Consider the following 142,267-nt stretch of genomic DNA (forward strand, 5'->3'; position numbering starts at 1 on the left):
CCCAGATAACCCAGGATTTGAGCTTTTCCATCCTTTCTCTGGAGTTCTTCGCATGAGTCATCTGTTAGGAACAGGTATCTGAATCCCAGATAATTAATCTCTTGTGATTATGGTGGTCTCATTGCATCCTCATCTGTCTCTCATGTGAAAAAATCATTGCTTATTAAAGGAGCCAACAGAAGAGATGAGGCTGGGGGCAATGGGACCAAGAACCAGAGGAGTGAATTAAAGTTTTATGTATATATAAAAACCACATACATATGTGTATATACGGAGATACACTGCTAGTTATCAAGCAATCGCAGTGCCTTTGAATACAGAAAAAGCCTAGATTAGACTTTGGCATCGTGTTAGTGATCAGCCACAGCAGAGCTAGGAGGGATGCAAGGGAGGCTATGTGAGCAGGGTTCAGATTGCAATGACTAACAAGGATTTCAGTTTCTTTCAAAAAAAAAAAAAAAAGAGAGTTAGGCTGTTATGAAAAAGCACGGTCTGCCGTGCACTTTTTTTTTTTTTTTTTTTTTCTGCACTTTTCCCTAATGAGTTTGCTGTTATTCTGAGATGTCAGGCACAGGCACTGAACTTTCCTTTTTCCTTCCTTTTTTTTCTATTTTCAGTGGCTTTTTGCCTTTTGTACCTGAAGTTCTCTTTTTTAATCATAGGTAAAGCTTTTTTGGCCTGTGGTGTGAGCAGCTGGCAGGGAGCTATGGGGTAAGAGGAATACGTGTCCCAGTGATGGGTCAAGGCCAAGCACTAAACGCATGTCCCGGCTGCTCATGATTCCAGAGCTGGGCGTGATGAGAGCCAGCCATCACTTCTGCTCAGCGCTCCTCAGAGTGGCAACAAGTTACAAAAGCCAGAAAGTCACGTCCTCCTCCTCTCCCTAAAGTCACAACGAAAGCAGAGCGAATGTAGAGGTGCTTTGAAGAAGCAGGAGCCATGGATTGCAGGTGATGCTATCAAGTGAAGACAGCTGGCTTGGGTGTAACGTGGAGCCTGCGTAACCGCTGACGTTTTGGAGTACTGTCAGGCTCTGTCATCCCCTATCACCTGGAAAACCTCCTCGTGCAATTTGGCTGTAGCTTGTGCCAAGCACTTCATAATCATTACCAAAATTATGATCTGTTGGCTTCGGTTTCCTCATGTAATGAAATGCAAGGAAAATACTGGGGAGGAAACTCTTGTACAGCACAGTGGGGTCACCCGTGGTTGTGCTATCAGTCAGCTGCAGATCTGGGACCAGTCCTTGGGTCTAGAAGGTCCAACCAAGGCAGCTCAGTCCCTTCCCTAGCTTGAAATGGCTGCTTTCAACCCGTTTCCATCTGGAAAAAAAATGCTGTTTGTATCCTGGTGTGCTTCTTGGGATGGTGGCAGCCTTGCAGGGCTGAGGACAATGACCCGTGACTGCAAAGTTTGGGTGTGTCATTTACTACCAGTTAAGTATTTTCTTGTTAAGGGGTTTGCTGTGTGATCCATGCATTTCTGACTGAATATAGCCCGGGACACAGAGTATAAGCATTTCTACCCACAAACATCTTCAGTCTCTGCTTAGAAATGGGAACTATTTAAAAACAGGCTGTGAATACAGATTCAGTGATGTTGTTGTAATTACTGTACTAGACGAGATGGCTCATTTTAGGATGGGGAAAGTAGTAGTTACTAATAGAGCATCTCGCAAAAGAGATTTTAATTAAGTCAAGAGGCAAAATACAACAACAGTCTGCTTATAGTAGGCATGCTGTATCAAAGATCCCCAGACTGAGGGGAGGATTAAGCTGGTTTTGGTTCCCCCATCAGCCTAATTCTTGATTTAAGCACTTGCCAAAATAACACCTGCATCATAAAATAGGTGAATTCCCATACAACAATCTGTGGAAAGTTTTTGGCCTTTTTTTTTTTTTTTTAAATTGAGATGAAAATTGCATTTGGAGTGAACGGGTTAATTCCATGTGCATTTGTATAATGAGAGATAGATCCTTAAAATAATGGAAGTGACCCAGATTCTACCTCAGTTCTCCCTAATATAATTAAGTGCTGGGCACTTTTATTCATATATAGAGTGCTATCCATCTACACAGTGCTGTTCATATCTGTTGTTCCTAGCAGCAGTTTCAGTGGCTTTTCCCCTGTCCCTTTGAGTCCCTCAGTGGTGGCCCTGTGAGGCTGCTCCCCAGTAAAACCCTCCGATGACCTTCCCCAAGCTCCCCAGCCCCTGTGCCTCCCTGGGGCTGGCCCTGCTCCCTACCTCAGCTTGTCCATGTTTGCAGACTTCTCCTGCAAGGAGCGAAGGGGTGACCTTCAAAGTCATCCCAGGGTGACCCTTCGACCTATTCTCCATCCCTGCAAGGCACCAGCCCATTTTTTCAGGCTGGGCTTCAGCTCTGGGATGCAGCATGTCAAATACTTTTCATGACCTTCTTCTCCGAGTAAACAGCAGCTTCCCTGTGCAGGCAACGCAGCTCTTCTCAGGCTCACTGAAATCACGTATCAAACCAAAATTGGCAGGGACACTAATAACGAAATGGCAAAGCAGAGGGTGGGTAGTAATAGCTGAAATGTAATGGGTCTGAAGATATGCATTCAAAGGATTCTTTTTGTTCTTTTGAATAATGCAAACATATTGGCTTTTGGATTAGAGAAGTGCTCAAATAGATTAACTTGCAGTCCAATTAGTCGTCATGTATATTAATTTAAACTAGCATTTCTGAGTATATCGATTTCAGTCTCTAACTCTCTTGAGCATTTTTCACTTTAGGAAAAGGATGTTTTTTATTGCTGGCTGTTGTTCTGCTGTAAAACCAAGCTGTGAGCATTTTTTTACAGTTTGGGGGGAAGGGTTAGTGGCTGTGTATGCACAACAAGGGGATTCCCCAGAAGCATGGGAACTTTCAGGTTTATGCTTTGCAGTGAGTAAGGGCCCGATACCAGCTGCTGAGATTTCCTTGTTCGTGATGTAGAAGAGACACAATCACTTCAAAAGCTATGGTTAATGGCAATGGTTTTATGGCATTTTGGCCCTACTTTGTGCTCTCCTCACTGCGTTTCATCCACTGACTGTCTCTGCTACTGGAAACCATCACAGTTCTGTTTGTAGTACCCCCCATCCATGCAAGGTGCAACCAATCTGTGCCCAGTTTGGAAAGCCAGAGTGTGCTGGCTTGATCACTAGTGCTGCCTTTGGAGCTGATGGTCCATCTGGGCTTGTTCATGGACATCCCCTCTGCTTCCATGCCATGATCAAAGCCCCTGGTTTATCCTGCATCAGGTGGGAACATCAGGGGCTAATGCTTAAACTTATACCATGGGCTCTGAAGGAAAGGGTGGGCTTTTCTGGTCACATAAACATCAGGTACCTCTGTGGGCCTGTGCTGCTGAGTACGTAAGACCTCAGACTGAAATCAAAGAGGCATCAGTTCATCTGCCATAGATTTTCATTTCCAGCTCAGGTAGGTCCATGCCAGTAAGTATAATTTTAGGAGCTTGACTCCACTTGGAATGTTATTTACTTCTGTTTTACTTCAGTGTGACTTAAGCCCTTGGATTTAGATCTCTGTTTCTGGAATGTGGGTCCTTTGTCCCTTATTTGCTGTGCCTGGTAAGTCTGCTCCCCAAAGAGGTAACTCTGTGTACGTTAAATACGTAGTGTAATGGGACAAGGTTATGAGCTGTCATAAAACTATTAATTTTCAGTAAAACTGTGGCACAGAAGTAGTAAACAAGAGTTGAGGATCCCCATCCGCTTATACAGCTTCATTGGGATTTTAAAGTGGGGAGCAGAGCAAGAATAGGGTGGCGTAGACTAGAGTGTAACTCCTGATAATTTTGTTTATAATGGTCCTTTTGAATGAAAGATATTTTGTGAATGTTATTTGTAATCACTCAATACTTCAGAGCTACCCTGCTATTCCTGACTGTCATTAATGGGAAGAAAGCAGACCTTTTGGAATTTAAATGAGATGCAGAGAGCATCATTCAGTGGGCTGACTCCACTTTTGTTGGCAATCTATCAAATACGCTGCCAGTGGGAGTCCGATTCTGCAAGATGAAGAAGAGTCAAATCCCTTGGCCCTGCTGCAGCCCATGCTGGTTTTCAGCCAGGTTTGGAGACCAGTTACTAAACATCCATTCTCAGCCACAGCTGGTGGTGGGGCTGATCGTGGCTGCTTGAAATTCTCTGCAAGGTGGGAATGTTTCACTGGTGACAGGAGAACCACTGAAGGCTCCTGGACCAGTGTCTGCAACATCATCAGCATTTTAATCAAAAAGATCCTCGGAAAAACATTGCTTCTACCTGTAACATTTTTGTAGCCTTGCAGCCTGCATGTTTATTTTTTTCTTATACATTTTTTTTTCTTTCTTTTTTTTCCCCCCTCAGGCTTCGTACCAGTTTTTAATAATGACCCAGATGCCATCTGTTTTCACTCATAATATGCGCATGACATTCTTGGGGTCAAGTAACCCTGTTTGGTTTGCTGGTTTCTTCCATCCTCTTTAGCTTTCACCTAATTAGGAAATTGCAGGGTATTGGCTTGTTTTTGGGTCAGAAAGCAGTTTCCCAGGGCCAGAGTTATCTGTCCATGTGTTCAGGTCTACTGCCTGGGCACGTCCCACAGGTAGGGATGTTCTGTAGGGTCATCCAGACACAGCTGCTAGAGCTGTTATGGTTCTGCCATTTAATGCCAAGGCTGCTCAGAACCACTCCATCCTGGGCTGCCCGAGAGATCCCTCCTCATTTTGACTGCTCTACATCTTTCAGAGGCATCCCTCAGCTGCTTGGCTTCAGTTCTGGTACTGGGCACACCAGCAGCATCAGCCTCCTGCCCTCCTCGGGAGCCCACAGGCTCCAGCTTTGTACTTCAGTGCTGTCCCAGGGCCCTCTGCCTTCCTGCTCGTGCTTTCATTGTGAGCATAATTCCTATCCCCAGCTGAGGGTTTCAACACAGAAAAGGAAAAGAACAGGATAGAGGCTAGTTCCTGGAGCTAAGAGTTCATTCTTCTACCACCTTTGAAGATAAAGCAATGAGAGGACCAGGAGGGATGGATGAGGAAGCCCAGGGGCCTGCAGACCTACCAAAGTGAAAGTGAAGGAAATGGCTTACAGATGAGTCAGCTGAAGGTACCTTCCCCCCACCCAAGTGCCAGGGGAACAACAGACTGCTGGAAAGCACCTGGAAGGGCTGCAGGAGGCAGGTAGCAGCAGATACATTCTGTTCTTAAAAACTCTCATGTACTTTCTTTTATGGTCAGGTAAAAGCCAATGCACCCACGGGGAAAAAAAATAGGCATCAGAAATAGTGTCCCCAAGTTTTTGAGTGCTGTGTCTGACCAGGAAGGGCTGAACCTACTATGAGGTTAATAGATAGCAGTGTAAGGGGAACAGTAAGGGTTCACTTCAAAATGAAATGAAGTTTTTTCTTGGGCGTTACTGCACCCATTCTGGACAAGGTTTTGCTGCGTGTTCAGTGACCGCCTGGATGACAGGAGCAAGGCGGTCTGAGCTTGTTAATTTGCAGACAAGACACAAGCAGTATTAGCTGAAAGTACTTCAGGGGAAAGGGTGAGAGTTCAGAATAACCTTAAAGAAAAGAAAAAATAAAACACACACAACAACATACTAAATCCATAGGAGGTGAGTCAAGGACAGCAAGGATGGGGGAAGTTGAGGACCCTGAGTGTGGGTGGCAGCCTTGCATCAGGGGAGGGCTGGCAGAGGCACAGGCTGAGGGAGACCCCTGGCATGAGGCTGCTGGGGGAGGTGGAAAAGAAAGGAGGAATCAGTTCTTGGTGGATGGGATGAGGAGCTTAAATTTGTAGGAAAAAAATAGAGGTTACACTTTAGAAAGAAACTCCCAAACCACCAGGAAAGCAAGGTTGTGGCAAGGCGGGAGGAGGAAATGTTTTCATTTCTTATGTCTCCATTCTGTCAACCACCAAATTATTAACAGCTGAACTATTTCCGATGGTGGACAGTCTTGTTCATCCGAATTGGTTTCAGGCGAGCGTCTCTTGTTTTTCAGAACAAAGGGCAGAGATCAGTGCTGTCTGTCTCCATGACAGCAAAACACTTATTTTGTGGGGAGGGGAACAGTCGGGGAGATCTAATTCAGGAACCTTTTGGCTCTTGGAGCCTTGTGGATAAACACTGTTTGTGCTCCTGGAAGATGTCCTTAGCACTGCCCTTAAAGAAAACGAGATGCATGTTGGGCTGTGAGTGAGTGCAGGGGTGGTGCAGGGCAATGCACTGGGCAACGCAGTCCCAAAAAGGGCTGGAGGAGAGGTGACTGCCTCTCCTTGCAAAATGCTTGAGAGCTAATGAAAACAAGGGCTAAATAGGAACCCGGTGCTGCTGTTAGTGTTATAAATGCTCCTGGTGTGCATTGAAAGGAGCGTGGCCAGCAGGTCAAGGGAGGCGATCCTCCCCCTCTACTCTGCCCTGGCCAGGCCTCACCTGGAGTACTGTGTCCAGTTCTGGGAACCCCGGTACAAAAAGGACAGGGATCTCCTGCAAAGAGTCCAGCGGAGGGCCACAAAGATGATTCGGGGCCTGGAGCATCTTCCCTGTGAGGAAAGACTGAGAGACCTGGGTCTGTTCAGCCTGGAGAAGAGAAGAGTGAGAGGGGATCTCCTCAATGTGTATAAATACCTGAGGTGTGGGAGACAGAGGGACTTGGCCAACCTCTTCTCAGTGGTTTGTGGGGACAGGACAAGGGGCAATGGCCACAAAATGGAGCCCAGGCAGTTCCGCACCAACATGTGGAAGAACTTCTTCACGGTGAGGGTGACGGAGCACTGGGACAGGCTGCCCAGGGAGGCTGTGGGGTCTCCTTCTCTGGAGAAATTCAAGGCCCGTCTGGATGCCTGCCTGGGCAGCCTGCTCTAGGGAACCTGCTTTGGCAGGGGGGTTGGACCCGATGGTCTCTAGAGGTCCCTTCCAATACCTACAATTCTGTCATTCTGTGTGATTCTGCAATAAATGAGATGTTAAGCCAGAAAAAATGAGAGACCTAGTCATTCCTTGTCCCTTACCCTCTACTTGCCATCCTGAGCTTGCTCTGCTCATCATGGCCCTCCCTCACACCCAGCCACATCCTGTAACAAGTGTCTGCTGGGGGTGCGTCATTCCCAAGGGGCTCTTCAGGTACAGTGAATGCCTGGCGAGATGAAAGGCAGTGTTGTGTTGCTGTTGTTGTATATTCTTTCGAAGTTTCTGTGAAATTGGAGATTTAAATAAGGTATGTGGGTGTATTTCCAGTCGAGCTGTAGAGGTGCCATCTGAATGCTAAGTGTCAGGGTTGAAGTCTGGGCCTCAGAGCTGCTGAAATGTGTTTTGTGAGATGGAGTCAGCCAGTGGTCAAGCACACTTGAATCTTTTATGACTTATTTGATAAATGAGTCTTCCATTGCTATTCTCGTAATCAGGCTAATAGATTGAGTTTTTGGATTGCTTTCCAATATCAGTTGGCAATTCCAAATGTCCAAGCTCAGGTTGTGTTACTCACAACACCAGAATTAAATATCTCAAACAAAAATGTAAATCTTGCTTGCTTCTCCATGAGAAACATTTCCTATTTAATTTCTGAGATGTTACCAGTATCTATGTGATTGTTCGGGTGCATATCCCTGCCTTTATGATGATACAGCCTTTCCCAGAAACACGGTGATTTGAGGAGCTGTAGAAGAGCGAGGGAACAGCGAGCATGGGGCAACACGTTCCCACCTTCCTTGCGCTGTAACCTGTGGCAAGGAGCTCCAGAGATGTTTCATAGTCAGATATTTTCTGCGTGCTCACCTTTTCATCCAGTACAACAGCTGGAGAGCATTAAACTTGCTAGGAACCAGCTTCAACAATCACCTCTTTTTCTTTCCCCATCCCACTTAGTTTTTGTGGCTCCCTGCTTCATTGTCCTCCTCTGCATCTCTCCCAGCTCCAATCTAGGCTGCTGGAGATGGAGGACACTTTACCTGTGTGCCAGGAGACATTTCCTGCATGGCTCCAGTCCTGCCCAGACAATTCTTTTTGTGTTCCTTTCTTCTCTCCTTAATTTTATGTTTCTATTTGTAACAGCTGTTGTGTCGATTGTTTCTCAAAAACTCCCATCTATTAAACATATGGAAAATGATCATTTAAAATTCATTGTTTTGTAGGATTTGGATTTTTTTCCATGTGTGTCATTTCAAATTTATCCATAAATTAACTACCAACTTGCTGCTCAGGTGCTGCTGTGAGGTCCTCCCCAAACTCCTCTGTTGTCTTCCAATTTTTCTGTTCTGAATAACTCCATATCATCAGCAACATTTTTCACACCATTAATCAAACTCCTTACAGCTCATTACATTTATTATATTTTCAGGATTTTTTTTTCCTCAGTGGTAATGGTTTGTTCAGAAACCACTATAACAGAAGTAAAGCAAGAACGGTTCTTCTCATGTTTATTTATTCACAGTGAATTTAATTTTTCATTATAGAAAATCATGTTGCTTTAAAAACAGAAGATATTTAAAGCAGATGTTGTTCAGAAACAACCTTAAAATTAAACTACAATAACGAAACTGATGATCTGTTTTAAGACATGAAATGATGACAAGTGTATTGAGACCATAATATCTGAAAAATTAAGTAGACATAAATAAAACATAATATTTAAAAATGACATTGCATATTTCCAAAGTTTGAAAAAGAAAGAGCATTAAGCTCATAAGAGTCATCACACAAACATCTAAAACAAGTTTTTTGTCACAATAATAAGACAGTTTTACAGCTATTTCGTCTCAGCAGGATTTCAGTGGAGTTTTTGTTTCAGCACGTTCATCTAGTTTCACTCAATGACGAGTTAATTGAAAGCTGAAAATCTGTTTGGAAATAGGAGAAGCAAAGTGTGATTTTCTGCACTAACACAGAAGTAAAAGTGAGATGTTAGGAGACTACCTCAACTGGCTTTAATGTCTTAAACAACCTTGTGGCCAGGCCAGTTTGTGGAATTATAGAAAGGCTTCTATTCAGTCCAATGGTTTCTATTCAGCTCAATTCTCTCACCTTAGAAACATACGTATGTTAATAGGTGAGTCACTTTTTAACAGCAATTGCTATTTAAGATTTAAATCTTTTCATATTTAAATAATATACAAATCAATCACTTTTTACATGTTGCTTTGTGCTTTGTAGCTATTTTTAGCCAAATACTGCTTGACCCAATTTGCCTAGAAAAAAAAGTCACAAGCGAATAGAAAATCTTTAATTTACGCTTTATGATAGGAAATTATGAACTACAGAAAAAAACTGACAATCTGGATGTCCAAATGCAGTCTATCCTCCAATCCTCAGAAAGTACCATGTGTATCTACATCTTTTATTAAGTTGCAAAATGTTGTATCATCATGGGTGAGAGATAATAGTATTATTATTTTTTTTTTAAGTTTAAGTAAAATATGCAAAGTATGATTGAAATTTATTTGTTTCTATCTGCAGTTGGCAGAACTAGTTGAAATTGTGAAAACTGCAAGTGGTCAGTCAGCTCTTTAGGAGAATTTTTGCTGTATGCGTACTTCAGTCTTGGCCAGGTCAATTTGATCAGAGTCTTGGACAGGGCAAATTTGTGTAGTCCAGTGGCTTCAAAGGAGCAGCCACGGCCTTGGTCTTGTTTATGCACACACATGTCTTTTAACTCTGATATAAAGGAAATGTAGTAACTGATCCTGTTGATAATGGCCTCCCTCCTTCACCTGCCCCCTCCAAGGCATGAATTAGCTGCCTTCCTTCTTCTCTGATGAGCTAAACAGGGTGGCCCTCTCAAAGGACGATTCAATTAACATGCAAATATCAGATTGTGCAGAGAATAGCTGACACCTCTGTCTAGCCCTTGGTGAACTTGATTCACAAAGCATTGTAAGCAAAATAATTGCTTCTTTTCGGAGACAGTAATAGCTGAGCACATTACGCTCCGTGTTCAGGAAGAAATTATCACTGCGCTATCAGACAAAAAATCAGAAATTAATGAGAAACACACAATTTTATGTCAAGGAAATACAAAACAAGGTCATGTAATTTCTGCACATAATTGTAATAATGTAAGGCCTAATTCTGCAGGACCATGAAATTCACTCACTGAAAAGGAGTCCTGATCATGAGGGTAATTCAGGAGTGGGCTCCTCTTAAAATAACAGTGGTGAATAACACTCCTCACTAGGTTTAAGCTGGGGTAACAAACCACTGCAGTAAGCATTTAGATAACACACACACATTAGATTCAATCTTAAAATGCACATGTGGATAATGACATTTAAAAGTTTTTGGGAGCCAGCTGACTGGCTTTTATCATGTGTAGCTTTTTAAAGCTAACTGCAAAAGTCATCCTGATCGGGGGAAGAGCATCTCAGATGCTGATTTGAGGCAGAGTTTTAGAGTAGGCACTCTCACTCCAAATCAGTGGTCTGCTACAATCAGGCAGATTTCTTTTGACTGCAGTATTTTTGTGGATGGACAAGATCAAGGAGACAGAGCTAGTCTAAAAGCAGACCAAAAAAATGTAGCAAATAAATAAATAAATAAATAAATAAATAAATAAATTGCTTTTTTGCAAAGAAGAAATGTTGGAAAGGGAGGATGTCAGATGCTAAAATACATACTAAACTTGTCTGAACCAAGTGCCTGCAATAGGGTTATTAGTGCCAAAACAAATCTTATATTGGTAGCATGGCACTATAAGCTAGTGCTGTGCTCCTGGGGCAGCATAAACAGACTGCTAACAAAATTGGTCCTTCAAAACATGAGGAGAGGAGGAGAAAAAGCAGTGCTCCATTCCCAGGATCCACTTACTGCCGTGCTCTTCCCTGTCCTCCACTCATTGCTGGTGTCCAGGGCGAGCAGCCCCAACCTTTGCCAGCTAAATCTGCAGCTTCTCACACCCTGGGACCCCAGGTGAGGGCATCTGGGTGCTACCATAGGGTAAACAACAACACACAGGTTCGTTACATCAGCTACGGGAGAAAGAGATGTCAATATGATTATGTGACGTTGACCATTACAGTCCTGAATTTCAGAAATGAACATCTTCATAGGCACGCCACTCTGTACCTGGGATTATTGGCAGAATTTTAATTTATATGTTAAGTACAATGCATTTGGAGTGATAGTGTGATATTGCAGCAATCTTCTTATCTTTCCTTATCAACATCAGAAACAAAGAATACATTATGCCGGCATCTTCATTATTTATAAGATGTTTTCCTTATTCATCACAATAATTTAATTTCTTCTCCCCTTCCATGTGCATATGCAACATATCAGCAGGGTTTCACTATTTTCTCTCTTATTGTCCAAGATTAAATTTCTTAGAATTCTATTTTCTCTACCAAATAAGACTGACCATGCAGTCTGATATTGCTTCTTTTCTGAGAGTATTAGATTTCTCAACAGATAAAATATGGATGCTATTAGATGGCATTGACTTTTTTAAAGCTGTAAGTAGTAACTGATACAATCAGTAACACAGACCATTTTAAGCAACCTTTCATCTTGTTCTGATATTCCTAATAATTCTTTAGCTCAGTCTGATACGGAAATTAATTTTACATAATGGGCAAAGACATATTTATGGAGTCTTGAAAGAGCATAGCTTCTTCTGAGTTATTGAGGAGAGTTGCTCTATTTTCTTTTTGAAGTTTGTGTCATTCTTTCTGGTAAATGACTAATGATGCTATTTGGCTCCATGTGTTAACATTTTGTGCAGTGGAAGATCTGGACAATATGAAGAATAGTTATTACAGTCACTCTGTGCAAGGTTTCTATCTCCGTGAAGGTCTGGAAGAGGAAATAGCCAGTCCTCCACCGAGCCTGTGACAGTAACTGTAGAAAGGGCGTGTGGCTGGGGATGAGGATGGTGGGATGAAGAAGTCTTGCCTGGCAGCTGGCTTGTCTAGATAGGTTCAGAGTCCACTTGATCATGTGCATTTGGGGTTGATCCGGACCTTGATATCTGCAAGGAGAAAGGTTCACGTGAAGATGTAAAACACCCCCAAACCAGAGGTACCATTTTTTCCTCTCTTACCATAGGGAGAGCAGATCCCCAAGGCCAGATTAACTAGTGCCAGAGGCTCCTCCAAAAAGGATCCGCAGATGCTCCCCTTGTTTAGTGGTGAATATCTATGTCTGCATGTGGGAAAGAGGAGGTGTGGAGGTAGAAGAATGGCTGGTGGGAAAGCTGTGCTGGTAATAGAGATGTAGAGCTGTTGCTTCGTAATGCTGTTACACTCAAAGGGCAAAGCTTGGGGCTCTGCTGTGTTGAGTGCTAGGTAAACACATAATTGCCATGAGCAAATGAGAGCAAATGTCAGCTTTGTTTTGAGGTGAGAACCCCTTTCTAATTAAGGGTAAACTAAAACCTTTGACAGGCCCAAATTGCTTGGAAATGTCACGTACTGAAGCCTGGTTCAGGGTAACATAGAGACCTACTTTTGGGGTAATTGAGAAAGGGATTCATGAGTTATAATGTACAGTCATGAAAGGTCTTCTTTCATCTTGTAACTCAATCTTGCATTTTTTTTGTCTTTTAGAAGTTTGAACTGAGAATTTAGGAGGCACTCAAAACGTTCACTGGTAACAAAACTTGACATTTTTCTAGCACTTAATATAGATAAAGCTTGTATAGTCTTTAATTTTATGTTACCGAATATGTAAACTATTAGAGATAACCTGTATTTCATCAAGGTTTGTATTTTCTCTGTGCCTCCAGATTCTTAAAGGAGAAGGGCATTTAAAGTACCGCAGCCGTGTAGACTTGGAGTTACTCAATAATTTCCATTCTCAAGTTTGGCTTTCAGCTGCTTGTGCCTTGTCAAAGGAGATTGGATCCAAGTGGATTACGTATTACATTGCCTGTTCTCAGAGCTGGTTGATTTGCAAGCTTCAGCAAATCTGATCTAGCAAATTTGGAAAAAGTCTGACACAAACAAGTTTAATTTCCTTAAATCAGAATTCTTGGAGCTCTTGCGCCCAGACTGCAGTGCCTCATTTTTGAGCAGGATTTGAAGCTCAGGAGGAGGATCTGATTCAAGACTGGATCAGTTAGCAGTTTTCCCTCTCACCTAAGTCTGGCAAAGATACAAACCTCTGAAAAACACGCTGCTTCATGTACCCTTTAGATGTCTGGTGGAGTGGGTAAGTTCTTGGATGATTTCGTCTCCAAACCCAAAGCTCCAGCCCAGCTTAATCTTGGAAGTTCTTCCTCTGTGACTGAGCAGTGAAGCCAAGAGCAAAGAAATTCTATGCTTGCAGCAGAAGCATATGGATGCATGAGGAAGAGCTGTGAAGAGCAGACAAAGACGAGGCAGACTAGTGAGTGGGGAACAGATGTAAAGATAGACAGGGGTGGTCTGGCTGGTAGGAACAGGGGCAGAGAAAAAGCATAGGAAAGACCTGGGACTTGGGCCACGAGAAGGTGGTGGGCAGGCAGGTGGGTCTGTAACCATTGGGACATAATTCCAAGATCCATTTCAGGGGGAATGGGTTTCTTTAGCATCCTCCTGAACAAATGGACTGGAAATAACAAGCAAAGCATGGATATCTTTCCGTATGGAAGGTAAGAGTCTGCCGTCACTGCTCCACCAGGTTAATTTGAAGGGATCCACAGATCAAAAGAGTCCACTTTGTGTAACTACTAATGAAATGCACCTGCGGTACCCCACAAACACACATGATGACAGGCCAGCACCTCAGAGGGAAACAGAAAAGCTTTGAGACATTTCAGAGGAAAGCCTCCTTGGCCACTGCTAGTGGACAAGGCCACCTCGGAGGAACGTGGCTGCGGCATTAGGCAGACAAGTCTCCAGTGACAGTGTTTAAGCAACACTATCAAATTGCTGGCAGGTTTGTTTAAGAGCACTCTAATATCTTATATAATAGCAGCTGAGGACTGAATGGCTTTGCCAGGCTTCACCATCACAACTGGGACAGACTGGCAGAGCACATCACACCGCAGCATGCGTGATACTTCACGAGAGAAAGGTGTGGGAGGGAAGAGATACTGAGCTCAATAACTTCTGCATCAACACCAGATGCAGAAAACGGTGAGCTTCAAAGACTTCTGCTTCAAAGACCAGCCTGAAGGGTTCACCATCACAAGGTGAACCCATCCACTTACTTGCTAAGTTAAGGTCTTATGTTTCCAATGTGAGGTTAGTGGTCTTGGGAGGTCTTGCCTTACAGAGAGCCCAAGGGTGCACCCTTATGGGGCGTGGGGTTGTGAGAGCACCCGGCAGCCTGGGCAGAGCCCCTGAGGAGCAGCACGAGGGGCTGTGGCTCTCAGAGCTGTCTGAGTGCTGCTGTGACACCAATACCCATGGGGGACCTGCCTCTGTGCCCAGAGTTCAGCCACCGTGATGGGCTGCCATGCCAATGGTCCCACAGCTGTCACATTTGTAGAGCTGCTGGAAAATAGTAACAGATTGGCAAGAGTAAACTCAAATAATTGAATTCACTCATTTGGAAAATTTTTCTGAAGCCTTTTTTGACTTCTGCACACTTTTAACATATGCATATACTGTAAATGCTAGGAGAAACTCTCTATGCAGGTCATGAAACAGACCTTTGGACAGCCTCTCGGGGAAATGTGGGGATATTTAAAACAAGACTGAAAAACTACTTCTCTGGGGCATTGCTTTTCAGGCAGAGAGATGGCTTAAATGGCTATTTTGACCGGCATATCAACATGATAAAATGTTTCAGAGTCTTACTTTTAAAGCAAAGTAGACTTAAAAACTCTCAAATATTGAATTTAGCAGAAGAATATCATTTAACAATATAATGTAAGTAATATATTAGCATACATTTCATTTTGAGGGCTGCTTCATCCACACTTTGAGTCCAAAATGAGGGACAGGTCTGTGCTCCAGTCACCTGCAACCTTGATTCACCAAAGGGAAGAGTTGGCCCCTACCCTGATCCATGGACCTGAATAGTGCTTGGGTTCCTCTACATCAGAGCTCATCAGGCATCGCATGCATCACAGCAGGCTTTTTCTTGCTTTGCAAAAGTCCACATAATAGAAGTTAGCCTTGAGACACTTGCAGCAGAGAAAGGACGTGCTTAGAACACATGGGGATCTTCAGCTGCGTGTGCAAAATCTCCTGGAAACACATTTTTAATGGGACAGCCTTTTCAGTCAGTGCTAATGATTTACCTTGGAAATATGACTCTATAACTCTACTCAAGTTCTTTGTGTATGTAACAAAAGATAAATTACGAGCTTCAGAGTGAGTCAGTGCCGGCTGGTGGTGTCTGAGAGGGTCTGCAAACCCGTTCCAGTGGTGGCTGCACCACATTTCTATGAAGGCTGGTTCGATTGCTGATGCTGCCAACATCATATACTCCCATCACAGCAACACTCTGTATCCACAATTAAAAACAAAAGCAGGAGCTTGGAGCTGAATTTGGTTTTCCTTTTCTTTTAGGCTCATTATTTTTTTATCTCGTTTAATTCTCAGGTCACCACTCAGGAGCTCCCGTGGGATGTTTTGTCTCCCCCTCCTCCTGGGAGGATGGTTATACCAGGAGTTTCCAGCTGTGCTCAAATGCTGTGCAAATATGAACTTTAAAAAAAAAATCCATCTTTTTAAAAGGTGAGAGCCAGGCATCTGTGCAAAGAGCTGCAGGACGTGATGGACGAAGTTGGGAAGCTTGCTGCAAACACAAATGCTTCTGCAACTCGATCTATTTGTTTTGCGCTTAATTGTGGCTTAGCTTTGAGTGAAGCTGAATGCCAGCACTGCCAGTCTAGCACAGAAACATGCAAAACGTGGCAATCCGGCTGCGAAATTCACATTGCTCGAGGCAACCTGCATTTGTAGTCGGAGGGAAAGGCATCCCATCTCGCTGCCCCTGCGACACACGCAGCCAGCTGTTGGGGTGATGTATATGCTGCTGTCTGCTGTGAGTGCTGGGGATACTTCCCATGTAGCAAATTCCATCAGTGTGACAGATCTCCTCTGCCAACACATCGAAATGGAAAGCCTGCTGCAATCCTAATAGAAATATCCTGGGAGACTCGCAGCTCTGTTGAATTAAGGAAGGAAGAATAGATCAAATGTTTTTTTCTAAGCCCGGTTAACTCCCCCAGAACAGGACACAGCTGTGAATCCCTTGAAGGCAGCACACATTCCCTGCCAAGTTAGAAGGCAATTATTCTTCATAAATCTGTCTTTTTAAATTCAAGTGGATCGATTGCCTCGTCTATCCTTTCCCTGTGCCAGCACCCGGAAAGGCTGTTTGGGCACCACCTCCGACAAAGCACCCCGCTTATCAGAGAGCCACACCACGGAGGCAATGACAGCCCCGTCAGCCCCGTGTATCCCTTTATAACCATGGATATTAAGGTACGTTCGGGTTTTAAATGTTTTGACCAAGAGATTTCCATGCTGTTTTTAAACATTATCTGGGCTCTGGTTATCTGACCTCCGTGAAAATAAATAGGATGCTCCTACTAATTTATTTTCTAGCTAATAGGCAGAAAAGTGTTGTAAGGAGACAGGACAGTCTCTTTGCACATGCTGTCATGGTTGCATCAGCACAGGGCTCCCGGAGTTGTGCTAACTTGGCTCGGTTACAAGACAGTCATCATCTAATAGCCCTGTTTTGCCACGTCACCCTGGCTCTGGGTGTCAAAATGGTTTCTGCCCTGCCACTGCTGGGCATTCAGCAGGCAGAGAGAAGGAAAAATGGCCTGGTGCAGATGCGAGCAAAGCCTGCATTAAAACACAGGGAAGGCTTGATGGGCTGGGTGGTGTTCAGGGCTTTAAGGAGCTCGCTGTGATTTGAGTAAGATGCTGGTCTTCATGTTTTCCCCCTTTTATTCAAGTAGGGATGATGTCTTGCAGTCTTTGTAAGATGTCTTTTAGGGCTGTGCTGATGACACCCACTACTGCAGTGGTGTGTCTTCTCTGGCTGCCACTCAGTGGATTTACTAAGGCCCTGAGAAATCAATAAACACTATGAGAATGGGAAAGGAATTAGCATAAATTGTCCTCTCCCACGCTGCAGCGGGACAGCAATGAAAGAAAGGATGTTCATTTATCTTTTTTTTTTTTCTTTCCTATGACCACATCAGTATATGTACCCTATTTGCATTCCACTGTAATGAACCAAGGCAGGTAAATAAGCTGTTTGTCCTTATCGAGCAGCCTGGAGCTCAGCAGCAGAGATGAGCCAGGGATGTGGTGTGGGATAGACTCAGCAGCAAGCCCTGGGCTGGCTGCTTGGGGGCACTGGGTAGGACTGGGGCATCCTGGGGATAAATGCCAGCTGTTGCACATTTTTCCGAGGGAAACTGTGTTTTTTAGGCATTAAGAAATATGGGAAATTCTGCTGTTGCTGGGAAACTCCTGTTTTACCTCTGTTTGCATTGTAGAAGGGTCCTCTGGGGTCTTAGAGCCACCCCAATCCCAGCACAACTGACCTCAAAGCTAGGTGAGGTTGCCCAGGGTCAGTGCCAGTAAGGTTTGAAACTCCAGGATGGAGATACTGCAGCTTCTCTTGGCAACATTTTCTAGTGCTTGACCCTTGTGATGGAGATATTTCCCTAGTTTCTATTCAGAATTTCCTTTGCTGCATCTGTGACCTCTGTCCCTCATCCTCTTCTTGTGCACGTGTGTGAAAAGAAAACCCAGATGAAGAAACCTAGATGCACAACAACAAAGCCGAACTGAAATACTACTCTGATTTTGACCTGTCCATAATTTTTTGCTGATATTTTATGTGTGTTGCCTTCTCAGCTCCCGAGGAGACTGGAGCACAGCGTGCTGGGGACTTGGTGTGGGTTTTGCTCCCCCTGGGTGTCCCCTGGCAGGAGTTGTCTTCGTTTTCTCCCAGCATCTCCACTGCGGGGCTGGCTGACTGAGCTGCGTTTTAAACCCTGAATGTGGGAAACTCTAGCTGTGAATCCTCTGATAAATCATAGAAAAAACAAAGCTGGAAAGATTCGCAGGGGCTCATTTAATCTTTTCTCCAGCCTCGAGGTAGGTTGTGCCGCTTTATCATCTCTAACCACCACTTGTCTGACCTGTTGGTAGCGAGATGGAAATTTCAGTCCCCCTCCAGCCACCCAGTCTGGCTGTTTGCTGCCCTTACCTGTCAATATTTTTTTCCCACACACCACAGGCATCCCGCTCTGCTTAAGACAACCCATTACACAGCTGGAGGATGATGTTTCCCTCCAGGTTTTGCATCCTGAGGCTGCCAGCCCCTGCTCCAACCCTGCAGCCAGGCTCAGTGCAAGTGCCACTCCACGAGCTCCAGTTTAACCCTCTGGCTGGTGTGGAAGGGTAATTTCACGTTTTATAGGCTCTTGCTCCTCCTTTATCTGCCCTGAAACATCTGGCATTTCCACAGCAACAGTGACACTGTTGATTCATGCTCCGTGTGCGATCCACAGCCGCCCTCTCAGACCTTTTTTTTTTTTGGCAGACCTGCTGCAGCTGAACCTGGTCTGTGTTTGCACAGCTGCTCGTCCCTGTCTGCCTCGCACGCATCCTCACGGAGCTTCTCCCTTCTCTCCAGGCCTTTTCCCCAACTTGGAGGTCTTGCTTTTGGTTGTCATTGAGCCCTCCCTTGTGCTCCCACTTGCTTTGTGCCGCCTGTCATGTAGTAAGGATAGGCTCCATCTCCATCATCTGTACCCATCTGTACCCTGACCCCATGCTCTTCTTTTTGACCCTAATGGGGCAGAGCAGGATGGGTTTCTGGCTGGCACCCCAATCCTTGCTTCCTCCTTGCTTCCTCCCTTCAGTTGCTGCGTGTCGTGACAAACAGCAGCCATGCTTGGAAGTGATGGAGACAATAGCTGCTCACACCACGTGCCTTCACTTCGGCACTTTTTCAGTTCAAGGAGTGACATGAGCTTACGGAAGAGCCCTTTACTTTGAAAGATGCCTGTGCTCTTAATAAACAAAGTGTATAGGAAGTTATTGCTCACCACTATGGAAACAGCACTTGCTGAGCACTTGCTGTGACTGTGCCCAATAATACGGGGATGAATAATGCTGTAACAGAGAGGTCATGGAAATGTGAGCTAACACAGGACGGGAAGGTTAATGAACACCGACCATCATAAGACTGTTGTGGGATCTTTAATTAACACAGGTGATTCCCATTTGCCTCAACAGTTTCTCACCTTGTCAATCCATGCAACCTAAAAACAACCTGCAGATCAGCCAGGCAGGAAGGTAATGGTCTTTTTATGGATGTAACTCATAAAATCCCAGAACCATACGGCAGCCCAAGTTGGGAGGGACCTGGAAAGGTCATCAGGTCCAAGCTTTAATGGGAAAACGGAGCCTGGGTGAGATTGCCTCGCACCCATCTTAAAAACCTCCAGTGACTGGGATTTAATCATGTCCCTGGGGAGGTTGTTCTGGTGAGTGAGTGCTCTCACTGTCAAAAATTTCTTTCTTCTATCAAGATGAAACCTCTCCTGATGCAGGTTGTACCCGTTGTCCCTTGTCATCTCCCCTTGAGAAGAGAGAGCCTCCATCCTTTTTGTAGCTGCCCTGTAAGCACTGGAATATGTGATGAGGTCTCCCTTGAGCCTTCTCTTCTCCTGGGTGAAAATAACCAATTCCTTCAATTTTTATTCACGGTTCTCCAGCCCTCTGGTCATCTTCATGGCCCTCTTTGGACCTCTCTGATCTATCCATGCCCTTTTGAATTACGGGGACCAGAACTGGGCGCAGCACTCCAGGCGCAGCCTGACAAGTGCAGCAGCATGATCACATCTCTGTCTCTGCCAGAAATGCCCAGTTACCTGGGTTTGTTGTGCAGCACGAGCTGTGTACTCAGGAACTGCTTTGGAGAGCACGAACTGGCACATCAAGTCCTTCCTCAATGTGCTGGATTTATTACACGAGGCTACTAACACACCAGTGCTCCCCTGTAATGGGTTTTCTGCACCATCTGGGTGCTCTTTGGGGTCAGGCAGGCCCCTCTGCCACTCTGCACGTTCCTTTGACCGAGAGGTAAAGGACCCAGCACCTCGAATTGGACACTCTACAAAGCAATGACTTGCTCAAAAACTGGAAATCTGGAAGAAAAGCCGTGCATTTGCTTGCTGGTGACTCAGTGCTCGGTGTTTTCAAACTTCCCAGGCGAAATACAGACCGGAGACATAACTGCTATGAAAAGTGAAGGTCTGCTTTCTCCAGCAGCATGTGAGTCCCAGCACCTGGAGTCCAGACAGCCCTGAAGTGACAAGGTCTGCAAACAAACTGAGATTTTATAGGGCCAGTTGTAACACAGTAGGTGTGGTAATACGGGCTGGGGCGCTTAAAGCAGTGTCATAACAAAACATTTTGGAAAATATCGCTCCACATTTACACCCGGGGCATGAATGCTAACCTGAAATAATTTCCTTTGTTTCAATGTTTTCTATATTAAGAAGTGGTATTTTAGATTTCTACTCACTTTGTCTACCCAAGTGCAGGGTCTGCTTCGGCTCCCCAGGCTGAGTCTGTCTCGGAGGAGCTCTGCAGAAGGCTCTGCAGTGCTGCTGAGCATGAATTTGACCCACTGCGCTCAGCTGCCCTACTAATACATCTGTCTTGGGTCCAAGTGTTCTCCCGATTTGTGCTATAATTATCCTAAAACTAGATTTTTCTAAATTCCATTCCCCCGTAGCTTTTTATAGCCCTGGGAGTTAATTATTCAGAGCTGTGGAAGTTCTCGGCAGCGCTTTGCCCAGGCGTTTTTGGACACATGAGGCTGGGACGAGGGAATGGCTTTGGCCAAACGTCCAACCCACTGCATTTGGTGTTTTCTCCTCTGACGGCGTCTCCTTGAATCTTCGGGAGGCACTGATGGTCTCTGAGCCTGCTGTGGGCTGTATTCACACGCTCTAACATCCCAGGGATGGGAATAAAGCAGGGCAGGGATGCAGAGGGGAGGCTGCAGGAGCTGGGGAGAAGTCAGCGGTGCCATTTGGGTGGCTGGGGGCTCTGAGCAGCACCCCGCTGCCCTCGCAGAGGCAATCCAGCAGCGGCAAATGAGGCTGAGCCTCTCCTGCCTCCCACATCCTCGCTCGGGTAAGTGCAGGGAGTGTGTACTTTAATTAGCGATGATACATGAGGGAGACAGGAGATGAAGCAACGTTCAAATTAAGTATCTGCAGAGCTGGTGAGAAGGCAAATATGAGCTCCCAGACTTGAGGGATTATTATTTTTTTCTTTCAGTCCCTTCTTCTGCAGCGATGGTTTGGGTTTTAATTCAAAAAGCAAAGGAGCTGTTGCAGGGGGAGGGCGATGGATGCCCACACGTCCCCACTGTCAGCAAGTTGCAAGGCAATCCCGGTAGGTTTGGGGTCTTTCCTCGGGGGTGGAGACTTCAACAGAGCCCCACTCCTCTCCCCCATGCCTTGGTGAACCTTCCAATCAACGGGTTAACCTTCCATTACAAACCTGTTGTTTAACATCCTGTGCTCCCAAATGACAGAATTTCAATTTGCTGTTGTAAATAAATAATACTTAAATATTGGGTAAAGGGTGCTGCACGGTGCAATATGGCTATGGTGTGTTTTAGATGGGTAAATACCAACCATTCACAGCCCCTTTTGCTACGATTTCACTTTAATAATGACTTCGGTGTTTCACTATGAGTCAGGCAACAACAGAGGAATCGCTGAAGAAATTTCCCTGAAAACCTCGCTGAAAAACCAGTTATGAGTCAGAGGAAGCAGCAGCATGTCACTGGTTCAGGCCCTGCCTGTTTGGCTCCGTGCAATTTCAGAAACCAGATCCCCCACCTCAGTCCAGTGTTTTGCTCGGGTTTGTCCCCTCCCAGCCGGCGCGGCTTGGTTACTCTTTACCTTCGACCGAAAACCGAGCCTTGCACGCCGTTAGGGGCTGGCAGTTCCCGACAGGAGCCCAGAGCAAAGCGGCGTTTGTTTGTGTTGCTGGTGAGAGGTCACAGCTGCAAGGGCAGATGCGGGCTGAGGCCAAACCGAGTTAATTAGGCAGCGCTGCGATGCCACTGCTCGATGCAAAAGGTGTCCCTGTCCAGCGCTTCTTAGGATCTCATCTGGTAAAAAGGGTTTTATTTCTTAATCTGCCAGCATGAAGGAGCAGAAAAGATGTCTCCAGAAGTCTACCAGAGCTAACGTGGTTCGGATACCCCGGCGTGGGACCAGCAACCAGACTTTTCCAACCTGCCTAGATATCACTGAATATGAACAGGGCGCCTGCTAATTGTGATCCTACGAAAAATGGAGCAGCATCTGCATGGGCAGGTGGCGAGGGCACGGACCCTACGTTGCTCCCCATCACAGCCAACCCCAGAGGCTTCCCCAGGGCCCACAGGGATGTTTCTCAAGCTGAGGCCAGCGAGTGAAATGTGGCTGAAACATGCTTGAAATGAAGCGTGGCTTTCACTGCTTTAAATCAAGGCTCGAGACTGCAGAATTGGGACGTCCATGCAATAGCATGGGGGAACTGATGATTATCTAAATGTGCAGTCAATACCCCCCCCCTCATTTAATTATTAGTGTGCTTTTGTCAAATGCCCAACAATGTGATTACCCTATTAAAGTATTTTCTCCAGGCATAAACCTCCTTTTTAAGAAAAATTACTTTCTTCTTATTTAAAAAGTTGTTAATTAATACTTTTATTGTCCTCCCCTGTGATTTGCTTTCTCTTAATTACCAACAGGAGCAATACAAGAGCACTCCATTGCCTATGCCAAAATTAACCTGGCTTCCTCTACATTGCTCTGAATGATCCACGTGGTTTTGCCTTTGAATACGGAGACCCTGACCCCATGAGAAATGATGCCAGGACCCTCTGATTTCAGGGTGGGTTTGTGCAGCTGGCAGGAAGGTTTCCAAATCCAGCAGCTCGCTGTGAGCGCTGGTCGAGGGCTGCAGCCCCAGCATCCTGACGCCGCCGTGCTGGCTCTGGACAGCATCCCGGAGCACGCAGCGTGGCACAGCACTAAAATAGCATCTTGTTGGCTCAAACATCCCAGAAAGCGCTGCCGGGTTTCCTTCTTCTCTCCTTGTTCAGCCACAGGAAAAAACGCGGTCTCAGGAAAACTGAAAAGTTGCAGCGGGGAAACATCGGTTTTGCTATATTATTATTTATTGCCCTGATTGAACCAAAGCTCTTTGTTCTGTTTTGCTTTTTAAAGCTTTTGTAATGCCAGGCTAAAACATTGATTTTCATTTAGACACACCGGTAGTTTTCATGCTTAATTTCTGGTTTTGTTCATTTCCCTTTTGTGGTTCAGAATAGAAACGAGTAAGATATTTTCTGCAGTGTGGAAACACTCGACTTTGCTTAATCCATCCCACCTCTCTCAGCAAAGTTTCTGATGTTTTGGACCACAAACACTGAGTTGATTCTGTTACATCTCGTGGGTTACATCTCATGGACATGTAGGATTTGGTGCTCTGTTCTGATATGGGAACACTTGTGCATGGGCCAGTGCTCTGGACAGCTGCAGCTGGAAATAAGCACATGCAGGTGATGGAGGAGAGGAAATTATGATTTTTTTTTTCAGTAGTTATAGTTAAAACACCACCACCCCCATACACACACACCCACCTCCCACCTCCCCATGCTTTGTTTGCTGGCACATCCCACTGTGGCCAAGCACTGCAGCACAAAACTACAGTGAAGCACCATGGAGAGAAACGAGGCTTTTTAATTTTCCCTATTTAGCAGGGCTTTTCCCTTTCGGTGCAAGAAGATTTAATATTAAAATCTTATCTAAAACATATAACTTTAGTGTCTAGCATAGCAACTGAAGCCTTGGAGGCAAAATCAAGTCCCTTTTAGATTCCCGTGTAATAAACTGGTAGACAACAGTAAATGAAATGAAAATGTGCTGGTTTTAATTCATAAATTTTTCACCTCTGCCAGTCCTATTTTTTTTTCTGTATTTCCTCGCTCAGGCATTCTATTATTTGAGAGTAAAGCCAGGCAGCCAAATTTCCTTCATGTCGTTTAATCATTGTTCTCTCTGACTTTGAAAAGGACACCAAGTGTTCCTATATATGTAAATGTACCCGATGTTTTCGCCGTTCATATGCTAAGTCACACGTAGGCACTGTGGTATCCCTGGGGCAACCTTAATACAAAGGTAGGTAGCAAAGTGCATTTTTGTCTTTGTCCAGCTGTGCAGGCTCACATCTGCTGTTCCCAGCCTTGCTGCCAATCATCACAGCTCTCACTATTCATTTTTCCTCAGAGGGGAAGAAAGCACCCAAGAAAATCTCCTGCTAAGAGAAAGAAGAGCAATCACGCAACGATGGAGTATTGCCACTATTTTTGTTACCTCTTTCTATTTTTTTTAAAACATCTATCTGATGTTACTGGCACAGCAGGCATAGCAAGCAGGTTGCAGAGGAAAAAGCATGCGAAAATGGCATTAAATATTGTGTTGTAACGACGTTCTCTGAATTTCCGCTAGCTCCACGTTACATTATTCAAACCAGACACAAGCTCTCTAGGGTACGGGCAGATTCCACCTTCCCAGCTCTCCCCACCCTCCAAGGTCATTTAAAACAGGGCAGGAAAACACAGTAGAAGACAGTGCAGGGAACAAGCCTGCTTCAGCAGGCAAACACGCCATAAAAACCTACTCGCTCTTTTCCACCCCCGGTTTCTGGGATCCGAAGGACTGGCGAACCCCCTTCTATTTGCTTTGGTAGTACATCAAATACAGGCTCAGGAGCGATGCTCCTGCCCGTGCTGCGGGTGAGAGCAAGGTGTGCAGCTGGCATTTCCCAAGCACGTTTGTTTGCACGAGGAGTCCTAGCTGGGAGTGCAAAGGAGGGTTAGGCTGATGCAGGCACGGATTTGAGCCCCAGCAGCTGGTAGCAAAAATCGTGAGGCCTTATAGAAAGGCATCAAGGCTTTCAGTACTGGAAGACTTGACTTAGCACAGAAAATAAGGCAGCACAGGGGGAAGGACCAGGCTCTCCCAGGGTGAATGTGGCCCCAGTTCAGAGCCCAAAGGCTTGCTTTTGCTCTCAGTGTCTGCAGCAGAGGCAAATCCAGGCTCTGGGATCTCCAATCTGGCCTGAAAGCAGCTGGAACAATCGTCTGTCTTCAAGGAGGGAGCCTTGGATCCCCACAACCATCACAAGTGTTAGGAGATCAAGAGGGAAGGAACAGTGTGAGCTTTTAATCCTTGCCAGCAGTTTCCTCTGGTGCTTTTTTGGTAGAGGTAACAGGAACTGGAATCCCCGGCAGCACACAGTGCTCCAGGTCAGGCTGATGAACTGCTGAAAAAAGGTAAATATTGCTCTAATGTCTCCCCAGAGTCAATCACGCCAAGCCCCAGGAAGGCAGGTAATAATTCAAGATTAGCAATAGGCCTCGTACTGCCACTAAAGCTCACGTTATAATGGCAGATATTTAAGGAATAGCTGTGTGCCACACATCTCAACTACTTTTGTTTCCATCTAATCCCTTGGTGATTAAGCCCCAGCCAGCAGAAGGAATTTCACGTGGTATTTTCAGATTCAGCAGAGCTGGAGTGATCCAGATGAATCTAATTTAATCCCTCTTTGTTCCTCTTTGCCGACTGTGGAAACGAAATGAGAAGCAGAAAGAAAATCAGACGAGAGGTGGGATGCCAAAGCAACTGTGGCAATGCAGTTGGTGAAGGGCCACACCAGATCAGCAAAGGATCATTAGATAGGCTTAATGGGCATAGGACATTAAAAGAAGAACCTCACATAATCCAGATTCATGCAATGGGCCCCATCTTGCAAACAAACCAATTTCTGGCCATTAAGTTCTTGCATTAAGGGGTGCTCCTCATCCCATGGGCAGTTTGGGAGCATCCCACAGCTTTGGAAGGGTCTCCTGCTTTCTGAGTTGTTCTCCAGGAGATTGCTCTAAGTCAGGGATTGCTCCTTCCAGCCTCCTCGCTGGCAGGGCAGTGTGAGAAGCAGAAAAGTCCTTGACTCAGTGTAAGCACTGCTCTCCAACAACTAAAACAAGTAGGAGACATTTCTTTTCAGAAAGAGCTGTCAGGTATTGGAACGGGTTGCACAGGGAGGTGGTGGTGTCACTGTCCCTGGGGGTGTTCAAGGAGAGGCTGGACGTGGTGCTTAGGGACATGGTTTAGTGGGTGACACTGATAGCAAGGTGATGGTTGGACCAGATGATCTTGGAGGTCTTTTCCAACCTTGATGATTCTTTGTTACACTGATGAGAGGCTAGAGCCTGAGCTGGAACACGTCATGTGGAATGTGTGGAACAAGGTAGATGAGGCTGCGATTTGCTAGGCTGCATTTTTGCCACCTGACCTTAGCCATAAAAGTGGCCTAGAAGAAAGCTGGAGAGGGACTGTATCGGGGAGTGTAGCCATGGAACCAGGAATAATGGCTTTGTACAAATGGAGGGGAAATTTAGTTCAGATGTGACGTGAGGAAGAAATTGTTCACTTGGAGCACAAAGCGCACGTGGGAATTAGGGCTGAAGATGCACCTTGCTTCTGTTCTTTTCCATAAAGGATAGAATAAAATTACCTAAAAACCCATGTTAAAAATAAACCCAGGGCACAGGATGGGAGGTGCAGGGCAGTCCCCATGCTCGAGGGACAGCCTTTCTCTCTGGCAAGCCAAACAGCCTGGGACAGACAGCCCCATAAAAGGGTCCCTCAGCCCCCCCAACCCTCCTCCTTGTCCACGTGAGGGCATCTCCCAGACCACTCCCAACACAGCTGCTGTTGGCCACACATGGGCCGCTCCATCACAGAGCCTTTTTGAGGTCACAGTGGCCACCACTGCCCCAGGCCCTATAAAACAGGGCCCCTGCGGCTGGCCCACCACTCGCTGAGCATCTCGGCCCTCTGACTGCCAGCTCGTGTGGCAGGAAGGAGACCAGGAGAGCAAGGCAGGCCTCTTGGTGTGTGAGGACAGCCATGCAGTGCGGTGAAGAACCAAGAAGGAATGAACCTGAGCAGAAGTCCCCCTGTACTCGGCTCTGGTGAGGCCGCACCTCGAGTACTGTGTTCAGTTTTGGGCCCCTCACTACAAGAAGGACATGGAGGTGCTCAAGAGAGTCCAGAGAAGGGCGACAAAGCTGGTGAGGGGTCTGGAGAACAAGTCCTACGAGGAGCGGCTGAGGGAGCTGGGCTTGTTCAGCCTGGAGAAGAGGAGGCTCAGGGGCGACCTTATCGCTCTCTACAGATACCTTAAAGGAGGCTGTAGCGAGGTGGGGGTTGGTCTGTTCTCCCACGTGCCTGGTGACAGGACGAGGGGTAATGGGCTTAAGTTGCACCAGGGGAGGTTTAGGTTGGATGTTAAGAAGAACTGAGAGGGTTGTGAGGCATTGGAATGGGCTGCCCAGGGAAGTGGTGGAGTCACCATCCCTGGAGGTCTTTAAAAGACATTTAGATGTAGAGTTTACTGATATGGTTTAGTGAAGAACTTGTAAGTGTTAGGTCAGAGGTTGGATTCGGTGATCTTGGAGGTCTCTTCCAACCTAGGTGATTCCGTGATTCTGTGAAAATCACCTGAAATCTTGGTGGCAGTGATTTGACTGGCATCTTGTTTCAGGTCACAACTGGCAGGGTGCACTTCTTGAAAGCAGAAGCTGGGTGTAATGTCTTGTTTGGTTCTTGTTGCGTGGAATAGCTGAATCCAAAATTATTTAAAATATTTCTGTGACTAATGACAGGATAGGATGCTGAATGCTGGACAGCTTGAAGAGATGAGTTTTGTATTGGGCTGAGCAGCCTGGGTATTTCTCGAAGTAATTACCCACTGACTATAAAATGTCCCCAATTCTCCCAGCACAGGCACGGGGCCCTGAGAGCTGTAAATCCCTCAAGCAGGTACTTGCTTGGTTGCCACCGAGGGCTGGGCAGAGGCTGCTGCTGTCACCTGTGTCACCCATGGGCTGGCGGGGAAATCGAGAGGGTCGCTCACCCCAAATCATCTCCCGCCAGGAGAAGAGGGCTTCGAGCACGTGAGGTTGGCAGCGGCAGTGCTTGCGTACAGTTTTCCACTCTGCCTTCCCATTCTGGTTTAACCATGCACATTCTTCAGTTTCCGAGCTTGTTTTTTTGCCTTGGGCTGACTTTTATTGCTCTTATTTATTTATTTATTTTAATCTGGCAAAACGGTTGAACTATTCTTAAAGGGGGTGGAGAAAACAGTCATTGTTTAGTAACATTTTCAGCTTTGCATCAATAATTTCAATGTATCCCAGCTTTGCAGTACGTGTGAAAGGTGTTTTCATTTTTTCCTGTCCTTAAAAAAGTATCTGCTGGATTTCGTGCAGAGATAAGCTTTGAAAACCTGCTGGTTTGGTGGTGGTGGGCTTTTTCTCTTTGTTCCCCCACTTGCCTCACAAGGATTGTTGCTAAAATCTCTAAATATCTTTTTTTTTTTTTTTTTTTTTTTCCTGGTGTGGCCTTGATTTCAGCTCTGTTTGGTTCTTATCTTGCGACTGCACCGAACGTGCTCACTTAGTCTCCCGTACAGGGAGGCAGAGTGAGAGCTACTGATAAGGCATACTGGCAACTGCGTTACATTCTCCATACATTTCTGACTTGAAAATGCGCTGGGCAGGAGCTGGGGAGAAAATAAAAAAATCCAAAAAGGAGGATTCATTCCTTTGTCTGCTCGGCAGGCCTTATTTCTGAGCAGTCACCTCTCTTGGGAAGCAGATTAGCATCAGTCCCTAAATCCTCTCCATTTTGCCATGGGGTCTGCTGAGAGCTCAGCACCTGCCTCTGGCCAGGTGGCAGAGTCCCCATTCACTGCCTCTGCTGGCACCTGTACGGAATTCACCTGCAGGGCCACCAGCCTTTTGGGGGCACGGCTGGGACACTGGGGACACTTTGAGGGGTATGGGTGCATGCCGGCATCGCCTGCTTGGTGGTGAGGTGTGTGGTGTGGGGCTGCAGCCCTCGCCTTCCTCCACTCCAGAAAATTTGGTGGTGGGGAGTGTAGGGCCTAGTGAGAGATGGTGCCATGGTGGGGTGGCTGTTTGTTTGTTTGGGGGTTGAAAATAGGGGATGGGATGGGAAGGGAAGGGAAGGAAAAAGGGAAAGGGAAGAGGAAGGGGAAGGGAAGGGGAAGGGAAGGGAAGGGGAAGGGAAGGGAAGGGAAGGGAAGGGAAGGGAAGGGAAGGGAAGGGAAGGGAAGGGAAGGGAAGGGAAGGGAAGGGAAGGGAAGGGAAGGGAAGGGAAGGGAAGGGAAGGGAAGGGGTAAAAAGGGGAAAGGAAAAGGGAGGAAGGAAAGGGGAGGAAAGGGGAGGAAAGGGGAGGAAAGGGGAGGAAAGGGGAGGAAAGGGGAGGAAAGGGGAGGAAAGGGGAGGAAAGGAAAGGAAAGGAAAGGAAAGGAAAGGAAAGGAAAGGAAAGGAAAGGAAAGGAAAGGAAAGGAAAGGAAAGGAAAGGAAAGGAAAGGAAAGGAAAGGAAAGGAAAGGGAGGGGAAAAGGTGAAAAGAGAAAAGAAAGGAAAAGAAAGAAAAAGAAAAAGAAAAAGAAAAAGAAAAAGAAAAAGAAAAAGAAAAAGAAAAAGAAAAAGAAAAAGGGAGGGGAAAAGAAAAAGGGAGGGGAAAAGAAAAAGGGAGGGGAAAAGGAAGGGGAAAAAAGGAAAGAAAACGAAAGAAAAAAAAAAAAAAAACGAAAGAAGAAGGACAGAAGAGGTACAGAAAAGGGAAAAAAAATGATGAAGGCGAGAAGCAGCACGGAGCAAGAAGGGGTCGAGCCCCCCAAACTTTCTCCCGGCCGTGCCCCCCGCGCTTCCTGCCCGGGGCTGGGGCTGGGGGGGGGGCGGGCGGCGGCCGGGCCCGGCCCCAAATGGCGGCGGCCGCGGGCGGGCGGCCCCGAGGGGCCCCTCGCGCCCCGCCCCGGCGCTGAGGAGCCGCTGCCCCGGCGGGGAAGCGGAGCCCCGCGGCTGGCTCCCCGCGGCCCCTCGGCGGCTCCTTCCTCCCCGTCCCTCCTCCTCCTCCTCCTCCTCCTCCTCCTCCTCCTCCGCTGTCCCTCCCCGCCGAGCGCCTCCCGCTCATTTCCTCTTTCGCCCGGGAGGAGCCGGCCGGCAGCCGCCGAGGGGGACCCCCGGGTAAGGCAGTGGGGTGGGTTTGGGTTTTGTTTATTTTATTTTTTTGGGGTGGGGGTGGATTTGGGGTTTGGGTCCCGCTTTGCTCTCGCCCCTTTGGAGCCAGCTCCCCGAAAGCCGCCCTTCCTATGTGCCTCCTCCTTGGGCGGCCCCTCCGGAAAATAAAAGCTCGGCAGCCCTTGGGAAGAGGCTGCGGTGCTCCCTGCCTGCTCCCCTGGGTGCTGGAGGGAGGCTGGGGGCACCCCGGGGCCCCCCCTTGCCCTGGACGGGCTCTGCACCCCAAGGATTTGCGAGCGACTTGGCGCCCGGAGAACTTTCTGTAGGGTTTTTTGGGGAAAAGGAGGCGAAACGCAGCACCCCAAAGTGAAAGGGCTGCTGGGGGGAGCAGCTGGCTGCTCCGTGTCTCCTGCTGGCAGCTGGATAATCTGCTCCTTTACGGCAAAATCCTTTTTTTTTTTTTTTATGATTATTTTTCTGCAGCAATACGTAGAGGTGAGCGCCGGAGCCGAGTGCGATGCCGTAGTCCCATTCACAAATGCAAGCGCGGTAGGGACGTGGAGTGCTCTCTGCGGGGAAAACGGAGGAGGAAGCGGTTGTTCCTTCCCCAAAATATTCTGCAGTTTTCCCACTCGGAGCCGTTTGCTGGGTTCCTGAGCTCCTCTCGCCTTGGGGACGTGTTGGTTGCCCCGAAAGCCCTGCACTGGGTGGGGAGCCTAGCACGGTGCCGTGCATCCCGCAGTGGGGTCGGGGATGGCATCGCACCTCGCTCCTCCTCGGGACCCCATCAGAGGATCAGGTCCGACAGCAGCTGCCTGCCTTTCATCCCCCCCTGTGCTGTGAGGCTCGGAAAAAAGGGAGGTGATCCGTCCACTGCTCCGCTGAGGTTAGATGGAGAGAGAGCGGCCAGCCTGCTGCCTCTTTTCGCCACCTGTTTTCTTCTCCTCTTTGTTTTTGCCCTAAATGCAACGTTGGGCTCTGCGTAGAACTGTAGGAAACCTGGGGGGGGGGGGGTGCCACGACAGGACGGGTGTCGCAATGCTGGCAGCAGCCCTGCTCTGGTGTCAGCTGTGCCAGCCAAAAAAGTGCTTTTTGTTGGCACGGCGCGGTCTGCTCGGGGAGGCGATGGAGGCAGCGTTGGGAAGAGTTCGCCCAGCTGCAGCGGGGGGATGCTCCTAACTTGTCAGCCTAGAGGAACATCTCTGCTCGGGCTGGCAGGGCAGGCAGCTGCTGCTGCCCAAATTCAGGGGCAAAAAGGGAAAAAAAAAAAAAAAAGCATGCGATCTGTGCTTAGAAATGGTTGCGATGAGAAGTGTTCGCGCTGCATGATCATGATTTATCGTGTTTCCCAAGCGAGACAATACTCTTTTCAGTGCTGATTGCCCTGCCTCGAGTGAGACGGGAATGCTGGTAGACCAAGTGGGCGATCTGATTTAAAATTCTATATGATAGGCTGCTTCTCTTGCCTGTAGTGACACGAGGCTGTAAGGAATGAGGTTGTGCTGTCTGTGCGTGCGAGATGCGCTGATACTCACGGGAAGAGGATCGCTCACACCTGGGCTTCCCTTCAGACATGACTCTTAGGTCAGAACCAGTAACAAATGCAATGTGTTTTCCAGTGAATTTAAGAAAAACAGACTTTTTTTTTTTTCTTAATATGCTTTTTTTTCTCTTGTTCCTACTATGCTTCCTGTAGCGTTTGTGTGTGGGACCCGTTTCTTTGTTCATTGCCCATGTTAGAAAATACTTGCAGTGCCCAACTTGAGGATCTTTGTGGGGCTTAATTCAACCCGAAGTTAATTTCTGTTGGCAAGAGGTGATTTATCGCAGCTCATGTTGACTGTGTTGGGTGGGATCCTACGCCATGCGTTTCTTGCGAAATTGTTGGGTTTTAGCTTTAATGAGCAGAAAATGTTTTAAATCAATGTCTGAAATTTCCGTCGTTCCAATAACCCTCTGCCAACCCTGAGAGTACAACGAATGCAAACAATTATCTTCACCTTATCAGCTTTTTGGTGAATAAAAGCCTTTATGGGTCGGTTGTGTTGTGCTAACCTCCTAATTAACTCATTGATTTCTGCATTTCTTGACTTTCCCAGATAAATATCTGCCCGTTGTCACGCTCCAGTGGCAAAGCCACCCTGAATCTTTAAACAATGGGGCCAAACACTCCACCAAGGAGCTCCTGCTTCTTTTAGCAGTGGCTAAAATTAGGCTAAATTCTTCAGCTGAATCTCCCGGAAACATTAGCTTTCTGGAAGTTCAGTGTCTGTGACTTGGAGACCTGTAGGATCCACCGCGCGATGAATTATGCATTCCCTTGCCTTGTCCGCGCTGGAATTAGAAGGCAGGAGCCGAGATGCCGGATCCAGCTCGTAACCTGAGAAATATTGCACTTCTCCTGGACTGCATGGCATGAAATAAGCTGTTATCAGTAAGAAATGGTGCTCGTAACTAGCGTGGTGGGTTTGTAGGTATGCGGGATAACTGTGGTGGAAGAGATGGCAAATGGTGCTTTGGGGCTATTCAATCCACACGCCTGGTAGGGGTGTTTCTTTTTAAAGTCAAAAAAAAAAAAAAGAAGCAAGGAATTCAATCAATGCAGTCAGTGCACCATCTTTTGAGAGCTTTGATTTTTTGGGGGGTGATTTCTACAACCACAGTTTTAGGAGGCCCTCTTTTCTGCCCGGTCTTTCCACCGGAGATGAGGCTGGCCGAATGGGAAGCGGCGCAGCCAGATCAATGGACTCCTGCCTGTATTTTGGTTGCTGTAGCCTTAACCTCTTGAGAAAGGTGTTTGAGGCTGATGGCAACGATTCAAAACTCTGTCCGGGTTGGAGAACACTGGTTTTGGTGACAGGGACATCTGGAGACTTAGAGGGTGGGAGGCTGAGTATCAGCAGTGTGGTTTGCACCTTCAGAGATGTGTGCTGGAAATGAGGCGTAGCGAGATCCTGGCGGCTGTGCCAGGAGCCACGGCCGAACACGGGCAGCTGCTTTTGCAATTTGAGGGTGTTTTTGTTTCAGACAACGTGTTTATCTGACCCGTGTGCTAGTCGGAGTGGCAAAGGTGTTTGTTTTTGAGTCCCCAGCCATGCCAGCAGCGGGAACATAATTCCACAAGTGGAAGTGCAGGAAACATTTCGTCGTGAACGCCGGGGGAGAGGGAGCGAGTCCGTGTGCGCCCTTGTGCAAACGCCAAACCCTCGTGGTCTGCAGGAATTAGGAGCGGTGCTGCTGACTGTGATGGATGGCGTAGCTCGGGCATGGGCTGAGGAAATACGTCTCGCCGATGCTTGGAAGTCAGCACGTGGCTCCTGCAGAGGCATTTGAGCATAGGCGGGGGTGGCAGAGGTGGGAGGAGGGTGAGGAAAAAAAAACTGGGGGCCAGGAGCGGGTGGCACGGGGGTGCTGTGAGCCGTGCCTCTCATTCACCTCTGCTCCACACAGCCCAGCGTGTCTGTGCAGAATGGATGCTTCTCATTGCTCCGAGGTAGCAGGCTTTTTTTTTTCCCTATTTTTTTTTTTTTCCTAAAGGGCATTGTGAGCAGGATTCTCTCTTCTTGGCAGCGCTCCCGTTGTGCGAAGGGAGAGAGCTTGCTGCTGCTGCTGGTGGCGCTGCGGCTAGCCGCCGTCGGAGCACTTCTCGCTGGCAGGGCATCCTTTGCTTTTTCCCTTTATCCAGGCATTTGTTTTTAATCAGCAGGTAAATGGCATTTCTCGAAAGGTCTCATTTTGTGTGTCGCAGAAGAAAGCGTATCCTGGGGGAGCGAAGCAAACTCCAGCTTGGAGGCCGGGGAGCAGTTTGGGGCTGATTGCAGGAGCTGCGTGCGTGCGAGAGGGGAGTGGGAGTCAGCGGCGAGGACGCTGTGCACGCACAGCCAGCTGCACGGAGCTCAGTTATTAAATGCGAGCTCGAAGAAGCTCACAAGAAGGCAAGCAGGGAGTCAGCACACTTCACGGTGCTTTGGAAAGGGCCTGCAAGCAACATCTGCTAAATATATTAGAAGACGCTGGAAAAGGCTTTATCCCAGTTTGAGCGTCTTCTGAAATGGTTTGTGCCACCGCCTGGTTTGAGTTTCCTCTCCCTGGCACCTGCCCTTGTAATGCTCTTGTGGAGAGGTGGCTGCGGTTGCTGCACGGAGGAGAGGGATGAAGGAAGTGGAATCAGCATAAAAGGCTCTCTCTCGGTGATTAGCCGCTGCTTTGATTTCTGCTGGGCTGAGTTTTGTTGCTCTCGAGCTAATAGATGTCAGGTTTGCTTCTGAGGGATGCTGAGGATCTTTCCGGAAAGCCAGTGATCCTCCGTGTAGGAGTTTATCTTTAAAAAAGCACTCAGACAAAATAAAAAAAGGGGTTGGAAATGGTGACTTCAGGCCTTTGGTGGCCCCGGAGAGCCGGGCACGGGCAAGGGCTTTGGTGGCCCATGGGGAAGGAAGGCCACGCTCCTCGGCACCAGGCCGGGGCACTCCGTGGTTGTCAGGAGGTGGCTCAGAGGGGTTTTACTTACTTATTTTGAAATGGAAATTGGGTTTCATTCCAGCTGTTTCCAGTTTCAAGAGTTTCCAAGAGGAGAAGCAGAGGAGACTTTGCAGGAGGACACTGCCCGTCGCCAAAGGCTGCTGTTGGGCCCTCAAGAATTGATGGGGTGGGGACTCTCCTGACAAAAGGGTAGGGAGGCACGTTTCTGGCAAAAGTGCTCCCTGTTACCCGCTCAAGGGGTTCATGAAACATTACAAAAAGTTCTGTTCTTGTTCTCCTGCAGCTTGAGCTGTATGCACGTAGGCTGGGCTATTTGCTAGGGCTGCTCAGGGGGCTTTGAGTAGAGCGTGGGCTGGTGTAACAGCCGTGAGATGGAAATACAAAGCATCAGCCGAGGTGGTCTCCAGTTGCACCAGGGGGTGTTTAGTTTGGATATCAGGAAGAATTTCTTCATGGAGAGGGTGGTGAAGCCTTGGAACGGGCTGCGTGAGGAAGTGGTGGAGTCCCCATGCCTGGAGGTATTCAAGAGACGTGTGGATGTGGCACCACGGGACAGCGATGGGACTCGGTAGGTCAGGTTGCTGGTTGGACTTGATGAAATTAAAGGTCTTTTCTAACACGGATAGTTCTGTGACTCTGTGATGCAGGATGTGAAGGGCTGAGGCACCCATCTGCCACCACTTCATGCTATTTATCCCACACCAGCTGCCTGGAGCCCCAGTGCCCTTTGTGGAGGAGCTGCTGCCGTAGCTGCTGGAGAAGGAGCAAGTCCTCCCATCGCCCTGTGCCCTGCCAGTGCTCTCCTCCACTGTCACTTCCAGTGCTGTCACCTGCGTGTCCCCGTGGCTCCTGGGAAGGTGTCACCCCGCTGGGTGAGCCCCATCTCCACGTCCCCAAACAAGGCACCTGGAGGTGGGACAAACTGTGCCGAGGTGTGCTGTGGGGTGAGGGCAGCAGGCAAGCAGGGAAACCCTTTGTCCTCATCCTCCCGCTGGTATTTTACAGGCTGTAAGGTAATGATGGAGGCGTACAGGGAGTTTTGTTCTTAGTGCTGCTTTGCATCCTCTCTGGAGGGTTAGCAAGCCACCAGTGCCTCTGCTTTTTGCTTTGCTTTCAAGGCGGTTTTCCCCTTGTAATTATAAAGGCAAGAAGGAGTAATTTTTAAAAAGAACACATGATCTGTCCAGGAGCACTAGCTTGTGATGAACTCAATTTAAACTCAGCGGCGTATCCCACAACTGGAGAGCAGGGAATCTGCATTTTTATGTAGCATAAAACAGCCCGAGGATGCAGAGGCCATTAGGGTTATATGCAGCACCACACCTGTACCATAACGGCATCGATCACTCTAATTTGTTTTTTTGAATAAATTCATGCTTCGTTCAGTCCTTGGAAACTTCGTTACTCTTTCAACCACTGCTGGGTTGCATCTCCTCACCCAATATCTTAGCTGATGCAAATTTGCCATCTCCTTTAATAAAACTCAGTTGACACCATGCCCCATGCGTCTGCTAAAATCAGATTTGCTCAGCAGCTACCTCCCTTCCCGTGACCTCCCCTATGTGCTCCGTTCCTCCCGAGCCTGTGTAGTGTAACTCGCATGTAATGTTTAGTTTAGAGCATCCTGCGAAGAGGGGAAATGCAAATGAAAAGCAAGACTGGAAGGGGAAGACAGAGATAAACTTCCTGGGCAATGAATACGCGGTGACATAATTCTGTTAACTGCATGGGGAAAAAGTTGAGAAGAGGAAATAGGGTCAATAATTGGGTAATTGGCACTGTTCTGTCCCCAGCTGCCCGTATCCTTTGTAGTTATCGGCTGGGCTCTTGTGTCCAAGCACGACCAGGCAGTACGTGGCATCTGTCAGTGGTGTTTTTTTGGGGGAAAAAAAAACATAAAGGAAAGAAACTCTGCAGTTCAGAAAGAGAAAAATATTTAATTGCAAACAATTCATCTTGTTCTGACACTTCAAATTAGATTTAATAAAGTTTCATGTGTTCAGTCGCAGTGGAGTATTAGCATTTCCTTACCTGACTTCCCTCCTTTTACGTCCACGCAGCTTCTCTGGGAATTGAGTGCAGATTGTGAACTCACCCAGCTCACTTTGGGGATCCAGTACAGGGTAACATCAACGTACCCAGCCTGGCTGCCAGTCTCAGCACTGCTGCTGCCCTGAAAAAGCCTTCCTTGCCTCTGAATTTGGAAAGCTTCTGTATGCCCCTGGGCTTTTTCGGGACGTGTTTAATGAGCTGAGTAGTTTTTCTGGCGTGAAACCGGGCTGAGGGCTGCAAATACCGATTGCTTGATGACTTGGAGAGGTGGCTGTGTAGCATCCTCGCTCTGTGGAGTGCGTGCAGTCATCCTTGGTGGCCAGCGTTGTGAGTGTTGCCTTGGCAGGACGTAAGCGAGCCAAATACGATGTGTAACATTAAATGCAGTCTTCACCTTCTGGTTAAAGTGAGCAAAACTCCTCCGAGACAGGGGAATCACAGCCACCTGCAGTGAGATGAGTGCAGTCTGGTTGTCAGCAGGGCAGGTTTTCCCTTTGCACGGGCTTTCTGTTCTCCTGGGTTCCCCCGTCGTCCTCCCGAGCCTGGCACGGACACGTGTTTGTGTTGTGATAGCATCGGCCCGAGATAAGGTAGCGCACGCTTCAGGCTGTTCCTCACTCCGTGCTTGAACCACTCCAGTGCAGCTGTGTTCAATAAATAAACCTTGGGGATGCTCAGAGCATGGCTTTTTGGAGGTGGGACAGCAGTAACTCACTCCGGACCTCATTTTCTACCAATTTAGGTGCAAGCTTTTTGTGCCCGCGCTGTGAAGAGTGCTCCAGCACAGCAGGCGTGCAGTGGAGCGTGGTGGGGTGGCTCGGGCTGTTAAAACTTCACACTAAAAGTGAAGGAGATGGATGGGGTTGCCTCACAGGACTTCTGTGGCTGCTGTGCTCCCAGCTGCAGCGTTTTGCAGTGGGGTTGGAGCACGAGCTGCAGGCAAGGTCTTCCAGACAGAGAGGTGGGTCTCGGCCTCACCTGGAGAGCTGGCATCTAAGCAGGCAGGTGGATTTTGCCCCGCTCTCAGGGCTTGTTGGCTTGCCCAATGTGCATGAAATTCAACCTCCAACTTAACCACACGCTCCTGCAGCGTGCCAGGGGATGCTGCTGGGTCTCCATACATCAGTTATCCCATTGCAAGGCTCGTGTGGGCCCATTGCAGGTACATGGCGTAGGTGAAGCAGTGCTGGGAGAGGTGCCAGCAGCAGCATCCGAAGCAGAGCAAGGAGGGACAGCACTCCAGGCTGCTGCAACACGACGGAAATTCCTCTGAGCAGTGCCAGCCCTCTGGGGACATGCAGACTGAGGTATATCCGCGCCACAGTCAGGGCAGGATATTGAGGAGAACTCCTGAATTAGCTTCCAAATGAGCCTAAAGCTGTAGCCGTAGCAGCCTGGAGCTTGCTACAGGCTGTGAAACCTGCCCAGGAGCCAAGGAGAGCCAGCCTGCAGCAGGCCAGCTGTGAGTACTACGAGCAGTGTGAGTGATCCCCGGGATTGAGGTGGGTTGGAAATGAGCCTGGGGAGTGAAAATCCTCCGACAGACAGGGGGAAGCGACAGGCTCCTCTTTATTTGATCTACAGGCGTCAAAGAAAACAAAGCAACCTGGAGGAGAGAGCCCTCCGAGAGTTTCCTCACGCTGTAAAAAGAGGAAAAAAAACACAACGCGTTTTAATAAAACAGCAGATTCTGGTTGAAAAAAGAAATCGTAAGTCCGGGAGCACAGCACGGTGCTGGGGGTTATTTCCATGCCTGCTTGCAGGCGGGTGACACCGCTCACAAACGCAGCAACGTTGCTGTCAGTGTTGATTTTGATTAATGCAGTTACGAAAGCTGAACTTTGGAGGTGTGGGCGGGCATCGCCAGCGATCGGCACTGAGGTTAAGCAAGAACAGCATCGGGCAGGGGGAAATGAAGGGGAATTCGAACCCAGCAGGGCGAGAGGGTGGCGGGGTGAGAGGAGGAGAAGGACCCGCAACACTTGAGGCTTCTCCCTTGTGTGGAAAGAAACCTGCTCCGGATATAATGCCTGAGAAGTGAAGGAATGGAAAAAGGTTACATTCAGCTTGGAAAACGAGGCCAAAAGGAAAAAAAAAAGATGTGTACAGCCATGTTGGTGCAGGCTGAGGCAGGTCCAAGCACACTGCAGGGCTGGATGGGGCTTTGGGCAACCTGGGCTGGTGGGAGGTGTCCCTGCCCATGGCAGGGGTTGGAGTTAGGTGGCCTTTAAGGCCCCTTCCAACCCAAACCGCTCTGATTCTGCATCTCCTCCTCCTTAAGCTTTCTCCTGACAGCTCTGAAAATAGTAGATGGATGCACTCGCCTCTTCCTGCCCAGCCTCCAAAAGTTACTGACATCTCTTCCTTTAATTCTGCTTCGTAATTGAATTTCTGCCATAAGTTGCTTCTGCTAATTCAATTATACCTTACTTTTAATTGGCAGTGGGTTTAAAGACTTCTTGTGCTGTTAACACAGAGATTAACGTGTGGTGGGCACTTAGCCTCTACTCCACCCGGCAGGAACAAAGGTTTGGGGTGATTATATGCAGCCTATTTTTTATTATTATTTTTCCCCAAAGTCTTTAGGACTGCAAAAATGTAGGTAAGGACTGGGGAATGGTATTTTTTTTGAACATATAAATGCAGACAAATAATCTTGATGCACTATTCCATGAGGCCTGTTGTGGGTTTCATAGGGTCAGCAGCTTGTGGTGATTTTAACATCCATTCCTGTAAAAAATGAGGGTAATAGGTTTTCCTCCTGAGACGCTGAAGCTAAAACTCTTGGTTTAAATGCTCTGTGAGTGCCTTCTGGCCATCTCAAGAGCAATGGACACTTTTGTGAAGTCCTGCTCTTCCTTCCTGTGAACAGAAGACTGATGGAGTTAGCATCTGCACGGAAAGGAGGAAGATATGGGCATAAAATAGGAAAAGAACCATTTAAGGAGCACTCTCATAAGGTTTATTATTATTATTATTTTTCGTTCCAGCTTTTCTGGCCCTTAGGGAAGGATTTTTATAATAGGATCCTCCAGCTGCTGCGAGGACGTGTGGGAGGGTTGGGATCTTCAGCAGAAGCTGGGCAACCAGCACCAGCAGTGATGGGGCCAGAGGGCGCATCCAAAAGGTGGCTGGTGGCCCCCGGTCCTGCAGGATGCTCCGACTTTGTGGCCATGCCAATTGTCTCTTTCTCATGGTTTGTGGAAGGAGCCTGATTTCAGCTGGCTTCGGTGCATTTCAGTTTCTTCGTGGTGACTATTTCTGAAGACCTGAAAAGAATTTGTGAGGTTCCCATAAGTACAAGACAGCAAAAACACAGAGCTACAATGTCTAAAAAGGCAGAGATGGAATTACAGTACAGCCCGATTTTTATTACAGGATTTTCCTGGAAGTTAATAAATTATTTCCTACCTAAGCATCTTCTGGGTGCTTCTGAGTAACAGTCAGCATGGATTAGTCTGGAACAAATCATGTCAGACATGCTAATTGCCTTCTCCAGCAGGGTAACCGCTCGTGTGGAGAGCAGGAGAGCAGATGATGTGATGTGCTTTGATCCTAGCTGGGTTTTTGCCACTGCTCTGATATTCTCAGGAGGAAGCTACGGGAGGGAAATTTTGGTGAACCTTTTGCCTTGTGGTTGGTGCAAAGAAGTGCCCCATGGCTGTAGTGGTACCACAAAAGGAAGGAATTCCTACTTGTAGGGATGGCACATTGTTGAACAAGGAGGCTTGGTTGATTTTTCGGGTCTCTGTGGCTGGGGTTTTGCGTTGGGAAGACCGAATGTGTTGCTTAGGGGTGGAGGGAGCAGCCAGAAGTAGGGTCCCAAGCCCAGTGGGGTTTTTTGGCAGAAGTTGTGGGGCTGCTGGGTCAGACAAGGGTCTCACAGGAAACACCAGAGGTGGTGGGGCTGGAGGCATCAGGCCGGAGGAGTAGTGGGGGAAATCGTGGATGTCTCTATGGGATTTGAAGCGGTTTTTGGTTGCCTGATCCACAGACTTGGGGAGATTACAAATCGCAGGAGGGGGTGAGCTCACTCGTAGTGCTCTTCTCTGTGACTTGCTAAGTGCTGATGAACCGCAGCATTCGTAGCTGGCAGATGCTGAAGGGACGCAAATGATACTACTCTGCTTTTGGGAGAAGCATACTCAACTGATAGAGAATTGATTCCTGCCCTTTTAGAGCAGTGCTTAATGGCTCTGGAAATCCTGAACCGGGCCTCCTCGTGTTTCAGTTCTTTTTCTCCTGTTCTCACATCTTGGCACGATAGTATTTTGAGGTACAAGCCAAGCAAACCTTTCCACTGCGGCATTTTGATATCATCTGGAGGTGATTCTTGCCTATTTTGAAGGAGGAGTTTTACAAAAAAGTGTTAGGCAGGCAGGATGGTTTTGGCAGATTTTTGAATGCCAGAAGAATTTGCTGTCCAAATTTGAGTGAAATCCATGCATTTTTGAGGACGAATATTAAAATGCAAATGCAGGTGGTAAAGTTGCAGTTGCTGCTCGGTTTAGAGCAAGAATTGAACCAGAGCTTTTGCATGTAGACAAATTCTGATTTATTTTTCAGCAGGGAAAATTGGTCTGTAGAGAATAGGGTAAGAGATGGGAAGGCTGTTTTAGAAGAAAACTAACGTAATGTATAACGTTTGCTTTGTGTTTTCTCCTTTCAGGCACTTGAGCCCTGTGGACTTTCCCTGAAGAGGTTCCAAGATAGGTGGTGAGTACTTTCCAGACCCTGCTTCTTTCAAGGCACGCATTGAATGGGAATGACAGAAAATATGAAGTGTTGCCCTTTGCTGGGCAGCTGGTGCAGGGGTTTGCATTATCTGAGCCTGTGCTGCCCGTTAGAGCTGGCAGGCTGATCCCCGAGTGTGTGGGGTCGCCATACACATGTGAAGCTTCACCTTTGTGCCAGAATGGACTTCCTGAGAGTTGATTAGTCAAATGCTTAAAAAAAATATAAAATGTAGTTGACTTCAGGAGGGAAAACCCGTAGTAATGACGCTGTATTTTGTACTGAAAGCCCACACGGCCCAGTGGGGCAGTGTTTTCCATCCGAGAGAACAACCTGCTTAGTTTTTTTTTCTCCTTTTGTTCTGACCATCTGCGTTAATCCAGAGGAATGTGGTTCCCAGAGGTTGAGCTGAGCTGCGTAACTCGGGCTCGGCCCTGCTGCGTGTGGCGGGTTCTGCGCTGGCCTGTACCCAAGGCTCGTGTTTGTGTGCACTTCATTACTTTCTTATTTGTAAGGAAATGAAACATTCAATCAGGCAGGGGCTGCAGGAGCATAGGATTGCTCAGAAACACTGGTGTTGTGGCACTGCAGCCAGCGACCCGCCTCGATCAGCTCGGGCTCTGCGCCTCACAGGGCCGGCCTCTTCTGGGCGCTGCCCGCCAGGCCGCAGCACCCTTCGCAGGCTGTTGTTGTTGCTTCTGGAGAAATACACACTCTGTTTCCTCTTTCGATCCTAGATTTCTTTCCAATGAGATTAACAAAATTATATCATTAGACATTAATTGCTCAGGAAGTTTATTCTTTAGTTGCATTTCCCTGGTGCGCAGGATACAAGCTATTAGAGCTCTTGTGCCTTCAGACTGACTAATGAACCACAGCTGAGTGCCCAAAGCCTTTAATGGACTCCTCCATCTTTTAAATAAATCTATTTCCCATGGATAAGGTGCCTTTCAGAACAGATGATCCCAGGTTAATTTGAAGTGTCCATAGAGCTTATGGCTGAAATGTGGCAGGGGAGGGTGCTGGGGAGTGGTACACTGTCCTGAGTGTGTGTCCAACCTAAGTATGTCTTCATTTTGGCCAGAAAATGCTTACTTTAGTTAAATTCTCCCTCCAGTGTATTCGCTATCAATTATATCTTTCATCAACGAACATATTCCTTACCTAATAAATGGTGTTATCCATGTTTTCTATATAATGAGAGCTCCGTTAACCCCCAGACAGTCCTACTAAGGCGTGTATCCATACAGCAGGAGTCTGTGAGGGCCAAGTTGTGAATCCCATGCGCCTTTTGCAAATGTTCATGTGAGTAATAGCTCATGAACCTCTCCTCTTCCCCCACCGCTGCAGCTGCCGTGAATCTTTATTAGAAACCTGCACGCTATTTGTACTAATAATTGCTATATTGGGACCTGAATCATCAGCTGATCTTTCTGAGATGTTGAGAGATGAATCAAACTCTCTTCCCGAGGGCAGAGGGGAGCATGGGGCTGGTGGCTGTAACCCCGTGCGTTTAAAGGCCAGGTAATTTCCAGCTGTCGGTTTAAATTGCACTTGCAATTGGATTTTCTTTTGCTGTCGTTTCAGGTAGCACTTAAATAGGTTGTAAGTAAAAAAAAAAAAAAACTTGCTAATACTCTGAAACAGACTTACCAGAGTGAATGGTTTTTCTCCTGTGTAGTCCCTTTGGCAGTGCTCTCAAAGGCATGAAGGCCCCAAGGTCTTGTGGTGAAACGTGGAGTTGTGCAAACAGGGCGTGGAGGTGTCGGGTGTTCGTGCATCGTGGTTTTGCTGCTTTGGTGGTCTTTGTCCTTGCCTTTTCAAGTTCAGGGAGGTCCTCATCTTCAGCTGGGTGCTTGAATCTGGTGGCCTCATCCAGGATGGGGACAACACATGCTTCGGTGCTCTCCTGATGGAGCAAGCTACTTAGCTGTAGTGCTGCCTGTAAGCAGATAAGCAGCTCCGGGCACAGGCACGCTGGTGGAGACCTCATGTGATGGGACATTGTGCCCGAATTGGGGCCACCGTGGGCAGGACGGCAGAATTGGCACCCTCATGGCCCTGGTGGCTGTGGCGGGAGGCTGAAGGTGTGGTGATGCAGTGAGAGCAGCTCTGGTCCTGGGTGGGAGTGTGGTGGTGCCACTGGGTGGCCTCTGTGTGGGTGTCTCCTTCCCGGGACAGGGCATGGACTTGGTGGCTAAAGCCACATGCTTTTCTATGGGGTGGCTGCAAAAGGGGAGCAGGGATGTGTGTGGGATGGGGTGAGGAGCAGACAAAGCTGCCTGTTGCTTGCACGGGCACGGGGCCAAATCGAGGTTCCTTGCTCTTGTCCAGCATCAGCACATACTGCTGGGACGTCAGGACTTAGATCCTAGAGTAGGGAATGGAAAGCTGTTGCAGCCAAAGATCTGTGCTGTGGAGCTGGCTTTGAGAAATATTGTATTTTAAACTGGAAACTTGAGCTGAAGCCTGTGCAAGGTTTGTTTCCGAGGGAAGGTGGCTCCCATCAAGCGGGATGTCGCATGGAGCATTGAGGGCCTGTGATTACCTGTGGCTGGTCATGGAAATCAGTGAGTACTCTCGTGGTTGGTGCCCGGGTGGTTTTGGGAATACTGCACATACAGGAGAGCAGGACCATGGGTACCTCCCCACGTCCTGGCTGGGCTGACACTTCTCCTGTTGGCATGTGAGGTCTCCCTCACCGGGACCTCCTCCATCACCAGGACCTCCTCCATCACCTGGATGTCCGCATGCTGGAGCACCAGGGCAGGTGAGGAGGAAATCATGGCTGTTTTCCACTTCTTCTGGGCATCCTCTGTGTTACAGCCTTGAAAAGCTCCCCGGTCTGAGGACTCAAATCCCGTTGGGGAAAGGGAGATCTTTCAGTGGTGTTACCTTGTTTTTTTACCTTTCCCCACAGTCTGATAAAACCCTCTGGGGGAGGCTGCAAGGTGTCTATTGTACACACCAATATGCTGCAGCAGGGGAAGGAAAAAAAAAGTGCAATGAACTGGAAAACCTGCCTTAAAAAAGCACAAATGGGGAGCACAATAGCAAGTGAAGTGCCTTGTCTGCGTCGCTTATGTAACAAAGCAATTGAGAAGAATTTATTATGGTTTAAAACATGTCACTAATCAAAGCTTACATTTCTCTCCTTTTCCCGTAACCAGCTTTAAAAACTGGTATTTGAGGCTTTTTTGTCTTATACATTTTTATTACAGAGTGGTTTTATGGGCATTTTCACTGCTGAGGCATTTCAGCGCTGTGTTGCCTGTTTGCATACCATATATGCTGTTTGCTCATTCAGGGATATTAAAAAAAAAAAACACAACACAAAACAACAGAATGAATGTGCAGCACTGCTGTTCGTCTGCCTTCGCTTTTATGAATGAATCTGCTGTCTGCGTGCACGCAGGCTTCCTGGCTGCCCGGTCTGCGAGAAGTGCTGAAAAGGAAACTTTTGAGGCAATTCTTTGCAGCGATGGGGGAAATGGAAAAGCAGGCCTGCTTTTAAGAACGTGAGTCACCAGCCGGGATTTCAGAACGGGAAGATAGCGGGGTGCAGGGCTTGGGTTATCCTATAATAGCGCTGCTTTCCCCGCCGTGTGCTGCGCCTCCTACGACCACCACCTGCCTTCTGCACTTGGTAGAAGTGGTGCTGTGCAGCCAGGGAGAGCGAGCGTCTCCTGATGCAAGTATCTCTTGTTGATTCACTACTATACAAATGTTCATCCTCTAACAGCGCGGGATTACGAAGCATTATCATCCTCAGATTGACTCAGGTGGTGCTATTTTTATTTAATCTGTATTAAGGTATCATTGCAAATCTTTGGTCTTGCAGCAGGGGGGTAATACGATTTACTATTTTTATAAAAAATCAACATGGCCGGACAAATCCTGCCCGTACCAAGAGCTGCAAAGATTAGGCATGAGTTCAGCACATCTCGCTTTTTATTATTATGGTTATTTCTTCCTTTACGGTGCGTCGTTACATTTTTAATTTTCCTGTGGCCTCCACCAAGCTGAATAAAACATGAGGCTCTCCTGGCTCATGGCCCTTGCTGGGAAAGGCATCGATTGCCAAGATGCCAGGCTGGAGAAGACCTTCAGGGTCATCACTTCTGACCATCAGCCTGACCTCCTGAGCCCCATCACTAAACCTTGTCCCTTCGTGCCACGTTCTCCAAGCGTTTCTGTCTCCTGCAAGCCTTCACCTGGGTTTGAGAAGAGCGAAGCTGGAAGGTGGGGAGAAGTTTCTTAGCACTCATTGAAAGGTTTTTTTGAAGCCAAGGCTGAAAAACCCGTCCTATATTGAGAGGTTTTGATCTATCTGATGTATTTATCTCTTCAAAACAAACAACGCCCGCCCTGTTCCTTGCACCCCTTTCGCCTTTAGTATATATTTCAGCTGTATTTAAGGCTTTCAGTAGCAAAGTGAACCAGTTAGCTGGCTAACCACACTCAGACCCACGGGGCTCAGCGTTTTGCTGCAGCCTCATTGCTGCATTCCCGCTGCAGCCAGGGGCTTGGCCTCCGTCGCTTTACAAAATGCATGCTCTGGGCTTTTTTTTCTCCCTCTCTAAAAACAAAACTGACTGCTGTGGGGTCGGGACATCTCTGCTGCCCTGCACGATGCCCTGGGGAAGCTCCAGCTCCAGTCGGGTGCCACGCTGCAGTCCGTATGACTTTGCACGAGCGAAGTGGGATGGTGTTTCCTCCTCCCTCTAATTGTCTCTGAGCAATCAAAATACCAACCTATTTTTGCAAGTTTCCTGGCCGTGGGTATTTCAGCTGGAGGATTGCCGTGCCCTTTCCAAAGTGGGGCTCCAGGCGGGGTGTGAGTGCCAGGGAAAACAACAGCACTTGCTGGCCCCTTGGCGGGATGTGTTGTGGTCTGGGATGAAGCATCGGGGCAGAGAGCTGGAAGGGGACTGGCCTGTGGGTCCCGGATGGTGCCTCCGATCCTGCAAAAGGGCTGGGACATTCTCATTTCACACACACACAAAAAAAAAAAAAAAAGAATTTGGTCATTCTTGAATTCGCAGGGGGAGGAATATGACTTGGCATTTTCTTGTGAAAGGCCAGAAGATTCATTTGGGGAAAAAAATAATCATTTTTTTGTCATTTGTCGGGGAAATTTCACATTAGGGATTTGCCATCATCAGGTTATTTCATGCCATGTCAGTATTAAGGCACATGTTAAGTGGTGTGCATCACGGTTCATTGTTTGTTATATACCAGTACTGCCCGTGCACCACAACAGGTAATTAGCTAGTCCTGATCACTGATACTTGAATCACTAAGGCAGTTTGTTCTGAAGCCTCCTTCAAGGTTAAAATCCCTTCTCTCTGTATTACAGTGAAGTATTTTAACTCCCTATCAAGGAGCACAATAGATACAGGAATACAGGAGTATGAAAATGGAAACTTCAGAATTCAAAGCCTTGAGCAGAAGACGCTAGGAGACCTTCACCGAGTGTTTCCTAAGGATGTTGAATCCGAGGAACAGAGCTTTTTCCTTTTTGTTCTGCGTGGGTTTGGGTTTGGGTTGGTTTTGTTTGAAGTTTGGCCAGCTGTGTTTGACAGCCTCTGCTCCTCGCTCCGCCAGCCAGGTAAGAGGATTGAGCGCTCCCCGTGCTCCACTCCAGAGGCAGCGGGAGATGAATTCACCTGCAGAATGACAGCTACACAGAGGATCGAGGGATGATAGTGTGTACAGGAGATGTTTCGAGGCAGGCACTAAACGCTGAATTTCGCAGAGTACCTCCAAAATGACTGCAGATTGTCCTCTTGAGTCAGCGGGCTTTTAAAGATCACAGGCAGGCTCTCTAAGGGGAAGGGTTTGATTTTCCAGGCTGGCTGGCTCTTCGCTTCTTTCCAGGCAGCTCCAAACCCCATGGTTGCATTCCCCTCCAGCCAAATGCTTTCTCTGCACCCTGACCGAACAGTACAGAGGGCTTGGTCGTGTTCTCCATCCTTCCCAAACTCCCTCCCTAGCGAGGGAGCCGTTCTGTTTCTGGCTAAACAAAGGTAAATTCTGATTTTATTTCTCACTGCCTCTCCAGCACCCTTCTCCCTGCAGCCTCCCGTGCTCTGCGAGGTGCTCGGGGTGGGGATGGCTCTGCCTGGAGCCCCGGCCCCCCATGGTGTGGTGGGAACAGGGGGGCATCCTCCTCCGTGGCAGGATCCTGGGTTTGTTACGCCTAAATGCAAGTGAAAACCTGCAAGAAGTGGTTTAATAATGGGGATGTCAGCAGGCTCCTGAGTACAATGATGCCGCTAGATGCTTTCATAAATCCACAGTTTAGGTACAGCAGTTATGATGCATGGCAGTGGGAGCATGTGAAACTGCAGTCATTAAACAAAAATGGGCTTTTAAACTAATGGCAGCTGCCTAAACAGTTTTGCAGTGAAACCAATTCCCCCTGGCTACCATTCTTCAAATTATACAGGTCCTGTTGACTTTCAGAACCAGGGAAATATTTTGTTTTGGCGCTGTAGCAGTGCTTTTACATTCATCCCAAAGGTCAGGCCGCCGAGCTTTCGCTAGGTTTTAAGCTGGAGGTGTTAGGAGATGATGGATGTCGATATTTCTAGGTAGTTCATTCATCATCCTTCCCCCACGTGAAGCCACCTGCAGTACCAAATATTCCCACATGTTCTTGGCTGGGTTTTCAAGCCCGTGGGGGGGCAATTTTCTCCATCCGAACTCGGCTGCGTTTAGGACGCACGGATTGCCTCCTCCCTGGTGCCGGACAGGACCTGCTGGGTGGCGCTCCCCATGCTCTGAAGCATTTTGGCCAATTCCTTTAGGAGGCATCTCAGGAGCATTTGGTGGTTGCAGGAGGCCAAGCCCTTATCAGCCATCTGCTTTCACCACCCTCCCCTACCCAGGCTTGGTCCCTTCCTGAAAATAACGTGTCTTGGCTCTGTCTCCCCGTCCCTTTGTTCTTCAGTTTGATCAAAAATCATCTTTTATATATATATCTATATTCTATTACAAGGAGTAGAGGAGAAGACACAATAATACGGGCTGTGAAGGGATGACAACAGCAGAAGTTGGTTGTTTTGTGTCAGCTCTCTTCGTATCCTGCACAGCTCATGCCCAGCTGTCTCCATGTAAGCCTTGGGTTGGCCATGCTTCTTGAGCAACTCCAGATATTTTTACTTTGAAAGACATAAATACATGTATTTATTTATATATTTATATATATCTTTAAGCAAACCATTTGATTAGAAACACATGTGAGTGAGACCAGCTGTGTTCCACGTGGAAGCTCTCCGTGCTGGGAGATGACCTTTTGGAGTGGGACATCGTAACAGCCCCTAGTTTTTCCAGGAGCCCTGCAGGACCAAGCAGAGGTCGAGAAGGACGAGCAGGAAGCATGCTGGAGGTCCTCTGGAGGACGCTGGGTGCAGCTTCCAGCCCCTGATGGGTTTGTTCCCAGATGTCACCTGCAGTCCCAGCTCCCCGTGGGTTTTGGCTGGGTGACATACTGCTTCTTCCCACCACCTCGTCTTTTTTGGCTTCGGTAGCCTGCCCTAGCCAAAAAGGTGTCTTCTGGGGGGGTAGCTCCTCGTGGAAGAGGAGAGCCAGCTGCTGTGGCTTGGGCGATCCTTTCCACGTCCCATGAAATAAGTTCAAGGCAGGAGAGGAAGAAGAAAGGTTAAATTAACCGTAGCATGAGCATTTGAGCAGCTGGCTGACCTTTACAGCACCGAGCTCCGTTCCGTTTTAGCAATCTGCAGGCTGCTTAAAGTTTGACAGGCTCTTTGCAGCCGACAGAGTGCGATACGATTTATTAGCCCACCGCCAGGCTTTGTCGCCTCATTTCCCTGCTGGTTGAACTTTGTGGGGAATGAGCAAAAGGGAGAAGTGGCTTTCTTTTTTTTTTTTTTTTTTGGTGTGCATTGCAGGAGCATCAGTGGCACCAAAGCCCTGGCTCCTGCAGGAGGAGGGATGCTCCCGCTCGGATGCTCCTGAGAGCTCAGCCCCAGCCCAGGCGAGGGGCAGGGAATGGTTAATTGTGGCCAGGGAGGAGACGGCTGATCATCCTGCCCCAAATCACTTAACCGTCTTAAGGGTCTACCCTTGTCTGCCTGAGCCAGCCAACTAATCTTGCAGCGAGCTGCACAAGCGGGCCCTCAGTGCCCAGAGAGAAGTGCCACAAAGCAAGCGTTTTCTCCGTCCCACCGCTCCCCAAAAAGCTGCAAATCAGCGGTCAGAGCAGATTATTTCAGGCTGTGGGAGGTTTTCTGTGCTCTGGGGAGGGGTTTAGGTCAGGGCCGCATGTCTGCTGAAAAATAGAAATGAATAGAAAACCAGAAATGGTTTGTAAGGCGTGCGTAGCACCAGCCCATCAAAAAGCAAAAGGGAAAAAAGGATCCCCCAAGTGGTTAAGCTTTCAGCACCCTTGGCACGGCACAGTTGTGTTGAAGAGAGCCTAAAGGAAGGGTAAGATGTGCAGGGGGCAGTTTGAGCACTGTGCAAAGCTGTTCAAATCACAGGGGGAGAAGGAAGCATCCCTCCTTTGCAAGGTTTTTCCAGAGCTGCTAAACTTTAGGCTGCCCTGGGTACAGCCAGCTGAGTAACCATGTGCAAAGCTGAAGTGTTTTGCACGTAGTTACTGCCATGCAGCCAGAATTGGCTACCACAGCCTCGCCGTGGGTGTTTGTGGAAGAAGGTGGAGTGCAGGGACCGCAGTTATAAAGGGAAACACAATTACACAAGCAAAAGGGCAAGCAGTTGTTTGTAATCCATAAAAATTGATGCTCGCTGCCCTCAGGTTTGCCTTTCTTGCCTTAAGGTTTCCTCATTAGAAGCCATTCCTGTGAATTCCATCCCGTGGAGAGATCCGAAGTGGCTGGGCTGGAGCTGTTGTCTGGGTAATCAATAAACTTTCAGCTGCGTGACATTTTTTTTCCTTGAAGTTGGTTCTTCCTGCAGCAGAGATAACAAGGCTAAAACAGATGTAAAATGAAGAGCCAGATTCGACTGGAGTCACCGTGTGCTCTCCTAATTTTGCAATATTCCAAAACAATTACATTTATGTTAAGCGGGCAGCGAATGATTAATCTGCTAGCAGGCAGCCAGTGCAGTAGTGCCTTGGAAATAATTTTTGAGCCTCTTCCCTGCTGCTCTTTCCCTGCAAGAATGGTTTAAAGATAAGACGCTGACAACGACATAAATTGTGATTTGTAGCCTGGTGCTCTTCCAGTCTACTCCGCTTTTTGTGGTGTTATGGTTCTGTGTTGCCCTGGAAAGCATATAATGAAAGGGGTTTAAAGTATGCCCTGAGCCAGAAGAACGTTCAATCCTGTGTTTCATTTTAGACGTATGCTTAAATGATCGCGGGGTTGGCTGGATTTATTCATGCCGTGCTTCATCTGAGTCAAAAAAAAAAGATGCTCTGAGAGCTTTTGTTGATCTGAGGTCACAAGTGCCCTTCGTTGTTAGCTGGTGGCATCATGCAGAGCATGTGAAAATACTCACTGATCGTCATTTTAGGGCCTGGAATCGCCCTCATAAGGGGAATACCTGCTTATGGCCTGCTTTTCCTTTCTGAAGTGTGCCTGCGTGGTGCAGGGGGAGAACTTCCCAGCGCGTAGTTAAGAGCGGTCCGATCCGCAGCCGAATTTAGGAAGATGACTAAACGCACTAAAATGCAACGATCTGTGAGAGAAAAGGCAAGGCAGGACCGAAAGGCTGCAGAGGAGGCTTTGGGCTGGTTTGGGAAGCTGGAAACTTGGCCATTTCTCACATTTTTGCAGCTGCAAGTCACCGCGCTACGTACGGCGTTGCCTCGGGACGCCTGGCACGGAAAAACCAGCCGCGCTGGGGACGTGCGTGTGGGATGGTTCTGCTTTGAATCCTCGTCTCGTTCGGGGAGATGTCCCCCGAGGATTTCTGCAGGTTGGAGGCCAAGCCGTGGCTCGGTCCTTCGGGCAGCAGTGATGTTGGGCTGTGTGCCTTGTTGGAGGTGGCGGGGCTGGGCATGACACACGAAGTTACTCATCGCTTTTACCCTTTCCTTAAGTTATTCTGGTTGCAATTGTTCCAGCAACACCCGTCTCTGTTTTATTTTTTTCCTGGTAAGCTGGACAATCATAGGGTTGCCGTGCTGACTTGTGGGGTGGGAATTTTGCTGCTCAGGCTTTAACTCTCCCTGGGCTGCAGACATGGAGCCAGTGACTGCGTGCGTGGCTCTGCGTCTCCTTGCCGGGAATATCTTCTCTGGCCCTAAAAGCAGCCCCGTGCTCTGATGGTGACACGTGTGCTGGAGAGAGAGGCGGTTTAAAAACCATTTCATCCTGTACTTTTTGTGTTAATCCCGAGAAGAAAGAGCTCTCAGGTAAACGAATCACCTTTTTTCTTAATTTCATGCGGAGAAGAGCCCTGACGGTGCTTATAAATGATGCATTTTGCTGCTGCTGGGGACGCAGCAGCTCAGGGATGAACAGCTGCGTGACATTAGGGCTGTTGCAGCCTTGCCATATTTGCTGCCAAAGTTTGGTAAGTAACCACAAGCCGGACTGCCCCCACCCAGCAACAGCCGGGATTGTTGTGGTCCTGCTTGCAAGCCCGTCCCAAAAGGGATGGGATTATCGCTGGTCCTAAATAAACACCCTGCCCTGCTCCAGCCCTCCCGCTGTGGAGCCCCCGTGCGCTGCCAGCAGGCTCAACTGGGGGTGCGGAGCGATGGAGCCACAGGTGGCAATCAGCCTCAGTTCATCTCATCCATAAGATGCTTTTCTCCATGCCCTGTGAGGCTTTTTCACCACCCTTCACCTCCCTCCCTGATCAGAAACTGCCCCACTTTCAGTGTAACTTACAGGCAATTCTAATACGTTTGGTTTTTTTTTTTGGTCAGCATTGTGTTGTGTTTTTTTTTCCAGCCCAAACTCCTCTCCCTTCTTCTGCTTCCATTTTAAGAGGCACCGGCCTCGTTCTGCTGCACTGCCACTTTCCTTACTTGCTCGCTTTTATTTTTTTCATGTGTGTCGCTGAGGAACATTTTGGACTTTGCTCTTTATTTTTATTTGGGTGATCTAATTCAGCTCGACTTTGGCCATTTCTCTTTACCCCTTTGCTTCCTGACCTCCGCGATGCAGCTGCCTCTGCTGAGCAGCCCTTTCATTCCACTCCTTGTAGGCATTCTGCTGAGTCCCACTAGCCCTTTTTGGGTGATTTTTTTTTTTTTCAGCCAGTCAGATTGGGAATCAGTCCCAGCCAGTCACCCCCACTTTGCTTGGGGCTGGAAGTACCAGCTGTTTTCTTTTTTTTTTAACATCTTTGCCAAAAAGAGACACTCCGCTTCCTACAAGTTTGTCCTTGAGCCCTTCCTGCCCAGTTGACTTCCATACCGAGTTCCTTTGATTCCTCAAAGCTTATGGAAAACTGAAAATGCCAACTTCTGTGGTACATTTCAGAGTATTCTTCTACTTAAACCATCACTCCGTGCTTGTGATCATCTCCAGGGTTTCTTTCTGTGAGCACTGACAGTGTCTTAAGTTCGCATCACCCTTTTCTGCTTCAGCAGCTGGAGGATTAAATCCACTCCCTGCTGCTTCCAAGAATATCCATGGCCAGTTCTTACTCTTAGGTTCTCTGGTTTAATATTTTGGGCAGTTCCAGTCCCAGTAAGAGGACCCCTGCCAGCGTCTTTGCCCCTCTGTGAACCTTCAGCTCTGTGGTGCTGCCCCGAAGCTGCCACCCCGCACCGGTGCCCCCCCTGCTTCCCTGTCCGGGGTTTCTTCTCCTTCCACCATCTCCTCCTGCCTCCTGGCTTCTCCATTTCTGGCTCTTCCGCTGTGTTGCCCTGGCTCCCAGGATCCATGTGTTAACACTTGCTCTCCTTTCTTACTCATCATCTGCGAATTTCTGGCCGATTATCCGCCACCCTGTCTGCCCGTCGCTGCCCATGTTAATACGTCCTTTGTTCTCCGACGTTCAGATGACACTGTGTGCCTTTTTTTGTCTGTCCACATTTACCAATCCTCCTGATTATTAAAACCAGATGTGGAAATTAACTGATTTTCCTGATTATCCTCTCTCTGGAGGCTTTTTTTTTTTTCTCCGTCAGTTTAAAACTCTCAGCTGTGCCTGCTGTGATCACAGACGGCCGTATCTCCTCCGCTGCAAGACGTCCTTTTTTCCATGAATGCCTTCTGGGCATTACGAACATCCTAAAACTTCCTTTGCAGTATCAGTTCTTGAACCATATGGATGACATTAGCTTATAATGGCTCTTCCTTCCTTTGGCACGGGCGAGAGAAGGCCCCTGGGGATGCTGCTCGGAGGCCAAGCCCGGTCTCCCCGGGCATCCCCTGCAGCCTGGAGGGAGGTGGGCACCTCTGGGGAGCTTCTCAGCCAGGTTCCTGCTCCAGATTGCCCTCCTGGTCTGCTCCTCCCCGCTGGCACAGAGGGTGTCCCCATTTTTAAGCCCGTGGCTGAGCTCTCCATCTGCATGCTGAGGGCAGGAGCACTTCATATTCTGCCAGAGGGCCAAAAGTGATCCTCTAGGAGAAGGAGGAGATTGAATACTCCAATAACAAGGACCAGATAAAGTGGTGAAAATAAACAGAGAGCTGAGAACGGTGCCGTGGAGGAGCCAGGGGCACGAGATGGAAAAGGAGATGGAGGAGCAGGGTACGAGGGAGGAAAGTCAGCCCCAGCACGTGAGCTCTGCAATCCAGAGCAGCTGAAGGACTTCCTTGGTGCAAACCCATCCTGCAGCTTGTCGCCGAGCAGGAAGATTGGGGCCAGATTGCTGTGTCTACAGAGAGCGCTTGTTTTATTTCCCATTAAGAGGGTAGACACAAAATCAGATTTCCACTCCGCGTTGTCTCGTATTTTTAGCCTGTGATTGGATTGCAAATGCACGCTGGATATTTACGTTTCTGGAAGCGGGCTCTGGTGCTGTTTTCTTAACCAGGATCCAAGTTAATTTGCTGAGCTTCCAGATGGAAGCCATTTGTTCCTCTATTACAAATTCGCAGGAATGCTTAATTTAATCTAGATTTTCTGGCCGAGTACTTTGCCTAATCTAACGTTCAAGCATTTTCCTTACCTCCCAATCTGCTTTGTTTTCCCCTCCCCCTGCGCTGAATTGCCACTTGTGCATAAATAAATAAATAATAATAAAGAATAAATAATAAAGAATAAAGGAAAGGGGTTTTGCAGAAGGAGCCACCTGTCTGTCATCCATCCGGACTGGAGCTCTTGGGGAGCAGATTGCCCGTCCATCTCCTCCAGAAAGTTTCCTGAGAAGAGGACCAGGCACGAGGTGTAGCTGTGGGAGCCCGTTAGCACTGTTTCACTTGCTTTGTTGAGGCTTCTTGAATGTTCCCAGGCTCTTTGTTTTAAGCTGTTCAGCGATCACCTTATTCTGGCCTAGTGCATGTGCTGAATAAAGATGTCCAGCTGCTGCTGCGGGTAGGTAAGGAGATTTTCAGGGGGAGGCTCATAATTTTCCTTGGCAACACTCAGCCTCCAGTGAATTGAGTGACTTGTGATTTTATTATAGTCATTTCTTTAATGAAATTTTAAACTACATGTCTCTTTGACAATCACTTCTGCCTGGGGTTTCTAAATATCCGTGCAAACACTGGATACACGATTTGAGTGCCATGCAGTGCATGCTGAAGCAGCAGGGCAGACAGGTGAGGTTAGCTCGTGAGCCGGCCCCTTTCTTCACTAATGCATTTTCCATAACTGTTGAGGCTGTGGTAGGAAAAAATGATGCGTCACGTCTTTGCTACTTCAGTTTCAGAATGAATGTACCCAACCGGCTTGAGGTCAGCTTTATTATTGCTTCTTCTGTGTTACAAATTCCCAGTGCTCCCCGTAGCCAAACCTCATCCCAGAAAAGCACGGAGGAGCTGCATGGAGGGGCAGCATCCCTAAGCCTGGGAGACACAGCACGCTCGGAGCAACAGGCTTGCTGGAGAGCTCGTCCTGAGCCAGTGGCACATGTCTGGATGGATATTTGCGATTGACAGCGTGATGAGGTACCAGAAAACATCTTCGTGGTCTGCCTGTGTCCAATATTGCTGCGGTCCTGTGCAGGAAGGCACGCAGCTCAGCGTCGGGCCCAGGGATGGTGGGTACATCTTGTAGGTGCTCCAAGGGTCAAGGCAAGACCTGGGCATGGTTCTCAGCACCCCCAGCAGCTGTGAAACACCTCAGGCTCAAAGGCGGTGTGCTAGGCGTGATACGGAGTAAAAGATGATTTGTTTGGTTACCGGTACTCAGGTTAACAGGCGGGAACCCAAACGGGAGGATTTCTGTATCGGGAGTACAAGGAATGTAAGAGAGGTTTGAATTCTTATCTTACACAGTTGTTTGGACAACATAATGACTCATTAGGGGGAGAATTGGTTTTGTTTGCTTAACAGGCAGCGAGATGACATAATCAACTAGAGCAGGGAAGCAATCTAGTATTTTAAGTTACTTGAAATGATATAAAGGGTTCTATAATGCATATTTTTTTGTTTTCCTTCTTGTTCTGCCATTATAGAAAAGGGTAACTAGAAAGCAGAAAGAAATAGGATTTGTGTTAGAAATGGACCAATCTGTCGCTTACCCATGAGGTAAGCTTCTTACTTTGAAAGTTTTCTCCACCTGCAAGGTCCCAAAGACCCTTTCAGGAGTTTCTCACAGCATTCTCCTGCTTTAATGTGAATGGGACACCAAAAATGTGCGATTGTGCCCACGTGCATGAGTTGCGAAGATGCTGCTGCAGTGCTCCACAAGGCTGCCCTGCACAGGCAGAACTGGTTCAGGCTACCCAGCAAATCCTATTAAGGCAGTAGTGTCAATGCAGCGTATAAAACTTTGGTTCAGAGGGGTGTATTTATAGCTGCATTAAGAGTATTGTGTACACAGGGCTTTTCTTTCACTCCTAATCTGGGACCTTGGCAGAAATCTGCCATCCCCTTTACCTGTGCAGCAGTTCAGGTGTCAGACCTCCAGGAACACTGGTGTTTTAGCTGGAAGTCCTGATCATCCTTTAAAGCCACCCGAGGGCCATCATGGAGCAGGGACTCATGATTTTCTACCTGCCTGTTTGTCCAGCATCTCCTCCTCTCCTGGCTCACTTACTCACTGGGCTCAGCAGTTTGGCTCTTGGAGTGTGCAGTGTCCACAGCCACCACAAGTGCTCCCGAGGTGAGATGAAGAGATGGGATATATGGAAGTGATCTCATTAAACTTCTTAAGTGATGAATGGTCTTTCTGAAACACGGAACACAGAACAGCCCATGTTGGAAGGGACCTTGAAAGATCATCAGGTCCAACCTTTTGTTAGAAAAGGGAACCTGGATGAAATTATCGATCACCTTGTCCAATTGCATCCTGAGGACCTCTGGTGATAGGGCTTCTACCACATCCCTAGGAAAGTTGTTTAGGAGTAAGGTGTATGATTGTGTGTGTAGGATCTGGAGTTCAAAGGGACCAAATGTAGCAGAGCTGCAAAGACCTTCTTTGCAAGCATCTTCACACTGTTTTTAGTTCAGGCTTTGGCACTGTGTGAGTGAGCTAATGGTATGTCAAAGAACTGTCACTAATGCTGTTTTAAAATATCACACTGTTGCCGGAGCACAGAGAGCAGTGACCAGCAAGAATATGGACAGACATCTTGTGCTCAAATTGGGGTCCCCCCAGCACCACCAGCCCCCAGGATGCTACCGCAAAGTGCAAACAAATGCATTAATAAAGCGTGAGAGCTTTCTGCACACTTACTGCATTACCCTGAGCTACTTGATTACAGGGATTGTTTATTTTATGGCTTTTTTTTATATTCTTATTGGGAGCCATTTGTCAGTCTGCACAGAAATCTGATTAGCTTAGAATTGCTAGCTCTCTGGTATATGTTGACCTATAAAGTGAAGGATGCAGCAATAAACACAGTCCATTAGGCTGCTGCTGGAGAAGGCTGTAGGCTTTGTTGGAAGTGGGAAAGGACAGGGCTTGATGCTTGAATGCCAGAGCACTTGAACGCATGGGCATTCAAGGGGCAGGGAGCACGGGGGCACAGCATGAGGCTTCCCCTTTGGCCAGCAAATATGCCACCCATTGCCCTAAATCAAATAACATTATTTTTTTGAGGCAAGGTGATATATAACTTCTTGACTGACCTTGGTACGGGATGCCTTGTTGCATTTCCAGGGGGTGTTGAATAGGCTGTGTGCAGAAGCTGATAAAATACTGGCAAGGTGACTAAATGACACCTTCAGCCTTGTTGTGATATTTGTGTGAAATGTCTTCAGTACAGCAAAAGCCCAGGGCCATTCTAGACACTATCCTCTTTTTTTTTTTTCTTAATTACAATAAAATAACACTTTTAAATTAATAAATCAAAATAAATATTAAATGAATAAAATAAAATAAAATGCTGGGTATCACCATGTATTTGTTGGACTGGGCTGCGAAAAGATACTCATGAGTCAGCTCTGCTGCTTCAAATGCACAGAAATATTTGCCAGCTTTAACAGAAGATTCTCTATGATTCCTGAACTATTAAAGTTACATACATGTAAATGGCTTCAGTGAGTCTACGTTTTGTCCTAGTGTGGGGGACCATTGAATGGCTGGAGTGGCCCAACTGTCTTAGATTCCACCCTTTTTAATAGGAATATAAATTCATACATTTATATTACTAAATAGAGGCATCCATTAATTTTATATTCATTGATATTCATAATTCAACACGTTACTATTGTTAAGGTTCTGGAAGCAATGCCTATGTGTCTGGCAGCCGCTTGGTATACTTGAAGGTGCCCTGTCCTTCCCAGAGCACTGGTACAGTGACAGCTACTGAATTTCTCTTGTCTTGGAGGTTAAAAAAAAAACAAACACACAATAGTGAGATACTAAAACCAAAGCAGACACCTTCTTGCAATTTTAAGTGACTCAGTTTTATGTTTCAAGTTCATTGTCATCCAAATGCTGTCTGACAAGTGCTGTCCAAGCAGCACGTGCCCACCAAGCAGAGGGTGTGTTGCTGGTGCTGCACATCAGGGCAAACTGTAGAGGAACCAGTACAGCATTTGTTAATCATTGGTCTTAGAAACAGTGCCTTGATTTACTGGGGCTTTCAGAGCTCTGAAACAGTCATTCCTCTTTTATAATGTCACTGTCTAAGTGGCCTGCTTCTGGCATGGGGCTTCTCTTTGAGGTGAAGCTGAAGCTGTCTGTAAAATGGGTGATTTTGCGGTTACAGCCTGGTAGTGTAGCCACGTCAGTCCATGGGCACAAATTGAGTAAGTATATTTTTCCTTGAGGGTTTTGCTCTCTTTAATGCGGACATCTTGCTGATGTAGGTAGCAGCTGAGCTCCCTGGGTTTGTTCAGCCCAGAGCAGGGCAGGCTGAGGGGAGGCCTCATGGCGGCCTGCAGCTCCCTCAGAGGGGAGCGGAAGGGCAGGCGCTGAGCTCTGCTCTCTGGGGACAGCGACAGGACCCGAGGGGATGGCATGGAGCTGGGACAGGGGAGGGTCAGGATGGTGTTAGGGAAAGGTTATGCACTGAAAGGGTGGTTGGGCACTGGGACAGGCTCCCCAGGGCAGTGGGCACAGCACTGAGACCGGCAGTGTTCAAGAAGTGTTTGTACAACGCTCTCAGACACATGGTCTGATCGTGGGGTGGTCCTGTGAGGAGCCAAGAGTTGGATTCAGTGATCCTTGTGGGTCCCTTCCAACTCAGCATATTGCAGCAGCCAGCAGCAAAGTCCTCAATCACCTCAGGAATCTTCATCCTGCACCTTGGAAATAAACGTTTGGGGTTCCTCCTTGGGCCTTGCTTTGTGTCTTGTCCTAGGTGGGAGCCAGGAGGTAGGTTTCCACAGCACCACAGCATGCAGTATTCTCTACATTTCCTCACGGAAGACTTATCTTGGTCTTTAGAGGCTCCTCTTTTGCCTGGGTGGCAATGGGGCTTCTAAAGGTGCTGATGTAGGTATATGGGATCTTACGGTTCCTTCCAAATTCTGACTAGTGTAAGAAAGGAAAATGTGAAACCCGTCGCTGGGCGGAGTGAGAACGAACAAGTGGCTTTGTACATTAGAAAAAAAAAAAAAAAAAAAAAGAAGAAGAAGCTAAAAATAGGCTCCCCACAAGCCTGCACTTCCTGGTGAGCGCAGGGCTGTGGCGGCTGGGGCAGCCGGAGCCATGGGCCGCCTGCGTCCGCCTCGAGAAGCCCCCTCCTGACCCGGGGACACCGAGGGGACAGGCGAGGGGCCAGCAGAGCAGGTCAGTAACACAGCAACGGCGCTGCGATCGGAAATCCACCGAAATGAACCCAAAATCAAAGAGCCAGCAGCCTGCGGTGCTACCGTGGCCTTGTGGCAGGGGATCCCATGCAGCTGGGTGTGCTGACCCCAAGAGCTCGGAGGCTTTGAAACCACTGCCGGAGGGAAGTGAGAGGTGATGCAGTGGGGAATGCCAGGAGCTTCGCTTTCAGTTGTGACACCGCACCAGCCCCTAACCTGTTGCTTCATTTATTTATCTATTTCTTCATTTTTTTTTAAGGAAATAATATCACAGTGGACACACGCGCTTGAAAACGTTTGTAATAATCGAGTGCTTACGAATAGGCTGATGAATGCAATAGGAAGTTGCATCGTTTTGGCTGCCCCGTATGCGCAGGATCGAAACTTCCCTTGCTTAGTCAGTGCCTGTGGTCACTGAGATGTTACAGAGAAATGCAGGCAGCACAGGGCTCTGTCCAAGCTGCCAGCAGGGACCCTTTCTTTCTTATCCGTGGGAGATAAATGAATTTTACTCTGCGCATTGCTCTGCCTTGCTTCCCTCAAATCCAGAAGCCAATGATTTGGAAAGATTGCTCGGAACCCCCTTCTAAGTTTTATCAACGATTTCTCAGCATAACTCGGTTCCTGCTGGCATATATATCAGCTGTATATTTACATTGTGTGTTTCTACTTCACAGCTCGCCAGCTTCTGTCGTGTTTTCCCCCAAAAAAGCCTGAGAAGTGGCTGCGTGTGCTGCCGGGCCCTGTGCTTCGCAGGGGTGCATCCACCAGCACTGGGTGCCAGCGTGCTGGGGGGAGATGCTCCCTCGGTGGCTTGGGGGGGGACATTTTGGACAAACCCCGGTGGGGGGGAGATGCTCTCAGGTCCATCCAGTGGTTTTAACTCGTGCTGAACTTCTGTGGCTAATTGCAATCCAATTTGGCATGCAAAGCCAGCGCCACAGTCACACTTACAGGATGGCAGGGGGATAAGGTCATTTTTCCATTTGGCTTCTCTGGAGGCTTCTCATCTGTCTGGTTGGGCCAGTTTCGTTGGTGTTTTTTTGATATTTTGGGGTGTGTTGTGTGTTTTTGTTATTAAAGGAAAGTCTACGCAATCGCTCCGCACCTCTTTCATGCACTGTAATTAGACGTGGAGCAGGCTATTGAGCAGTTGTGGCTGAAACTGAAAAAGAAAAATGTTAACTGCTGGTACATGAAGAAATCTTTTTTATGCTCTGATGATGACTGCCCATTTGTGTTTTAGCATCTGTTCTGTCCACGAATGTAGAAGGAACTGAGCTGGCTCAGCAGAAACTGAAACCCAGCCTAATCCCGTGCTATAATAAGAGCTTAATGGCATCATTGTCCGTCCGTGGGCACTTCGGCAGCAAACTAAGAAAACAAAAATACATCAGCACGAAAAAAACAGAGCGCAGGGAAAGCGTCGATGGCCGTTTTGGGGCCTGCTCCGGCGGGATGGCTGCTTCCTGCCAAAGCTCTTTATCAGCTTTCGGCCGGCCGGCCCGCAGCGTCCTCCTGTCCTTTCACCCCGCGCCTCCCCGCTTACATAACTGACTTAGGCATTACCTCCCCTGCTCTCCTTGCTGTGTCTTTAGCACCTCGGCATCACTCGGGCCCTGTGTTTCTTCTGGTAACAACTTTCCCTGCAGTTCTGCTCCTTAGGCGAGGCTGGGAGCGGGTAGAAGCAGAGATAGTAGCTCTAAATTGTTGCACGTTGAATTTTTCAATCTATTTAATTGCCTAACCCCAGTGGAATTATTTACCAAAAATAGATGGAGAGTAACATTTCTAATTAAAAAAGTCCCCGTAGCTTTTGAACTCTCGAAACTTTCTCCAGCCAAAAACTGAAAGTGGAATGGATTTATTTATTTTTTTTTTTACATTTTTATCAGACCGAGAGAAATGCAGAGATTAGCAGAGCATAAACAGAAGGATGTGAAGTTGGCCTCAAGTGCACTAATGATCCGAGCAGCCAATTTGGTTCGCGGGAGAGTTGTGACTGAGCCTGAAGATCGACACTTAGGGTTTCAATTTGTCAAATAAAAATAAAGCAGGGAAGGTGATTTTCTAGAAATCAGGCGTCGGCCTCGCCATGCCTGCGTACAGCCTGCTGCGGTCCTTGGAGAAGCACGGGAGGTCACCAGCTTCTCCTCGTGGGTTGCTGTGCTGTGCTTCAGCTCGTTCCTGGGAGGCCCGGTGCCAAAAATCTGCATTTGCTTGTTGCCAAAGGCGGTGATGTTTCTTAGCTGCTCTTTGTGGTGCACTCGAACAACTTCTGGCGCTGCTGCGTGATGAAGGTAAGCAGAATTCCTGTGTCCACAGGGGGAAAAGTGTCGAGTTACAGACATAAGGCATCTAGTGTGTTCAGTCTGGACAGACTGGGTGGTGTTTTATGGGCTGGGAGGCGATTTTCTGCAACCTTTTGAGGCAGAGCAAGCAGGCATGGTGTTGTTTAGCCTTACCACATGCTGCTCTTTCTCAGGCACCTCCTCTTTGTCCCTGGCTCCTCTCCTGGGACACCCGGGCTGGATTTGGAGGGGACCTGCAGCTTGCTGAGGGCTGCTGATGGCACCAGGCATCGAGCACCTCCCTGGGGTGCTCCCCAGCTGTCCTTGGCACCTCTTCTGGTGCTCGCTGCTCTAGCAAAGGGCCGTTTTCATGTCCCAAGCAAACTGCCTGATGGCCTCTCCGCTCATTACAGCTGTTCCTCCGGTAGGTCAGGCCCGAATCTCCCACTTAAGAAATAAAAAAAAACACAACCACAACAACAGCTGGATTATGTATAAAATAGAAATACGTGGGTGTGAGGAGCTGCACTTGCTGAGGATGTTTTCCAGTCCACAGATCCAAGCGAACAGCAAACAGAGAGCGATTGTGGTCTCCCGGAGTGAAAGCTGTGGTTAGATTTGTTTGTTTGTTTTCCTACAAGCCCGGGTGTTGGCTTTTTATTTTATTATTCATTTTAAACAAATGTGCCGCTATTGCCTGCCCTCGCGGTGGCAAGTGGGGTCCTCCCTGGTTGCGGGACACTTGGAGCTGGAGAAGGGACTGGAAACTCCTTGTGCAACTCGTGCTGCACGTGGAGATGTTCCAGCAGCCAGCCGGGACGTTATTTCTTACGCTCTTTTTCCACTGAGCTCCCCATCTCTTCCCTTAGACCTTATCAGAGGATCAGTGTAGCTGCACTGTCTGCTGCCACGGAGTTGCCATCAACACAAAAGGTCGGGATGTTTTGAGAGAGGTGGGTGACCCTGGGTCAGAGGATGCACAGAATTTGGGGGCAGTCTGTGCCGTCTCGGTGGCCGGGGACATGGAGAGAGGAAAATACCATCCTGGGAAGGGGTGAGGAGCCTTCCACAAGCAGTGGGTGCCTTTGGGCTGGGTGTTAGGAGGTGATTTGGAGCTGTTAGAGGGATCAGATCCCGTGAAAGCCTGACTGGGGTGGCTGAGTGTTAGCCCTTGGCGCTCAGGCCATGAATTTGGTGTTGCCCCGGGCTGTTCCTTGCTGCGCTTTGCCCAATTTCAGCACAACAAAGCTGCCTCCTCGGCCGAGTGCTCACACTAATACGAATTGCCGGAGATAACCTGGGAGTTTTACAACTTCTGCACTTCTACAGAGCGCACTTTGCCGTCCCGTGAACCCAGATCCGGGCAGGTAACTGCTGTGACAAATAGCTCGGCTCCTTCTCTCCCTTGTAAAAGCGGGGAGGAGCAGATAAGCCATCTCCCCCGCTTTTGGCACGAGCGCAGCTTCGATGGCTATCTCGGCAGGTTGAAACCACAGCCGTCTGTTCCACGCCGGTGGGTAATTGCTCTGTGCAAAGCCATTCACGAACTCATTTTTTCCTCCGGGAAGCCGCCGGCTGTTTGCTCAGTCCCGTTTCGGAGCAGCCTCGTTCCTTCCTTCCCAGGGAGCCAGGCAGGGCTGCGTGCGCAGCTCTGCTCCTTCTGACCCGCCTCTAGCTTTGTTTTTGTTTCTTGAATAGATTTTGGACTGGATTTTTCCCACATTGCTCCTCAATCTGTCTAGCCCGATGTTTTCCAAACCGTTGGTTTCCTTCCTCTTTCTCCCTCGTTTTCCATTATTACATCTTCCAGCCCACTCAAGGCGCCGGCGAAGTCGATTTTAACAACTTGGGCACAGCTCAAGCCCTCCCCTATTGGGCTAACAGGCAGCGAGTGTGCTTTGGGACACTAAATGTGCTGGAAACCAGCAAACCAGGCTCCCTTCCTATAAGCTGATGCTCTGGATGGAGAATAGGGCATGCGAGCAGTGCTACAACCAAGCACACGCACTGAGAGCCCCGTGCCAGGGCTCCATCACCCACCCAGCTCCCAGATATTCAGAGGAAACCTCCTCCAGCTTCAGGTCAGCTCCGATACCCGGTGCTATAACATACAGAGAAAAGACCTGGCTGGTCTGCAAATCCACGTTTCTGCGCTCTGTGATCCCGTTGTGCCCCAAAAAAGCAAATATTCCATGGATATTCATCGGGGAAGGGGTGGGTTTTTGCTCAGCACCAGTCCCTGTGTCTGCTGTGCCCCAGGCTGATGGATCCACGGGTGGTGAGGAGCTCCGAGAGGGACAGGTGGAGCAGGGGATGCCTCCATGCCTTCGGATAAACGGGGCTGAGGAACAGTGTGATGCTGGGATGGCATCGCTGAGGGTAACTATAGGGCTTTTTCCAGCTTCTGCCCCAATTCCCTGGTTTTCCTTGTCCAACAGAGGATGTTCTTGGGGCTCTGGACCTTTGGGTTGCCAGCACACCACCCGATGGGACTTTCTTTCGATGACAGCCCTTCAGCAGCGCCCTGGAGGAGGGCTATTTAAAGCTCTCGCCCTCTCTGCGGGCTGCAGGACGGAGGAAGCGCTTCCTCCACGCAGATCTCTCTCCCAACCCCGCAGACGCTTTTGTCTGCTTCCGTGCAGTCCCCACCCTGCCTGGAGCCGCTCCAGAGCCCCGCGCGCCGGGGCAGCGCCCTATTGTTCGCCCCGGCCGTCCTGAGAGCTGTCTCCTTCCCTTTGTGGGAGCTCTGAATGTTTGAGGGGGGACAGGGAGGTCTCCGGATACACTCGGCAAGCCCTGATCTGTCTTCTCGGGGTCAAGAAGCTGAAAAATAGAAAATATTGACCACGAGGGAATGAGTACCCAAAATGCTCTCAAATTATGGCCTGTTCTTACACATCCCCAAATATTTCTATCAAACTGCAGCTGACTTTCCTGGCCCCAGAGGTTGGATATTCACTGGCCTTGCCTTTTTAGCGTGCATCCTACAAGCAAAGAGCTCTTCGCAGGCTTCAAGGCTGAGGGAAGGAGCCTCGCTCGCGTGTGCTGAAAGGAGATGTCTGCAGAGGCTGGGAGAGCGCACAGCTTCAGAAACTTCCAGTCAGTACCCGACCCTGCACCAGCTTTCCCCTCCTTTCAACCACCGCCACGTCCTTTAAACACTTTTTTCCTGTTTCTCCGAAGAGGAAAAAATAGATGAGAAACGATCGCGTTGATGTTGCGCAAACGGGGCGCTCGCGGAAGGGCCTGGTTGGCACGGCTCCTCACCCAGGAGAAAAGTCGCTGCAGATTTCCAGGGAAACACAAATGTCGCCCTTGGGAAAAGGGGGATTCCCAAAAAATGCCATCCCGCTGGCTAGGGTGGGCCTTGGGTTGTGGAAGGTAGTGGAGAAGTGGGTAAAAGGTTGGGTTTGGCAGGGTGAGAAGCGGAGCTGACATCAGGCACAGCCCAGGGGCTCGGCAGAGGCCAGAATAATAAAGGGAGGATCCCAAACCAGCAGGGGGCAGGCCCAGAAGAGCTTGGCCGTCCAGGGCCTGATGCAGTAAAACCTAACCACACACGTTAATTATCTATGGTACAACAAAGATAGTGCTATCTGAAAGGGAGATCTTAGAGGGTAACTCCTTTATGAGCCCCATTGAACTCTGCACAGAAATGCCAGAAAAGAGAGGGGATTTTCACCTGGGTGTTCTTTGTCCCCCTAAAAATGTCAGAAGGGGCCTGGACAAGGGGGTCTCCAGCCGATCCCTCGGGTTTGGAGCTCTCCCTGTCCTGCAGGCTGCCAGGATTTGTTCACCTTGCAAGCAAGTTAACCAGCGGCTTTTGTCCTCTATTCAAATGGGGATTAAAAACAAAACCCCCAAAAAACACCCCAGCACCACCAAAAAAATGGCAGTGGAGAGCAAGTTTGTTTAGAAAGCCAGATGGATAAAAGAAACTGCCACGGTGTTATTAGATCGGAGGTTTGGGGAAGCAAACACTGAGTAGTCGAAATTGTCAGCAATAACCGTGTTACTTGGTCAAGGAAAACCTCCGTGACAAGCAGGACTTCTCTCTTTTTTTTTTTCCCCCCAGTGGTTCGGTGTTTTTAATTAGGCATCTAAACAAATGTCAGCTGAATTGTTGTTCGAGGTAGCCGGTTGGCGTGCCTCCAAAACCACAGTTTTCATCGTCGTCTTAGTAAGCAAAACTCTGATGTCAGATAAAGGAAGGATTTAAAAAAATAATAATAAAAATAAGAGTTTCTTTCCAGTCTTTGAAAGAAGACAACCCCAATCAGCTACCCCGAGACCCCCCGGGCTCCTCAGAGCCCACTGTCTCAGCACGGTACCTGCGGCCAGGGAGAGGAAGGATGTCAGATCTCACTTTTATTTCCATTTAAGCATCATTAGCAGTGATGATGATCTCTGAGGGCTGATTATCGCCTGTCACCATCTCTTTTGCAAGTGTCACTGTCCCCAGCCTCTTCATCTCCTCTCCGATGTGATGGGCTTTGCTCAGGTGCTCAGACACTTGGCGCGGCCACGTTTCGGCTCATTCAGGTGGTGCAGAAGGAGGAATTTGATCCTTGGTGGCCAGCACCGGAGCAGGATGTGCTTTAGCTTAATTAATTAAACAAACACCTCGCGTGAAACGTCTAAAACCCAGCGACCAGCCTGCCCAGCCATGCCAAGTCCGTGGTTGGGATTTTATCTCTCCGTCAGCCCTGCCCTCTGCAGGTTTTTGCCACTTTTCCTCCCTCCCTGACCTTTGGGAACATTGGGAACATTGCAATTGCAACATTGCCCTGGTTTCCTGGTTTGGGGCAGGCACCTCTCCTACAAGCCTGCTCCCCCGGAGGTTTCTTTCAGCTATCACAACTGTTCCCTGCCTTACCGTGACCTGGGTTTTTCCCCGCGCAGCCCAACCTGCTCAGAAGAAGCAGACCTTGTACGCTCAGGCGCTGTGCTGACACGTTTTCCTCGCCGTGTAATCCTGTGCAAACAAACTGTTCGGTTTTTTTTTAAGCCTTGGCAACTTCGCACAGCACCTAAAGACAGAAGGAGGCTGCCTGCTTCGCCCTTGGTGTCAGTAAAAAGAAAAAAAAAAGAAGGGCAAAGGGAGGAGATGAGGAAAATCCACTCACGGTTTTCTTTTCCTGTCTCAAGTAACAAGCTGTGTCCCTGCCCGAACTGCTCCCACCCAAATTAACCTAATTTCCTCATTTGCTCGAAATATTTCTGGGCTTTTCTTCTTGCGTTGGGGAATAGTTGCCCTTTACAGTAATAAGCTCTCCTTTCTGAGCTGGAAAACGTTACAGAGAGCTCCCCGAGGAGCTGCCAGATTCGCTGGTCCTAGCGCAGGTCTCCCTTTCAGCCCAGAGCCCGTTTTTAATTCATTTTGCAGCAATTTGGGGTTTTTGCCGGCGTACCCTCGGTGGGGTGCTGGGGCTGTTTATTAACACCAAGTTCATTCCCGAGGAGATTTGGACCAGGCAGGGCATCTCTGGGGAGTTGTTCCTCCTCTTGCAGCCATCACTGATGCTCTGAGAGCATCCCCTCAGGAGCACTGCTCACAGGGGGGTGCCTTCAGCAGGTTTGCAGTGAAAAATCTGCATTGCTCTCTGCTTTTTTTGGGTGATGTGCGCCAGGAACATCACTTCTGGCCGTAACTGGTGGTAGGTATAGGGCTTGTGGCAAAGGGGCAGCACCGAGCTCTCTGGCTTGGCCTCGGTGACCTGCTCATCGCTGGGATTTTGCTGTGAGCCCAGAAAGAAGAAGATATTCATGCTCAGGTAGGACTCAGGGGCATTTCTCTACTTCTTTTTGCTCCTCTGGGCAATCCAGCCAGCACAACAGCGCTGGAAGCCCCGAACACCTCCTGCTCCTGGCAGGAACAAGAACCCAGCACCACGCCGACCCGCAGCCCTCATCACGGCGCTGAGCCCAGCGTCCCGAGCCCGCTGCCTGCCGTTTCCATCAGCAGCCCTCCTGCGAGTGGTCTCGCGGCTAAAGCAGCCGCCGAGCCTCTGGGAAGTGATTTGATGAAAGCATTTCACAGCAATCGAGTGAAATGCCAGCTGGGGGCCAGCGGCTGTCATCATTAATGGGCTGTTTCGCTTTGTAGCAGCTACCTGAAGCTCGATCCACGTCGAAGGTGGTTTTTTTAGGCGTGCTTTAATAAATTAACGTTAACGCTGGTTGTTTAATTATTCCTAGCAAATTGCTGGCAGCAACGGCGGGGTTGGAGTTGGGTGGAGCGCATTATCGAGCCTTTCAGAAAACTCGTATGCAAAAAAAAAAAAGGTGTTTAGGTCGTTGCACATCACTTTTCTGATATAACGTTACCCAAAAGAGGAGGGAGGGTGGAAATAAAGCGTCACTTGTTGAATGCAAAGACTGCTGGGGTATAAAGCTTTCGAGGCTGATATTAAATAAGCATCCATCCAAATATCGGGATGCATCTTCCTGTGATTAAGAGTATTGAAGCCTGATAAATGAGGTTAACTTCTTGCCTCTCTTTTTAAGGGAATGGAATAATAAAAGTATTTTAGGAAAAAGGGGAACGGCCCCGGGCATTCCTGCAGGGGATGCTGGCAGAGACCAGGAGCCGCAGCTTCCCCACACGCAGAGGTATGGGACCTGCAGAAAACTGCCCTGAAAGGAGCAGAAATAAAGCTTGGGAGCTGAAATAGCTGCAGCTTTCTAGAAAGCAGCAGCACTGATGATAACAGAGGTTTCTGCGACGCCCGACGCGTTGCACTAATGAGCAGCTGGCTGGTTTTTGTCTCCGAGCATCAAGCCACGGGGCAGGACAGGGATTTTCCCCATTGCCGAGGCAACAGAGAGCACAAGTGGGATGCAGATAAAATGAGGTTAAACGCAGCTGGTGACAAGCCCTCCGCTGCACTGCGACTTATTTTGTGCTGACCTTTAACATTTTTTTAGGTTCTTACGCATGCCTGGGATGTTTTGCTCTTTGGGAAGCGCTCAGCCCCGTTATGTTTTTCCCTGGTGCTGGTTTCTGCGTGTTTTGCTGCTCCAGTGGGGCTCTCCCAGGCTGCGGTCCCGTCGTGCTGCGCGTTTTGGGATCAGGGTGGGAGATGCTCCTCAACCTCTCTGTGGATCTGCGGAGAGGTGGCAGCACTGCTCAGCCTGGGAGGCCACAAAAAGGGCCTCCCAGGCCTTATCCTTCCAGGCCTTATGCTGGAAGGGATAAGATCCAAAAATCCATCGGGATATCCATTTTATTTCCTCTCCTAAGTCCCCCCTGACTGTCTTTTGCTGTGTCGAAGGCTCTTGCTTGTCGCTAGGCCTGTGCAGGCCACCCGCACGTCACGGGCACTGTCACAGCAGGGGACAATCCTCCCCGCTCCTAAAAACCCTAATAAAAGTGTGATGTTCTTCTTTTGCCCGTGCTGTGGACTACTGAACTTACCGAACAAACTTACAGAGGTGCAGCAGCCCCAGTAAAGGTGGAAGGAGCTGCTGTGCCAACCCAGTCTCACTGGGGTCCTGTGACACTGCTTCAAGGAGGAATGGGGAGGGAGGAGATGGTCCCAGATCGCATTAACTGAGGGGGTTAAACAAAATAGGGTGCTTTCCTAGTGGGACAGGCAAATCCAGCATCTGGAAAGCCCAGCGGAGGGCCACAGAGATGATACGGGGCCTGGAGCATCTTCCCTGTGAGGAGAGGCAGAGAGACCTGGGGCTGTTCAGCCTGGAGAAGAGAAGACTGAGAGGGGATCTTATCGAGGTTTACAAATACCTGAGGGGTGGGAGACAGAGGGACTTGGCCAACCTCTTCTCAGTGGTTTGTGGGGACAGGACAAGGGGCAATGGCCACAAAATGGAGCCCAGGCAGTTCCGCACCAACATGCGGAAGAACTTCTTCACGGTGAGGGTGACGGAGCGCTGGGACAGGCTGCCCAGGGAGGCTGTGGGGTCTCCTTCTCTGGAGATATTCAAGGCCCGTCTGGACGCCCCCTGGGCAGCCTGCTCTAGGGAACTGCTTTGGCAGGGGGGTTGGGCCCGATGGTGCCTGGCGGTCCCTTCCACCCTCCAATCCTGTCCTTCTGTGCTCTCATGCTCCTTCTGCCCTTGTCCCCTTGCCCCGTACAGGCTGTGCAGCAGGCAGGCAGGCTCACGCGGGGCTGGAGCTGACACGGGTGCTCTCTCGCTTGGCAGCAGCTGAGCCGGGCTCCGGGCGAGGATGGGGAAGCAGAACAGCAAGCTGCGCCCCGAGGTGCTGCAGGACCTGCGGGAGAACACCGAGTTCACGGACCACGAGCTGCAGGAGTGGTACAAGGGCTTCCTAAAAGATTGCCCGACGGGCCATTTGACTGTGGAGGAGTTCAAAAAAATCTACGCCAACTTCTTCCCCTACGGCGACGCCTCCAAGTTCGCCGAGCACGTGTTCCGCACCTTCGACACCAACGGCGACGGGACCATCGACTTCAGGGAATTCATCATCGCCCTGAGCGTCACCTCGCGGGGCAAGCTGGAGCAGAAGCTCAAGTGGGCCTTCAGCATGTACGACCTGGACGGCAACGGGTACATCAGCCGCGGGGAGATGCTGGAAATCGTGCAGGTGAGGAGGCTCTGTCTCCGATCTGATGGGCTTAGCTCGAGACCTTTGGGGCTGGCGGTGTTTGGTGTGTGGGGATGGGTCCCTGCCGTGTCCCCAAGGGGCACTTTGGGGCCACGGTGGGACCTAGGAGGTGCAAATGGTCCTGGGAGACAAACAAGGCTTCATGCAACCACCCTGAGGCCTAACTCTTGTGGCTCTCCCTGAGGAGTCCTTGGTGGGGTTTTGGTGGGGCCATAAAGACCTAAATGCAGATTCTGCTCACCTGGTTAACCTCAAAATCGATACTACAGGCTCTGAAACATCAAATCGGAGTCAACGTGAGCTCAAAATTGAGGACTGTATCATGCCCTCATCCCCTGAAGGCTGGGAGCATGGCCCTACGGCTGGCTCTGGGGCTGGTGGCATCCATCCTGGCAGCAGGATGCTCTCCATCCTGATACACCGGAGTACCTCTGAACACCAGGGGCCACTTCTGTGCAGGTGGCCGAGCACTGGAGCAGGTTCCCAGAGACGTGTTGGGGTCTCCCTCCTCGGGAGATACTCAGAAGCTTCTTGGGCATAGAATCACAGAATCGTCTAGGTTGGAAAAGATCTTCAGGGTCATCAGATCCAACCACCAACCTGACCTGCCGAGTCCCAACACTAAAGCATGGTCCTGGGCAACCTGCTGCAGGTGTTCCTGCTTGGGCAGAGGTAGGACCAGATCCCTCCAGAGGTCCCTTCCCACCACAGCCACCATCACCCTGTGGTCCAGCCCCTAGCTGAGGTGGGTCCAAACCAGCTTGGAGTCCGCAGTGCATTCCAGGAGGATAAAAGAGGTCTCATCTCCAAGAGCAGAGCTGTGCACTGGTGCTTTGCTCCTGTATTTTGGCTCAGACCCACTTGCACGTTAGCCCGAACCCTGACTTTCTCTTAAACTGACCCGGCAGCGTGGGTGCTTCTTTGAAGTGCGACTGAACACAGGAAAGAAAAATAAAAAACCCCGCAGTCAGAAATTCGTATTTGTTTTGGTTTATAAAGTCCCGCAGCTGCCTGCTGGGTCAGCTGCCCTTTTTTTATTGCTGCAAGCTTAAATTATTTTTCTCAGTCCTGATGCTTTGTAGTTCGGGTCATGTTTTTCCTATGTCCTTTTTTTTTCTTTTTTTAATACTCAGGCAATCTACAAAATGGTTTCATCGGTAATGAAAATGCCAGAAGACGAATCCACTCCAGAGAAGCGGACAGACAAGATCTTCAGACAGATGGACACAAACAATGACGGTACGGCCTCAGCCTTGTCCTGCTCGAGGGGGGAGATGCTCAGCGGGGTGAGGATGTGGTTCTCGTGCTGACACAGAGACCTGTAGCGATACGGCTTTATATCTAGAAAGGCTGTGTCTGATTTTAGAGCATTTCATGACAAAATGTACAGCGAAAGCTGCTCTATGCATCCTCCATCTGCTGCACCTTGTCGCTGAGATAAAGGCAGCTTGTTCCTGGTAAAATATCGCCCCGTGAGCCACGCGCTGCCAAACAACAAAATCTGCAGGGGGGAAAGGTAACGGAGAGAGGCTGGTGCAGGCTCCCACGTTAGCAATGCTCGCTCCCTGCCGGGGAGCCAGGGATGGATCTGCTGCACCTCTCGGTGGCTTGAAATGTTCCTTCTGCCCCACTCGGCCGTGGGACACGGCTAAAAGCTTCTTTGTGTGCTGCTTTTCAGCACTGCAAGGAAAGGGAAATGCTAATAAGCTGCCTGATCGTTAGGAGCGCTCTTTTTCAGACTACAAAAAGTGAAGAAAACAATTTTTTTGGAGACATTAGCCAGAAACTAGGATTGAACCTTGAACTCTTGGAGCAGGAGGGAGGCAGCGAGGGGCTTGGAGGAGCAACAGGGGCGGCCACTGCCCACACTGAGCGGTGAAAGCAGAGAGATTTGGCACGGTTAGGTTGAACACAGCACAGCACTGGGAGCATTGCGTGCAAAGCGCACACACAGGCAGGTACCACACCTCCTGTTCTTGTTTTGTGCCATTTGTACGGCCCAGTTCTGGGGCAGAAAGCTGCTGATATTACAACAGTTGTATTTTTTATTTCATTTTTAATTCGGCGCTGTCTTTTTAAATGAGAAATGACAGGTTTTTACGCTAGATTGTTTTGCAGAAGAAAAATGCATCCAGGCTTAAGGGCTTGAGCAGGATTTGGCTGCCGTGCATTGCACTAAATTCCCCGAGATGCATTTGCAATAGATTAAATATACGTGCATTGCTTCTGTGCAGGGTTTTTTTTAATCTACAGTGAGTGGCAGCAACGAATGACTTTTTTTTTCCTCTCTTCTGTTTTGCCTGTCCTCCTTTGAAGGTAAACTGTCCCTGGAGGAGTTCATCAAAGGTGCCAAGAGCGATCCCTCCATCGTGCGGTTGTTACAGTGCGACCCCAGCAGCGCGAGTCAATTCTGATACAAAGCGGACAGTTTGCAACCAGAATCTCGGCTTGTCCTTCAAGCTTTGCTCGCGAATGGATGCCTTCTCAATCATTCCTCAACAGTTAGCGGATAAGATACCATTGCCAGATTGTGTGTGTCTGAGTGAAAACAGCCCTCGCGCCCCTCACTAACACCAGTGCAGCTCTCCTTCGGCAGCTCCATTTCTGCTTTCCCGTAATGTTTTGGTTCACTCTGCACGTGTTAAGGGTAAATTGAAGGTATGTTTACATGCAGATCCAAAGGGTTCCGATCTCCCGTCAGATACCACTTCGCTTAGCCTGCTGGAAGGAAGATGGTTGTTCCCCTCGTCCCAGGAAGACGCTAGGTAGGACTTTGACCCGACGTAGCAGATGGCAGGTAATTTATTTTGCTTCGGAAATGACTATGTTGAAAAAAAAAAAAAAAAAGAAAAAAGAAAAAAAAAAAAAGGTGGACTGAACGGAGTAGAAAGTTTAAAAAAAAAAAAAAAGGAAAAAAAAATAAAACAACAAAAACGCAGCTTTCCTGGGCATGGTTCCAATTTTCTTTTTGAGGAAAATTGCTTGCACTTATCTAATGGTCTTTACTTTCTTTTAATATATATATAAATTATATATATATGGTGAAGTAAAATTTTAAATATTTAGGTCATCTATTTAAGGCATACAATAGACTTCAAGCTTTGTTTCTTCTAGTTGTCTGTGATTTATTCCGCTCTTGGAGATGATTGTTTTCTCGTGGTATTTATGCATTAGCCCGCCGCCGTTCCAGAAGAGATGCATGACTCGCAGTTCGTGGATATCTCACTCTGTTTAATTACTGAATGCCAATCTTCGTTCGTTCTCGCTGTCGGTTGTTCCGGCCTTGCTGTCCTAGCGGCAGCCCCGAAAGGAGCAATCCTCGTTTTGTATTTCTCAGTGGAGTCCTACTTTATGGTGGTCGCTGCGTGAAATGGCTTCTGAGTGACATGAGGTGACGTGACTCGCACCGCTCTTCCCGACCTCGCTGCACCTCCTCCTCCCTCTCGCTGTCGATACGTTACTAGTCTCGTGCATTCCAGTGTTATTTAATATCTGCCTAATGCCAAGAAATATCAATTGAAATAAAAGACTACTTTTCTTGTCCATAGCTGTCTTCTTTTCACCCCCACAGCAAATCTGTGTCGTCACCTATTTGGTGGAAGGTGGCTCCCCGTCCCTGCCCTGTCCGGGATGCGTTTTGACTGCTTTGACTTTCACTATTAAATAAATAAAAAAGTTGTGTTTGTACTAAATCCAAATAGAAATGCACTGTTAGGTCAGTACAGCACAAAATACAGCCTCATGTCAGTGCTGAGGAGCGCCTTCATCACTTTGTTTCCGCAGAAATTCAGAGCTGAGCCGTGAAACCAACCTGCCTTCCACCTGCAACGCCCTGTGGATGGACGCAGCCCTGAAACCGAAGCTATTTGGGAATCTGCAAGCCAAGGAAAAATTAAAAAAAAGGTATTGGGAAAAAAAAAACACAACACACGGAGTCTGGTGGTTGCTTTCAGCCCGTTGGCAGCCTCGCTGCTCATGCAGGGAAGTGCTAAAGCACTGAATTCACCACAGATGAGCTTCCATGAGAGGCTCTTCTCGCAAGGGATGGGTGGCTGGGGGATGGAGGTCCCGAGGGGACCCCAGGGTGCTGCGGCAGAGGTGCAGCGGCCACCCCGGGCTCAGCCATGCAGCCACACTTGGGCAAGCGTGCGGAACTGTCCCTGTGCCTGCTGCGGGACCGTGCCCCCGAGGGGACCGCAGCATTTGAATCGCGGCAGGTCTGCGGGATCCTAAAATGAGTCAGGCGTGTTTTTGTTCGGGTGCTGCACCATGTCCCCTTGCTCTGGGTAGCGAGGATGTTAAAATTTGTCTCGATGTAGCATTCAGAAATGCATCAAGTCTTTTTTCTCATTGTTTGTCTGAGTCTGGGAGGTCCTTTTTTCAGGTTTTTCTGACATCTGTCCTGGTTTCCGCCTCTGTCTTTGGTGAATAGCAAGTTTGAGTAACTGACAAAACCCAAACTGTTCTCATTCAAAAAGAAAAAAATCTTACAAAAAGCCCATTTTGAGTGTTTTGGGGGAAACAAACAAAAGCTGACTTCTAGTGGTGAGAAAAAAAAAATCCTATTTCTTTGGCTTTGCAATTTTTGTATTAAAATGTGCTGAGATGTCCAGGAGGGAAGGCTTGTTGACGGCCACCACGTGCAGATGGGACCGTGCCCTACAGCTGGGTCCATCTGCCTGCACATCTCTCCACAGCATACATGGTGATGCTCCCCAACATCTCCCCCAGCCCACTCCTTCTGCCTCTCACAGAACCACGGGATCACAGCAGGGCTGATGTCGGAAGGGACATCTGGAGGTGTCTGATCAGCCAAAGCAGGTTCTGGTCCCATGTTTCTTTTTTTATTAGGTTGTTTCTTGCTTTTTCCACCGCATTCCCAGCCTTTAACCAGACCTGCTCCAGATGCTGGAGCTGGGCACCCACGGCCGCTAGCTGACTTCGAACATCTCGGCTCTGCTGGGACGAGCCCCTCCGAGGCCGTGAGTTTAACTTAGCAAAAGTGGAATTTGGCTCAAAATAAATAAATAAAACCCCATCAACAGGTCAATTTTTACCTCGCTTTAATAAGCTGCGTAATTATTCTCTCACCATGGAGATACCCAGCACTGCCTCCGAAAGCTCTGGCTAATTACCACATCAATTCAGGCTCTTCTTTAGGAATCGCAGGCCCCGTTAGGCTAATCCTAAATCATGCCATCGCCTCCCGAATGAAGTTAGCACCCACAGAGGCTCTCCTGGAGGTCCCAGCCTGGGGGTCCCTGGGTTCCTGCCAAGTGTGGGGACAAGGCAGGAGCCACCAGCCCCAAGGAGGAGGCGAGGAGCTGTCCCAGAGGCTCGGAAGGGGTAAGTCCACAGCCAGCATGGGGTGTTTGGACAGATGGACAGCAGTCCGGCTTGTCCTGATGGAGAAGTGGTTTATCCTAAATGAAGTCTTTGTTGGTTGGGATGTAGCTGGAGGGAGCAGTCTCTTCTCTGAAGGTGAGAAGTGAATACCTCCGGGCATGGGGACTCCACCACTTCCCTGCACAGCCCCTTTTAATGCTTCACCACCCTCTCCATGAATAAATTCATCCTGATGTCCGAGCTAAACCTCCCCTGCTCTTTTCTTTCAAAGTGCAAACGTGTCACCTCGGCAGGATCCCGTGCTGGGAACTTCTCCCCGCAGGATGCCTTCCTCCCACCTGGCCCCGCTCAGCCACGAGCCAGGTTGCTGCCAAACCTTTAGGTTTCCTTCCTTCTCTTTATTCCTTTTTTTCACTACTTCCCTGGACCCATTTTGGGGTAAATCACCGATTCCACATCCAAGTGGCTGTGGCTGGCAGCAGGCGCAGCGCTGACAGCTCGCTCCTTGGGGAAAGGTGAGCGCAACGCAGCTGCATTAATCTGCCATTAATAACCAGGAACAAAACACAAACACTGCACACTCTTTCCTTGGAGAAAATAAAATAAACTCGGATAATTCAGATGTTAGTGTTGCGCAGCCATGGGTATTCCTTTGCTGCTTGCTGCCCTTCTGAATTATTGATATTTGCCAGCAAGCAGGGCTGGTGCCTGCTGGGGGACCTGGGGAAGGAGATTTCAGAGCCATCCCTCCCTGAGGTTCGGGTGATACCAGCCGGCCAGCAGTCACACTGCCACGAGCCCAGTGTCCCCCCACGACCTGAGCAGGTCACCCGCTCCCCTGCCGAAATCCCAATATCACTTGGGGCCGAGGCATCACAGGCTGCACCACTGAAAGCTGCAGGAGTGATGGAAAAAAAAGTGAAAAAGAAAAGCAGAAAGAAAAGCAGAAAAAGTGTGGTTTTGTAATTGATTTCATCGGAGTGAGGTGCCTTCCCGTGATACCTGTAAGGGAGCTGCTGCCCACTCTGTGCCTCTGCACGGCCCCTCCTGCGCCCACCGCCTGGCACCCAGGTGATGCTCTCCAGGCAGCACAGGCTGGGGCAGCCTCAGTTGCCATGGCAACACCCAAAAAGGACCAAAGGGTATTCTTTCTTCTCCACTCTCTTGCAGAAAAACCTTACTTTCCGTTTTGGATGACTTTGTAGCCCCCCGCCTCCAGCAGGGACCAAATCCTGCTGCAGTGCACGTGAGGAGCCACCTCAGGAAGTCAGCGTAGAAGTGAGAAGCCGAGTTGCAAAAACTCATTATTTCTTTAACCAGGCGTCCAGGTGGAAACAACGATTTCCCCCAACTGTGGATGTCAGAGCAGCGGTGCCAACCTGAAATGCCACAGGAAAGGTTTTACAGCAGCCCGTTAAAAGGAACTGCAGCAAATTGCTGGGATCAGGTGGTATCCACCTGAGTGCACTACAAGTGCAGGAAGATAAGTGTAACCTCTCATTTTTATCAGCTTTTGGCAAATACGATACCAGATTATTATATATATTTTTTAAAATGACTCCAGGGACAGTCACAGAAACTCCAGAGCATTAAGCTTGATGTCTGAACCAGAAAAAGCTGGTGGAAACTGCAGCCAAGTGCAGACATTGCAGATCGTGGGATAAATTTGATTTATTAGGGAAGAGACAAAATGGGCTTTTACAAATGAAGGTCTTGCCTCATTAATCTGTTACCGGTCTTTACAGTAAGGCATCGTTAAATGATCTGGAAAGGGATGGAGAGAGGCAGTGGGATAAAGTTTTCCAGTGATACAGAATTGTCTGGGATAAAACCAGAGCTGGTGGAAAGCTTGGTGCTTCTCGGTGCTGCTGACTGGACAGTGAAAATATAACTTATATTGCCTAGTATTGACTAGAAAAAAAAAAAAAAAAAAAAAAAGTAGTCAGAAACAAAGGAAAGTCCTAACTGTTCAGAAACAATAAAGAAGGCCAAATAAGCATGATGTTGGGATCACTTTGGGTAGATCTGAAAGTATCAGCTAAATTCTCAGTCACAGAACCACAGGCCTTCCAGCCTGGCCTTGAACACCTCCAGGGATGATGGGGGCATCCACAGCTTCTCTGGGCAGCCTGTGCCAGTGCCTCACCACCCTCTGAGTGAAGAATTTCTTCCTAGTACCGAATCTAAACCTACCCTCTTGTAGTTTAAAGCCAATAGTCCTTGTCCTATCACTACACCCCATGACAAAGAGTCAATCCCCAGCTTTCCTGTAGGCCCCCTACAATCTATACCATGCTTTGGGCTTTTGGGGAGCCTTTGGGTTTGGGATATTACTGAATTGTGAACCGAGCATCACACAGGGCTACAGTGGCCTCCGAAACCTCCTTCAGCTGCTGGGGCAGAGCCAGGGCTGCCGGGCCTGCCCCCATGGCAGTGTCCTGGGCCCGGAGCCTCCAGGCCTCGGCAGCTGGTACCCATGGCCATGTCGTGTCAGGCCCGTGCCAAAGAGCTTCCCATCTGCTCCACGCTGGCAGGGGACATTTCGGTCAGCCCATCTGCCCCTTCAGATGGCACCAGTTGGGGAATTTGTGCACCTTTGGCCTGAGGGCGCCGAACACCCGCTGGTGGTGTGTGAGGGCTCCTTTCTCTTCAGCCCACACCGCCTTGGCTGCTCCACCTCTCCCACAGATAAACACGCCACCATTTCTCAGCACAAAACATCTCCCTAGGCACTAGCAATGTACCACTTTAAACTCTAGGTCAGAAATAGCAGGGTCAAGGAAGATTTTTATCCCTTCCTGCTTCCTGCTGGCACTTGCTGCTCAGGCACAGGAGCCCCAGCGTCAGGAGGCTCATGGAGGGGTTTGGGGAGTGTAGGGGGTGGCAAAGGGTACTTCTGTGCCCCTGGGCATTTTTGGGGATGGTGCTGGAGAGCCAGGTTGGTGGAGATGTGCTCAGCCTTGCTGCAGGCCTTCTGGCATCACCCCCTCAGACAGCAATGGGGAAGCGCCCAGCCTCTCCCAGGCCACTTTTTGAGTACCAGCTCTCCTGGTGCTCCCTGCCTTCCTCCTCCCTCCCCACCACCACCAAAGCTGGAGAGGTAAGGACCAGAGGAGGTCAGTGCTGATAGCACCAAACTCCCTCCCTGTGCTGGGGCTGCCCGGGATTTGGTGAGCAGGGAGGCGAGGCAGGCGGTCCCATGAGCTGCTGCTGCCACCTAGCCCTCGCACCCACACCTGCTGCTGCTTTTCCCCTTCATATTGCCAGTTTTCTGCAACTTTCCTCTTCCCAGCCACCGAAAGAAAATAATTAAGGTCTAATTTTTTTTCTCTTCACCTCCTTTTCTGAGGATGCTGCCTTGCTTGCTGCAGTACTTAGGGCCAGGACGTGGTCATCTTAAATGCTCATTAAGAGAAGCTCCCATGGATGCTACCTTGCAGGAGGAGAGGGATGAGGTAGTGACGTGCCTGGATCCAGCTCTCCATTATAAGCTAAACTTGTGAGCTTGAGTTTCCCTAGCTTAGCTCCTCAAAGGGGGTGTCCTGAAGATGCTGCTCATGGGCTGCTTCCTAAATCTTCAAGTACCTCTGGGCATCCCCCTTCCAGTTCTGTTTCATGGTGAACGTACCAGGGTGCTCAGCCAGCAAACCAGAGCAGGAGAATTCACTTCTTCCCCCATTCCCCATGGCCATGGGCTCAGATCTAGCCAGAATTTTGGGGCTGTGCTTGCTGAGTTGCATCCCTCCACCCAGCACCTCACTCTCACGAGCATCCTAAACCTGAGGCTCAGGTTGGGTCTCTGCTTTTGAAGCCTTTTGCTCCCTGAAGCATCTGTAGCCACTGTCTGGCCCAGGAGGGAGTGGGAATGGTGCTCCCACATCTCACGAGTGGCACATTCAGCTGGGGACAGGGGAGAGCCCCATGGAAAGTGCTTCAGGGGGGCTCATCTCCACCTTGTGAGGGTCGAGGCTCCTGGGTGAGGAACTGTCTTGAGCCTTGTGTCCTTGTGGTGGAGACTTCTGCCACCCAGCCTAACCACCATGGTCCCAGCTTGTGTCTTCTGCCTCTTGGTTAAATCAGCTGTTTCCCCAAAGCTGCATTAAGGAAGATGGCATGAGTCAGTACTTACCCCAGCAAAAAACCCTGACAGCAGAGAGCCTAAATTAAGCCCAGGAGCAATAGAGGCAAATTAAAACATCGCTGAAATAACTACTGGGAGAGCCAAGCCTTGGGCTGGACTCCAAGCAGAAAGCTGGAAAATGAGGGGATATTTGAGGTAACAGCCTTAAACAAATAAAAGTCACCACTTCTGAAGTGTCCCGATAGTAAAAGTCCCCAAACCCTCTGTTTCCCATTTCTGTTAAAAGATGGGGAATTTTTGCGTGGGTTTTTGCTTTTTAGTCATGACTTTAGCTTAATGACTCCTTTGTGTGCACTTTTCCCTTGCACTTTCTCATTTGTGTTTGTTCCCTCTAATGCTTCTTGCTCGTGGTGCAGTCTTGCATTGGGAGTGTGGGAGTCGGCTGAAAGCTTTCCACATTCCCCTGCCTCTATCAGACAAACTTTCTGATGCCTTTGGAGCCGAGCTCCATCTTGCGGGCTTTTGCTTGGTAAATTCCTCAGCCCGGCCTTATCTCGGGGCGGATCTCCCAAATCTCAGGGAGAGATTCCTCTCCTTTGCTCTCTATTGGGCATCATTGCCCCGCGGGGGCACAAAACACCCGTGGCACAGGCACACGGGCCCCAGCCAGCCTGGGAGGCTGAGTGAGGAATTTCCCTCCCCAGAATCAGCAGGTCTCGGTGGCAACTTGGGTTTTTCTTCTGCTTTTCACTTTGGTCGGATGCTCGAATGGTTTAATGTGGGTTTCAGCTGGAAGGAAGAGTCATTGCTGAGAAATAGTTACTGGGATGGGACAGCGAAGTGCTTATGAACTATAATTAACAGTGAGGAAGAGGAGTTTCTAAGCAGGAATTTTTTTATTTAACCACATCATATATGTCTTTTTTTTTTTCCTTCTTGTCCTCAGAAAAGGCAGCAGCACCTCCACTACCTTATTGAAAACTGCATCCACACTATTGTGGCAAACCATTTACCCCATTTGCTGCAAGAGTGCCAGCATAGGGCCAATACCTTGTTGCCACCACAAAGCTGCTCCCCAGACTCCGAGCTTGGGAGCCAAAGAGACGGGTGATGCTGAAGCCCACCAAGTGCCCATATCCAGCTCTGTTCCTGAAGCTGGCCACCGTGTGGTAATAAAATGATACCCTTGAGTGTGAATTGAATGCTATAACCATGAAGGGAAGCATTTTTTTAAATTTTATTTTCTTGTGGAATACTGTGGGAACAGCTCCCTGAAATGAGGGAAAGGAAGAGGAGGGTTGGCTTCAGCACAGAGGACCACAAAGTCAGCTGAAAACCAGTAGCAAAACTTGCCCAAATATAAGTGCCAGCCCCAAATGTGCTCTCTGTTCTTAGTCTGTTTCCAGTATAGCCAAATGCTGTGTTTTAAATAGCTAAGGATGAATTTATACTGAAGGCATTTGTGATGTGGGTACTTCTGGGTTGGCCTCAGCAGGCAGCTCAGCGCCACCCAGCTTCTTGCTCATTCTCTCCAGGTGCCATGGGGAGAGAATCGGAGAGGTTAAAGTGGGAGAACTCATGGGTTGAGACACAGACAGCTTACTAGGGCAAGCAGAAGCTGCCTGTGCAAGCCAACAAACCAGGGAACCCGTTCGCTGCTTCCCCTCGGCAGGCAGGTGTCAGCCACTGCCTGGCCAGCGGGGCTCAGTGTGTGGAAAGGTTTCAGGGGAAGACAAAACCCCAGTTCTGTTGCTGAGCATCACACCCCGTGGTGTGGGACATCCCTTTGGCCAGCCTGGGCCACCTGTCCTGGCCGTGTGCCCCCCCAGGTACTCGCTGGCAGGGCAGTGAGGAGCAGAACAGCCCTGGGCAGTGTGAGCACTGCTCTGCCACAGCTCAGCCACCCGTGTGCAGCATCATTCTTACCCTAAACCCAAAGCACAGCACCACGCAAGCCTCTATGGAGAAAATCAACTCTGTCCCAGCCAAAACCATGATGGTACTGAAACCACAGCAGAGCCAACAGGACACCAATTGCCTTCAATACCAGGTGAGGAGGCATGGCCAAAGCAGGGACACTTCTGTTAAGCAAATCACTCTTTCTTCTTCTGGCACCAGCCAGTGCTTATTTCAAGAGAAAATTAATAATTATTACCATTGCAATTACTGATGTCCTTTTCCTTTTTGACAGTCAAATAACGTATTAACCTAAGATCTTCACACAATACTTTTGAGTAATGATTTTATTTTATTGGGGATGGGGGAGAGGGTGGGCTTTGATCTGGTAGGGAAAATCTTTCCCTTTCAGTCTCACTGCAAATTGATGCTGTGTTTAGCCATGAAAGACCAGTTTAAATGGTAACGTTCACTGGTGGGGAGGTCTGTGAGGTGAGCTGTGCCCCAGCTTTGGTCCTGGAGCCTGCAGGAGCTGTGCCCAGAGCAGCTCTGCAGGCCTAGGGTGACTTGCACTCACCCACTGCTTGTCCGTAAGGCCAGGGTTTTGATGTGCAGCCCACAAATTAGCAGCTTAATTGTGAGTTAAGTGCTTGTGCAATAGCATGAGGGAAGTCTGCTCCACAGCACACTACCTGCTTGTCTCTTACAGCCTGCTCCCCGTCTGCTCCCTCAGCTGCGGTACTCTCCACCCTCGCTGACACGCTCCCACCATTGCTTTTCCAGCTGCCAGGATGGAGGATGCGGTTTTAGAGGATCAGTGTTTGTCAACTATTTTTCTTTTTTTTTTATATGAAACCACTTTTGCACCAAAGAATGGTGGCTGACTCCAGTACAGGCCAGGCAGAGCCACAGGTGGGTTTATGGAAGGAGTCTCAGATTTGTTTCAGACCTCAGGCAGCTTCACCGCTCAGTGAGGAACGGGGAGCTGAGAAGCCACAGCCTGATCTCAGGGCGATGGGTTTGTATTTCATTGAGGTATTGCCCCCTTCTTTCAAAGAGTGACCCCAAATGTTACTACTGATGTTAATGAGAGCAGTGGCCACCAGAAACGTTAGGAGCAGGAGAGCTGTGTTGACCAGAGCAAAGGCTCTGATGGCCCAGGACTTGGGGAAAGGAAAGGAAAATAAACCACAGCAGTTGGCTGCTGATTTGGTTACAGCTTTGCTGTACTACACAGTGCTCCAGTTTGCTGTAATAAACATATTCCCAGTGTGGATGGTACACAGGTAATCCCCACAGTCAGGACAGTCTGATTTAGCATGCAACAGATTGCTGTCACTTCAGGTATTCTGTCCATAAAACGTCCATAAAAAAAAGTGGAAATGGAGCACTAAGATCCTATGGAAGTCGGGCTATGGCTGCTGTGAGATCAGGTTTATACAGTCAACACCTGACGTTCTAGAACATCTGCTCAACACAATCCAAATTAAGATGACAAAGTTGTGTCCTGCTTAAAACCACACCACTGTTACTGTGAAGATTTATTATTCCTACAAGTACTAGCAATAATCTAGTAAAACCCATTGATTTTTACATACAAGATGCACAAGAAAACCAACATTCTTCTTAAGCACTCGATATTCTTCTCCTTACTCGCATCTTACAGAGCTGCAGCTGAAGCTACGATGTACCTGTTGTAGAAGGTGGCAAGCTGAGGCCAGCTACATCTCTTCTAGGGAACATCACCGAGCTCATCAAAATGCTTAGCGTGTTGCCACTGTTCCAGCCTCCAGCAGAGAGAAGCAGATGGAATTTTGAGACAAAAGACATTGAAACAGCTAAAACAACTAATCAAGTTAAGTGCAGATCAAGAAACTAATTGGCAGCCTGACAAATTCCTCTCAGGCAGCTTACTAATTAGCTTCCACACCCTATTGTGTTCAAACTACCTGCTGGGAACAGTCTCCACTGGCTGAGAGTGGAGGAAGCCAGATTGTGCTGGCTGCCCATCGGGGCAGGAGAATCGGTGCTGGCACTGGCTGATGGTGCAGATGTTATCACCTAGGGTCTCACAACAGCCCTACAGCTGGCTCTTCCGTCCCCATTCCCACAGACAGGCTTACCAACAGTTCCCTCAGACACCTGCAGACCTTCCAGGAGTACTTTTACTATGTATGTGCTGTTTTTTCTCCCCAGTTCAAGCACACTTAGCTCTTACAGAGCAAGATTTAGATGTGAAATTGTTACAGTACCGACTTTTGGTTACCATTCATTACTTCTGCTTTCACACTAAGAATCATCAAGTTTCTGTGAATCTGTAGAAGCCAAAATGAAAACCCCTGGTTTGGTTGCAGGGAGTTTCGTTGGCAGACACAGGCTGTATGTATCTCCTGTACGTACATACTGCAGTTTGCAGAAGGGTATGTCAGTAGCCAAACAGCTGGCTCCTGTATGTGTGAGAATTCAGGCAAGTGCTATTCCAGTCACAAGTTTGAAGCTAGGAGTGAAGCAACTTCAAAAAACAAAGCATGACTTCAGCTCAGCTGCTTCCAGAGAAGCAGGAATGAGTAACTTGCTCCTGTTTACCCAGCTCATTCAGTGAGAGGAGAGCTGAGGCTCTGCTGAAAGCACAGGAGGAAGATTGAACATTAGCTTTCACAGCTTTGTATTTCTTATCTTGCTAGATCCCCTGTTTATCAGCAATGCAACCCCTCAGCTGACCTTTTAAATTTAAGTTAAAGTGTTAAGGATTTACATACTGATTTGGTTAAGGTTTTCCTTTACACTACAGGAAGCATTTGCTAAGGTATGCCAGCAGCCCAGGGCTTTATGGCCAACAGAACAGACCGGGGACCTGCAGAGCATATGCTGAAAATACTTTTACTATTTTAGCCAAAAAAAGTGGCAGTAAACTAGCATCAAGTTAGGTATAAATCAGAATACTCTATTCCAGTAAGCAGATATACCCTCTAATGGCTCTTACGGGTTACTACTTATCACATCTAACTCTAGGAACTGAAGCTTATATATTTCCATTAATAATAAATTAAGTATCTTTAATTGTATTGCTATTAAATAACTTCTAATTCTATTGCATGCACAAAGGATGTAGTCTCACCCCTTAACTATTTCATACTGAAACCCTGAACAAGTGTCAAACACAAGTAAGATTGTACTGTAGTCAGCCACACAGTGGGAAGAGAGGCTGAAACTGTGTATTTTGATCCTTCCATATGTAACAAGCAATTTGTCAATGGCAACCACGGAGCCTGTGCTGTATTCTCTCATTGCTTACTAGATATGATCTAGTCATTATGCCTGGCCAAAGCAGTTTATACCAATCGCAGAGCAATATGAATAAAACCTGCACGTTTTACTTGCTATACACTACTGTTAACCCCATGCTCAATAGCTAAAGACAGGTGTGATCCCATGGGAACTTACACAGTATTATGCTGTTAGCCAAGCTTCTGAGGTCACATATAGGAAAAGAAACAAGTTCACTTCCCTACCCATCATGTTTTTTCTCTTCACTTACATGGCAAGAGCCACCTAAGAGAAATTTGCTGCAGATTAACCAATCATGGCCAGTTATTTCAATATACTTTATTTTAAAACAGGTAGGTCACAAAACACTAAGCTTAGCCCATTCTGCCATACACAAGCTACAAATACTTGTTTGACAGTTGAGGGTCAGTCTTTAGTAGCATACATGAAAAGTGAATAAAAATCCATATAAAACAATATTCAAATAGTTTCCATAGGAACACAGATAAATGTGACCCATCTCCTAGTCATTTTTGTTGCATTTATGCCAAACCTAAACTTTAAAAAAAAAAAAAAACACTTAAAAATTCTAGCAAGAATTAAGTTAATGGTCCCCCAAATGCCCTAAATTGACTAAACTTGCAGTTAGTTACTAAATATTATCTATACATTAATACTAGCTGAAGCACAAGTCGCTGGATATTCGATCCCGCTTTCCCAGGCACAAGAGAGTGGCAGACTAGCAACATCCTGCTCCTCCACTTCAGCTAGGAACCCTTGCTCCTTGATCTGCTGCATTAGTTGCCTGGAAAGAAAAAACAGAAGTCAAAAGGCTATTTCACTACAACATGTAATAAAACATTTTGGTTACTAACAACTACAGAACTTTGACTTTGTAATCTTACAGTACGTGCAAGGTGAAGCTGTGTTCACCATCCAGCTGCCCATGTGGTACACGCTCTGACCTTTTACTTCAACCCATGCAAACAGCTTGTCCTTTACACCTTCCAGTTAAAAGCCACGAACTTTGCTGTACACATATACATAAATGCATAGCAAAAAGCTTTTGTCTGTGCTAAAGAGGTCTGCAGCATAAATCTCACTAATACACTCCCTACAATTAAGGGGCAGTTTATACTAGTGGTCTTATTTGGCAAAAAATAAAACCTAAGAGGTCATATATGAGGGTAGAAATATGAGGGTAGAAAGAAGGCCACAGCCGTGGACAACAGTTATGTTGGCTTATTCAAGTTCAATATGCCCCAAGCACAAATATTACATCTTAACAGACACACAGTGCTACAGTGAAAAAGCCAATTACTCTTCTGCAGAGCCAGCTGTAGTTCAGCCAGACAAGTTTGGGCTCTTACAGGAAGCCTAAAGCTTTGTGTGGCTTAGGGAATGCTCCAGTTGACTGAAGGTATCATTAAAGCGGAAAAAAAGACAATACAACTCTTGCTTATACAGAAGGCAAGGCTAACAGAAGAACGGAGGAAACTTCCTCTTACTTTTATCATCAGAACTCCTCCAGATTGAAGTTCTTTCAAAAAATCTGGGAAGAAGTTAATCATGCTTTTGGGTAATACTGCTGCCCAAATGCTTTCCATCACTTTAACAAGCAAACTTCAGTACAGAGGTAAGGACTTCCTCTTATGAAAAGACACTTTTATAGAAGACTCAATCCATTAACTTGTCTCACATCGAAGAGTATCCAGGTTGCTTTCAGCTACTCCCTATAAAAGTGCAATTTCACAGTGTGCTGGTACTCCAGAGGTAATCCTGCTTTCCTCACTTACCTGAGCAGTAACTTCCTGTTGAAATTTAACACACTGCATTGGGCAGTGAGCCAGAGCCCAACCTAAGTCAACAAACAGCTCCCAAACAGAACACACTGTGAGGCTACACAGATAAGAACTGGTTTTATATTCCTGTTCCTTACAGTCAGGATTTAGCAAGCTGTCAGTTTAGAAGACAGCGTAATAGCAGAGTGGTGACTGACTGCTGGGCAGAAAAATTGGCTACAGAATCTGTAATCACTGGGTTATACCAAACAAAGTGAAACTAGAAACCCAAGTTAATGAAAAAACTCCAAGCACTGTCCCTTTAAAAGGGCATCTAGACAAAAGTACATCAGAGAAAAAACAACTGGTAGCACTGATTGCTCTGCTAATGTTGCAAAAGCCTTCCAAGGCATTGCCCTCCACACCAAAATCAAGTTTTTCAAGGACTCCAGCACCACAGCTTTGTTAAGGAACTGCCAACTGACTCAAACTGTGGTTTCTGTACCAAAAGCACTTGATGGATCAAGTTATTCCCACACATTTCAGTTACTAACCATGCTGGCCTTGACATCACATAATGTATTGTTGGCCTCTGGAATCCATTGAAAGTAGAAGCTGCTGCAACAGTGTAGGCACCCATGTTTTCAAACAGGATCCAGTCACCAACTTGCAGCTCTGGCATGTTGAAGCGCTCAACAATACGATCGAGGCCGTCGCACGTTGGTCCCCATATGCTGCAGGAATAGCAGCTGTCATCTGGTTTAGGCCGCTAAAGGAAAGAGGATAATTAGTTTGACAGCCAAAACAGAGCTTCCAGAAGTAATATCGTAACTGATACATGCACAGCATTCAATTTCTCCTCTAAGAGGAGGAAGAGATGATTGCAGTTCCTTCTACACCCTTGGCTCCAAATTACTTCCACTGCATGCTTCAGAAGTTTACTGCCAAATTCTGTCTGCGTGAAGGGAGCAGTGAACAGAAGCACCTCCAGCGAAGAGGATTTCCGACAGCCAAGCTACAAGCATGAGATACTTCTGGATTACCGTACCTTTTGCAGAACTGGCTTAACATGTGCGTGGTCATACAAGATGCAGTTGAACGACCCATAGACTCCGTCGTTCACATAGTACATAAGCGTTTTGTCGTTCGCATCGTCTTCATCTGGAAGAAGCAGAGCCACCCGTAAGAGTGCTTGAAAAGACACATACAGTTGGACTGGAAGTAAGATTAAGTCTAAGTTTACATACCATCAGAACCTGTTTGCTCCTTTAACACAATTTTTTTGGCAATGATGTTGACTGCCAGTGTGAATGCTGATGCAACATAGTATCTTCCTGGCTCTGCAATAATCTTTATTCCGGAATCCAAAGGGAAGTATTTATCCAGTGCTGGGTTGATTACACTTGTGATCTAGGGAGTAACCAGTTGCACATATTACTGTTTCAGCAGGTACTCAGATACTGTTTTAAGTCTGGGATGAAGTCATTCTTTCTTGCTCAGGATAATATGCTAGTCAAACATGGATTAAAATATGCAAGTAGCTAACTATATTGATTGCCTTTGCTTTATTCCATTTTCAAAATTTAAGAAAACAAAAGCAGACACTTGCAGATTAAAAAACCACACACAGAGAGTTTGGCTGCTTAAGTTTAAGTGAAGTCATCCCTCCTAGACTCATTAAACCAGCATCAGTGACCCACAAGTGACTGCCTTTCAACTTTAATTTCCAGTCCACTTCTGGTTCTGCTAATCACACAACATCCACAGTTTACCGCATCCTCAAGAAGTCATCTCATGGGATTTTAAGACTATAGAAATCTTTGTCATCACCTTTGAAATCACATTGCCTTCATGAGCACTGTTACTGCCAAGATCTGAAGTTACCAGTGAAGTTACCAGTCTCCAACTGCTGCACAACTGCATTACACCATGGAGCCCAGTGACAACAGCACTTGCTCTTGTTGCTTTCCATAAGCCAACACTACACTAGAAGGCAACTTGCATTAAGAGGTGTAACAAGTGAGGTGACATTAGCCCACGTTATTAGCAGAAAATTCACTTTGTGGAATTTATTTGCTCTCTCCTGGTGTAAGTCATTTAACACCACTTCAGACTGGCAGGTGTTCTGACAATGCTGCTTTAAGTTAGCCCTGTTAATATCCAGCTACCTTGCCTCTCCTAACACCAGAAGTATTTGTGTGAAAGCAAACTACACAATTATAACCAGGATTTGGATGTGCTTTTTGATCAAAACAGATCAGACACTGACCTGTTGGCTGCAACAATGCTCATGCCACTCAGAACCATATGGGTTCAGGACTACCTTCCTAGATGGAAGTTTAACCGATCTAGAATGTCTGAAGATGATCTTCACTGGCATAAACTTCTTTCAGCTGACTGTCAAGTCCACAATTAAAGCTTGCTTTACAGGTTTGATGCCTCTGCTTGTTCATGTAGTCATTCAGCAATACCTTATGAGCCAATCTAACGTTCAGTTGTCAGATACATTCCCCTCTCTTCTAAAACTCTATTTCTGACCACACAAATTCTACTGCCATGAAAAAACGTAAGAGAAGAAAAGTATTTTGTTTAATGCAGAATGATATTCAGAAAGATCCCACAACCCAAGAAGTTCTTAGCAAAGCTGTACCTCTTCAAACTTAAGCTTGACGTCTTCAGAGCCAGGGAAGCCACCACCGATGTCAAGCAGATACATGTTGAAGCCAAGCTCAGCCTAAAATGAAATTAAGCAGAACAGTGTTAAGAAAAGTTGAGTTTTTCAGCTTAAAAATCAACATGAAGTCATTCTATTACAATATAGCAACAGAACTAGCTCACTGGGTTCAAGTAACAGCCTTTTGAGCTACTGATTTTACTGCACCTGTAGGTGAGTTTTTGCAGAACTGTCACTCAGCTAAGACCTCAAGAACTCCAGCATGAAATTAGTTACTTAACAGGCTTTTAACCCTGTAATCAGTTTTACAATTGATTCAGTTCTGCCAAAACAGTTGAGTAATAGTTCCAGATGAAGTAGAATCAAACTTACTCCCATATCGAACACGCAGCGGGCATCAGAAATGGCTTGAACAAATGTCTCTGGGTCTGTACATCCACTGCCAACATGGAAACTACAAAGAGAAAAATATTAGTTGCTGTTTTATAAGTTAGTCAATAAGTTTATAGAAAACTCAAATCACAACATGCAAAGGCATCTTTATTGTCAGGTAGATTAAAGAAATCTTAAAGGGATCACTTAAAGGAGTCTTATTGAATATGCCTGCATTTTGCAGTTATCAACGCACCTAACACCAACAATGGCAAGGTCCAGTTCCCTTGCACGCTCCAGAAGCAGCCTGCTTGTCTTCAGTGTAGCTCCAAATTTGACACTCAGACGACAAACAGCTTTGGAGTCATCAGTTGTGATGCGCAAGACTAATCTAGAAACAGGAAAAAAACAAATGCTTAAGTTCTACTATACAATTTATCATTATCAGGCACTTTTAACTTTAGAATAAGGCTGAGCTTAAGCATGCAAGCTTTCCTGTCTGTCTCCTCCTAGTGTCAGAAAGTTCTACAGACTTATAGACTTCAGTGGCTGAAATTAGACCTACTTTCTCATAATTTTGCATTACTTTTTAACTAAAGAAGAAGTTGCTGATAACAGCCTAATTAGCCTAAGAATTCAATCAATAATTATAAAACAACTACAGAATAAACTTACTTGGCTTTTGGATGGGCCCTTGCAACTTTCATTAGCTCTACTTCACTATCAAACGTCATCATCTGTACACCGCTGCTAGCAGCATGCTTGATCTGAGATATTTGTTTGCAGGGATTTGCATATATTATTCGCTCCGGGGAGACACCGATGCTCTGTACCAGCTGGATTTCCGTCTGAAGAAAGAACAGATTACACTCATAAAAGATTCTCTTTACTTCTAGTTGAATAAGCAAATTAATCAATAAAACTAAAGTGAGGGTGCTTGGTTATGCTTTACTGGATACAAACCCACCCCGAGGCTGAACATACACCACTACCACAGATCAGAACACGGTCCAGATCTTACCTTACTGGCACAATCAAATCCTGCACCAAGAGCAGCAAGAGTCTTCACTACAGCTTTGCTGTCATTACATTTGACAGCATAGAATGGGGTTACTCGAGGAAGGGCTTTGTGCCACCGTATGTGCTTCTTTATAATATCCCCGAGGTCAGCAACGTAGAAGGCATCTTTATCATCCTAGAGCAAATACACAAAGTTACAACCGATGGGTAACAAGATAAGCTTGGAGGTCAGCATTTGAGGAGAGCACCGTGAAATGCAGTCATTTTGCTATCATACTTACAGAAGATGACACTTCATTTATTTTTTGGTCAAGGATATCCTTGGCAGTAAAGCCTTCATCAAGGAAGGTGAATTCAAATTCTTCATTGCTGAAGTTATTCATGATTTCTGAGTTTTTGGGTTTATGCAGAAGGACTTGGGTACAAATTGCTGATACAGAAAGAAAAAAAAAACACAACACAAAAATAAGGCATTAATTCATTGAAGTCATTCATTCAAGATTTCAAATCCATGGTTGCTATATGATCACTACTTATAATTGTCAATTACCTGACCACTGATTTCTATAGAGATCACTAACAGCATTAAACAGATGACATCAGATTTAATCAGAACCAAAGAGACACTCCACAAAAGAGCCTTCTCAGATTGAAGACGAGTTATCTTCTATTCATAGACTGTATGATGTTCTGAACCCCATTAAAAATATCAAATGCTATTGAATATTTTTAGTCCGTCCCTGGAAGCTTCCAGCATATTTTCCTTGACCTCCACACTGGAGTTTCTGCTCATGTTGTGGCTAGTGCCTGTGTCAACATACTCAGCACTTTTCTAATATCTCTTAAGCACTACAGTAGCTCACCAGTTTCTGGGGAAAGGGTTTACTACTTATTAGAGACAGAATTAGAGCATGTTACTGAACTGAGCAGTAACAAGTCTCGCTAGGTCAATGCAAACTAAGCATCTGGACTCTCACTGCAGTTCTGACTGCACCTAGCAGAGCCTTGAAGTTGCTCTGTCAGTGCTTGGAGCTCCCCTGTTCTATCCACAACCTCCACGCTACATTAAAAGAAAACTTCAGCTGTCAGGAGTGGCAGATACACCCGAGAACAGTGGTTCCTAATTGTGGTGCACAGGCATACATACATAAAGCCTGGACAGCAATTCCAAGTAACACTTTTTAACAAGATTTTACAGCAGGCTGTAGTAAATCCATATGGTTAACAAACCAAGCAGCAAGCCACCCCCTGAAACCCAGAACTAAAGAGCAAAAAGCACATTCTTCTGCCACCCAAAGACTATCAAGTCCCCGGCAAGTTACCTCGGTCACTTTTCCCGAGCACTCCAAATATAGCACGGCATCCTGCTTCAACTGTTAGCTCAAGCAGAGTGTGTGCTGCTTTGTAAAGAGCTCAGCAGCGCAAGGCTGCCAGTGACTCATGGGGAAGATATGGTTTCATGTAACTGTGTCCAGCCCTCTGCCTCCTCTCAGCACTTTTTCTACATAATCTAGCCGTACAGATTAGGATTGAGGATTATGTCAGCTGTAAAGTATTCAGTAATCTTGAGTTACATCACTGCTTGCCCTCTTGTGAAAAAGGGCACTTATTACACATGCAAGATAACCTAAGTTACATTTGATAGATTTTTTTGATTAACAAGGTTCAAAGTCCGCTAGAATCATTCATTTCATTCAGTGTGCACACTAAAACCCATTATACTTCAACCACGTAATGACTTGGGCAAGAGATTATAAAACTTCATCCCAGCCTTCAGAAACATATGGCACCTGAACTGCCACTGCCAAGGGTTACTTGTCAAGGACATTTCCAATTTTTTTTTTTTTTAAATATAATTTCTCACTTACCACGCAAACTAGATCTGAGATTCAAACTCGACTAAGCTCTAACGAAATGAAACCTAGCAATCCTCATCCTCCCCCCCGCATGCGGCGTTAATTCTCCCAGAAACTGGATTAAAGTCAGCCCTTAAGGCTCTTCCCAAGCGGCTTTCAGAAGCCAGCAAGTTAAAGGCTTCTGGGGAAGCTGCTCGGGCACTTGTTCCTACAGACAGCCTGCACCTTGTCGCGGGGCGCCTTCAGCGCGATGCTGCAGCTCCGCGCCACGCAGCCCGGGGTTTTTAATCAATTAAACTCTTAATGAGGGCGTTCACAGCCCCCTCCCCGCGTGGGGCAGCGCACGAGCCACGTTTCCCCTCACAGCCCGGCGCGGGCTGTGCCGCACAGCGGGCTGCAGGCTCCCGCACGGCCCCACCTCCCCGTTATTTCCCATTTACACCGTAATTACACCCAGCCGCTGCGCTCACGGATACCCTTGGCGCTTAATTCTCCACAGATCCCTCTCAGAGCCCCCCCTGAGGAGAAGCGCCCCGCTCCCTCCAGAACCTTCCCGTCCCCCCCGCGCGGCCTCTCCGTCCCCTCCCCGTTCCCCACAGCCCCTGCCCGCGCCCCGACCCATCCCCGGGGGCCCTGCGGCAGCCACGCGGCCTCACCTCAGGCAGGCCTGCGGCCGGGGCCCGGCTCCCCGGCGGCGCGGGGCGGCGCGGGGCGGCGCGGAGCGGCGGGAGGCGGAGGTGCGGCGGCGGCGCGGCCGCGTCTGACAAAGCGGTGCCGGCGGCGCGGCGCCCCTATTTATAGGCCGGCGGCGTTGCCATGGCAACGCACCAGCTCAAACCAGCCCCGAGCGGCTGCGGCCGGGCCGGGGCCGCGAGCGGCCGCTATTGTGACGTCGGCGGCGCGGAGCACGCGCCGGGGAGGGACACGCCCCTACACCGCTCTCAAACCGCACCCGCGGAGGGACACGCCCCGTGGAGGAACACACCGCTCCTCAGGCCACGCCCATTGGCTCAGACCCCGCCCACCAACCCTAAGCCCCGCCCCCCGCGCTGAAGCCCGCCCGCCCCTCCCCTGAGGTGCGCTGAGCGGGTCGGGGCTCTGCCCTCACAGGGGGCCCCGGTGTGTGTGTCTCTGTGCCTGTTTCCCCGATTTTTTCCTTCTTTTCTCGCAGTTTCTAAATAAGAGATGGCGTTTCGGTGCGCCAACAGCTGTACGTTGTCCCTGCCGTTGTACAAGCAGCCCTACACCACCCCTGTTCATGCACAGTTCCTGCTACACATTGCCCCTGCCGTGCAAAAACAGTCCCAAGAGTACACAATTTGTACCCAAAACACATCCCGGACATCTTTCACCACACGTTTTCCAAACACGCAGCTTCTTTGTGCTGCAAACACGGTATTACATGCTTTTAGCAGCAAACCGAAATAGCCCCTCGCCACAGCAAGGTTACAGAGCGTACAGCTCCTCGCAGCGGGCGGCCAAAAACCTCGTGAAGTTACCGTAAACCCTCACCACACAGCTCAGTTTCCTAACTCTGTTTCCTAATTTGCCTTCGCTGGGGGAAGCAGCCCCCGTGTACCCAAAAGGAGCCGTCCACAGGCATGCGCCATGAGACAAAGCGCCCTGCTCTGACCCCACAGCTGGGGCGGCTCCACTCCTTCACGTTTTGGGATCTGAGACCAAAAAGAAACCGAAAAAAAAGCCAGTGCTCTCAGGCACATCCCTAAATAGACCTGATACTGCGAGCTGTCGGCCTCTGCGTGAGCTCAGCCCTCATAGCTGAGGCAGGCTGTGAGGTTTTTATTCGCTATATGTAATACAAGGGCTCTATATCCCTTCTATAGGCAACACGTAATGGTCAAACAGGCTTAGATAGAGTCATCTCGCCTTGCTGGCATTGAAGACAATGTCAAAATTCCCCAGGAGCTAGCTTGAAAAACAGAGGTCAGCCTGCACCATGGGGTTAGGGAGGGAAAAGCCCCCGTGTGCATCCCCCGGCCCTGCAGGGTGCTGTGTGTGCACATGGTGCCCACTGATGTTTGCTCACAAAGGCTTGGCTTCTGGTTAATGTGTCTGAACACAGAGCTCTCAGCACGTGTTTTGTGCTTTGTGGTACAGGTGAGGATGACTGGGAGTCATCCTCGGTGTCCCTGTTTTCACCACGGCCTTCTCCTCCGCTGGCTTTTGCTGTCTTCAGGTAGACAAGTGACAGGAATGCAAAGGACATCTTGTTCCTTACCATAATGCAAAACAAAAAAGCTTATCAGAAGTCTTCCCTGGGTTTATGACATTAGGCTTGAGTGATCATCTCCACCAGGAGGAATCGATAGTGTAGAGGCTAGATGTGAATAGCCTGGATGATGCATCAAATCTGCGTCAGACCCTTTGGAAGAAACGAGACACGAGGGTAAAATATGGAAGATTGTAAAGTCTGGATGTGTTAAACATGAGAAATGTTCACTCTTGTCTGTGCTAATGCTAGGTGTATACATGTAGCCAAAGGCTGCACAGACTGAGATCTTCCAAAGTTTTCCATGTCAGGGGAAGGGAGTAGTGCAGCATTTGGAGCAGACATTTCACTTCTGGAAAGGATTTCATGCAACAGAAGTACTGTGAGACTACAGATCAAATGTTAAATGAATTTTAACAGAAAGCGTGTTGGCTTCTTGCTTTTCGTTCATCTTCTGGGAGATGGAAGTGTTGCAGTTTCACCTACGCAATACCCACAGAGCCACTGCACATCTGGTCCGGTGTCATCAGCTGCAAACGGCCGTGAAGCAACATGTCACAGCTGGAAGCCCCACGTTTTGGATTATGATTGCAGTTGAACTCAGGATTAGTTTAACCTAGGGAAGAGCAATTTCAGAGGTGGATAGCTTAGGGGTAGCTACAAAGATGGTGCAAAATGCTTCTGGGCATTGCCAGGCAGTATAGAGAGGAGCAATGGCTATAGGTTGTGACATTGGAAGATCGGGTTGGACATCAGGAGAAACTTCTCCTGGAGGGTAGCGCAGTCCTGAGGCAGGTACTGAGAGGGGTGTGATGTCCATACCTGGAGATTAAACCAAGTATGGTTTGATCCATTAAAGGTGCGAGTAGAGAAGTGCCTGTGTGTTGGGGCCAGGCCAGGAGGGCACGAAGGGATGGAAGGTGCCTGTTGCAGAGCCCAGCAGCCCTTCTCCTGGCTCTCCTTCAGACAGACGTGGTGAGCAGGACAGACGGATGCCCTCACAGCCTGGGGACAGGCAGCGTGGTTCTCTGAGCCTGTGCTAGGGGGAAGGAAGATCAGAGAGCTCTGTTTGGGAGGGGGGTGCACCCATCTGTCCTCGGGCAACTTGTGCAATAAGTGCCTGAGAGCCTGTGTTCCTCATTCTCCTGCAAAAGCACCCAGCAGAAGGACCAAGAGAGTAAATCTGGTGCATCACGAAGCATGTTTGGTGGTGCCAATGAAGTCCTATGTCCACTGCAGATGGCAACAGGTTGTGGCTGAGCTGGACGTAGCCTCCACCTCCTCTCCCAGGTTGAAGGAACCTGACAAACTCAGCTTTTGGAGAGTCAGACCTCGGATCTGAACTTGGTGCTCTGCTCAGTCCTTTCATTAGCGAGATGGACGTAACTATTGGCAGCAGCTTCAGGGCGTGAGAATAGGAATTTGTCTCAATGTGGTGCCCGGAGGCACGCAGAGGGCTTTTTGTTTGGCAAACACCCTCGGCCCTTCAGTTGTCCCATGCACAGGACCTGCCTGAAGTCAAAAGGAGCTCTGTGCACGAAGCGTTGGAGCACAGGGAAGGATCAGGCCCTCAGAGGTATATTTTCATCATAATGTTTGAAGATTTACGTGTATAACTACGCAACTCAGGGTGAGACTGTGCCTCTAAGGCAAAACACATGAGCTCATATAAAGAATTTATCATTATAATAACAATTTGCATTTCTATAGAACCTTTGATCTTAGGATCTCAAAGTGCTTAACAAACACAAATTAATTAATCCTCACAACTCTCCTGCGAGGTAGACATGTATTATGGAGAGACGCTAGCAGCTAGCTTTCCATTATAAGTCTCATTTTAACTACCTCCTAACTTTGCCAAAACTAAACCAATACACACAAAAATTTCACAAGCATGATCTTGTCCGTGGGTAGGATCTTTTTAGAAATTCTGGGGCAAATGGGATAAGATAGTTTAAGATAAGTAGGTTAAATGGGGAGACCAGGAATATATCCCTGAATGAACTAATGCACATGCTCCAGTAGTCCAGAGGGGAAGGAAATGCAGAATTGGGGGTAGACACTTGCTTCTCCGTAACTTGCCAGCACGGAGATTCCAAGGTGGTAAGTGGTTATTCATCATCCGTGACACCAGTTATTAAATCAGGGAGCCAGAGGAGAGCAGGAGGTGACCTGCTTTTCCAAACAGAAGGGTCCTTCTCCAGGAGCTGCGTTTAGCCCTGGCTCCGAAGAGGAAATCGCTGAGAGCCACATCTTGCCTCCTCCACGCAGCCCCTTCTTAAAAGGGGGCCGCCTTGGGAAGAGGCCAGCGTCTCGGGTGGAAGATCACCTTCAAGGAGAGGCTGCCAGAGAAAACCAGAGCCTGGCAGCGCTCCCGCGTCAGGGATGGAGAGCAAGAACGAATTCTTCCGCAAGAAAAATCCCTGTCAAAAAAAAAAAATAATAGAAAAGAAAAGAAAACCAGCCCAGGAAAAACCACCTCTGACTCCTCAGAGCTACCCAGACCTGGGGCCCGGGTGTGGAGGAGCCAGCAGGGTTTTTTTTTTTCCCTCTTCCCGTCCTCCTGCCATAGGTGGGCAGGGTGTAGGTGGGCAGCGGGGCAGAGGCTTGTCCACTGGCCGCACGGCAGGGCTAGGAGTCTGTTCCTGCAGGTCTATGCCAAGAGCAAATTGCTGCCACTCCCAGGAGGAAGGAGGAGGACAAGGGATTATGACTCAGGTGTCTTTAGGGTGGTACAGCCTCCAGGGACTCTTAGCGAGCTGGTGGAGCCCGTGCCCTGGGCTCAGCCCCGACCGGCGCACAACCCCCGCAGCAGAAATGGGGTGCACGGCACAGGCTGTGCAGGTCAGCCTTGCTCTGCTTGTCATCAGCGAGCTTTTGGGCAGCCTCTGGACTCCAGGAGATGACTCAGAGCCTGGACGAGGGTTGTTGTGACGACAAGCGGGGCAGCAGGCAGCTGTCTGTCAGCGATGCAGCACCAACCTTCGTCCCCCCATGCGCCGCTGCCTGGCTAGGCAGCACTGGGTTTGGGTCACTCGCTTAAAACCACGCTTAAAAAAATATAAATAAATAAGTAAAGCAAAGCCTGAAAATGACTCACGGAGGTTTTGTAATATATCCATTTGTGAGCTGGTCATCGGAGAGGTTTTCAAGGGTGGTTGGGATGTGCAGCATATAGCGCGTGCTGTGTGGGCAGTGCTGTGTGCCGTGGGTGCAGAGTCATCTGGGGGATCCAGCGGGAACCGACTGGTGAAGGGAAGGGATTTCATCCCCAGCAGAGGGCCAGGGGATCCTGCTCCCAGCACATATCCTTTGGATATAGGCAGTGGAGGTGATGGGCAGCCACCCCCCTGCCCCTTTGTCACCTCCCCGAGTGCTGCAATCAGCGTTGTTGCAGTGCTGTTATCATGGGAGAGCAGAAGACCCAAGTATTTTTCAGGCTCCCGAGGAATGACGACCTTGATTCCTCTGCTCTTGCCCACGTCAAATTGTACCTTACTCCAGCTGGTTACAGCAGGATGAGAAGATAATCAGGGAGAGCATCGCTAGTGGGTCTTTCTGAACTTCAAACATGTGCTTCAGCAGACGCTTGACATTTCACATGCATGGGTTCTTTCATACAAAAGTAGACCAAAAAAAATATAAAAAAATCCACAATAAAAATCAAACACGAGGATTTTTCTCTACTAACACTCGTGGTCAGTGTAGGGATACTCTGCAGATGCTGCTTACATCTGGAAGGGACCTGCACCTACCACACTGGTCTTCCCTGCAGACTCTTCTCCAGGCGAGTGCTTTGAACACAGCCTCAACTTCAGGATGAAACAGCAGGAGAAATGCTTCGAGCTTTGGTCCGTGAGGACCAACCTACTGAAGCAAGCAGCAGAAGAGGATTACTCAGTGTAAGAAGCTTTGCTTGTGCTGTTAAACCACACCAGCAGTTATCTGCTTGCTGTTATTTCCCCGAGTCCTTCCACGTGTGACAGCGACACACCTCAGGTTGATTTCTGTGGCATGACAAAGCCTGGGATTTACCTTTGGCTACTCCTTCAGCCCCTGAGCCTGGTGGCTGCAGGGCACAGCTACCTTCTCTGGAGATATTCATGGCCCATCTGGACGCCTGCCTGGGCAGCCTGCTCTGGGGAACCTGCTTTGGCAGGGGAGTTGGACCCGATGGTCTCCTGAGTTTCAGGAGCAGGCATTATAGGACCGTAGGGTAACTCAGATTGGGAGTGATCTCAGGAGCTCACCCAGACCAAAATCCTGCTCCAGCCAGGGTCAGCTATGGGGTCAGACCCTTCTGCTGGGTGCTTCGGCTTCCCTGTCCCCAAGCCGGGAGATGAATGCCCTAATCACAAGGCCGGAGAAAGGCTTTCTCAGTCTTCCTTTCCCTGCTCTCGTGCCTGGTGGCACAGTGTGGTGGCCACACACCAGCAGGGAGCTCAGCCCCACCACGCTGCAGAAGTTCACGGGTTGAGATAAGGACAGGGAGATCACTCACCAATTACCATCATAAGCAAAATGTGCGGGAGATTAATATGATGTCCCACAGGGCATTTCAGTGGGTCGGAAGCCATTCACAGTGCATTAATGCAAAGCGGAGCCAGCGTCCTCTCTGCAGGTGGGTAGCGAGACTCCTTGCTCTGTTTCACACATGCCTACATTGACAGTTGTATTTACATTAAAGTTAGTATAATTGTATCTAGAATTAGGTGAATAACTTCATTATTTTCTCTACTTTAAGCATCAAATTCCTTAAACACCTCCTACTTGGCAGTCGTGGTATTTAGAAGATATTTGTGAAAACGTTTCCTAGGAGAACTGCCGTGTAAAGCACCTGCAGGAGGGAACGTCATACCAGAAGCACCTGGGGAAGGCCATCACTTCGGGTCAGCCCAAGCAGTGAATGAATCACTGCCAACAATGTTGCCACCGTGAAAGAGAAAGGGAGATTAGGGAATCACGGTGGTGATGGCATCATTTTTACGAGGACCTGGAAGACCAGGTTCCCCAGCAGAGGTAAAACATAGGGTTTGGGTATTTGGGAAAGCAGGGCTGTAGAGTGCACTCCATACACTCCTGTTTCTATGATTTACCTCTTATACCATCATGTACTGGCTGGCAAAAATCGTGGTGCCACAACCCAAGCATGAAGTCCTGTCTGTGCACGGAGCCACACGAGGCTGGCTCTGCTGGTAATGCTAGAAACACGGTGCCATCACCCTGGGGGGACACCCCTGTGGGAGCCACAGGGAGCATGTGTCCCTTCCACAAAGCCATCCAGATCTCCTGGCAAATAACTGCGTCACTCTCTGTCTTCACCAATGCTAGAAGGATGCCTGAAGCTAGAGGTAACAGCTCGGCCTTTGTCTTTTTTCTTCTTTTTTTTTTTCACAGTCATAAAATAAGGATAACGATGCTGACTTTTTTTAAAGAGCTTCTGACATCCACAGATGAAAAAAAAAATAAACTTGTAAGAGGCAATTATTACTGTTATATACCTTTGGTTAAAGAGGGCGATGACGTTTCTACGACGTTTTGCAATCCACATGAAATGCGGCCGTAATAAAAATAATGACAAGCATGATCAGCGGAGAATGCTTGGTTGTGGTATTTGGCAAAGCAACAGCTTGGCCTGCATCTTTTCCTCTGTATTTCCTACAGGAAAAAATAATAAATAATAATAATAATAATAAATCAGCAGATGCCTCTTGCTAGTAAAAGCAAAGCTCTACTAAATTCAATATATACAGAACTTTTGCAGGCTGTAGAAAAAATGCACGGGTTGAGTTATCTGCTCTCCAGCTCCCTGTGGAAGCAGGAGAGCACAGTTACAACATTTTGGTCCGTGGCCACTCACAGATTGGTTCTTCCATTTTTCAGTCCTTTTCAAACAGTTTTTTATTATCTATCTTCATGCCTTCCTTTCTGAAAGCAAGTTTAGCTGGGCTGGATTAGGTTATACAGAGAGCCTTGGCGTAACCAAATCTACTCCACTGATGAGGCTCAGTGTTGTGCGTCGCCACCAATTTTGTGGTTGAAGGGAAGGCGTGACAAAATGCAGATGCTACAGGGAAGGATGTAATCCTCCATGACCATTTGGCAGAAACTTGTTCTTGGGAAATAGGAGACCGAGGCAGACCACGGGATGAACTAAATGTGAGGCTTAAAATACATATAACGGGCTTGCTGCTACTTGGCAATCAGTTATCTCGCTGCCAGAAAGTAGCAGAGAGGGTTTTGAGGTTAAATTTTGCAAGAAAAGCTCTCATGAAAATGCGTGCCTTCAAATCCCAAACCAAAACTTTGATTTATGCCCTAGCCTCATTGCTGAATCCTAGCCTAAAGCTAACCTAGGTTCGAATTTATATGCAGGGGCCCATCTCCAGCCACAGGGAGGCTTTGAAAGAGGCGGCAGAGATTTTGGGATGAAACTTTCTGAAGGTTTGCCAGACAGACACTTCACCACCAGACTTTCTGAGGATGTCACACTGTCACCCTCTCCACTCCCTGAACTGGAGGCAAGTGGAAATGCAGCACGGAGGAGCACGGAGGAAGGAATTTCTCCTCTGCAGGTGCTTCTGCCCGCGGCACAGCACCTCCGCCTGCGCTGGGGAACTCGGCCCTTCTCCAGGACCTTTCTTTGAGCAGAAACAGGTAAGTGGATGAAGAAACTCCCAGTGGAAGTATGGTGGAAGTATGAGCCTGGAGAGGTTGCTGGTGCCAGTAGAGGTGAAGGCTCGTGTTGCTGGCCATGTTCAGCTTGGTGTCCACCAGGAGCCCCGTGTCCATCCCTTCAGACTGGGTGCCCCAGCATGTCCTGGTGCCTGGCGTTGTTCTTCCCCAGGTGCAGGACTTTGCAATTCTCCTTGCTGAACCTCACAAGATCTTTGTTCCCCCCCTCTCCAGCCCATCGAGGTCCCCCGGGACGGTGGCACGGCCCTCTGGTGACTCAGCCATGCCTCCCGGTTTCGTGTCATCTGCAAATTTACTGAGGGAAGTGCCATGCTAGGAGGATTGTGAGCTGGGGGTGGCTGTGAAAAAAGAAAGGCATGATCCAGGGATGACTCAGGCTAGGTATTTCCTGAGTAAGCTTTAAAATCACAAAACCTTGCAGAATAACACCGAACTGCACTCATTCTCTCATTTTCCCTCAAACTCAATTATCCTCTGCCAATGTGCAGGCAAAATATATGTACCACAGTTATGTTAAAATGTGTTAAAATCACCTGTGGTCTGCCATCCTGACTGCTCCTGCTTCATTTTCTCTAACTATTTCTCCTTCTCTTATCTCTTGCTTTACAATGTTTTGAAGAAACCTTTCTCCTCTGTTTCTGTTTCCATAGTCAGATGAGCTCATGGTTGATGACTACATCTCCTGGACCCTACAATCGGAGTAATCACAGTAGTGAGTGCTCAGAGCTAACAAGGATAACAGCAACAGGGGAGAATTGAGGAGCTTCACACCCAGCCTGAGCAGCAGGGGCACCAGGTAGCAGCAAGGGGATTTATCTGAACCAGGGTTTGTCTATATTGTGTGGTTTATACACCAGAGGCAGAGGGAATCTTTAACGACCCCGGGTCCCAGATCTCAGGTCTTTGCTATATCTGGAGGTTTCCCTCCAAGGGTTTCAGTGCCAGAGGGCTGTGGAGCTCTGTTTATGGTGCCCTCCATCTTCCTGCCTCTCCCGGTGGCAGAGGAGCTCCAACACCACCACTTCCCACAGACAGGAGGAACAAAACGATGCTCTCAGCTGGAGCTGCTGCTCATCAGCCCATGCGTGATGATGGGCTACTGATTGGCCTTTGCCATTAACTTACTGGCCTAATTCAGATGGGTTCAGAGATGTCCAGGGTCACAAGCAGAAGTGAAGATGCTGCTTTCAAGAAAGGAATAAAATTAACTGCACAGCACCTCAAAATAAATAAATAAATAAATAAATAAATAAATAAATAAATAATAAAAGTCCCTTCTGTCGTCTACATTTGCTTCAAAGAAAGTTGCTTTGAAACAAGAAGAGACAGAAAATTTCTACCATAGGCAATGAGCATGGTCAGAAACCAATCAGTGCCAGTACCTGCGTGACTGCAGACCTCCCTGCATGGGACTGGAGGGATAACTGTGTCCCCTGATGCCGATCTATTGCCCCATTTACCAGCCATGCAGGCACAATCATTGGGAGCTTCACCATGAATATTAAGATATAGACTTCATTCAAAGAGGAGTTTCTTCGGTCTTAAATTTGGACAGCCACCTATGAAGCCATAGTCTTGGTGCAGAAGAGCATTCAGCATGTGTTGACGTTGACCTCGAGCTCAAGCCCTGTAAGCTGCGTTGCTTCTCTAGGCTTCCACATGCTGGTCTGAACTGGGGCCTTTGGATGTGAGCACTGGAGACTGCTACGTTCACGACCATCGCCACAAGCTTTGAAGCCTTCAGTCCCTTGCAAGAAAGGACCAAATCCACCGGAGCTGATCATACAGGGGAGCCACATGCAGGTGGTGTTCCCAAAGTGGATGTCTGGAAACATCAACACCACCTTCTTTCCACCTCTTCCCTGTTGCCACCCAAGACCTTTCCTTTGCATTAGACGTAGAATTCCCCTCGGTCTTGCAGCAGAGGTGCAGGGGAGGTCTCTGCACGCCCCATCGCACGTCTGGGGAGCTGCTGGAGCACGACTGCACACACAGGTTGGGGACGTAGCCGGCAACCCCTGTGGTGCAGGGACCTCATCATCGGGGAGTTCTGTTCCCGACTCGCACATCAGCAGGATCGGGGCCCTTGCAGTGCAGGGGAGATTAGGATCAGGTTCTGTGTGGTATCGCTTGGAGGCCCATGCCCTGCTCCCACCGCACGGCTGAGAGCGATGCACTCACCAGGAGGAAATGATTGCCTTGGAATGAGCTCATGCGGCAGCGCTCGTGTTCTGCGCGTGTCAGCACTTCTGTGGATGCTCACGTTTGCAGATGTATGAATTACCCCTTGGCAGGCGTGGGTCTCACCCTCCTCTATGTACGCATGGATTTAAGGCGAGTGTAAAGGCGTATTTATTGTCGTAAGCTTTGCACTCGCGTTCTTGTTAATTTAGGTGGATAAGAAAATAGATTATTTTTTTTGTATGTGCATGTTGTCAGCCCCAACAAATCATTCTGCTGGGCAGAAGCAATGAAAGGGGAATGGACTGGGTGATCTTCTGAGGTTCCTCCAGCCCTATAATTCTCTGAAAAGACCAGGGGCAAAGCTGATCTCATAAGACATTAAATAATCACAGCGTGTCTATTATGTAAACCCCTTATTGTGTAAATCTGACAACTGTGGATATTTTTTTTCATATTCCTTATAAAGGAAGCATACATCTGGTCTATCATCGTACACGGATGGCTGTAGGTAAAGGCAAATGAAGTCACCGGGTTGAAGTCCTACTGCTTATTCCTAATTCTGCTATTCTATACAACTCAACCAAGGACAGTTCACTTGTTTTCCTTGCCATGGGCTATAAATAAGTCTTTTCGAATCTATACTTATTTATTCATTAGCCCATACAAGCCAGGGACGTTTCAGGAGCCAGGGTTTGTCACACAGCTCCTGAAGCTCCCGATGGGTCTTCTCTGACTCTGAGCACCCCCAGGTCCCACCATGACCCCGGTGGGGATGTGTGGGACCAAGAGGTGTCCCGGGGGCCCCCCAGGCACCCGCTGGGTGCGTGCAGGGTGCCCGGCCACACCCCGGCCGTGCGCACGCAGAGGGCAGAGCACACACCCACGGGTGCCTGCTGAGCCCATTAAGCTGTTTAACAGGGGAAAAGAAAAGCCTTTAAAACATGATGCACTAATGACAGATTAATCCACCCGGGAGAACAGTCATAAAGGCAAACGGCACACAAGAAAACGGCAACACATCGTTAAGTGCAAATGAAGTATTAAGTAATAAGGATGGAAATTTGGGGTGCCGTGCACGGGACCAATGAGTGCCCACTCACCCCGTGCCGCAGGAGGATGTTTTGCCCTCATCTTTGAAGGTTTTACCCCCTGAGAGTTCCCTGGGACAGATGTGAGCACCTTCTTGTAACCATGTGGATTATGTGGTGGGGGTGTTTGGGCAGAGCAGCACAGACAGTGCCAGGATCCAGCCTGTGGTTCCTGTGATCCTCTAACTGAGAAGCTCCTGAATGCATTTTCTCCCCAAGCTTTCTGTCAGTGGAGGGGTCTGGAAAGGGTGACACCGCCCCTGAGCAGCGTGGCACCTCAAACCCCTCATCTGCCCTGGTTTCAAGGGTAAGGGATCCCCCACACTCAGTGCCATGTAGGCATTGGGACGGGTTGCCCAGGGAGGTGGTGGAGTCACCATTCTTGGGGTGCTCAAGGAGAGGTTGGACGTGGTGCTTAGGGACATGGTTGAGTGGTGACATTGGTGGTAGGGGGATGGTTGGACCAGGTGATATTGGAGGTCTTCTCCAACCTTCTGTGATATGAACACAAGAGAAGGAGTCACACCCGGTGCTGGAAGAGCACCAAATGGTCATGGGGAGGGAAGGAGAGCACAAGGCAATGGTGCTTATAGCGAGACATGCTGCTGGTAGCCAGGTCCCCTGCAAGAAATGTAAACTGCAACTTCACCTACATCCCTTCCCACCAGCACCAGCTTGCGGGGTCTTCTCCTGGCCCATCCCTTTGACTGCAGCACTACAAATGCTTCATATTTTAAAAATAAGCAGGTGAAAGACCCTTCCTTTTTATTTATTATTATTATTTTTTTCTTGGCCAGGGAAAGAGGGAAGTGTTTGAGGGTGGCTGCTCCCAGCCCAGAAATATCTTGAAATCACAGCTTGAGAAGAGAGGAAAGTGGGAGACCCACAGGGAAAACGGAGAGCACAGCTTACAAATGCAGAAATCTGAGGGCGTTAGCAGCGTGTTATCATGTAAGTATACATGAATGAGTGCATAGTGCATGTAAATACACCTGCTAAAAACACCCACAGACCTTTGTATTCATACGAGGCTGTAGCTTACAGTTCTGGGACATGGAGAGGCTCTGGGCTCCTCGTGGTTTAGGAGTCACACAGCTGAAAGCCTCTTCAGAGGAAAAGCCTCCTTTGGCTTTTCCTTCCTTGTCCTGCTCAACCAAACAGTGAGAAGACGCTGAAAACACTCAGGACTCCATCATTAAATCTCAGTCAGTGAAAGTTTAATTGCTGACTTCATCCCAGCTCCAGGAACAGCTCCTTTCCTCCCCGACACAGGAGGAGCCCCCCAGCTGCAGGAGCCCCCCAGCACTGAGTCAGGTCCCGGATGGCAGAATCTGCCCCACGGATCTTGTGCTGCTGGTGACGATGCCTTTGGCAGGGAGAACCCCGTCGAGTTTTGGGGAGCTAAGCCAAGCGTGCTGGAAAGGTGCTAGCAGATGACACCACTCGTAAATGTAAACCCAAGCAAGCAGACCGGTGAAGTCACTGAGACCTTTTGAGCCTGAACACTCCTGAAACCCTACAGCGCTATTTTTAGAGCTGTATCCTAGATAAGAGCTGTGAGTTTGACTGGCTCTCGTTATAGACATGTATTTACCCTTCCCTAAGACAATTCCAATTCACTTTTTTTTTTTTTTTTCCTGACAGTCTTCAGGCAAGTAGGCAAAGGATCAAAAAGGCTACGCCTTGCAAAATAAAATACATTTGATTCATTTTTTTTTCCCTTTTGATCTTAGGAGATGTCTGTCCTGGGTTCTAGGTGCCCTGGAAAATATTAGAAATGCAGGGTGGGATTTTCAGAGGCTCTCCATACTGTCTGTTAACTTGCAGATGATGACATCCACTTGTAGGGACAAACTTTTTGTCCCCTGCTCGTGATTCCTCATGTCTCCCCTGTTTTGGAAGCCAACAGATGCTCAAAGCCATGCTTGTTCTTCTTTCCCTTCCACTGCATTTCTACCAGAGGAATTGCAATGCAGCCCTTCCCTTGAGCCTGTGCCAGGCTCTGGGCAAAACAGCCGTCAATGGTAGAGGCTCCCCTGGCTTCCCCGTCCTCCAGTCTCCAACCCTCCCCACCCTGGCATCTCCTGGCTTCCCCACTACGTCCCTCTGGCAGCGATTTGGCATTTTGCCTACCATTTGGCAAGCAGATTTTGGCCAACCACAGTAGATGAGGACCTCTCTGAAGAGCTTCCACAAATGCCAGCCCTCTGTGCCACCAGCAGACACCGGGGGACTTCTCGGGACAGTGCCAGCGGGGACAGCAGGATGCCCCTGGCGGGGGGCTGTGCCGTGAACAGACAGAATGGGAGTGCCAGGGCTGCCAGATGTGGCTGTGAGGGCACCATCGGGGACAGCAGCAGCTTCAGTGACAACTGTTAGCCCAAAGATAAACCCTGCTGAAAACCTCCTTTGGGTGCCAGGAGAATGGCAATGACAGGGAACACAGCAGATCTCACCTGATGAGAAACTGGCACTCAGTAGGACACGTCCATCTCTCCATCCCTTGGTTTTCACCAAGTACCCTACGTGGTGGCTCTCCATCACCTCCTTTCCCCAAAATGATGGGCCCTACACGATGGGCAGAGAAAGGGGCTGAGCAGGTGGGGATGGAAAAAGGGCTGTATGCCTTACACACAACCTCCCTCCTTCAGGAGGAAATTCTAATTGATCGACCCCTATTTGATTGATCACCTTGACAGGGAGGAGAAAACAAGGCAGAATGAAAAATATGAATCAGCTGGCAGGTGTGTGAATGCAGAAAGGGTGGGATGTGGTGAGTCACTATCGCTGCCTATTTCTCAGCTCTTCCGTAATCAATCTTTTTGTCTCTCGCGGCTTGACGGTGATTCATCCTTTGACATGCCCTGGTAGTGCTGCCTGCCAGCCGCTCAGCTTGGAGTGCCAGCAAGAGCTTAAGGAACTGCACCTGATCGCCACGGGAAGGCGACCAGACGTGGAACAAACGGCTCCAGCAGGAAGGCAGGTAAATAACACGGGTTTGGGAAGTGCTTGGTGCAGTTCTGAAGATGTTTATCAAGCATCCTCCCCTTGAGCACAGCAGAAGGGATGCCAGCCCGTAAGCACTGCATCCCCAGAGCACCGTGGTCCGAGAGGCTCCTGCTCCACCAGCCCCGGCTGCCTGCCTGCAGCACCTGCTGCTGGTGAATCCCACCAGCTGCGGGGCTCAGCACTGGTATCTGTAGGCAGCTTGTGCCTACAGCAGCTGCTGAGCTTTCTGGACCATGCAGGCTGGTGCTTTGGGCAGTGCCTTGTGTTGATTTAGCCTGTTCTGCCATGTGCTGCTGCTGGCTCCTCCGATCCATCCTTCATCAAGCCTGCTCAGCGTTGGCAGCGGCACTAAGCAGGCCCGAGTCTGGTGGCAGTCCCATAACTTGGCATAACAGCACGTTCACCTCAGATTTCTCCAGACTGGAGCTAATTCAAGGCTCTTTGTGAGCAGAGGCAAAGCTGAACTCTGTGTGCCCATGGATGAAGTCTCGGGACTTGGCTGCTCCTGCCACCGCAATGATCCAGGCCAAGGAGAGCCACAGAGCTCAGGCATCCCTCCTGGCTGGCTGGCTCCTGAGGACGCGCACGGGGACACAAGCCAAGGGGAACCACAACTGTTCAGATGCAACTTCCCTGCAGCCTACTGCCCAATTCTGCCAGCCCCAGAGCAGCCTGGCCTTAAACACTTCCATCCACCCCACTGCGTGACTATTCCTATGACGGAGGAAATCTCCATGGACTCCAGACTGCAAGTTTCTCCCTCGTTTCTTCTTGCTTTCCTTCATTTCCACCATCTCACGCAGAGAGCAGCAGACCTACCCAAGAGCTGTTTATGTAACTCTTACCTTTATGCCCAGGCTGAGATCAGAAAACCGAGCGTGACATCATTGTGCTCATCAGATCTGCCCTGCAAGTGCCACGCACAGGCCAAAATAAATGTTTACTTTGCTGTTCCTCAGGGTAATGTGGCAAAGCCAACCTAGCCAAGCCACAGTAAGCTGAATTACCTCCTGACATATACCTCCTGCAGAATAACTTATCCCTTTGTCAGTGGAGATGAAGACAGAAACATTAAAAATGGGAGCGTGATCCAATTTCCCAGTGCTCTAACAAGTCTGCATAAATGGCTAAAGGAAAAAAGCTGCCTTATCATACTTGCGAACAGGCAAAATTTACTTGGTATTCGAGTGTCCTTGTCTACACCGATGATGGACATCATCGCATTTCACTAACGCACTCTGTTCTTTTGTCATTCCTGCCACAGTCATTTATAATGTTATCGAGTATTTCCCAGATGGATTCTCACCCTCTATGGAGGGATTTCTCCCTCCAGCCCATCAGCTCCCTGTGTGAAGTACCTGGCTGCCATCCCCTTTTTCACAAGGTCTTTTCACCCTGTTACAGTCCATGCTATCTTATCTGGTCCAATAACAAAGACCTTAGCAAAATCCAAGTAGGGCAGATCCGTTGCATTTCCCTAAGGTATCATTTTTCTAAAAACTCAGCATGTTATTTCTACACTGTCCATCTTTAGATAGATCCCCATAGCACTTTTTCATTTGCATTTACCCACATGTCTTTAATTAGTCTTACTGTCACACTTTTTTTTCCTACAGCCTATGTACTTCTGTGGTCAGACTGACTCAAGCTTCCCAGATGGCTTTTGGGCCACCCTTCAAAATAAGTACGATGATTGCAACTCTCCAGCCAGAGCATACCAAGTTGGATTTGGTAGCATGCCTCCTTCTCGTTGGAACTGCAATTTCATGTAGCAGCTCTTTAATATTGCCAGTTCCCTTTGGTTTGTACACAGCAAACCCTTTAGATTTTGCTTATACCATGACTCCACCGAGACAGAGACCCTCTCATTAAACAAGTTGTGCTTGCCCACGGGTTCTATGCCAGTGTCCTACTAAGAAACTCAAGCAAGGTACTCATTTAGTTTTGGAGCCAAAATGATATTATCTTTTATCTCTACCGCTTTTCACTGCGAAGCAGAACCACTTCCTCTTCCTTGTTCTCTTTTTATTTATAGAGTGAAGTTGTCTGCTGCTGGTTTCAATCCTATTTACAACGCTGAAATCAGTTTGATTTTGGTAGTTCTCCAGACACCAGTTTCCTTGCATTCTGCCATGCTTTGTAGGCTTACTGCTGATTTCTAATGCCATGCATCTCATCTAGGCTCGCATTACACTTGACAGGTGTGTGATTTACTCTGGCCACCTGTTAAAACTGGCTGTCAAAAATGAGGCCCAGAACAGTGTATGTGGCAGGCCAGTGTGCTTTGCTGTTCTCTGAAAACATGAGGACAAAGAGAATAGCATTTCTTCTTGGTTAGCAATGCCCAGTTGGATAGACCTCGGTTTTGCCTAAGGCATAGTTTTTGGGTATCTTCTTGTCTCCTTGTTCTTCCTCCTGCCAGCAGGCCACTCACTATCTCCACAATTTCTTTCTCTCTGTTGTGATGTTGTTACCTGGTTTTCCTCAGCTCTCACTCTTTTACTGCTTTTACTGTCTTTCCCTTCCTTGCCTTTACAAGTACATGCCAAACAGATGGACCTGGACAAGGAGAGATGCAACACCACCACATGGAAAGAGCTGTCTTGAGATTTGGTTGAGTACGAGTGACAACTGTTGAAGTAGATTTAGAAAGGGACCAAGGAGACAAGACAATGAAGATGAAAATCACATCTTCAGATTGTTGTCCCAGTCCTGTCCTTGTCTCCAAGATCTAAAATATCCTTGGGCCTTCTCTTCCATTATCTTTATCAGGCAGCACTAGTGGCTAAACAGTTTTTGCCCATTTAAGCATAATATACCAATAGCATGTTCTCTACTTCACAATTTTCATCATTTTCTGTCATTCTAGGATTACTTTTAAGACTCTCTGTGGTGGCCATCAGTTCTTCCCAATAATAAAGGGTCCAACAGAAAAAAAGAGAACAAGAATATGAATGGGAACCTCTAAAAATTCTGGCAAATAATTGCCTTTCCTTACAGACTGTTGGCTATACTGATTTAGCATCATGTCTTTATGAGTGCGAGGCCATTACAGATCCACCTAAGACAAAATTTGGTAGTATAAGCATCAGCCCTGCTGACCTCCTCATGACTTGAGAGCACAGATAATATATCAGCTTATTACTGAGACAGACACCACCTTGCTAAGGCAACAGGCACACCTCAAGACACTGAGGGAAGACTGGAGCAAAGGTGTTTCATCTGTGATAAAGGCATTTTTGATGGAAGAGGGGTGGGCACTTGACAGGCTTAAGTGGGAGGCTGTTCTAGGAAAAAGAGGCGAGTGTGGGTGATGGTGCCAAGTCAGCAGCGAGACACAAAGCCAAGGGAGTGGTTACAGGGAACAGGTGAGTGTGAGGAAACAGGATCAGGCAAGATCATGTGCCAGTGCCAATCCCATTGACAAGGATTGATAGTTGCCCCAGAATTTGGTATTTGACTGACAGCTTAAATTCAGCCTTGAAATAAAACAGAACAAAGACTCAGTTCTGAAACAGCTGGTTTCATACTTTCTCAGTGGACCCTGGGTATGTTGATGAAATCAATTGCTCCCAGCACCAAGGATGCATAAAAAGATCTTAAAAAAGCTATAGGACCATGTTTTTTGTGGTCTGTCTGCTTCAACTTAACCCATGGTCCTTGGGAATTCTGGGCTGGCTTTGCACGTATATTTTAGTGCTGAAAGGTGTAAGTGGACAATTAATAGGAGTTTTAAATGCAGTAACTTGTCTTCAGTATGCTGTTAGAAAATGACAGTACTCAACAACCTTTTTTTTTTTTTTTTTTTTTTTTCATTACCTAAATACTAGGAAATGGCTTCATGGTTCACTTTAGGCACTGACAATTAGAAAAAAAAATGCTTCAGATTTCTTCAGTTTACAACTAAGAAGTTGTCTGGATTTGAAATAAAATCCCAAGAAAGTCTGCTAAAAAGCTTCTGAGAGGTCCCATTCCCAAACAATAAAACAAAATTAAACATTTTTGCTTAGCTGCTTCTGGAGACAAGTACCCAGACTGTGCACTTTTCTTGTGGAAAGAGGCTATTTACTTTAAAATGTCACAATCTACCTTGATCCAGATGAACTCCCCTCTGTAACATGGCCTTTAGGACAGACCCACATTTACTTCCAAGTGGCAAAGACCTTATTGTTTTTAATGAAGACAAGACTGTGCTGTCAGCCATCACTTTCACCAGAATGGACATGCCCCCATGGGACAGGGGAGAACGGGAGAAGGGGGTATGGGAAAGGCCAGTGAATAGCCAAGCAATTAATGCAAACTTTGACTACACGAGCTCTTTGGGGTGGGTTCAGGAGGGCATGTGTGTTCATATACTTGAAGAAAACATCCCATCAGTTTCAGCAAATTTAATGATAGACTTCGGAACACTAATGCTTCTCAATAAATAATGACTAACTTTTATAAATGGTCTTGGCAGTACACTGTATCCAGCAGCTCAAAGGCAAGGAAAAAGGATGAATGAGCTCTCTGTTTGGTGTCACGGTCAAGGGATAAGAAATCAGCACTGTGTGCCTGAATGACACACGGGTAAGCACCAGTTACCCGTTGTACCTTAAGAGCTGTAGCAGATGGATTACATCTGTGCTTGCCTACAGCACATCTCTGAGGATTTTCCAGACTGATCTGCCAAACACTGACAGGAAACCTGCAGTAGAGCCGCAGTTGAACCAACGTCCTATCCACTCTCCCTGTCTGCCCCGTGGAGCCATCTCTGCATGTGGAGGTACCTACTGCTGTGATTCCCAGAGAGGTTAAACGGCATAGCCTGTGGAGATGCTGTGGATCTAAAAGCAGTTTTAATCTATGCATCTTCCTTCTGTAATCACAGGCCCTGAAGCAACATAATGCCCACAAAAAGTGCTTTATTTGCATCTCTATATGAATACAACCTATGGCAGATATTCAATTCCTGTAATCTGCCAGAAACATCAACACCTTGAAGGCAAGCTCAGATAGGAAATGGGTCATTGACTCACCCTTCTGGCTTGATAATAATAATACTTAGTACTTCTTTAATTCTTTACACACATTAAACAATAAATCAATCCTCACTACGTGACTGTAAAACAGACAGACATCCCAGTCCCACAGATGGAGAAACTGAAGAAAAGTAGTTCAGTGCTTTGCCCAGCTGAGCTGCTGGTGGCTCAACAATTAGCATTCCTGTCCCCTAGTCCCATGTGAATTGGGGGATTTAGAGAAGTCTCCAAAACATTAGTTACTCGGAGCTGGTGTCCACGCTGGGAGAAAGACAGTTCCACAACACTGACATTGCGTTTATGGTCTGTATAAATTATCTACACTCTAAATAAAGCTGCCTGGCATCAAGAATTCACTGTCTCTATTTTCCACAGGGGGGTAGCAGGGGCAGAGCAGTTAAATGAATCATACTGTATCTTAGAGAGGCTCAATAATTAAACCAGAAGGGCTCGCAGCCTCTTCCTTTCTTCTGGTGACCGAATTCTGAAAGAAACCACCACCCACTCCAAGCTCGTCTTTGAACAACCTCATCTTTTGAAACATTTTGCTGGAACAGCAGCTTACATAAGGGATGACCTCTGTTAGTGGCCAATGTGCCACGCAGAAGGCTCATCCGGACAGGAGAGAGCAGAGCGTGTGTGCATGCGTAGCTTGGACGTACACTGAGCTCTTGTTTAGGGTGTCTCCAGTGAGACATCAGCACCAGCGTTACAAAGCACCAGAAGGCCACTGGTTCTGGCTGTGCCATGCCCTGGGGCTCAGCTGTCCCAGCCTGCTGTGGCTGGTGCTCGTCTGAGGTTTTCTTGGGCAAAGCAGCCAGCTTAGGGCTCTCTGTTCTGGGTTTGGAGGAGATGCTGCCTATTTCCCATGCGTCCTTTGGGATAACCTCACCCATCCAAGGACCCCCACAGCTGCTTGTGGCAATTGTTTTGTACCACCCGAAAATGCAGCATCTTTCCCACAGAGAAGCAGCAGTCGCACGGACCCCAGCTCTCCTGAAGCTTCTTTTGTCTTGGCTCTGTGTGCAGTGGCCCTGCTCTGGGCTTCTGGCAAGCCAGGCACTCTTGTTCCCAGTTTCAGTTGTGCAAAACATGTAGATGACTACTGAAAGAAGGTCCTCCGTTTGGAGCAACAGATTTTTAATTATTTTTTTTTTTTTATCAGGAAGGTAAAACACTCATTGCTACTCATAGCAACTGCTCACGAGTGAGAAATAAGTGTTCAGAGAGCAGCTTCTTACACTTGTCCCTCTGGGATGTAACTACTCGTGATTTGAATTCCCAGACCTAGATTGGACTTCTCAATGTATTTTTCTCTAAAATATATCATCTATTCCCTCACAAAATAAATTTCTATAAAATCCTAGTAGTTCTCCAACCCTTTCACCACATGATCAAGTCTGTTTCAGACAAAGTTTAGCTATTATACAACATACTCATGTTTTATTCTAAAATGACAACGTCCATTTCCTACTTTTTGAGCTTTTTCCCATTTATCCTCCATTTGACTGCCTTCCGATCACTCCTCCTCATCTTGCTCCAGCTGCTTCCCCTGAGTTTGATAGGTTTTCCACCAGCTCGTTGGGTTGGGGATAATTGTGCTTACCAGGTTCGTGTCAAAGCCTGCATTTCACAGCAATGTGCTTAAACAGCAGATACTAGTTTGTAAAAATAGATTTGATATGCAGGATTACCTGGTTAAGTGCCTCTTTAATCAAAGGACAGAAGTCTCTGTATCTACCTCGTTTTGGGGAGTCTCTCATCTTGCATCTCTAACGTGGGCCCTGTCACTCCACTGGGCTGTGTGTTTGACACTGGGAACTTCCCTCAGCACTTCCATTTACTGTTCTTTCAGGGTTAGGATAAAACATCTGAGGCCTTTTCTACCCTTACATGACTTTTATTTTTTATTATTATTTATTTAGTTAGTTTTTAGCTCAAAGCCTTTCACAATGATGCAAGAAACCTCCATCTTGGGTGCCTTTACATAAAATGTCACCTAGTTTGGAGAACCTCCACTTTAAATTCAGAATAGAGGCACAGAACTACAAGCAAGATTCATCTCAGTAGCACTCAGGGCCCCACGTGTCAGCACAGTCTGTACTCTATGGTCTTCCATCTGGGTTTGACGGTGCCCACTGCTTAGCAGACTCCACTTCCTTCATTAGGGGTTCATGTGGCAAGGGCCAGGAGGAGACTTTGTCCATCTCACTCCTGTCACATTATTTTTAGGGGGATTTGGTTCCTCTGACCCAGCCCAGTGTCAGTGCACCAGGTGGGCTGCGGGCTGGGGGTGTCTCCATGGGGCTGTGAGGGCAGGGCCTGTCCCCAGGGCCTGTCCCAGTGCCCCAGCCAGGAGCAGGGCCTGGCACCAGGGCCTGTCCCAGCCCTGGGCATCGGGCACCTCCCTGGGGACAGGGTGAGCGTGGCAATATCTCTGCCAACCACTCAGTAGCCATGAGCTCAGGTCAACTACAAGCTCTCAGGTGTCGTCCTCTTGCTCTGTTTAATGCCCTGTTGCTCATGAGCTCCATTTCCATGTGTTGTCCTGCACCTCTCTCAGCAGTCCTCTGCCAGATGAGAATCACCAATAGCATGCTCCCATCCGTCACAAGGAAAACTACAATCCAGTGCTGCAGCAGCAGTTGTTGCCAGAAATGTGGGTGCTTCTTGACTGCTTTCCTTCTGCTGGCACCTACAGCTTGACTACACACAACCAAGCATGGGTTAACTTTTCTCTGTTTCTAGAGATGTGTTTTAGATTTCCTATTTTTCTGTCTTGGTTCCTTCTTTCCAGAAATAACCCAGAGCCAAGAATTCTGCAGAATTTACATTTTGGGCCAAATTCAGGCTAAGAAGCAGAGCAGGACCTGCTCATGGTTGCATCTGACTCTCCTCACACATGTTGTATTCCCATGACCTTTTCATGGGATTGTTGTTATCCAGCCATTGTACCACAACTGATTTCATCACAGACCTGGTCCTTGCTGTGTCCATCCATTTCCATCACGAACACTCTTGTCCAAGAGTGTTGTGACTCTGCCTCCGAGGCACAGGTGAGTCACCTGCAGGAAGGAAATCTCCTTTCTCCCAGCCTGACATTCACTGCCTCGTTTGTAGATGAAATAGGTATAGCCTAGGAAGGATTTAGCTTTTTTTTTCCAGACCAGAGGCGGTCCTATCACACCCCAGAGTGGAGAACTGCCTGCCACCCCGAGAGCTCAAGGGGTAGAAATGACTGAACTGTGGGTTAGTCTCCCGGGGAAGCTTGTACAGAGCCATGGGAGGGGTGGGACACACACCCCCAGAGCAGCCTCATGGCTCCTTCATGCTGCCCAGCACCCTCCCTTATCTGCACACTGCCAGGGCAGCATCCCACCCTGTGGCAGCTCCATGATACGCCTCTCCCCACAAAAATGCAGGGCTTCTGCCCAGGGTGGCAGACAAGGCTTGGCACAGCTCTTTGGTCCTGTACTTTGAGCAAGAGGTTGTCCAAGATAACCACTATCTCTCCATGTCCAAGGTTGCCAGACGGGTAATGAGCAAGTCCTGCAAACGAGGAGGTAAAAGGGAGGGGAGAATGGGAAGGACAGATAGGACAACACAGAGGACACCTGGATTCACCACGTTGCATCACAGACATTTAAAACAAAGTTCTTTTTCTACCTGTCCTATTACAAGCCACAGGACTCCTTTGCTTTGCTGAGGAGGGAATCTCCATTGCTGTTTCAATATGCTGCAGTGAGCTACATTAACGTGCAATTAATTACAGTGATTAATCATCAGGCAGTGTTATCAGATGAACAGCATGACATACACGAGCATATGCTAACCCCGGCTTCATGCTTTGGCAGGCTGAGGAAATGACTCCTGCGTGGCTGAGCCAAGCTCTCAGGCTGGGTGGCCCACATCTCTGGGTGACCTCGCTTTTTGTGCGAACTGCACCCAAATGGGTTCACACACACCAGGGATCTCAGCACCCATAAAGGCGATGTCACTTCATGCAGTGCCCCTTTCCAAAGAAAAGCCCAATGTGGAAAAGGTGCTGTTGCATCCCGCATCACTGAACGCACACTCTGTTGCTGTACCTCCCAGATACACACATTTGGAAAGACAAATTGAAGTAGAAGGCTGTGATTTGACTGCTGGCGCTAGGTGACACATGGTGGTTTGTTAGGCTGAATGATCTCACGCAGCTAGACCAGCCCGAACGCTGAGCAGAGGACACCAGCATCCACGACCATCCAACATGTCCAGCTACCTTAGGCAAACTCTACCAGTTTTTCTGGCTGCAGGGCACTCTTTCCCTCAAACAGAAGAGTTACTCCTCTTTGCTGGACCTGGATGACACACGGGCAAGTCAGAAGCCATTTTGGGCCAAGATCTGCAGAGGGGAGATGCCATTTGTGCACTGGTATCCTAAGCACTCATCTTAACCTTAACCTCATTTCACTGGCTAGGTAAGATCAGTGGGATCAAATTGTCCAAAGTGCCAAAAGAGATGTCTTTTACCTTCACATGGAGAACACACCTGCATTCCTAAGAAAGCCCAAGTGTGCCAGATCAAGGATCCATCTATCTCAGGATCTTTTCCCTTCCTGGCAAAAAGGAGATGCCAGGGAAGAGTATAAGAGGACAGACCAGTAATACTGCTGCTCCGGGACGTTCTTCCTGACTCCGTGGATATCCTGGAGGAGAGGTTGCGGTTTTGCATTTAATAACTATCAATAGATATTTCTTCTGTGAATTTGAGCTCATGTAAATATTCGGCACCTACCACCTTCACCTCCTCCCTGGGAGCACAACCGTCTCCTTTCCTCTGAGCTGACCTTGCTGCTTGGGAGTTTCATTTGGTGGTTCCCAGCTCTCTTACTGGAGATCACACTGATTTCACAGAATTTCACAGAATTTTCTAGGTTGGAAGAGACCTCAAGGTCATCGAGTCCAACCTCCAACCTAACGCTAACAGCCCTCCACTAAACCATTTCCCTAAGCTCTACATCTAAACGTCTTTTGAAGACTTCCAGGGATGGTGACTCCACCACTTCCCTGGGCAGCCTGTTCCAGTGCCTCACAACCCTTTCAGTGAAGAAAGGGTTCTGATCTCCTACGTGCTTTCTCCCTGCCGTTCATGATTGTGTGGACTCATACCATGTTCTCTTCCACTCGTTTCTCTTCCCAGTCCATTCAGCCATCCCCTGGCCAGGAGCCTTCCCTTACTTTGGTTAAGCCCCGTGGCCCTTTCTGCACTTTCCCAGCACTGCTACCTGCACACAGACTTTGGAAAAGCCTTGCAGATGGGAAGGAAAGCCTGGCTGTGGGCAACCTCAGCACACCAGCCAGCAGGAGACAGCACCTAGAGCCAGAGGAGCAAACAGACCTGCCACACTCATGGCTGAGAGCCACCACACAACCAGCTCCTGCTCCCCTGCTCACCCAGGCCCGTATTTTGCTCTTCCAAAGAGTGGTACCGTGGCCTCCTCTGCTCTGTGTCCTCACCTGTTAGGTGCACATCATCAGCTTCACCCCGCCCTTCCAGGCAGCTGTGCCAGGCACGCCGAGAGATTTGGTGAAAAATCATCCAACCCCAAGTGACTTGTACGAGGAGTTGTGGAATCCATTGCCACACGCTACTGGGGAGCCCAAAGGTTCAAAGCAGGGATTTAAAATTTGCAGTTCCTAAGTGGCTGAGACAAATTCATGGGGGATGGATCCACCTATTCTACTGGGTCAATTGTCTCAGACACCCGAGCAGTCCCTAAGCCACTGGCTAGTAACTGAGATGTCCCATATACATGCTCCTGACCCTAAACTCCTTACCTGAGCAGTCGCATGTAGCTCTCAGGCCTGACAGCCAAAGGCAGTTTGTACTTTCCTATGAGGTGCTTTGCTCTCCACAAAGCACCGTTTTAATGAATGCTAGCTCCAGTAAAAAGCCCTGCAAAGAAAAATTCCTCTAGAGCTTTGCTCCTTCTTGTCTTGCAGCAGGGATCTTCAGGTGAGCTGCTCCACGCTCAGCTCAGCCCCACTGGTATGACTTTGTTCGCAAGCAAATAAATGCACACAGCTTTTCTCCGAAGCCAGCAGGAGCCGTGTTTGCCAGCACTGGCTTCTTTGTTGTCTTTTCGCGAGCGTACACAAACAAATGAGTGATTGCATATACACAGACACGCTCGTGGCCAGGTAAGCCACACTCATAATCAGACAGCCCAGGGGAAGGCAGGGTGGGGTGGAGCAGAAGCCTACACGCCGCAGGGAGACGGCAGGAGCCGTGAGCTCCCGTCTCAAGAACTGCTCGGGGGAGCAGCCACGGAGGTTTTAACACCGTCTGCCTTTGCTCCCGGAGAAGAGAGGAGACGTGAGCGGGGAGACGCGTGCCAAAACACTGCGGCAGGCTGCCTGCTCTCACCTAACCCAGCCCTTGCTGCTGCCCTCCCGCGCCACCCTCAGCAGCCTCTTTCCCGCAGCAGCCCCACACCTTCGCCTTGGAAAAGCCACAGCTGGGGAAACTGAGGTCTGATGGAGGGAGGAAGGAGGCATGAGGGTTTGGGCACCTGCAGCTTCTGCTGGTTGTAAGCACTGAGGGCTGGGGAATCCGCTTCATGCTCTCCTGGCTGGCTCCTCAGTGGATTCGCCCTCCTGGTTTACAAACCACACAACCACACCGGGCAATAAGGAAAATTTCATGAGTTATGTAGGAGAGCAGCAGTTCTGGTGATGCCTCCAATGATGCTTCAGACAGAAAGGCTACACCAGATTCCCGTGTCCCCTGTGTCTAGATTAAGAACCAGTCAGAGCCATCCACGAAATCCCTGGTGTATTTTGACCCAGGCCAGACAGCGTTTTCCCAAGCTCTTCTTGGGCATGGTCTAGGAGTTTGCATTGAGATCCTTCCCGACAGGTGGTTAGGATGTGGCCACTGTGGTTTGGAAGCTAAAGGGAACCTAGCAGGGAGGCTGTGGTAGGGCCATGCCAGCCAGATCCACTGGTAGAGGCCAGGCCTTGGCCTTTTTAGTGTTTTTTTGAGGAGATTTGGCTTAGGAGCTCCATCCTCCCTTGGCCCTGGAGCTAATTCATCACCCATCACTCTGCTTCTGCCGGCCATCCATCCATCACACAGGGGCCAACGCTGCCAGTCATGCCTGCTGAGATCTGTTTGCTTGTTGCTGCGCTGCACCCACTGATCTGTGTCATGGAAAGGCCTTGACCTTCCTTATTTAGCTTTCCTAAATGCTTCATTTACACTCGTGTGCGCTGTTTTTTCCTGCTCGACGCTAAGGCTCCTTGTTTCCACATTGAGCCTCTTTGTGCTAAGATTTCCTGCCTTTTTGCTGAGTAGTTTTGACCTTCGTTCAATAAATCAATAATCTTCCCAGAACTTAATCACCACAGCCCCCCTTACTGCCTCTGCCTTTTGTTCCAGCGCTTGCCTGGAGCGTTGATGGGATGTGTAGTGGCTGCGTTGCTCTCGGACGCAGATTAGACAGAGCACCCCTTTGTAGGGTGCTGCTGCTCAGCCCCTACCCCAGCATTTCACATTTAAAGCCCACTTGCATAGCAGTCAGCTCGTCTCTGTCCCCCAGGCGGGTTTGCAAGGCCAGAGCTGTGACCAGGTGGATGATGTGCTCCGATGTCCAGCTCCGAGGGTGAAATCATAGAGCATAGGTTTCGAAGCATGCCCAAGATAACTTTGTCCTTCCTCTTTCCCATTTTCCTCTAATTTATGGAGAATGTGTTGACAGCTGCTGCTTCTCTGATGCAGCAAACTTGTAAGGGGGTCCACATCCATGGGGTGCTTGGTTTCCCTGGATGGCCAAATCCTCTGGGTTTAGCAGCTGTTCCTCTTGGCCCAAGGTGACACACTCAGGAATAAATCTGTAGGGCAAAGCTAATCTCATTTCAGGGAGATCCTGAGAGTGAGGGGTTCCTGGGACCAAAGGTTTGGAGCTGATACCTCATTAAAGCACTAGTCCTATACTGGTTCTGTAGAAGGGAACCTGGCTAGTTACCTTGACTGGATCTTGAAAGCCCACAAAGCGAGCAGGCAAAAAAAAACCTTGGGCAGGTTCCTGGGCTAGAGTCTGTTTCATCAGTCCTTCACCAAAGCTAACACATTTCCACAGGTCAGTCTTTTCTGACCATGCAGTCAACACCAAGAACGGACTTCTCAACTGAAAAGGAAAACATAAAACTATGAACTTTTCTAAGGGTGTTTCTATCCCTCCAGAACAGGTCTCTTCACCCCACACCAAGTCCAGATGGATGTATTTTTTTCAGAGCTCATCCATGGTATCCCGGTAGCAAATTCTCTTCCTTTAGCAGACTGCTTCCCACTTTGACTTAAAATGGGAAACAGGCCCTCAGCCAGAGGTTAGATCTAAATTCAGATCTACAGAGTGGTGCTCTTTCCATCTTTGTTTGTATTTGGGCCTGTCTGGCTTCCTAGGGTGAAACTCCTCTTCCAGATCTGCACAGCAAATACCAGCTCTGCTATTGTGCTCTCCGCTCCCCCCTTTGGCATACAACTTGCTGGAAATCAGCACATCTAGGGAGATCGGTCCAAACTGCCATGGGAAACTGGCTATTTTTCTAAAATACGTGATACAGATCAACCACAGGTTACTGCCTAGATTACTAGCTCGTGGTACTCATGAGATCAGACTAGGTGATCATAAAGGTGCCTCCTGGCTTTCAGACCTATCAGCCCCAAATAATGCAGTAATGAAGTAACATGGAACAAAGCCACATTTGTTCATGTGCAAGGCATGTTAATGATGTTCCTTTTAAAGATGGGTAGATGGAGCGGCGGATTGATGCACTGAATTTCACCTCTAGGGACTCAGAGTTTGGTTACGAGACAAACGAGTTTGATAGCATCAAGTAAATACTCAATGGATATTCGTCTCCATCCCCAAAACCGCCATGCAATTTGGCAGGAGCAGCAGTCTGTGCTCACGAGACGTCTAGAGGTGCTCAGGGCATTGGCAGTCCTTTGGGAGGAAGCATCTGACGGCGCTGTGCCTGGCCGTAGCCAGCACCCTCACCCTCTCGCTTCCCCACGCACTGGCAGCACACTACTCCCCAGAACCTCTGCAAAGAAAGCATAAAATTAAAACTGAAAGAAGGGAGAAAGAGACGTATTTGGGTTCACAAAGTGAGCTAATGCTGGAGACTAGCTGGACTGCATACGGTATCGGCTTTGATGCGTTATTAGAACTGTGAAAACTTGCAGTGTTTCAAGGAAAAGATTTTTTCCAGGCGTGAGATCAAAGCAAAAGCTAAATAATATTGGGTTAGAGAAGAGGGAACTTTCAAATGGCTGGTCTTGACTGTTTATGTATCTAGAAATGTTGTGATAGGAGCAGCCCTTTTCTATAGGGCCCAGTAACAACAGTGTAAATCAAGCATTAACCAGAAGTAGACAGCAAATTATCTGTTTTTTTTAAAGAGACTTCTAATGGAGCTGCTTTTTAGGGAAGGAGAAAGGGGGTCTGTTTTTCATAGCAGAAAAAGACTCATCCAGGAGGCATCACAGTATCTTTGTCCCAAAGCATAACAACGTTAGATATAAAATAACAGCTCTGAAACAGCTGATAAAACTGCATATGGGCATGGTTTGACACAGAGACATGAGGACACAGCTCAAAGTGATCTTCTCACTTGTTTGATGTCTTTTTAGACTCCTTGCATAAAGAATTCTTACTGCTTTTTAAAAAGAGAGAGAGAGACACACAAGTCTGTGCAGTCTAGGAGGTGAGGAAGTTTTGCCTGAAAAGTGTGTCCCTGTTAGTTTAGACATTTCATTTTAGCAGCCTTTTGGAAACCAGAAAGTCTGAATTTTTACATGGAACAGCAGCGTTCACAGGACAGCAGGGACACAGCACTGAGGCACGACAGTGGAAATTCGGAGACTCGCTGGCCGGCTGTGAGAAGAAAGAAAGAAAAGACAAATAAAGAGTAGATGCAGGAGGCTAAGACTAGGAATAGAGGGATGGCTTCACTCTTCTCAGTGCCAAACGTGATCTGATCTAATTGCACATGTTTCCTCAACAGGTATGGCAGAGACAAACACCTCTGGGGAGCCAGCCATCCCGTCCCAAGACAGGTGCTGAAGGCAGGGGCTGAACTGCCCACAAAGGTGCCTCTTTCCCCTCCACCAGCTCCCGGAGCCAAGGTGCCTCGCGGAGCCAAGACGCCTAATTGCCAGGTGGCTAAGACAAAGCGAGATGCATCACCCCCACAGCTAACTTACCTAATCATCATGACTCTTGTTATGTTTCCAGACGGGAAGAACAGCCAAATACTTTCAGTCTTGGATATGTTTATACGAAGGAACACAACAAGAAAGAACAAAAGTAAGGTCTCCCTCCAGGACACGGCCACGGTCTCTTTTCTGAAAGGCTTTTGGTGAACAGTAAAATAGCTGCTTCTCCAGACTGGTTAAAAATCAGCCTTTTGTGTAGTGTTCACCTTGCCTGGATGGTATCGCTGTCTGAGCGACACTGTTCAGGCCCATTCATAAAGCCAAGAAAAAGAAACCTGACGATCTGCTTCCTCCATTAATTGCAGACTACCGTACTTCCAGGCCAAATTCAATTGTTGTTGCAGAGAAGAGAATCCAAAAGTAGCACAGGCTCTTTCCTTAGCCCATTAAGGAAACACGGGCTGTTCTGAGAGTGACTTTTTGAATGACAAAGACCAAAACCGCAGATGAGGATGAGGAATTTTAAAAAGACCTTTAAAAACATCTCTTTCATTCCGATGTCTCTATAAAAAGATGGTGCAATTTGCATCCCTCTACATACAGCCAGACTGGTGGGTTTTGAGTAGCAAACATACCAGGCTTGGCCATCAGCCGACAATTCCCAGCTGTGGCACAAGTGACACCCAGCCACCAAAACTCAATAAACCCACTTGGTAGCTCTGGTCACCTTGGCTTACTGATGGTGTGTAGCCATTGAGCTCATGGTCAGACCTTTCCACTGCACGATGCTCCATCACGCTGAATGTCCCAGACCTGCCCTTCTCCCTGGGGAAGGAAGTGCTGAGGCCCTCTGAACTCTGCTGAACAGATGGCCAGCAGCAGAGATTGTGTCTACAGATGAAGGTGCCTTCAGGGTGAGAACAGGTGGATCCTCATGAGCATGTTTAGAGGATCGTTGCAAGGCTGCATTCAGTTCATTCACACTGAGATGGTGTTTACTTGTTTCTTGACTGAAGTCTTGAAATGCAAGTCAACCAATGCCAACACACGTCAGAGATCCAGTTTCCATGGCCAGAATGGTGTTGTGAAAATATTTACGTATACATTTATATGAATAGACATATATTTATAATAGTATATACATGCATACGTGTTTGTCTAGAATGAGGTTTGTTCATGAGAGGCCAGAAAGAGTGTACCTCCATGTGTGCACATACGTATGTATGCACAAACACGCTTACCTGTATAAATAAACAAAATAAAAGAAGGAAAATAACATAGGGGAAATCAAGAAAGAGGCAAAAGAAAGAACGGTATGAGACAGACAGCAAAGCCATGGAGTAGCTGAAGTTGTAAACCTGTCTTGGATCATACATCCCGTGTGACCAGGATGCTCCCTCGTCGGAGGAGGGAGCAGCACTGTACACTGCAGGGCCCTGACGTAGGTGTAAATCTGCAAGGTGTTACAGCAGCACCCAGACGTGGTCCTGGAGAGCAGAGACTTGACTGCTGTTGCTCTCTCTTGCTCAGCCCTAGATCTGGAACAACTTTGTTGGAGCCAGTAGAGTTACTCCAGAATTGTACCTGTGGCAGAGATAAAATCTGCTGCGCGATGGATTAGGATTTGTGTTTCCAAGAAGAGGAATCTGTCAAAGGAAGCAAGGAAGAAACAAAGGAGGAATGTGAGCACTCTGCCTCACACTCTTTGAAGTGCTGTGTCTTTTACAAGGGAGTAACCTAACCCACATTTATTCCCGTGTTTTTCTTCCACAATTTACTCCAGAGATTTTCTTTAAACAATAAATAGGAAATACCCTCGCATACAGCTGTGCAGGATATCTACTTTACAAGCCTTTTTTTTCCAGGGTGGGAGCTCACTTGTTAGGCATCAGAGTCATGGAAAGAAACTACTGAACGTGATGCAGGAAGCAACAATGCTGGCTTTCTAATTTAATGTCCATTCCACACCAAAGTTCACTGGAGCAGATATCCCTAGGTGACTACCTGCATGAAAACTAGATGAGCTCCAGCTACAACCATCCAGTGAAAATGCTATCAACCTCCCTGCAGGGGTCTCCTTAATGTTCATAACAAACTAATCAGGGTAAAATGCAGAACCTTCTGAAGCTGCTCTGCAGTGGCACACAGTCCTGCAGACCATTCACTAGGAATGTAAGTGATAACTTGGAAATTCCTAAGAGGATGCTCTAAATGTCCTGGTCTGGACACAGATGTGGAAAAGACTGAAACGGTCTCAGATTTAGGCACTAGAATCCCCTAAAATGTATTATGGGTCTGAGTTGGCAGGTGTGCTCAAGAAAATCCTACTCAAAGCAAGGCTATGTGCAGCCTGGACTGCAAGATTTATCATGTCAGAAGGTGACCAGGTGAGAAGCAGCCTTGTCATCAGGGGACTGAGACAGACCGAGCTGTGTCCAGAGACTGATCACACTGACTTGGAAACACATTTTATAGAAAGCTGGATGTGCTTCTGAGCTGTGTCCAGGCTTACAGGATGGAGCTGAATATGAACCAGCCGGGTGCCTCCGTCCTGTCTGCAGGTAGCACAGCTTTGCATTTCAGGTACCTGCATGGGCTGAGTGTTAGGCAGAGTTTCAAAGTGTGATGCTGTTCTGAAAAGCAAGGAGGTGAAAGTGGGACGGTAGGTCTCTAAGCTGATTCCCTCTGTGACTCAGATCAGATATGCCCAGCTTGCAAAGGAAGATGAGGAAGAGGTTCTCCCTCACCTTAATCTGGGAGCCAGGTTGGTTGTTTTACACTGTAGTCATTAATTCTGCCTGATTTTGCCCAGGGAAAACAGACAGCCATTTATCAAAGAATTACTCAGATGATGCAGTAAAGAGCTAAAATACAGCTTTCTACCCATGAAAACACGGGCAATCCTCCTTGGTGAACATTAACAGAGAGTGACTAAGTGTGTATTTATATGCTGCGGCGATCAGCGGATAGCAGCCTCAGCACACATGGGGTCTGATTTTAAGAAATGACTATATTCCTCAGCCACTTTTGCAGTCACACTGGGATTGCCTGGTCATTTCAGAAAATCTGCTTCAGCTCCAGCTGTGGGCTTTCTCCGCAAGGTTTTCATTTGTAGCTGTGCAGCATTTCAAGCTCTGTGTGTACCTGTGGCCCCGTGCACCAGGCAGGGGGAGGACTGAGCCCAGATTTAAAGTCCTGAGCCTAGGAACTTGGTAGGAGGCAGAGGAGCTACATTTGAGACACATCGTTTTTGAAGTGTTCCCAAACACACTCACAGTAATACCATCAGCTGTCCCTGCTTGGCTGAAGCACCCTTAATATATCCCGTTAAATTCAGGCAAATTAGTGCTGTTAGCTCACTCACCAAGCCATCCCTGCTTTTCCTTGCAGGAGGCAAGCCAGGCAAGGTGGCTGGCGCCCTGCCACACTGTCCAAATGGCATTGCCACCGCCAGAGTGACGGGGTCGGCACAAGCCACCGTTCGCCAGGTCCAAGTCTGGTTTTGCTCCATGACTACAAAAGGAGAGAAGCTAATTCGGGCAGGAAGAATATTCTGGCAGCGGTTCCTGGCAAGCGCCAGGGCCTTATTTATTATTTCATGCATTTTCTTTCTTCTGCTCATACAGTCAGTTCAGATCACATTTTGTCTTCCAGAGATAAATTAGAACCCGCAATGGGCTTCAGACCAACCTAGATGGAAGCTGCTTAAACAGAGCATGAATTTGCCCCTCTACCTTTGCTCTGATTTAAGGAAACATGCATGCCCAGATTATTTCACCTGAGGTAGCCAAGCATTAATTAATTACATAAAAGCATTTGTGAACCTGTTAAAACTATCTATTAGATGAGCAGCACTGCTATCTCCACCATCGCTCTAAACGTTTTAATTAATTTGGGGGAATTTACACATGCACGCTGTCTGCCAAATTCAACAAAAAACTTGCTTTATAAACTAATAATAGCATTTGCTTTCACTGTGAAGGAGTTATGCAAGCTCTGTATGTGCATGTAAGGGGAGAGGGTGCTGGGTTCTGCACAGAGCCAACTGCTGCTTGGTGATTTACCAGCAAAGCTTGGTGATTTACCAACAAAACACCTTTCTCACCAATATCACATTCGTGTTAATGTCAGCAGAGGTGCAGACAAACGTGTGCTCAGTGTCTGACAGGATCAAGCCCATCAAAAATAGTAAAAATAAATAAATAAATAAATAAATATATATATATATATATATAACATACTGAGAAAAATCGCTATTTGCTTTCATACAGCTATCATGAGGGAGCAGTGGCTGGTGCTACCCTCTTTTTCTGCAGCAGATTTCACATTGCATGTAGACAATATAACTGCACATCTGGACTCGACTGCTGGGAATTTATGGCTGGTGCATGATTTTCAGAAGGAAAAATTACTTCTCCGTTTGACAGAATTTAAGAGGATAACCCATTCGTTAGGTAGCCTGGAAAACAAAATAAAATCCTAATCATCTTTGGTGGATTAGCCACACAGGGCAAGAAGCAAGGCCTGCACAGATGTGAAGAAGCTTTGCTGAGCAGGGCAATCTCAGCTCGAGGAAGGTGCAGAGCCTGTTCTGGTGGCTTTTTCCTCCATGGCCACAGGAGGAGGACACGGCCTGGCAGCCAGCCTGGGTGGCATGGGAGCACTTACTGTGGTATTCCCCCATGTCCCAGCACTGCTGCCCACACTGGCCGTGCTTCTCCACGTGCCCCAACATCCTCCAGCTGGAGGTGGATGTCCTGCAAACACCCCAAAGATCCCCCTGTCCCCACATGTCCCCACACCAGGGTAGGCCTGGAGCCACCAGACCAGGTTGCACCGCTGCCTGTCCTCACACCACCTCTGACCGCCGCTGTCCCGCTCCGCAGCATGGAGGCGAAGGTATTTTCGGGAGCACTTAGACGTCGAGATAGGCATCTGGCCCCAGCCCTTCAAAGGTGCCGAGGCGGTGCCGTGCTGCAGCTCGGGTTAAACCCACTGCAGCGGGAGCTGGAGTGCCCCTGCGCTTGAGGTTTCTCTCCAGTTTAACTACATCACTCCAAATCCACCTAGATAAAGCGATACAACCCTTCTTGTATAGACAAGACCATAATCTCTGCGTTTCATCTCTCCTCGCTATTGTTCCTCCTGGCCCGGGCCTCCTGGCAGCCCTGAGCACTAATCACAGTCAGGTATAAGGATTCCTAGGGACGAGCAGAAAACTACCCCGCAAATTCATTTCCACTTGTGCTTGGCACAGGACTGGTGCTCCAGTCCCCTGAGGCTACCTCTGTTTCGACATTTCCAGCCTGCAAGACTCAAATTTAACATTCAAAACGCATCTCCTTAACTTATCTTCTTCCCTTGATATTATCTCCCCCGTGCTGCTCAGTGATTTGTTTGTCGTTATACCTACGGTGGTTTTGACGAAGATCCCCCTTCTCCAGCATCCCGGCACTCAGTACACCACATCACACCGCCGCTCTGTCAGATTGTATCTCCTCTATTTGAGGGGCCCTGAAAGTACAATTTTAAGAGAAATGTGGGGAATCCCACTCACCATCGGGCCTGTTACGGTCACCGATGCTGTGCTGCCCAGCAAGGCCTGCTGGTGTGAAGGTGGCCCCAGGGTGGTCCTGCCGCCTTGGGCAGCTCTGTCCTTTGCGGTCATCCACTTCAACTGCTTGTGCACGTCATATTGTGCACAAATGAGAAGGTCCCAGCCATGCCATGCAAGGACTGTGTTAGTGTCCCTACAGATGTTCACTCTGGCCAGATCCTCTTCATCCTCTGCGTACCAGGAGCTCACACCCCTGAGCCAGCCTTCACCTGAGAGCTGAGCCTTCACAGCTCTATCCCTTTAATCTTTTGATTAGGCAGATGGCTCTGGATGTATAAAAATGAGGTTGGGGTGTTGCTCGAGGTGAGCGCTGAGCTCTCCCCTGCTCTGACCTCAACCTGGGTAAAGCAGAGGAGACAATTAGGAGTCACATCTGACTTGGGTCAGACTCTGGCCTGGTGGAGGTAGAAGTTGTGTTTTGTAGAAGCTGCCATAATAGAAGCTCACAACAACATCTCTGGGGCCTAGGTTATTACAAAAAAGTAATCATCAAAACCTTTAAACCAGTCAATATTTATGCAACGCCTGAGCCCTCCTAGCCTCACTTCCTGTGCAATGTTTCCCAACAGTACCTGCAACTCAACATGCAGCTGGTACCCTTGGAAAGACCAACAAAAAGAGCGATTTCTGTTTAAACAAGATTTGGAAATCAACTCGGAAATCTTCTGCAGGCTGGTCCCCGTGTCTCAGCAGGCTCTGTTCTAACATCAGGCACAAATGTGAGGAGCTGTCAGGAGACATGCAGCAGCTCTCGGGGCTGCGTGAATACCATTTCTCCCTTGCAAAAGCTCTGGGCTCGCAGCAGGGAACCATTTGCAGTTGCTTAGAAAGCGAGGAACAACACATGGCATGCGGTCTGCGGCGTACGTGGGCGCACAGAGTCACATCCCCTTCCTCACGCTGTTCCACGGCCAATAGTTATTTCACTTACCATGAGCTGCACTCGCTCTTCATCCAGGTAAATGTGTGCCTGTGCTTGACGTACCATGTCAGCGGGAAATACCAGAAGGGAAATTTGAGCAGACACATCTGCAGGATGTGCAAATCAGCACAGAAATGAAGAATTTGGCAAGTCTCTCGGAAATGATGATAGTGGTGTTTTCTTTTTTTACATCCCATGCCTTTTACTCATTCAGCTGGGACACTATTTCCTATTTCACGACATTTCCACATTGCATATCTACTGGGAATGTAAACACGTTCCAGGATTCGACTGCAGCTTTTTTTTGGGAGAGAAGTCACAAACATCTGCTTTCTAGTGTCACGGCCGGGGAGGTGCAGCCCGCATGGGGAAGTGCTCAGCGGAGGAGTGACGCAGACCGAGACAGCCCCGATGGTGAGTCCCGCACCATGGGACCGGGCAGGATGAGCTCCACAAGCCATCCAGGGATCTGCAGCTCCTCTCAAGGAGATGAGCTGCTCTGGGACCAGCAATGGCAAAGCCACGGCCTACAAATGGAAACAGCAGGGGTGCTTGTTGACAGCACGGAGGGGGAAAATGAGTGTCACTGCCTAGGATGCTGGAAGAGGTGATGGGTAGAGGCTCAATGGACAGAGATGCATTTTTTTCTTTCCTATAGAAATTAATATAACAGAAGAGGAATGAATGCTTGCAGGGGTTTGCAAAATGCACATTGTTTCAGTGCCCAGGGGCAGCATCGAGGGTGCAGAGGATGTGGACATGGGGACAGGACCATCATCACTGAGGGTTTTCAGAGGCTGTTTCTGGGGGACACAGAGATGTGGATGTCCCTAGGCCCTCGTGGCTGTATTCCAGGGAGCAGAAGCACTGCTGGAACCACCACCCCTCCCCACTGACTCCTTTCAAGATCCTTTGAGCCAGCCAAGGAGAGCGGGACAACCCCTGTGCCCTCACAGGACAGCACAATTGTTCCCTGTAAGGCATGCTGCCTACTGAGGACCACAGCCTGTATGGTGTAACACACACAGAGTCATGCACAGGCTTTGGTTTACAGCTTTCCCCATTTATACGATCTCATTTTAGTCTCTCCTGCACTCTCCCCAGTTTGGTATGATGATACCAGAGCACTTTGCTGTCCCCTCCATAGTTGATCTTGCACTTTACACTTACAATCCCTTCCCCGATATTAAATTTCTGCTCCATTTTCTGCTTCTACAGAGACACACTCTCTTCAAGGCAGTGCAATGCCATCATGTAGAAATTTTTTGGAGGTTTGGCCCTAAAAATCCAGCCAAAAGGGCTCCAGACTTGGTGAGGAATCCAGGATTGCTGTTCCAGCTGACTGCTCTGTCCCCCTGCTCTGCCTGCTGCCTGGGCACCTCCTCCCCTCGCGCTGCCCTCACTGATGGAGGAGGTCATTGCTTCTCCTGTTTTGGGCTAGTGGTAATGCAGGCTCACTAGATTCTGGCATGGAGATGGCTTATAGAAAACATAGAAGAAATGAGGGTGGGTGCTCCCACAAATCACAAAATATCCCAAGTTTGTAGGGACCCACAAGGATCATTGAGTCCAACTCCTTGGTCCCTAAAGGACCACCCAAAAAAATCACACCATGTGTCTGAGAGCATTATCCAAATGTTTCTTGAGCTCTGATGGGCTAATACAGGAAATTCATGCCATCTGCTATTTCCTACCAGACGTTACTGTTCCTTGCTACTCCAGCCAAAGCACATTGAGTCTTCAACCAACAGAGCTTGCAGCCAGGTACCTTAGATTTAAGCTGGCATCAATCCCTGCTCCATAAAATGTGGCTGAGGATGGTGACCTGCGGCCAACGGAGGGCAGCAGCCTCCCGAAGCACCCCACAAATCATGCCAGTCACCAGCTCAGCCACCACCAAACCTCAAACCAGGCAGTCACGGTCACTGTCACAGGACCTTCTATACGCAGTCTTAAATAAGCTCTGAGGTTAATGACAAGCACAGCATCTCACACAGAGAACCCTGATACATCTGCTAATTACCCACACAAGAATTAAGTTGTGATAATTAGAAGATCAGATAATGGTGCCTGGGAAACACCAGAGCAGAAATGTTGGTTCAGTAATGAGATGCATGTTAAGTACCTCATTAACAGCTGGGGTGTGATTGCCAGCGCCAGCCTCAGTGTGATAACAGCAATAAGACTCGACCTCCAAAGTGAAATGGACATTTTCTCACTGATTTATATATATATATATTGGCAAATGAAGCAAATGAAATCATGTGGAAAAACTTGTTTTTCACACAGTTTTCAGCATGAACCAGTTTTCACTTTTCAGAACTGTGAACATCACTGAGTTTCACTCCTTGGAGTTGATTAACTTTCTCCTCCCTCCCAAGAGATATGGGGACAACCCAAAGGGACTTGAAAAACCCGGGCAAGAAGATGATGGGAGGATTCAGCATCGCTGTGGGAGAGTCCCTTTAGCCACCAAAGGGAAACGGTCACAGGACAGAGACATCATGCTTTGACCTCACCCCCAGCTCAAAAAACTTCAGGAAGAAATAGCCCAAGCAAAATATATTAAGTGGGTCGGACGGAGTGAAATAGATATAAGTTACAGCACACCTGTAACAGGGTTATGACCAAGTTCTCAAAAAAAGACTAGCAGCTGGAGTAGCCTCTTCTTCTTGTATGCTATCTGTGGCATCTTAAACAGATTCCCATTTCAGAAAGTGCTGGAGCAACAGAAGAAGCTGCCCAGAGAGGCGGTGGGGTCTCCTTGGAGATATCCAAAAGCCGCCTGGACGTGGTGCTGGGCACCCTGCTCTGGGTGGCCCTGATTGAGCTGGGGATGGAGCAGATGCTTCCAGAGCTCCCTGCCAACTTCAACTGCTCTGTGATCCAGTGATTCTGTGTTACATTTGCTTGAAAAGTGAGCTAAATTCAGGCAATTAATGAATCCTTTTTGGAAACTTTGGCCACCCTACTGTAGGATATTCAGAAACAGTCTGTAGTTGGTAAAAGCAACACTTAAAGTATCTACGATTAAGCCAAAATCAAATAATGAGAATAGCTGCATCAGGGGTGGTAGCCTTCTTAAACCAAACCGAAGGAAAGAGAGAGGTAGAAACACCAGCCACTGAAGTAAGTGGAGAGGTTATCCACCTCTGGAAAACCTACAAAAGAGGGATTCAGCACAAAAAATGAAGCCACCCCTACAGGTGGACTCCCATCTTCAGTTTGCTCAATCTCACAGCACATTCAGCCAGAGGTGGATGAGCTCCTGCTAGGGAGGACCACCTACCCTGCCCAGTTTTGTTTTGCTAGTTATGATGCCATAAAAACTTGTCTGTCAGAGGAGGGACTGCCTTGATGTCATCTGCTGGCTGTGTGACTGCCCTCTAGCCAGATTTGGCACTGTGGCAATACCAGGTAACTTCCTCTGAGAAACACGGCTCAGTTTTTTATCCAAATACTTCGCAGACTTCTGAATGAATTTAAATACCACACAAGCAAACAAGCTCAGGAAGCTACAGGACAGAATTCAAGACAAATTCTTAAGCAATCTATCATCGAAGGAGATGGACCGTGGCAAAGGATTTTCCAGCTGTGCCCACTCAACAACATCCCTCAAAGACAATGCTATTATGAGTGTGCATTTGCAGCCATGTACACAAGGCTGTGACGAAGGCCTTTTTATTGTGTTGAATCCTAAAGTCACTCCCTGGAGAAGAATTGGCCTTCCTGTCCAAAGTACAGTTAGTTATTAAACTACCAAGCACTTCATAGCTGGGGAAAAGAGTTCATTATGAGTGTTCCTCAAAGCTTATGAAGACACAGAAAATGCTGAAAAGTATTTCTTCAGCAGCTGTAGATATCACTTATAGATTAAAATAGGAGTATATACTACAGAGTCATTTGGGGTTGTTCTTAAATCACTGAAGGCTGCTAAATTGCCAAATGCTTGCTCTGCTCCGGACATACTTTGATAGCTAACTGGCAGAACATTAGGATTATGGAATAGGGATCAAGATATTTAATCATTAGAAGCCGGTGTCTCCAGCCCGTGATTCTAAAGGTAACATCAGTCCGTACTTAATTAAAAAGTGATACAACTTCTAACTTGTAAGCCAGTGTTTTGGGTTGGGTGAGATTGCAGAAAGGGTACTTTCCAACTAAAGATTTTTCCTGCTCAGCAGATTTCTGTCCAGAATATTTTGTCTACTCCACGATTTTTATGAGAGGACACTGAACTGAAACCAAGCTTTGGACAAAAGCATATCTATCTGAGAGTGGTACCTATAAATAGTCCAACATTATAAATTGTGACCTGGTGGACTTGCTGGGATTACACAGGGGATCTCTCCATGTACAAGTCATGAACTCAGGCTGGTAACATGAAACTGCAGTATCACTGGGTGTCTTAGCATCCATGACACGGCTGTGTCACCTAGACTGAAGGGAATCTTTAAAAATTAAAGCCAAAATTAAATATTATTTTTGAAAAAAAAAAAAAAACACATATCTAAATAAAAATAAAATGATAGATCAAAAGTTTTCTTCCTGATATTTCTACAGAAGAACGAGGGTTGGCAAGCAATCCCAACAGAGAAGGACAAAGCAATTGGATTAGTTCTGCTTTTTAAAATCTGCAGGTCTCAGGAGGGTGCAGGAGACCTCAGAAGGAGCAGGGAGGCCCAGCAGGGGCAGGTCACAATATCGCAGCAGCAGACCAGCTACATCAATGAAGTCTGTCCTAGAAGAAGGATTTTGTGAGGCAGGGGACACTGCCCTTCACCCAGTGAATATCCAAGGAGAAACTGAACATGGAGCCACACGTGGGCACACACACACACACATGTTCTGACTGATTTTTCCATGCTAGCTCATTAAACACTGATTGTCTTCTTACGGTGTTTACAACATCCATTATGGCTTTTTCACTTGTCCCTGAGCATGTGAAATCTAACTCCGGGACTGGGGCTGTTACAGGCCCAGAGGAGCTAGTCCCACTTCTAGGAAAAGGTTGGAGGGAGTAAGAAATCTGGTGCTTAACAGGGGTGTTAAGTGGGGGAAGAAAAGGATTGTGTCACAGCCTTCTTGGAAGAAGGGAAATGGAAGAGAAGAAAGGTCCACCACGGTGCATCCAAACACACAGGCCTGAAGACTTTCTGCCCAAAAGAGCTTTTTGAGAAACCCCAGGAGATGAAATGCTGGCACCCAGTCCCGTGTCAGTGCCTACACTCAAAGAGAGGCCCAAATGCTCCTGCACCCAGGGCTTCACTGTGGCTGGCTCCGGGTGGCCTCCACCTAAGCCCTCCTGCTTGCTGCATCGCTCCCAACCAAACACAGCTCAGAAGGACAGAGTAGTGCCTACAGCATCAGTGTGAGAGTCCCTAGGGAAGACTAATTAGAACTGAACAATGAGTTGGACACCCTCAGCCCCTGCACATAAATAACAGCCCTGCGAGCGGCCTAGTGCACCTCAGGGAAATGTGCAGCGCCAAGAGCTGCAGCCCTCACCATAACACAGCCACGGGCAGCAGAAGCCACAGAGGGACCCAGGGAAGTCATCTCCCCTTCACTTGCATAATGCAGAATAAAATGAGGTCGTTCCCATGAGCAGCACAGCTGTGTAGGACTGGGCTTTAGCACAGTGCTCCTCCAGCACTGCCTTCCTGAGATGGAGCCTGCCTCGCCATTCCTCTTGCTGTGGTTGGCAAAAGAGAGGACGGGAAAAGAAATGATGCTCTACCCGATTATCCTTTTGTCAGAAGTCATTGCACCTTTGGGCCATAAAGCCTAAGGCTGCTTTCAACAATCTGTCAGCTGCTTTTGGTGCAACTTCTGTTGCTACCGGAGCCTGATGTAGGCTACTGAGTTACCATACAAGCTGGCACAGAAATGTAAAGCAATAAAAAGCTTACCCGTCATAAGGTACTAAGCGGTGGTAGGAAAATTGACTAATTAAAAAGCTTTTTAAACTGTCCTGTCATGGTTGTTTTATTTGAAAACCATTTACTGAAAATGAGCATTTCCTCTCTAATTTGTGCTCCTTCATAGGGGATTATCATCTGATTGCCACAGTTTGCACCGCTTGCCTACGTCTGCATGATGTGTCACGGAATGATTTTCGGGGCTGCATCATCCACCCCAGAGAGGCAAGATGCCAGACAGGGGGAAGGTGGAAGTTTGGAGCTTAGCTCCCTGATAGCTTGCACTTTTAGCTCTGCCATAGCCACAACCACCCTGCAAACAAGGGGCACCAGAGAAAGAAGTGCAACCAGAAAAAAAGGCCAGGAAATTATGTGGCACAAGAACTAAAAGCTTACTCCTAGTAGATGTCCCAGGACTTGCGACGGCTTGTTTAATAGTCCCATTCTTCAAAGGCTATTTCATCTGGCCCTTTGAGGAAGAGAATGTGTTTCTGAGCCTTCCTGTTTCATGTCAGACAGTACGTGGGGCATTTCCACACAGCCTTTCACATCAAGCATGAGTGATTTTTGTTCCTGCTTCATGTGGATCGATTAAAGACCAGGTGCAGCCAAAGCTATGCAGCTGCAGAAAGCTCCAGCATACTGTGCTGGAATATTTTGTCAAGATAGTCAGTCAAGGGTATTTTGTCAAGAATATTTGTCAAGAATTGTCAAGAATTTTGTCACAAAAATATTTGTCAAAAATATTCAGTCAAGACTGCCATGGCTTGACTTCCACTTAGAGGTTGGTTTGGATGGTGGCAGGAGAGCTTCTCCATGTCATATCAATCTAAAAAAGACCGAAATTCCCTCAGACTAAGATCTTCAGGAAAATAAACAAACAAATAAACAAACAAAAAACCCACAAACTCTATCCTCAAAGAGCCAGGCTCAGGTGTCTAGTGGAGGGTTTTCTGATGTGCCAAGCACTTTGGTTTGTGGATATGTAGGCTTTGGAGAAAGATGAAGGTGCCTCTTTGTGGGTTCAAAAGATAAGAGCCCACTCTAAAATGCTTGTGAAGGGATCTTCCACCAAGTGCTCTTCTGGGACAAGCAGGAATAAGTGCAAGTCTAAAGGCCCTGCAGGAAAAGGGCAGTTACTTCTAGTAATTGGATTTTAGGGAAGTCTGCTCCTGGAAATATTTCTTCAGTTGTTGACCAGAGTCTTTTAAGTATTCTCAGTCTATGGATTGCAGGGTCACGAGGTAGTGCCTCACATCACACTAGGCTCATTGCCAAGGCACCAACAGGGGATGAGTTAAGTACAATTGAAAAGCACTGGCCCAGCTGTTTTTAGACTTGCATGGCTTATTCCAGGTCTTGAAGAGCAAGAATCACCCCTCTCAGCACAAAATGAATAAATAAATAAATAAAAATTAAAAAAAAAAAAAGCTATAAGAGTGTGAGGATACATTAAGGTCCCTCCACATCCCAAAACAGTTATTGGTTTTCTTCTGGACATAAACAGTAAACCTAATTAATTGTTACTCCCTCAGTAGGTGCTAATGATACACTTGGCTTTCTGGGCATGTTCTGGAATAAAAGGGAGCATGTTATTAATTAACTGCAATCAAGATATTCATTACACTATGTGGGACCTGGATGAGTCCGTTGCTCATTTTAAATTTAAACTGTTGCAGAATTTGGCAAATCGAACGGGTTTCTGAGGTAATGTAAGGTAATTAATTGCTCTCTCAAGATTCCTCTCTTCTTGTGGCACCCTCACGGACAGCAAACATGTGGAATTGCTTACACGAGGATGTGGATGAAAGACAGGTCTTTGGCACTCCAGCCAACGGCTCTCCACCTCAAATGACCCACGAGCCTCATTACACTGGACAGATTTATAGGGGTGAAGATGCCAAAGTAGCTTGCACATAGCTAGCTAATACCAGGCATGACACTGGAGAAATGCCTCACGTGGTGCCTGCTCCAGCTTGCGGTGAGGCAGAGCCGTGCTTTTCCAGGGTGCAGAACGACGGTGATCAATCAGAGGGTGACACGGGTTAAAAGAGGGCATCTGCAACTGCACATGCCAAGGTATCAATCCCAAAGGAAATAAAGAAAACAGAATAACGATGGTGCAATTAAATTTTCCTCCTATTACCTATGTTGCTTTGAAAAGAGTTGCTGAGTATGATTGTTACTAGATAAGGAATGACAGTTCTTCAGCGTGTTGGTCCAAATTCTCTTCCAGTACAGGCAGAAACACAGAAAACAGTATGAGTGACAAGTGAAAGAAAGAAAAAGGCACCACTGGTGAATTCATTATAGACATTTTCACAGCAGAATGCAAAATGGCATATAAATCAATAGCTGCACTGAATGTTGGGTGGTTGTGGGGTGAAATTCACATTGCTCTGACTCTTGTCAATAAGACATTCCCAGATCAAATCCATTCTGCCTCATTCATCACAGAGCTTATAACTGGGGGACTGCCATCACAAAACAAACTCTAAGGTACCATAGTGTAAATGCAGTCTCTCTCATATTCACAGGAGCAGGAACCAGAGCCCAAATTTCCCTGTCTCCTAGTCAGTCAAGGGCCAGAATTGTGTTTTGTTTTGTTTGCTGTTGTTTTTTTTTCTCCTGTGGATTAATCATGATTCAAGTTACCATAGAGAAAGCAGAAATTCCAATATGAGGGTTGAGGGTGCTTGTAGTGTCTTTCTCTGTCTCCCTTACAAGCACACTAATTCAGAGCTGGTGGCTTGGGCAACGTCCTCATGGGTGGGAGGTGCAGTTTCAAATTCCCTCGGCAGAGGACTCTGTCAACCCCAAGGTCTCCCACATCCCAGCCCCAGCCACCACCTTACCTACTACAGCTAGTGACCATGTGCAGGGCTGTAGTGTCTGAGCCTAACCTTGCGAGGATCCTTTAACTCCTCAAACAAAGAAGTTCTTTGTGGATGTCAGATCATCTGCTCTTCCCGAAAGGTTAAACAGGGCCTCAACTCCTTCAATTACTTGGCTTGCAGACAATGAGCTTTAGCAGGCTAAGCAAAGCTCTGCGTGTGAAAACAACTGAACTGACATGTATTTAGTATGTTGCTGGCTTCTCCTCCCAGCAGCTTTGATCAATGTTCAGAGAGCAGGTAAAATGTGCGCTGCATGCCCAGAACTAGGCTGCCGGTGGCAGTTCCAACAAGACACCCAGGCAAAAAAAAAAAAAAACCTTGATTGGACAAAAAGGGAGGTCTGCGATGCAAATAATGAATACCACACAAACCCTTCCATGTGCTGATCTAAGGAACTCTCCGCTGATGGCTCCTCAATGAGTTTTGCAGTCATCATGGGAGTAAAGTATTTCCTCTATTTTAAATGCCAAGAGACTGAAGCTGGGAGAAATTTGGCTAAAGCCGTGCAGCAAATCTGCCATGCCAGAAAAAAAAGCTCCAAACTTTCAGCTCCTACTCATGTTTCAGCTCCTTTGGTCTTGTTAGCTGGGACTCTCATAAAGCTACTTGTAAATATGACTGGAGACCACACTGCTCCAGCCCTGCTTGGCTAATCCAGCCCATCTCCTTTGTCCCTTAAGAGCACATTGCATAGGGTGACCTCTGGGGTGAAGAAACCACCCAAGAGATGCCTCCCTGGGTACTAAACGACCAGTCTGATTTCAGGTCTCTGCATAGTGCCTTTGGATGACAAATATGTCTCTAGGATTCAGAAACTGGGGTGTGGATACTGGGCTCAGACCCATTATTTGATCCTGAGGTCGGTGGACAACCAGACTGTATCTGCCCAGCTTAGCTTTCTGCAGGGTGGCCGCATCCAGACCACTTACAGAGACTGGGTCCAAGCTGATCGCCAAGCCAGGACCTGGGTGAGGAGAAAGTCCAGACAGGACAGATACCTCCAGAGGCTCTCACCATAGCTGTAGGGGTCTGGTTGAGAGCAGGTTAATTCAACTGTGGTGGTGATTTGTGACAAATGGGATTCGGTTGAAATGAACAGGAGTAAATCATATCAAACAGACCACTAGAAAGCTACTGAAGAAAAGCATGTTTCAGTCATGCCTGATCTGATTCACCACCAAATTAGCAACTCAGAGGGTGAAAGGCCCCATATCCCATTACTATCCAGCCCAGTAGCTATCTTTAGACACAGCAGAAGCTTTGTCCTGTCTTCAGACCATCCTAAATCTCTGGAGCTGAGTGAGACGAGGCAAGAACAGGAAGGGCGAAATGCACCATGGAAAAGATAAAGCATGCTTTTTAGGCTTGTGGACTTGAAGTGGGAAAGAGATCATAAAGAAGCGTAGCCAAAGTCCACTGACAAAAAGGAAACACTGGACCTTGAGAAGATAAATAGATTTAATGGCATTGTGAAAGTATTTTTAATACTCATAAGCTCTTTGTGTTGCTTTATAGCATATGAAGAAGAGTAGATAGTTTTTGGTTGTACTTCCTTCCTTTTTTTAAAACTTGCCTTCCCAAGATTTTTTTTTTTCAGCACATCTTAAATAAAAAGAACAAGATCTGAGGTTTTACCAAATTAATTTTCCAAATGTCAAAGAAGTATTTTGTCTTCTGAACTGAACTACCCTGTTGTACAAGTAAAAGCTGGTCTAATGCAGTGCAAAGAAACAAGAGAACGTATCTGTACAGATTTCTGCAGCAGTGTAATGACGTGCTTGAAAGACTCATTTAGAAAATGACTTCAGCAAAACCATGTTCAAGCCTGACCAATTTGACAATACTAGATAATGGGCTTTAAGTTGCATTTGTTAAATCAGCGCTAAACTACCTGTAGATGATGCTTGAGAGTCTCTGCAATGAACTTGGTTGCTGTAAGGCCGGGCACAGCGCAGGACCAAGCTGGGCACACTGTGTGAGCCTTCAGTGTGGGGGAGTGGGGGCTGCGGTCAGTCCCTGTCATTTCGTCTCCACTGCTCCCACAAAGTCCCTCTCTGCCCCTGCTCCCCATGGTGTCCCTCCCACAGGATGCCATCCTTCCCAAACTGATCCTGTGGGGGCTGCAGCAGCTCTTCAAGAACTGCTCCCACATGGCTCCATACCACGGGGTCCATCCCCCAGGAGCAAACTGCTCCAGCACAGGTCCTCCACGGGTGGCAGCTCCCCCCAGACCCCCTGCTCCTGCGTGGGCTCCTCTCCACGGGCTGCAGCTCCAACCCAGGGCCTGCTCCTGTGGGGGCTCTCCATGGGCCGCAGCGTGGAGATCTGCTCCATGTGGGACCCATGGGCTGCAGGGGGACAGCCTGCTCCACCAGGGGCCTCTCCACAGGCCACAGGGGAACTTCTGCATGGCGGGAGCACCTCCTGCCCTCCTGCTGCACTGACCTTGGGGGCTGCAGGGCTGTCTCTCACATGTTCTCACTCCTCACTCTTCCAGCTGCAGTTGCACAGCAGTTTTTTTCCCCCTTTCTTAATTCTGCTGTCCCAGAGGCCCACCCAGCATTGCTCCCTGGCTCAGCTCTGGCCAGCAGTGGATCTCTTTTGGAGCCATCTGGAGCTGGCTCTGGTCTGACATGGGGCAGCTACTGGGCTCTGCTCACAGAGGCCACCCCTGCAGCCCCACTGCTACCAAAACCTTGCCATGAAGCCCAGCACACCTGGTTTAGAAGCATGTTGCTATCTGTGCACGTAGAAGAGCCTTTGAAAACATGGGCTTAAGCAAAGCCAGAGCAGAACTACAGCTAAACACGAGCAACTACCTCATTTTAACCATTAACTGCAGAAACATCTTCCATTTGGAAATAGGAGGAACAGTTTGAGAAGCTGGTGCCCCTCACAGCTGGCCTCCTCTCTATGAGGAGTTTAGTAAGATCAAGCAGAAGCATGGGCAGATTCAATGTGTTGGTGTTGGCAAATTCAACACGCTCATGTTCCTCAAAACACAAAGGAGGTTGTGGTGGCCAAAGCTGCTTACAGGGAGGCCCAGCTCAGACATCAGCCTACCTGCTGGAGCAGCTTGGGGTGTAGCCTGGAATGCTGCTAGAGAGATGGGACTGATGCCTGGGAAACACAGGCACCTTAAAATGCTCGGTAAAGATTCACTGTGAGAGGGCCTTCTTCATAAACCACACCAGAAACATCCTCAAGTCCCCCTTTGACCTTACTGCTTATATTTAAGGTGTCTCCTCCAAAGAAAAAAAATAGAGAGAATTGAGTTTGTAATATTATTGATTCCTAACGAGCTCTAGAAGAAAATCAACAGTTTTCAACTGCTGGCTCCCTCTCCATGGAGGGAGAGGGCCTGTCCAAGGCAGGACAGCTGACTTGGAAACAGCACCAACTTTGGCTGAGAGTATGGCTTTGTCACAGCCCGCTGCTGCTCTCAAGGGGCCTGTCATACCCCAAGTCATTAATGTGCCTTCCCTTCTGGCTCCTTGTTCTGTGCTCTGCAGCAAAAACTACTCTCATTCCCTACTCTGATCTGATCAACACTGTTTTATTGAGTGGGACAAAAGCCCCACTTAAAAACGCCTTCCATTGAGCAAAACACAGGGATGGGAAAAGTGCTATCAAAACCACTAATCATGGTGAAATTCGAGCACCATCCTAGGCTGCCAAGCAATCCTCCATGGTGCCATCTCAATGGGGCAAGGGCAGC

The 142,267-nt window shown here is 48.0% G+C and overlaps 2 protein-coding genes across 5 annotated transcripts; one reads left to right on the forward strand and one right to left on the reverse strand.

Moving 5' to 3' along the window:
- Positions 1 to 29,850: 29,850 nt before the first annotated feature.
- HPCAL1 (hippocalcin like 1) lies at positions 29,851 to 74,054 on the forward strand. Of its 4 annotated transcripts, none has more exons than XM_082756462.1 (5): positions 29,851 to 30,058; positions 41,256 to 41,302; positions 70,044 to 70,446; positions 71,601 to 71,706; positions 72,784 to 74,053. In XM_082756462.1, the coding sequence occupies exons 3-5, from the start codon at positions 70,069 to 70,071 to the stop codon at positions 72,879 to 72,881; spliced, it is 582 nt and encodes a 193-aa protein (XP_082612588.1). In that variant the 5' UTR covers positions 29,851 to 30,058; positions 41,256 to 41,302; positions 70,044 to 70,068; the 3' UTR covers positions 72,882 to 74,053. The 4 variants fall into 4 exon arrangements, with proteins under 4 accessions (XP_082612588.1, XP_082612587.1, XP_082612589.1 ...); XM_082756461.1 differs by having other exon boundaries at positions 69,978 to 70,446; positions 72,784 to 74,052; XM_082756463.1 differs by lacking the exons at positions 29,851 to 30,058; positions 41,256 to 41,302 and adding an exon at positions 59,455 to 59,566 and having other exon boundaries at positions 69,978 to 70,446.
- Positions 74,055 to 84,870: 10,816 nt separating this feature from the next.
- ODC1 (ornithine decarboxylase 1) lies at positions 84,871 to 93,647 on the reverse strand. Its single transcript, XM_082757779.1, has 11 exons — positions 93,417 to 93,647; positions 91,186 to 91,334; positions 90,906 to 91,079; positions 90,560 to 90,732; positions 90,141 to 90,275; positions 89,885 to 89,966; positions 89,489 to 89,572; positions 88,086 to 88,248; positions 87,887 to 87,999; positions 87,393 to 87,607; positions 84,871 to 85,862 (listed from the first exon to the last, which is right to left on the reverse strand). Exons 2-11 carry the CDS (start codon positions 91,285 to 91,287, stop codon positions 85,721 to 85,723), a joined length of 1,383 nt encoding a protein of 460 aa, XP_082613905.1. The 5' UTR covers positions 91,288 to 91,334; positions 93,417 to 93,647; the 3' UTR covers positions 84,871 to 85,720.
- Positions 93,648 to 142,267: the final 48,620 nt, after the last annotated feature.

The sequence above is a fragment of the Aythya marila genome (genome assembly GCF_965140915.1).
Source record: "Aythya marila genome assembly, chromosome: 3".
Lineage (NCBI taxonomy): Eukaryota > Metazoa > Chordata > Aves > Anseriformes > Anatidae > Aythya > Aythya marila.

Bases quoted from the DNA above. Each gene is read 5' to 3' on its own strand.
- ODC1 (XM_082757779.1), bottom strand. From the start codon at position 91,287: ATGAATAACTTCAGCAATGAAGAATTTGAATTCACCTTCCTTGATGAA. The intron at 91,080-91,185 runs GTAAGTATGATA...TATTTGCTCTAG, and splicing joins TAAATGAAGTGTCATCTTCT to GATGATAAAGATGCCTTCTA. The intron at 87,608-87,886 runs GTACGGTAATCC...TCTTTCCTTTAG, and splicing joins TTAAGCCAGTTCTGCAAAAG to CGGCCTAAACCAGATGACAG.
- HPCAL1 (XM_082756462.1), top strand. From the start codon at position 70,069: ATGGGGAAGCAGAACAGCAAGCTGCGCCCCGAGGTGCTGCAGGACCTG. The intron at 70,447-71,600 runs GTGAGGAGGCTC...TTTAATACTCAG, and splicing joins AGATGCTGGAAATCGTGCAG to GCAATCTACAAAATGGTTTC. The intron at 71,707-72,783 runs GTACGGCCTCAG...CCTCCTTTGAAG, and splicing joins GATGGACACAAACAATGACG to GTAAACTGTCCCTGGAGGAG.